Source organism: Paralichthys olivaceus, chromosome 2, assembly GCF_024713975.1.
Source record: "Paralichthys olivaceus isolate ysfri-2021 chromosome 2, ASM2471397v2, whole genome shotgun sequence".
Taxonomy (NCBI): Eukaryota; Metazoa; Chordata; class Actinopteri; order Pleuronectiformes; family Paralichthyidae; genus Paralichthys; species Paralichthys olivaceus.
Genome location: NC_091094.1, coordinates 24,122,711 through 24,266,889, shown reverse-complemented (window position 1 = coordinate 24,266,889; position 144,179 = coordinate 24,122,711). Strand labels below are relative to the sequence as shown.

General features: G+C 40.6%; 1 protein-coding gene across 16 annotated transcripts; it reads right to left on the bottom strand.

Annotated features, from left to right (window-relative positions):
* Window positions 1–31,853: 31,853 nt before the first annotated feature.
* chl1b (cell adhesion molecule L1-like b) lies at window positions 31,854–102,339 on the bottom strand. 16 transcript variants are annotated; one of them, XM_069512858.1, is made up of 33 exons: window positions 102,185–102,339; window positions 65,171–65,364; window positions 63,322–63,339; window positions 61,725–61,833; window positions 61,307–61,497; window positions 60,586–60,708; window positions 59,537–59,707; window positions 59,265–59,291; window positions 59,000–59,111; window positions 58,205–58,386; window positions 56,745–56,876; window positions 55,459–55,599; window positions 54,430–54,541; window positions 54,020–54,186; window positions 53,770–53,935; window positions 53,536–53,660; window positions 53,073–53,174; window positions 52,597–52,794; window positions 52,310–52,380; window positions 51,279–51,501; window positions 49,754–49,789; window positions 49,347–49,462; window positions 48,896–49,100; window positions 48,640–48,762; window positions 43,866–44,045; window positions 42,259–42,288; window positions 40,880–40,951; window positions 38,600–38,707; window positions 38,241–38,402; window positions 37,732–37,863; window positions 36,758–36,830; window positions 36,556–36,630; window positions 34,184–34,321 (listed from the first exon to the last, which is right to left on the bottom strand). In XM_069512858.1, the coding sequence occupies exons 2-32, from the start codon at window positions 65,268–65,270 to the stop codon at window positions 36,570–36,572; spliced, it is 3,768 nt and encodes a 1,255-aa protein (XP_069368959.1). In that variant the 5' UTR covers window positions 65,271–65,364; window positions 102,185–102,339; the 3' UTR covers window positions 34,184–34,321; window positions 36,556–36,569. The 16 variants fall into 16 exon arrangements, with proteins under 16 accessions (XP_069368916.1, XP_069368926.1, XP_069368920.1 ...); XM_069512861.1 differs by having other exon boundaries at window positions 34,193–34,321; window positions 36,567–36,630; XM_069512815.1 differs by lacking the exon at window positions 36,556–36,630 and having other exon boundaries at window positions 31,854–34,321.
* Window positions 102,340–144,179: the final 41,840 nt, after the last annotated feature.

Genomic DNA, 144,179 nt, shown 5'->3' with positions numbered 1-144,179 from the left:
ACAATATGAAACATAGTAATGGCACCAAGCAAAGTGCAGCAGGATGCATTATTAATACTTTGATGATGCAATATGCAAAGGTCATGACCATTGTTCCGACACACACCCATCCATCACACGTGTCCCCATGTAGAATCACATACAATACTGGTGGAACATTTAAATTTGAGATATTAAGCAGATTGTAGAGATGAACGAATTTTACTCTTCAAATTGTGTATTGGTAATTGATTATCTGGAATTCTTTTAATTTTAAATTTTTTCCTGCAGTCTGTGCTCGTCTCTTCGGTGAAAGCCCAGAGGAGATGAAGAGACAGCCTGGCAGATGTCTTTTCTTGCCGTGAACCTGATGCCACTGGGAGTAGTGGGAGTCTCAGACGCTGCAAATGAGATCGCACAGCTGCCATGTTTCCGTCCGTGCTGGCGTCTTTGCGAACAACAGTCGGTTTTTGCAGTACAGGTGTGTCGTCCGCTCTGTTCTGCAGATGCAAGGATATGTGACAGTGCGTCCCTGGTAATCCTCCTGTCTGGCTTTCCCTGCAACAACTCTGTAATGTCATTACCCGCACTAGTCTCATTAATTCCCGTCATGGCCAGGTAGCCCAACGCTGCTGCTGTCACCACCTTGTAAGATCCTCCTGGTACACCACGGCAACCAGAGGCCTCTAAACAAAGCAGGGTGTGTGTGGGGGAAATGATGGCATTGATTAGGGTCGGACTGTCTCAAATGGTGAGAATTCACCTTGGGCTTGGCTTGTTGCTCCCCACAACTGAACACTTTTGTAATCTCTAATGGATAAACTGGAACACAGTTGCAGGATTGCCTGACCATCATTAACATACATATACACATACTTTCATGTTGTATTTGTTCATTGAGTGGCCCATTCAATGAATTATTAGTTAGCACTACACATGCGTGGCTGTTACTGACGTGACAAGGTCCATCATACTAATTAAACTAGATGGAGCTGTAGCTTGACCATGTTATGTGTTGTGTAATGAGGGTGCTAATGATGCTTTAAACGTGTTTATTGAAATGCCTGCTACTTAGCGCTCGGTTCATTCCTTATTACATGGCTTTGTGACTAACTTCAGTATTTATAAATGACAACATCTGTCATTGTGATTGCAAAGATGGAAGTCAATCAGCTGCTTTGCTGCTTTGGAACTCAATCAGCTGCTTTGCAAAGTGAAACACACGGGACTGCAGAATGGATGAGATAGATTTCTTTATAACAAATGTGAAGAAAGTGGTTTTTAGTGTGTCTTTGCACAGACAGCTGTGGCCAGATGTGTCATGTAATTTCATTACATTTGGTACACGTTCACTTGGACTGAACAATGAACTGATGAGATGTTGATCAAAGGTCAAGGTCACTGTGGCAATAAAATTCAGAAAATTACACAAGCAATCAGTGCCTCCATATCAAGTGCAGAATGTGTTGTGTCCATTCCAAAGCAACTCAAATAAGCCGTTTTCAGACATTACCTCCGGGTAAAATCCAGAGAATTGGCTGTGGAGTTTCCAACACAGTGGGAGTTTCTCTGCAGAGACACGTTCATAACAGCAACAATTCCACCATATTAAATAGGTGAGAGGTGGAGCAGCCGGGTTCTAGCAGACAGAGGCAGGAAACGTAGATCACGTGAATTTGCTTTCAGCACCCCAACACCGTCGTCAGCTCTTATCACCACAAACTCTCTCGACATCTCTGTTGATGTCTTCTACGTGTATTTATTGTATTTTATTTTTTGAATTGGTCACATCCCCTCTCAGGTGATCCTCAACATGGGCTCACCTGAGGGCTGTGTGCTCTGCCCCCTCCATCCTGGGTCTCATCAGAAACAATGAAAAGCTGGCCTACAGAGAGGGGGTGGCGTCACTGACGAGCTGGCGCAAGGAAAACAACCTCTCTCTCAATGTCAGCAAAACAAAGGAGATGATTGTGGTTTACAGAAGAGAGAAGGGAGATGGACACCACCACATCCACATTGGCAATGCTGTACCATCAAGAGCTTGCTGACACATCATCACAGCATCAGTCTGGTACAGGAACTGTTCTGCTCACAGCCGCAAATCACTGCAGAGTGGTAGAGGTGGCACAAAACATCATCGGGAAACAGTCTCCCGGCCAGCCAGGACATTTACCAACAGCGGTGTCTGCAGAAGGCACAAAACATTATCAAGGACGACAGCCATCCAGCACCCAGACTGCTGACTCTGGTACCATTTGGCTGAGGGGACAGGGGCACGGCTGCAAGCACCACCAGACTTAAGAACAGTTTCCACAGCTCATGACTAACAACTTTCTCCTTTCCTGCCTGTTTGCACTTCATTTGGAAAAATGTGAAACAACTTGAAATAACTATATATGCACATGTGCAATAACTATTCACACAAACTCCATATAGTTAAAGCTCTTACTTCATTTGCAAGAATGTCGCACTCCACCTTTGAATGTATACAGTTTTAGTCTTGTATTGTATTAAAAATTTTATAGTAAGCTCTTTCTACCTTGCATTTATTTTAATTATTGCCCTGCTGAGCCGACCGCTCTGTGGATCTTGCCTGCTGTGTACACTCATCAACTTCCCCTATGGACTTTATACTCAGAGTTCAGGCAGGTATAGTCCGTAGTAATTGCAGAATGTTCACACATGCACCTCCTCTGCAGAAAGTATGGAAGAACTGTGGCACAGTTTTATCCTATCAATCAGAAAAACGTGGGGGAGTCTATTCATTATCTGAATTATCTGAAATCCTCCAACTGATGCCTTGATATTCAATGACAAAAGTCTGCACTCAGCTCGATTATGTTAAATTAAGAACCACAAACCAAGCTAGAAATCTTGTTTTCATAGACTCAGGCGTCAGCTTTAACAGCCACGTTAACACAATTACGACGTCATCTTATTACCACCTTAAGAACATATCGAGGGTAAAATGACTTATGTCTCAGCAGGATTTGGAAAAGCTTGACTGACGACTAATATGAATGAGAAAAGCTGCAGCCTGATCTCCTGCTATACGTTATGAACCATACAGACCCCTCAGGTCATGTGGAACAGGTCTGCTTTCTGTCCCCAGAGTCCAAACTAAACATGGAGTAACAGCATTCAGTTTCCACGCTCCACACATGTGGAACAAGCTCCCAGAGAACTCTTGAATTTTTGAAATCAAGGCTGAAGACTTTCTTGTTTGCCAAGGCCTTCTGTTGAATCAAATGATAATACACCCATTCCTTACAATGCACTGTTATTTTCTCTTTTATTTCTTATTGAATTATTTTTATTTCCTTTTATTTGTTTTATTCTTTTTTGTTTTGTCGTGTGTTGCTCTTACAATTTGTCATGAGGCCTTTTATATTTTATGCAGATCATTTTGAATTGCCTTGTTATTGAACTGTGCAATACAAACATAATTGTGTCATTATACGCAAAATGTAATGCTTTTTAGCTAATTCTTTCTTGACATCGTATAAATTATATAAATGTGAAAAGAAGGGAGCTTAAACTGTAACTTGACTTGCAGAGGCATACAACCATGAACTGTAATATTTCATAATACATGCAACATGCAATAATACAATTTCAAGATGTCACGAGATCAACAATACCACTTCTCATGTCATCCATGACAAAATAATGTGACCCAAATGTCCAAGTGAGACGCTCTGCAGTTTCTACGGACTTTCTCCACCTGGCCTCCGTGTCTAAAGTCCATAGAAATCTGGTGGAAGTGGATGTGGGAACACTGCAATCGAGTAGGGGGGCTGATGGCGCTTCTAACAGGCGACAGATGCAAAACTGAAATAACGGTGTTGGGGTGCTGTAAACACGATACGTGATCCACGCAGCAGAGTTAATACTTCACTTCCTGTCTCTGTCTGCTGCACCCAGCTGCTCCACATCTCACCTGAATAACATTAGTTATAATTTATAATTTTCTTCTATGTCTCTTCCTTTCATTTTTAATTTACGAAATCTTTTCATTTCCATCCGAGAAGGAAGTAAACACAGCATCTGTTAATAATTACGAGCAAATGCTTCAGCCCTCTGCTCAAAATAAAATATATGTATGGGTAAGGGCACCACTTTTAGAATTATTAAAGAACTGGCAGCATTAGATCCATGTGCTAAGGGAAAGATCTCAGTGATATGTAGGAAATTGGTGTCTACAGAAACCTCATATTATAAAAGAATGGTGTCGACAGGCGATCTTCAGACAGGTATAACAGATTTTATGAGGATGACACTTCAGGAACTTTATCTATTACTAGTCGAATCAAACTGATCCAATATAACTGGCTTACAAAGCTGAATAACTTCAATGTTAATATATTCTATTTTATATTTTTTTTCATATTTTACATTTTCAAAAATGTTTTATAGAGAAAAGAGCACTTTTTCATTGTGACTTTTGAAGAAGGATAATTGCAAAATCTCCAACTTCATCCACAAAGTCCCTGATATCCCTCCACACCCACAGATTTTATTCTTTGTCTTTTACCACAAGTATTGGCCCGAATAACTCATTAGAGTAAGAGTAGAGTAAGTTCTTTTTAAATCAAAGAAAAATGGGCCTTATTGCTGGACACTTTGAACCTTGATTGATTTTAGCGTGTGATTTTCAACAAAATCTTGATCTTTTGCAATTTGCAAGATAAAATGTGAGGGTGATGCCAAACTTTTTATACTGGACACCGTACAAGCACCTAGAAAAACCCAATTTCATGTGAGACTTTTCTCCAGCTTTTAACAACATGCAGCCTCACATCCTGGTTGAGAGCTTCTTATTTGAATCTCCCTGACCAGCTTCTCATGCTGATTTTAAACTTTCTCAGTGAGAGAGTCCAGCAGGTTTTTGTGAATGGACAAATCCCACACAACTGTGTCCAACACAGGTTGACCTCGGGGTTGTGTGTTGTCACCCCTTTTATTTATCATGTACTCTGACAGCTGCAGGACTTTTTTAGGAGAGCAGTTTTCTTGTTAAGTTTTCTGATGACACTGTCCTCTTATCTTTACTTCTGGGTTCAGCGTCTCATCATGGTTTACCTGAGTTTGTTTAATGATGTGATGATAATTACCTTGACGTCAATGTATCAAAAACATGACAGAAGTCATGCACTGAAGAAAAAAAAAATAGTTTCATACACGGAGAAGTATTTATAAGATTGAAATCTTATAAATACACTCACATAACGTAACATAACACTGAGTCTACTGTCAAATGTGGACATCGGAGAATCAATATGATGAGAAGGCTGAACTCTTTCAATGTCAGTGAGTGGATTTCAAATAACTTTTATTATTCATTTATCAAAGGTCTTTTAACTTTTTCTTTAACTGTTTGTTCAATGGATTATCCATTAAAAGACAAGAACAGCTTGTATAGCATTGTCAAGGTCTGCTTAAGATCATTGGAGTCAGGCAAAGAGACGTATGTTCCCTCAGGGAGCATCAGGTGAAAAAGAAGGCAAAGAATATTATCAGCCAACCTGATCATGTTTTGTCTCAAGTCGCTGTTATCATGTACCTCCAAGGAGAACTTACCGATACCATAACCCTTTCATTCCTTCTGCTCTCAGGCTACTGAACTCAGACACTAGTCATTTTAAATTACATCTTTTGTGATTAAGCCTTTAACAAGATAACTCATGTAACAAATGTCTATTTATTATCTATTTATTTCAATTTATTTTACCTCCTTAATCTTTATCTTGATGTCCTCCACGACCTCTGTTTGTTTGTTGACCTGTGCTTTCGGACATGTAGCATATTGTTTGTGTGATTGTGAACGGGGTAAGCTGCAAATGATTTGCCCTTCGTGGGATCAATACATTTGTCTGGATCTGAATCAAAGTGCAGTAAAGATGCACCCAAAGGTGTCAAGACGAACTAACACAACTAAAGAGTAACTCTGAGCGTGAATACTAAAAGAGGAGGGGAGACAAGACACTGGTGAGACACATTAGATCAAGGGTGGGTGATCAGGAGAGCAGGGAACTCAAGAGGATCAGGAAGTGAAGTGACCTGAAACCAGACAAAATGTGAGCAGGAAACAGGAAACAAGACAACATGCAGAATAAAAAGATTACTAAAGTGGATATGTGACAGACACAACTTAAAAAGAATGTTCTTTCTTGAGGATCAAAGCGCATAATAATTCAACATAACACAGCATATTGAACTAGACACGAAGATGGGTGTGTTGTAAATGACTACTGATGATTTAGATACCTGTATATAAACACAGTGAGGGATATTCATGATTGGCAGAGTAAATAATGAATGCTAAACAGATTAAAAACAGAAGAAACAGTTGTCAGCCTTATTGTTACTGTGAAAAATGAAATATAAATTACAAATATAATATAAACATAGTGTGCATTAGTGCCTGATTGCCTGAGTGTTGTTGGAACCAATAGAAACAATCTGCAAAATTAAATGCAGAAAATGAATAAATAGTAATAACCTGGAATGTTTTTAAAAACGGTGAACACATCATTAGTTTGAAAACAAGGGAAGCTCATTTCTGGTTTGTGTCGCATTATATTTTCTGTGTGCCAGCAGCTCACCAACAGCTCCAAACCTGGAGTGTGCTAACAGAAAAGAGGGAAAACAACTGCATCATCAATTTGTACAAAACCTTCGGTTTTTTGACAACAAATCACTACCGTGTCTTGTGCATTCATAAGATCTCATTCTAGCCATCTCACTACCTTGGTGATGCCATGGAAATTCATTCAAAACCTCCAACACACAATTTCCATACTCACCTTCTGGTCATTTTTTATGTATGAATGAGTTATATGAGTATTTGACTTTGTCGTGCCATGTGCAAAGGTTCAGTCGGCATGATGTGATAGTAAGTGGTGTGGTTTCCCAGCCGGTCCCTGCATGTGCACACACTAAAAACAGTTTTTAGAGCAATTCCAATATCATATCCCAGGTGGCATCAGTGTCATCACCACCAAATCTCTGCAAAAATGCAATAGTCTTATGTCATGCATATGGTTTGAATGACAAATTTAAAACAACTGATGAACTAATGAACATTACAGAAAATATTTATTCATAAATGTATTTGGTCATACATTTGCTCATTGAGATTAGCTTTAGGGATCTTGAATCAATCTAGCATTGTATCTGAATTTTAATGATTGATGATTCACTCTAGCAACCTACAGTTTATAAAAGAAAAAGATGAACTGGTAAAAGTCAATGAGTTATTTATAGTGAATTTAGAAAATCACCCACAACACTGGTTTCAGGTAGAGCATACTGCAATTATCTAGTTTGAATTACTTCTGAAATCTCTCTGAAAACTTTACCAAAATGTCAAAGTGACATGACACTTATTTGAGGCACCATGCAAAGTCTTGGTTTCAGGAAACTGACTCATTACAGACACTCATCCGTTGGTGTTACTGTCAGGCTACTATCTTGAGCTTCGAGTCAAGATCTTATTATTGCACAGGAGAACAGATCCAATCAACACCTGACAGATTCATCCTTTATAATGTGATAATATTTGTTAACATGTGTTTAACCTGCATCCCTGGATTACACAACACTTCTATCTTTACCGCATTGCATCCTGAAGTAAAACCCCACTGGCGCCTTTAGAGTAAACCTATCAAACTATTAAATTCTATTTTATTTGTATGATTACAGCAAGGGTTGGGTGATGTCAAATTAATTGACGTATGCAGTGGAATATTGCCATAGACGAAACCATCAGGGAGTGGGGTCAGGTCGTCTTTTCTATTCTCAGACATACACATTGACACCAACTCTGCTGACGTCTCTGACCTGCTACACTTTAAACGTTGAATTGTTTGAAATGACGCCATAATATCAACACTGATCCCTAAATAACGATAGATACTTTTTATTCATTAATTCAGCCTGTACTGACTCCACTCCCTCTCTTCCTCTCTCTCTTCCGCTGACAAACAGACACACACACTCACACACAAACAGTGTGATCAGACACATGTGTAAACTCGGACTGGGTAAAAACAATAGAATTTATAGGCTTAAACAATGAAAGAAGAGCTGGAGGAGATCGTGGGATTCGCTCGGTTTGGCTCGATTTGGTTGGCAGTGCACGGTGTGAATGACACAGAGAGGACCAGTACATTACTGACAAGCCAGTAACAACTGTACAAAAATAAATAATTTACTGACAAAACATGTATGAAAAGACCCACAATGAACGATAAACAATGAACAATGTGGATTCATGAATTAAGTGGACTAATAAATCACTATAACCAAAATACTTATTTGCATAGGAAAGATTCAGTCCCAAGCTGTTTGATCCATATAAAGAGTTGATCACTGTATCTGTGATCATTATATGCGGGTTCCACAATTTTTTTCTATATTATTATTTGTATTATTATTATTACATATTCTAAAGAGAATATATCTATATTAGTGTAGACACTGAAATTATAGTCTGTGGGAGCAGGCTGCACCTCTCTTGGCTACATCTTGATGGCTGTCACGGTCCATCAGCCCAACCCTATCATCACAACATACATTTTTATGTCAACAACAATATTATATGCAGAAACCAGACAGAGCAAGCACTTGGTGACAGTGCAGAGAAGATACTCTGGCCATCTGCCTTGACCTGTGGGGTTGAGAGGAGAGGTGGAATGCAAGGGGCAGAAACAGAACGAGAGAAGAGAGGGGTGAAAGAAAAGCTAGACAAGGAACAGTCAATAGAACCTCAAAGTAAAAGTCCTGCAGTGATGGGGAAGAGGATTTAACATCAAACTTTTTGAAATGACATGCTATTAAACCAAATCAAACTGAGAGAAGCTAACAAACTCTGTTCAGCTGAGAGGAGCTGCAGATTTGGGTGGTATTTGATATCTGGGTTCTTCACAATGAGCGATCCCTTTAACATTATAGTCATTTGATCTTTTCATCTAAGACTATTGATCAGTGCAGCTTTAAAAACACCGGGCTAGTACCCGACACTGCCTAAAACGTATTTGATATAGTTGAGAAAACATATTGACAACAGACAATGCCAGGGTCAATGTGGCATCAATTTCACTGTGTGAGGTTGTACGCGAGGCTCTGTGCAGACACTCCGTACCTAACAATTTGTTGTGGGAGGGCATGAACTGTACTTGCACTCCCCCAAGCAGACTCCAAGCAGATCAGAAATAACTATGTGAGACAAACTCTGTGTCCATGGTGTCCTGAGCTGTCAATGGGTGTCCACCAAGGGAGCACAATTGAGGCCTTACTCTGCTGCTTCTAGGATTATGAGATTAGGTTTGAGATATTTGAGAATCTGCAGGGAGTGAATGGATGTGTGTGAGCCACGCAGCAGCAGACCCCATTGACCACCAGGGACTCTATCACCAAATATTTCTGAGCTGACATCACGAGTGCTGGGTAACGTTTTGCCAACGATATCAAGGTCAGAGATGCTCGTGTTTCAGGAGTACTGAGTGGAAGATCTGACAGATGTGCCGAGGGGCTACGCAGCGCTGGATTAATCTAACTGTGGTTTTCTCGCCGCTGGATGATACATCACAGTGGTGATTTCGAACTGAAGCTTTTTATTCTTGTTGTAAACATCTTACATCTTTCTTGGAAAAAAATGCTGTGCAGGTAGGAAGGTTTCAAATAGAAAGAACATAACAACCTTTTGCAAAACAAAGAAAAAGTGGACTTGTGTATGTACTGTATACACACACACAAGTAGATTTTTTCTTACTGTTCTTAGTGATCAAATGAAGATGCACAAGCTGCCCACTCTCCTATAAAGAAACGGGTTCATCAGAAGATCTGACGATCAGTTGTACTCTTTTCTTTTTTATGAGAGACAAGTTAAAAATACATTTCCTCCACAAAGAGCACACCAAGACTGGGCTCAGTGTGTGTTCAGGGTGACTGTCTTTGATCCGCTTTCCATTGTCCTTTGCCCTCTGCCATTTAAAAGAGGGTCAGAGATGACACATTAAAATGCAGGAAGCCACTGGGGCTTCTCAGCAGACACAGCTGAAATACAAAAATGGCATTATAAGTAAACTCTTCATAGAAACACAGTTTTTTTCAGGATAGAACCCATGTGGGTAAATGGAGCTCATGCTGCGATAACAGGCTACGTTTTCAGACATTCACAAGTTAGGAGACACTGGATAAGAAATATCTGCCTATGGATCACAAGTCCCATTTTGCAGATGACACAGGCAATAGCTTTCTCTGTTCTGTTTTCATCAAGTGGTTAAGGCTCACTTAAATGCGCAGAGCTAGAGTGTGAAAATTGTCAGCGAAAGCAAAATCCCACCTCACAGCAAATAAGGCGTTTCCCATTTCCCCAGTGTCAGTTGCATAAAGACAGTAAACAGCCCTGACAAATCTTTCTCTTTCACATTTCCCCCCCTCAAATTGACTGTCAACAGATCCTGGAAGAATTTCAATTTTGTGTCATTTTGTGGGCGAGCAATTTTAAGTTGAGACTCGGCCTAGAAGGCGAACGCGAAGATATCCACAGAGATTCGGAGAAAATGTTCTAACATTTCCAAGAAACTGAAAACCCACCATTAGAAGTTTTCGGAGAGGAGGGAAAGACCTCAGACATAGCTCAAAGACACGGTTACTGGACTGTTCAGTACTAAACGAAGGCTTTTTCTCAGGAGACCACTGAAGCCTTCCTACAATGCGATGCTGCAGAATTCTCTGCCTTAGCAGCCTTCAAGGTGCAGAAGATAAGAAAAATGAAAAAAGACACTGTGGGGAAGCTGAGCACTTGTTTTGTGAAGGTAGACATGCTCACTCCAAAGCATTGTTCATTAGGACAAAGGAACACCGTCTTTTCCTGTTGATTCCTCGTAAAGCTTTTCAAAGTGAATCTGTTCCTCCTCTTAAATTATTAAAAAACATTTCTGTTGAAGATTTTAAATATTTCACAAACTATTTGACAGAACTGACAACTGGAGAATTAAACAGGAGGGATTACTTTTAATATTAGCCGCGGTGCTACATTCAGATAAGCCTGTTTTTTCTGAGCAATGCTGTTAAGAGAAACAGTATAGCAGTAAAAACTTTAATTTCAATTCAATCACCAGACAAGAGCATTCATACTGTATAATCCTTACATTTATTGACATCATGTGTCTAAGTCTAGTGCAGCCCGAAATTGGCAAACCTAAAAAAAGTCACCATCTCAGTTCATTTTTAATTGATCGATATCAATGATCTCAAACCAAAGTGCCTCTGAATGCAATTGAATAAACCTTCAAATGATCAGATCGTCAAAATGTGAGACGTACACAGCACCAGACAAAATGTCTGGAAGCACTTTATCTGCAGAGGAAATTAATTTAACACTGAGAGCAGATTCAACAGCTACCCACATCAGAGGCAGCCATCTTGATGGTTAACAAAAACACTTCAGGCTCCTCTGTCAGTCATCGTATAAAACCTGCGCCATTTTAGATAAATGGTTGTGATTGGCCCGACCTATCTGAACAAGAGGGAGCCCAGACTAATCTGTAAGAGGGAATTGAATTCCAGGCTACATCTAATGACAAAATACAGGATATGTGCGTGGGAACTATGGTGTGGTAAAGGAGAGGCAAATATTGTGTACATAGGAAATTATAGTAAAGATGGTTCAAAGTGAGAAATGTTAGCTGCAGCTATTTGAGCAGTTTTTCATGGCAGATATTCATAGTTGCACACTGCAACTAATGATTTTACTATACTGACATGTATCAGTAAATCTGATTATTCATTTGATTAGTTACACTTTTTGGGGAAAATTGTACACAAAACCATGATAAATCCCACCGCTCGAAAACAAAAATCTATTCTTGACTGTAATAGAGAACCAAGGAATCCTAACAATATGCACAAGCTGGAACCTGTAGAATTTGGCCTTCCCTTATAAACAATTAATCAATTATTAATCTCTTTAAACAGATTCTGCTTGGAAATATGCAGAAGCTGGAGGTGAGGGACAAGATGTTGTGGCTGGAAGTCTTCTGGTTTCTGTTTCTAGTTTGACCAATCAAGTTTGAGCAGGCATTGGCTTGCAGACAGGGGTATGTAGAGATTAGCCAAAATGTTGTCTGGACCTAAAATGCATCACTGTGTGTGTATTGTGAGGAGAAACAGTTAACAACAGAAGTTAAAGTGGCCCAGATATCCACTGTCTACACCAGAAGCACCAGAATATTGAAAGATTGATTAATTACAAAATAGTTGAATAATGATTTTCTGTCAATTGTATTATATAATTTATTTTACTGGCCATAATTACAGCTCTAATTCAAACTGTTAAGGTAAAGATTTTTTTATTTTCTTTTGCACTGCGGAGGTTGGACAAGTGTGTGAGTGTGTGCGTGCGTGTCTATGTGTGCGTGTAGCTGTCTGACCCAAGGCAGGTTCTCTGAAGATACATGCTGGCAATTTATCTTTCTTCTTCTTATGGGGCACCAGCTCAGCATGAGCGCTCATATCAGTCACTTCAGGAGGACAAACAACTGATTTTATCCTTCAAGTTTCAAGACTTGAAGAAAGAAAGAGAGAGAACCGCAAGTGAGAGTTGGAGGGAGACTGACTTTGCCCAGTCAGAAAATACTGTTCAGCCATGCCTCACATTTTTATGTCACTCCTTTTGAAGCTCTGACTTCCAACATAAGACATGACGTTCCACCAAATTTATGAACTCAATACTTGTTCAAAGTGAGTCAACTCTGTATTACCCCTGGCTCACACAGCATTCCATGACAAGTGTTTGACTCTATTTCCCATTCTCCAGTGGCCTTTGTAATTAAATTTATTTTATCCAGCCTGCAGGCAATGATTATCTGGTGAATACACTGGTGTAATAGGCATTTTATAAATGCATCACTTTGTTTAATGCCTCATCTTGAAGCAATGATGCAGTTATTGTTATAATTGTGTTATTCTTGCAGAGATATGCCACATGTCATTAGATTTGATAGACTGTGGCTTGTATGTGAAAAACTATGATATGAAGAAACTGAAATATAAATTGCAAAATCAAAAAAAATCAAAAAACTCTTGTTATAGTATGTGAATAGCTTCTTCCCCATTGGGCAGGAGCTGGAGCTGGAATCACAGCTCTTCAATTTGAAATTTACTTCACAGAGGGTCTGGTGCTCCCTGCGTCGGGTACTGCACTTAGGGGAACGGACAGCAACTGTGTTACTAGCCGAGTTGACTTAAGCTTCCTGGCGAGCGTTTCATTTGGAGAGAGGCTGTGGTGGAGGGAACGCAGCGCTTCCTCACATTCCGATGTTTGATTTTGTATTACATGGTTTGCTTCAGTCAAACATCTGTTTTTCTGTTGGTCTGTTTTGACGAGACATACAATGGCAGAGGTCCTCTGAAACCTGTTGCTTAGCAACAATGGTTGCGGTCAAGTCACTACGTTTATCCAGGGTCTTTGTCAAACTTTGTCAGGCTGCTTCTGAGCCATTTTGCATTTTTGTACTTTCATTTTATTCACCACTCATTATTTTCTGTTTATAACTCTAATGACATCACCTATACACCTATCAGAATTATTTTGGTCTTTATTAGACTGCATGAACCAGATCAAAATTTCACATATATCTAAATATTCACAAATCTATATGTAAAATATATAATCAAACTTACCTACACACCCATAGAACAAATTTTAACCTGTAACAAAATATCAAGGCATCCTTTGTTATAAGCTTTGACAAATAACGGTTTCAGTAAAATATAAATTTTCCAGTTGTGACACAAAAGGACAAAGGTTGAACTGAGATATGGCTAAATTATGAAATTTAAATCTCATTTGGAGATACGTCTGGTTCATACTTTATGATTGTGATTCTTCTATGCTGAGCCTTAAAGGAGGGGAACTGAACTAAAGAGGCAGTGCGATAGATGTGGGTATACAAACTTATTTGCTTTTCTTTACTCGTGCTTTGTTTTTTCATCTACCTTGAGTTTAAAAGCTACAATGTGTAAGTTCTGCAAATCAAGCCTTTGAAAAGAGATTCAATAGTAAACTCATCCACTCATTGTCTCAGCTGATGTAGGAATGAAAATATACAATATGGCAAAAAAACGAGTGCGCAAGAGGGTTATATTTCAGAAGGGAGGCCAAAAACCAACTGTGTCTTCTAGCGTACAGTATGAAGTATGACGCCATCCTTATTGCACGTTCTCTACAGTTTCATCAAGCCATGAAGGAGATGAATGATGTGTGAGGAGGCCCTGTGGAAAGCTGGGCCGTGTGAAGCTATAGATGCTCCAGCTCTGTTTACTGTTCTTTGTAGTCACCAGGCCCACAGCAATTTGTCACAGCATTGGTGCGTCGGCATAAAGTATAGTACACAGCCCAAGCTGCTCTCTCATTCATCATATCGAAAGCTGGAGCAAGACTTTGGACTTTAATTAGTCAAAACTGAATATAGCCGTCGCGTTTTCCCAGTGTGATTGTCCTTTGTCATTTAAATGCGCGATTTCAAATGACCCACATTTCTGTCCCAGCTCTCTGTATGCACAGAAGAATGCACAGTGACACTAAATTATCATTTAAATGAGACATAGTCGTGGTATTTGTAACAATGTCATTATCTTCAAATATACCAGGCACAAAATTGCAGTGTGATGATTTTTCCTCAAACTATAATTTAAACAAATTAGCATGACACTGATACGAGTGTGGTGTAGTTTTAGTCAAGGCTGGAGTTTGACTGACTTGTTTGAGGAAAAAATGTTGGAACACGAGGAACAAAAATAAGCAGATACAAAAGAATTTCTACAGAGACGTTTTGTCTACCTGTAATTTCCTAACAGGCACATCTACTGTATATTGTTAAAGGTCCATATGACTGCCATTTTATCTTAATGTGAAAAGGCCAGTGGTTACACCACAGTCTTTTTTTAATTACACAGCGTCTTGTAAGTACACATCAGGTAAAACTGCAGGAAACATCAGCAGATGAATCATTGCTATGATGCCTAATTTAAGAGACATACATTTCTTCACAGAAATAGATCATGCTGAAGTGCAGGGACAATGTATTTTTTAAAAAAAAAATGTTTTTAGCCTATATGTACGTTGCTATCCTCCTGCAGCCATCGCAAGTTCTGGCAATACTCACGAGATCTCGAGAGAACTGCAGCAGTAACAAGGAGGAGAGCCACAACGGACATTTAGGCTAAAAACATAATGTAAATGAAGCCATTTCAAATTTAATTTGAATGTCGGGGCTTCAGGAGACTCGACACGACAGGAGCTGTACTTTACTTTTGAAGACGTGATCACCAGTTACTTCAATTGTATTGGATTTGGCTGAAACGCTATTTACCACTGACACTCCAAAAGTGTTTTGTGGACTCAAACACTTCACCCACCTCTCCATAGGCATAGTGGTGAGTAGATAATGAGTGAATTTTCATTTTTGGGTGAACTATCCCTTTAATAAAATTAACTTTGGTGTGATAAAGCAGTAAGGGTACAGTAATGCATAAAAGAACAGGTTATGATAAACAGATGAGAGATTAAAAGAGCATAAAAAGGCCCAGATAGTCAATTTAATAGCAAAAGTATATAAGATTTACACTTGTGAAATGATGTCATTAAGCTTTTCCTGCTGTAATAAAGGTCTGGATTGAAAACAGAAGCAAAAATGTAAATGCCGGAAACATCTCCCAGGAATTTTAAGGATATAATATTATAGCTAAAATCCAATCACATCTAGTACAGATGGAGATCTCCGAAGGGAAAAACTGTCCATGGACAGATAAAATAGGTAGTAATGACAATCTGAGCATATTCATTAGACTTTCCCTAAAACTAAGATGAAAGAAATCCTAAAAGCTCCTTTCTGTCCTTTGATAGTACACTGTTAAATTGCATGGCCATCATAAGGCTCTATTTTAATTAGTGAACGGTCCAAAACACTTGCTGCAAATGCATTTTAGAGCATTTCTGATAGTTTAACCACAGAAAAAAAAGGTTACAGTGCCAGTCGCATGATTCAAAATGTTTGAGATGGATAAACTGTAATAAATGAGTGTGTGTGAGTGCCTCTTCCCACTGATTTAACGCAATAATTTGCCATTGCCCTAAAATCATAATCTGGCAACACTGCGTTTGATCACACCTCATTTTAAGACCAACATGCTGACAGGTGTTTAGATGGCTGCAACTACCTATGTGGTATAAACTATGGGAAAATAACAACTGCGTATGTCTGACACCCACAAAGACACCTGTTGCCCATGCCCATGGAGTAACTTTGCATTAAATGTAAATCCCTTTTTCTACTGGTCCAAAAACCCACTAACCCCCACTAACATTGGGCTTGTCTAAATGGAAATGGATAGGAATTCATTCCAGGGTCAAATGACTCTGCAGCAGACAGGTTTTTATCAGCTTCTGCTCCAATCGGCTATTAACAAAACATAACTTCTAGGTAAACGCACTTATTATTTCTTTATTTTTGCAGTCTAGACATTTCAGGTGGCAAGTGAATTGTGAGAACTTCTATTTCCAGCATATTCTTGATGTCAAACATGACTCAGCTGGGAAAGAAATACACAGACAAACTCCTCAACTGGCAACTACATTTTTGTGAAAAAGAAGCTTAAACCAGGCAGCCTTGATCCTTACAAATGTAAGAAAAGTCTGCATTATGTAATCACCTTTCTATACAGTGTTGCTGTTGTTAGTGACGGAGTCCACCATGCTAACTCATGGGATTCACAGGAAACAATGCAGCATAGAATGTAGTGATAGTTGTTATTGTTACAGTTTCAACTGTCAAGCAAAGTGAATCAGGCCTGTGCCTGAAAATCGAATGAATGTTCTACCAAAGTTAGAAATGTTAAAGATCTTTTCGGATATTTCATTTGAGGTATTGGTACCCCTCTGCCTCTCTCTGCAGCTCCAGACAGAACAGTCAGTGTCATATTCATCTCAGAGAGGAAAAGCACTTATTCTGTACAAAGAAGCCTCTGATGCTTGTTGTCTACATTTATTTTCCAGAACACTTGTAAATCCAATACTCAATTTTCATGGCAAATTAAAAAATAGTTTACGAGGATCAAAGATAAGTGTCTAACTTCAGCAGGAGAATGCCATGTGCTCCCCCAGCAGGTACTCACAGAGCCTGCTGTGTCATTGGGACTGCACAGGCATCACCTTTTTAGATATTAGTAAGCCTTTAATATGATTTGGCATCTCCATTATGATGTTTTGTTTCAAATGACTCCCGTGTAAACCTGCATATATAAAAAACAAACACAAATTCTTGATCTCATAACAAACATATTAGTCATTGCTTACGTCTTTTGCTGTTTTGTCGATTCAAATACCATCTGGGTAAACACAGTTCCTGCAGCCCATCTGCTGGCTACGCTTCAGTTTCTTGTTAATTTTAAAGACAACCACAGCGCACATTGCTTACAGCTTGACAGGTGGGAAAGGTATGAAGTTGGCGGGGTGCCACAACATCACAGCCTCCAGGTCAGATTTTTCTTCAGGGCACTAGCCTTCAGTATGTTACAGCGGATGGGAGCCTTTGGACATTAATGACAATCAACATGATCTGTGTCAAAGGTAACCAACCACATGAGACATTTCACAATGGCACAGTGAGGTGTCAAAGTGTAAACTAAATGAATAAAATCCCAACTAAATCTAAAAGGATGTTATTTACACTTTGTCTCACTGTAAACAGTTAAATCAGCAATGACTCCACCATCTATTATACTTTGAAATTTCCTTTGTATTGTCTCTGCTAAGAACAGGACCATAAAGATTTATTTTCAATTAAAGATGATCACACTGTGCACATACTGTAAATACTTTGAATATATACATTTGTCAACACATTGACAAACAGCAGTTTTGATACAGGTCATTAAAACATATCGCATGTGTCGGATTTTTGAAAAGTTAATGAATATTGCAGTATTTATCAACATGTAGTATTTATGACCTACACTGCTGCCAGCAACCAGAGGGCGATCAAGACCCTTTGGCTACACTTTTAGAGGAGTAGACCATCTATATTGCTCGTAGTTGGGCTGGGGGGGTGGTATTTATTTTTCAACTCATCACCTCTCAGACCAGTGAATCTTGAAGACTTTGTGGTTCGCAGGCAGAGGCTCAGTAATGATGACTGGTCAGCTGCACAGACTTTGACAAATAAAAAGCATTTGTATCGGGTCTTAATGAAATACTCGGTGACAAAAAACTGGTCTTTGCTGGCTCAGCAAACATGAGATGATAAAAGGATGGCTGATGCACATTTGATTGTGAAATCTCTGCTATAAAGGACAGAATAAAGTGCCTCTAAATCAACCGTAAAATTGCTGATCGTAATCCTGTGTACGCCAGTGAATATGTTAAATGACTATCGTCGCCATCGCCTCCTCTTCCTGCCTGACCCGTGTCACATATCATTACCTCATCAATGAGATGGAGCTTCATCTTTCTTGGAGGAAAGTGTTTTATTTGATTTTCATCAACAAAAAAAAGTAATGGAAATCAGGGTGCAATTTAAAAGAAATTAAATGGAGAGGTATGAAACATAATAATTTAAGAAGACACAGCCTAAGAGCTACTTCAGCTATTAAAGCAAGATTCATAGATAAATTATTAATTTCCGAATGTTTAGAACAATATTTTTACTCTTGTGCTTTGCACTGTGCTCATTCAAGACTAGGGATATAATGAGATCATAGACAACAAAACACATTTAGCATGCTTACAAACAACTCATTTCAAATATCCCCAGTATTGTCAGATGTGAAATAAGTATAAGTATCATAAGTATAATAGGTCTCAGACATATCTTCTCTGACATCAGTAACAATTGGGCTAAATTTGTGAGGTAAATCTGTGCTTGAACATTCTCTGGACACAAAAATAAACACAAAGCCTCAGATTGATTTATGGACTCAGATCAAGTTAAGATATGTGAGCTCTGCAGAAGAAAGAAAAAAAAAACAGTGGCAGCAGGATTCCGGTCAGTTAGACACTGAAATCAGATAATCTCCTCCAACATCAGATAAGCGTCACCTGTTCGCTTCTCTCATCTCCTCTCATGTAGAGGAGATCAATGTCAACGAGGTCATCATTCCTGAAAATAATCTCTGCTAAGGCACCTGCCGCTGTATTGTGCCTCCTGGTTGAAATGCTTGAGGTTAAAAGACGAGGCCACGTGTGGTCAATATGTACAGCTGCAGGAAAAGAAAAATTCAATGCAACTGATCTCAAGGGGACACAAAGGGAGTCCAGTAAAGTGAATTCATGCAAACATTAAGTAGCTGAGAATATTTTATTATTTTATTATTTTCTATTTACAGGGTTATTCCAGCCTGACAACAAAGAATAACTAATACTTAATATTGCCTGTAATTGTTGTTAGTCATATAGATAGTATTTCTTTTATTTTCCCAGATTTGACATAACTTTATCTTAAATCTTCTTTTCTTCATAATGTGGTAGATGAGGGACACCTGAGAAAATGATAAAAATCAATGGCATAACTTTTTTCCATAAACTTTGTTCCTATGTTTATCCTGATAATCCACAGACCATGCCGTAACCAGGTTTCTGTTGAGCGTTTCTATCTGAGAAATATCACCAATTAAAATACACCAGTATCAGAAAACCCAAACAACTCCAAATCCTAGTGCCAGCCATTTCTGCTACACAGCACAGATCTCCTCTTTATTTAAAGCGTATTAATATTTAATATATATCGTGTCTTAATTGCCCCAAAATCCACACTGCAAGTCGGTGGGTCCCTGACACATGCCAAGCGTGGAACCAATACAATGACCAGTTCTGGAGATATGAAATGAATTTAGTTCAAATATAGACCATCTGCACTGGACTTGTTTGAAAGTTCATTCACACACAGACAATTGTTCATTGTCGTTATCATCATCATCATCATAGTGACTCAAAGGGGATTCCAGATTCTATGATTTAACGAGCAGTGGCACAGCAACATTACAGTGCAGTTGGAAAAGTCCCTCTCCTCAGAGACTGTATGCATGTCTCTGTCCAGTATCATCCTCTAATGCACCAAGTGTGTGAAATCAACTTCTGTAGAGTATGACAGCATCTGTCTAGCATCTCCATGACTTCCAAAGAGATCATTCTAAACCATATCCTCTTGACTTCTGTCAGAGCACAGTGCTGCTATGAGGGCAGGTTGTCGGGAGCAGCACTATTAATATTGATATAGGTGTTTCAGGTCTTTGACAGCCTCGATACTGACAGTACTAAATTTGTTATGTTTTTGTCTGCTGATTCACAGCAGGATTGAGGTTCTGTGGTTTATAATTCTTCTTTGTACTCAAACTCACCTACAAACAGAGAAGAAGAGGTCATCTTATTCTACATTTTTAAAGGCTTTGATTATGCTGGTGACATAATCTCATAAATGAACAGGTAGCATTTATCAGACTGACCTAAGCAATTTACATAAAGTTTGTCCAATTGAGGGTCAGTGACTCAGAAACTGTTGAGGGACATTGCAGCTTCCTATTATCACACTGTTTGCGACAAGTAAGTTAGTCACTGGCTTGCAGGCATGACGCACCCACAGCAACAAGCTAAAAATGGTGGAGCTGATGGCGCACAGTATGTTCACTGACTCACAGACAAATGATGTCCTGCTGGCAGTGACATCAGATCATACAACTATTTATGTGAAGCAGCAGCACAGAGTGCAGCCGAGTGCATACTCGATTTCAGCTTGTCCAGTTCAAACCCAGTAGAAAAACTGGTTAAAACAGAGGTTTCTGTGGTAGTGGTGCAGCAGTCTAGCACTGGTTGCATAAAATTTAACCAGGAGATCAGCCATCATCACTCCTGTTCGAGAGTGTAGATGGACCAGATCCTCCCACTGAGGCACAGGGTCAATTACCTGTGCAAGATGAGGAAACAACCTCAGTGCACCGCAGGAGCTTCCTACAGCCTCCAGCAGGTGAGTGAAGATATATGATAACGACACTGAATTAATATTAAAACCCAAAAATTGCTCATTGCGTCATATAAAAATGTCCAAGATGTCTTTTAGACATTTTACGCACGTCCCCCCTGAGTTCAGAGTATATTCAGACGTATTTGGTATCTCAATAAAACCTTGGCATCATGTCTAGAATTTCTAATAACGTTATGTGAATTTGAACAATGCCTGTATGCTCAACATGCATTTGTGATGATAGCCATGCCTCTGGCCATGGCAGAATTATACAAGACATTGGAGGAGGAGATCCCGTGCATGACAAATTTTGGGTGAGAAAGAGAAAAATAGGATTTTGATATTTATGTCGGGCGTGAACAATAAAGCCAGAGCAGCATGTTAATGTCAGAAGAAAAGATGCTGATGCCTGCGGACATTTTATTGTCAAACAGAACAAGGACAGCAAGTGAGTTTTAACAACCAAAAATCTCACCTGAAGTGAAATTGTAGTCTGTTGATCAATATCCTCCCTCTGTTCTCTGCAGATTTATTATGGCTAGTTGAGGGTATGCTTCAGCAAAGTATAAAATCTCGTTTAATTTTTATTTGCTTGCTGTTTTCTCCACTCTCTTTTCGTGTTGAAGGTCAGAGGCATCAGAGCCTAAATTACTGTGACTGTGCACCGAGGCTGATCCTCTTAAAGTTGGAGGGTATTTCAAAGTGCCGTGTTAGGAGCTCGACTCAGAGCTTATCCTGCAGTAACTGGTGTGAAAAATGTAGACCAAATCTTTAAAAGACCTGTTCCTGCCTCTGAAGGCCCACAAAGTCTCCCCCCCGGAGAGGTGGCCCATGCAGATGGCTGGCGGTGCAGGTGGAGCTGCAGCAGATAAGCAAGTCCACACCTGACTGGATGGAGCGGAGGAGCCTGCTCGCAGACGCTGCAGCAAAGTAGGTGGGGAGGACCACGGCGAGGCTAAGCCCACCCAAGCCAGAGAGTCATTAGTCTTGGCCTGAGCTGGGACCAGGGCCCAGGGGAAACACTTTGCCTCATACCAAGTCGTGTCAGAAATAGGCTTTGTCTGATTTATTACACTGCTGCAGGTTTTTTTTCAGGATCACATACATTAGTAAAATTAACTACATCCTATATTCAGGAGAAAGAGTGGACCCCATGTGAGAGATGCGATATTGGACTGATTTCTTGTTCAATTAGACAAAGACTGTTTTGCACAAATCACTATTTTAAGGGATTAGTAATTCACCCTGGGTTACCTTAACATTTCATGCTTCATTCTGAGGAAATCAGCAGTCGTCTTTCCTCATCTTCTTGTGCAGCTTTGAACATAAAATCTAACACAGATGGAATATCATTACACCATGCTTTTACCCAGTAGTCCTTCCAGCATTGCTACCATAGACTAAGCACCCGACATGTTCTAAACAAGCTATCTGCATCACACTTCACTGGATGGCCAGTAAATTGAACAGCTAATGCCCTGGAAAGCTTATGCTAACAGCTCTGGTATATTAACATATGTATCACCGCACACTTACATTGAGGAGACTATTTGTCCTTTGTAGAGGACGTTGTATTCAGGGTAATAATTGTCAAACCTGCATACAGTGAACCAGGATTTGCAAGGAGCCATTTGGACGATAAAGAAAATTTGTTCGGTGCCCTCAACAGCACTTCAATAAATAATACAAGCAGCTCTGAAATTGCATTGTTATTGAATACAAGCTTGGGGCAATTCCTGGGTTACCCTTTTACCCCGTTTATCAGTTCACATTACACACATTCAAGCAGTATTTACAGAGGAGGAGCTTTATGGGGTTTAATCGTCATTTGAACTTTTGCCTCTCTGTAATTATCCACTAATCTACCCATTATATTTAATAAGTGCTGCCACAGTGGTTTTATGTTTTCAAGTGATTCTACCGTTGCACGTGGTGATACTTAACACTGTGTGTGTATCGTATTCGTCACCACATTAACTCTGTCACGTGTCTTCCTCTCAGTGAGCACTGCTTTTATTGCATAAAAACAATTAAGTATCCCTTCTTGTATTTTAAGGAGAGAATTAGAACCATCAAGTTAAAAGGATGACAAAAGGGTTAGGGTGTCTGTGTAATTTGAAAGGTGGTACTCATAGTCATAAAGCCAAAAGACAGTGTTTTAGCTTCCTTTAGTATGTAGTTTTGATTTTTGATGAACCCAGTGTTTACCAGTACAGACATTATAGCTGATGAACACAGGGCAATAATACACAGCTGAAGAACCAGATATTTCCCTCTGGAGATGGTTTGGACCAAAATGAAGCAACTAGGAGGATGGATAGAGGTCTTGAGCTCATCAGGTGGCAAAAAACACCATGCTCATGCTAATATTGCCATCTATCTGATAGGATACATAGGCCACTGTTTACCGAAAGATTGACCATGTCACCTCAATTTGTTTTTCTCCCTCTGGGCTTCTGTCTTGTTTGTTCTCCCAAAACATTAATCAATAAAGCTTTAAGGTTGGACTGTAACATTTTCTAAAGAAAAAATAAATCCAGTGAATGCAGATGAAAAGTTGAACTTGTAAGCAGTAGGCTACATTTCTTTTTGTTCGTCAGAGTAGTGCAGATCTGGGCATGAACACGTGACTGCTGAGGTCAAACATGGAGCCACCTGGATCTAAAGAGGCTGGTTATTCACTCTCTGACCTGGCAGTGTTGGGCTGCGTCCAGAGAGAAGCAGAGCTCTCTGAGTTGTCTAATATAGGCCCATCTGCCGGCCTCCCCTGGGTCCCCTGCTACCTTTGCCCCACCATGTGTTTCCCCTCGTAGCCTACATTCCCAAATCGTTTGCAGCCGAGCCCACTTTGGGCATCTGTCTGTGCTAGATACGTCAGTCTGTGCTGGCCCTCTCACAAAATACTGAGAGGAGTCTTGCACTCCAGGCTCCCAACACCTCTCTAGTAAATTATCTCCTCCCCAGAAAGAAAGCAGTGTGTTGCCTGAGAGTTTGGATTAAACAACATCAAGCTCTGAGCCCAGACGGTTGACATTGCTGTGTAATCATCATTACCCTCACAACTGCCTCTCAAGTAAGGTCACAAGGAAGTCAGCACTCAAGTATCATACGTTAAAATCTATGTAAAAGCTTGAGTTATCAAACTGCTCCGCAGCTGAAGAAGTGTGTTAGTGCCTGTTTAACTGCACATAAAAAGCAGCTTGACTATGACCCTTGAAACTAAAGATCTGTTTGCTACAATGGTGATCTCTTAAAGGTTACATACTGTATATACACACACACAAAAATCATTGCCCACTAGATGCCGCACAAGCACCAATATTTTGGACCAAAACAAATACTTGCTCACACCTCCCTTCCAGGTGTTGTCTACAATTTGTGAAGCTTAATGAAAGTGGCCTTTGACACAAACAGAAGTACAACCCCATAAAGTTACCCTGTGTACAGGAGATGAGACAAAGACAGTCCAGGAAGCTACTGCACTGACTGGCAAAATAGATCCATTGCAGGTCAAAGCAAGAATACATGCATGTTTGAAACTTGATTCAGGGCTCTCAGCATGCACGTATGGCGGCTGACAGCTAACAGTTAGCATGGCATGAGGAATCCAGGTCCAGGCAATCAAAGTAGTTTGAAAATGTAATGTTATTTCAATGGGCTTGAAGCTTAAAAGTACACCAACACATATCGGCGTATGTCTTTATCAGGGTGTACTACGAGAGAGACAAAGTAATTATTTGCAGACACTAGGTGTGCAGGGTGAAAACCTGCAGTAGTTTACCTGGCCTCTAGGGGTATTCCACAATAAATATAATATAGAAAATGGATAAGACAAGGTCCTCCCACATTTAAGTTTTTTTCTTGGCCTCTAGGGGCATGACACAATGAACACAATAAAAAAAATGGAGGAAGTCCGCTGCTGGCCATCATGAACATCATTGCTGTTAAGAATGGTGCAGAAAGAGCAGTTAGGTGAACATTATATCAAACAATACTACTAATGCACGCAAGTGATAGAAAATAGTTTTTACAATGAGGACGTGTTTGAAGAGAAAAGAACCTCACAGAATGATCAACTATGTGATCTATAATAAAAAAGACGAGAGGTCCAAGTCCTCATTGAGACCAGGGTAACTGGTGCCTTTAAGGACATGGATCCGGTATGCCTCCAGATGAGCGTATTTCCATTTGTGCAGACAGAGCTGACCTGGTGTGTAATCAGAATGGTTCAGACCCTCCTGGACAGAGGGCGTCCTTGTAGAGCTCAGCATTAAAACACACTGTGTTGCTGATGGGGAGACAAATCAAAGAAAATTGTGGCTCTGATTAAATGATGATGATAACAAGTTTCAGTGGCTGTTTTCATGGTAAAAGGTTAGTGTTTAGCTGCTTGTGGTCTTTACTAACTAGTTCAACCAATTAAAAAAGGTATTGTTCCATACTAAATATGGAATAAATATTTAGTGTATTGAATATTTGAAATAAGAAGAAAACTAATAAACCCAACCATTTGTTCCATGACACACCTCCTGACTCCCTCACAATGGTGGACCACTCTCATTTGAGTAGTCCCACTCTGTAAAGTGATTTCTGAAATGAGCTGTTCTGTTTGGTACTTTCTATTTTTGAGTAAGTACAATTCCTTAATGGCTGCCAGAGTCTGAAAGGTTTCTGGTCAGCAGATCACCCGATCGTTCCAAAATGTAAAGTTGTCAGCTCAACAAATACTCAACGAATATTGTTGAATACAGTTAGTAGTGCTTTCCATAAGTGAGGTTGTATTTTCCTTATCATTAGCACCTGAAATACATAGTTGCTGCCAAAAGATTTCCAGTGAACGTACCTAAATGGACTTTATTTCTTAAAACGTATAAACTATTAAAGTATGAAAGTGACTTAATCCTACAGTTGAGTATGAATGAAAATTAAGTGTATATTGCATGGGGCCTGCATTCCAACATGCATATTACTGTTTTTCATTTATGTGCAGGGGTAACTGATGTCTGTAGAGGTGAGATGATTGGTATTACACTTCACCTGAGAATTACAGCAGCCCGACAGGCTCCATGATTTAGTTCCACAGATGTTCCTCAATGCCACATGTATATTCAGCACCCCCCAAATAAGAAGAGGTATTAAAAAAAGTTTTACCACATTTCTTTTGCCTCTTTTTTATCAAAAAGTTGCTGCTCACAGGGAAAAATGTGTTGATGAATGAAGCTCTCATATAAAGTGAGTTGCTGACAGCTCTGGAGACCTGGGGGACCAATTCATTTGCAGCCGCAAGTGCGATACGTTGAGATCAGTCCCTCAGATGTCCCACATGCCTGAGCACTTTGAAAGAGTCACAGGCCTGCGTCTGGCACCGGAAATTCTGCAGCACTCCAAAAATGAATCGGTGCTTCAGAGCACGGAGCCCTCACTGCCGTTGTAGCTCAAATTTCTCATTACCTGACTGTATGAATCACACACCCACTGCCTTAATTTCCCCTTATAATTTCTGATGTGAACTGCGGTACGCCCATAAGAGACCTCAGTTCTCTGTCTATTGAAGAAACAGATTGCAATATCTCCTGCTTTATCGAGGAATATGAAGTCATCTGGCATGAGGCAACAGCATGCAGACGTTTTATCACTCCGACACTGTGAAATGATAATTGGATCCACTGGTTTCCTTTGCTTTTGTGATGTCGGCCTTAAGGCACTTTTAGCCGACATGGGAAGAAATTCATACGGCAGGGGAAGGAGCCCATTTCTCCTCTTTACTTAATGCAGCTTTTTTTTTCAGTGACGGACCTTTGAGGCAAATCTGTCGTTCATTTGAGTTCTGTATTATTTGCAACTCTGATTTACATGAAATACTGTTGGAGCGCTTTGTCTGAGAAAAGGCTCTCTCGTGTCACTGGAGCTATTAAAAGTCCACCTTGTGCTTTGAGTCATTGACACTCCCCCCCCTCGATTCATCGCTTCATCAAATGGCGAGGCCTGTTGAAACACTCGCTCATATTGCCTGCTGTGACTTCCATTAGAGGTACACGCAAAGGGGATTTTTTTTTTCAAGTCTTTGACTTTGCTATTAGCAAGAACTGGTACTGGAATTAAATATAGGGTACAATGCTGGTTAAATATACTGCATGGGATTAATACAAGGCTTTCACACACATGACACACAATTTGTTCAGATGTATTTGAATCCCATCACAGGAGGTTTAACACTTGACAAACTTCTGCTCATTTGTTGTTTTAAAGAGTGAGGCAGTAAAATGATATTAAGTTGACACTCTTACCTTTGTTGGTTATTTTTCCGTCAACATTGTAGAACACAAGACTGTAACACTTCCACATGCCGCTTCTCAGATTCTCCGGTGTCATGATTGTCTGCTCAGGGTGGGCTTGATGGGTAGTGTCCTGCATTTTCATAGCAAAACAATGAATTATTACTGGCTTACTTTACTGATGGGTCAAGAGGGCATACAATGGGTCAAGCTGAAAATGAGCACCCTCTACTGAGACACAAGAAAAACTGCTATCGGTCATTGGGTCAGATATGAACTCCCTTCTAATTAAAAGTGACAGCCCGAACGTTCATATTTTTATATAAACAATAAAAACACATATAGGGATGGCAATAAGAAAGATTATATTCAATGACACGGTTGGGTGTGTATGTCTGAAATATCCTGCTGGTGCCATATTATTGTTTATATTGGTGAAAACATTATATAAACACTTTGGTGAAATAACCTCAGTTTGCAAATACTTTAATAATATTGATGATTTTGGTCACTATAATTGTGATACAGAACTTTCACAGAGTCTCATCTCTTCATTGATGTCCAACAGCCAGCATTTGATTGTTTCCAATCTTTGTTACATCCCTTGTTTGCTAACACAGACACTTACTTCAGTAATTCACCAGCAACACAAACATAGATAAAAAAGTTGCTCACGTGTTAAGAATCTTTGCTGACAGCAGAGTGCAGCTAGATGTTTAGCAACGTAGCAGTTTGCAATCCAGAAATGTAAGCAATGCTTCAAAAACACGTTGACAACACACAAAAACAGCCTAACAGACACATGTCAGCGTTTGAAAGAGCAAAGACATTTCATACCTGCAGAGGAGATGTGAATAAAGATGTCCGGACAGGTGCTTCTTCTTGGGTAACATCATGACAATAAAAGTCCAGGGCTTCCTCTACTGACCTCTGCAGTCATGACTAATCAACCACAGGCCCCATCTTTTCAAAAAAGACTCAACAAGTAGATCATGGATTATTTCCTCTGGCACGCACATTCATTTGTCCTTCTAATACTTCTTTTAAATCCTGTTAATGTTTCAACCTCTTTCAAGTGTTTAAACTGACCTAACCTCCTGCACAAGGCTTTTTATAGTTGTGACCTATTTATAATGTCTCTCAGTAGAGCACATCCCTCCATCAAGGTCCAACAGTCCCCTTCAATTCATTCAAGCTGCACTAAACTTCACACTCTCATAGATATCAGATTTTTAACTTCCATTAAGATCCATTAATTATTCCCTGGGAAATTGAAGAAAATGTCAAATAAGTGCCCTATTCCGGGATGGTAGAGAGAGTAATAGAAAATTCCTGGATCTGCCAGTTTAGCGGGGTCTGTCTTTGCTCATGTCTCATCCTTCCATCAGGTTTTGTGGAAACCTGTTAAGTAGTTTTTTCACAATCCTACTGACAAACAAATGTTTACATTTTCCATCAGATCATCATCGATCAGCTTCCTAGTTAAATCAATTCATCACATATCGGTATCAGTCCTGTCACTCCACTCTCACTGAACTTGTTGCCTGGCAATGGAAGAATTCTGGTAGAATTAAATCGATCATTTTTTTCTCACAAAAAAAATCAATTTCAATTTGCTTCGGCTCTTTAATCAGACATTGTAAAAACAAGTGTCACGTCTCTCATGTGGACAATTTTCCCAATCAAACTACCTTCATGTATTGGCAGTGCATTCTTAAAAGGATGGCAAAACACCACAACCTGGATTATGAAAAATGATTAAGTAATTATTAAGGAGCAAGAGAGGAGATGGTGGTGAAGTCCCCTCATGAATACGTTTTCCTACAAATCCACTGTCCTTCATTTTGGCCACTCTAACTACCTTAATCAAATATTTTATTGTCCTAATATATTATGCCACTATAGCGATGTGCCCCATGAATTCTTCTCTTATGGAGTTTAAAGAAGTAAATTGTCTTGGTTGAAGAACAGCTGATGTGCAGCTCCTGTATAATAGCCCAGTGTTTCATATGTACTGGAGTGCTGCACACATAAAGATACAGCACATCTGAGACTCATTATTGCACAGAGGCTGTTACTGCTCCTATTTGGAGTTTAATTTCTTTTTAAATTACTGATTATCATCTCCTGCTAATGCTCAAGCAAAGTGTGAACGGCAGAGGCTGGCAGAGGCTGGCAGAGCTCAGAACAGCTTTACCTCATGTTTTTTCATGATGCCCCTTCCATGGTTATGTGGTGTTTGCACATATGTTTTCAAAGTTAGATTATTATTTGTATTTTATATTTCAATGTGTGATTACAGTGTGTATTTTATATTTATAGTTTTAAGTGTTTTATCTGATTCCTGTTTTTTGTAATCCTGCAGAATGACTTTATTAATTTATTGATGAGTATTATGAAAAGTGCAAAGTAAATTATTATTATTGTTATTATTATTATTATTTTCATGAGTGAAGGTTGTGGTGAGCAGAGAATGACAAACAAATTTGAAGTAGATCAATTCTGTGTTATAGCTACTTGCTGTGTTTGCAAAATGCAAAAAATCAATGTATGTTGAACCTTTGTTATTTTGCTATTAATGAAAATGATGCAATAATTATAAATATTGTTTTATTACCTAGATCTAAGACCAACCTGTCAGGTATACTTTAGTCTCAATGTGAAGGGTTATCATATTTAAGATCCTCAAGTGCATTAGAATGAATGGCATCAAAGCGACACTGAAAAGGCCAATGTACACTTTCAAAAATATAGTGGACAGATGTGGAGGAGAAAAAGCACACACAGGTGCGAGAAGAGGAATCCCTCACAGTCTCCTACTTGCAAAAAAACTTTATTACAAGTACAACATTTCTGTCATCAGTAAACACAAGAGTTCATTAGCAGAAATTACCCTGAACATCCTGTTACTGTGCAATTCAATGAACAAAAACACTACATTTCCTCCCTGTGTTTCTATGGTTAGGGGGTTTCAGGTTAAGACACCACCTCGAGGTGGTGACCACACTTTGTTACTATAGAGACGTGAAACCTTTTGGATCTGCACATTACAGACATTGTCTCTAAAAGGTGTGAATAGCATCTCTGTATAGGATCAGTCACGACCTTTGATTGTCTCTACTAATGTCAATTTTACTGTCCAGGCATTTAAGCCTTTATGATTTTTTCTTATCATGTATATTTTTTCTTACACTATAGATGTAATGGATTTTATCGTGAAAATACAAATTTATTTCTAAAATGTATTACCCCTATTTCTAATTATGTGTTTTTACAGATTATAGTGTGATAACTTTCAATTTTTGATAAGCTTCCCAAAATTATTCACTGATGTTTTCAAGTTTTTACTCACCCAGGTGTTGAAGCCTTGAGTGGATGATCTTAGTATTTGACACCATGACTTGTTTTGTATCTCCGTTTGGTTGGTGCTTATATATTGGCTTCATCACGCATGCTTTGATATCCCTTGTATATTGATATATTTCACTATATATTTATCTTTACTTTCACCATGTTGTTGCTTATGGTTTGTACTTTGTATTATGGGAACCCACTGCCCATTCAGAGGCAATTTTAGAGGTTAACCTAAACAGCATTATGTTACACTGAGGAGCTATTGTACACATATTAAACTTACTTTCCTGACAGCGCTTCTACTGCTGGGGCCATGTGGTATTTTCGAATTAGTGAAATGGAACCAGACTGTGGGTATGAGCGTCTGATAGTTTCTTCTCTCTCAATGGACCGAAACGTTGTACATTTAATAACGTTTTTTTTGCAAGTACAAGAAAGTGTGCTGTAATGAATGGCATCAACCATTTCTACAAACGTCAGCAAACATGTCACAATTCATGAGTTGGGAGATTCAGGAAATTTCATTGATATGAAAACTTCTTGTGAACACAGTAAACATGACCACACTTAAAGCAAAATGATTGTAGGACAAATCTTTCCTTTTTTACTGAGAGCCTGTTTCTCTACAGAGCAGTGATTGTTGTGTTGCACAATTATGCTCCGTACTCCCCGCACGCCCATGCAGCCATTCACACTGTCGCTAAAGAGCTGAGGACGTCCAGCGTGGCCATCAAAGGCTCCAGTCCCAGCACCTGAAGGTCACACATGTGAAAGCTGAAGCCTCTAAACAGCCACGGCAGCAGCAGACGTGCAGGCTGAGTGATGAGAGGGTATTTCAGGCAGATGTGATCAGCGCAGTGAGAACCCTCACAGTGACACTCTCCTACATCAACCATCAGACGTGATTACCGCTCTCGCTCCTTGATCCTGGAGCCTGTTGGAGCCCACTCCTTTGATTTCTGGTGACTCTTTCCCACAGCCGGAGTAAATCACACACGATGCTCAAACTCAGACAGAGGCTTGACCCCGGCATTACATTTGTTTTAGTCACACTGGATAATGGGAACGATTTGTCGAACATCTGCCATTTAATACAGAGTGGATGAGGGCAGTTCCACAGGTACTGCTCTCTCTCCACTTGTACTTTACTGCTGACTGAAGAGTTAATCATGCGTTCATCTGTGGGGGCACTCACCCAATCAGTCAGACCATAACCAGCACATAGGAAAGTAAAGCAATTTAATGACATCAAAAACACCAATTAACATTCTTATCATGCAATGGCTGAATTTTTACAAAACACTGCGACTGTTGTGTTCATGGTGCTAATAACATAATGAATGTGTATTAACAGAGTAAGGCTTGTTTTATCAGCGGTGTTGGTGGGTGTCAAACATGCAACCAGATCTCAGTAATCTGATTACACAGGATCTAAAATCCATTGCAGAAATGACAAAACTTTCTTCTTAAAGGGGTAAACAACTCAAATCACACATTAAAGTCAGTACATGCAGAGATACTCAGCCTGAGAGTACAATGTTCTCTGTGGCTCTGGAGTCAACTCTGAAAAATAGCACTGATGCTGTATTTGTGTTGCCACCACGGGTATATTGATTTAGATAGTACAAATTTATTTAGAGTAAATCTATTAGGTTTTCATCGGTCCAGTTTGATCCACTACCAGAACTGAGACCACATATTGAAAATAATCATTTCTGTGATCTAATTGATTGCAACCAGCTCATTCAAACTTGTTCCTAAAAATTTAATGACAGACCAAAGTTTCAGAGTCTATGTGTAAAAGTGACACAATATGAGGTTGTATAAACCTGAAACAATTTTAGATGAGATATACAGACTTGGTGCACAAATACTTTAAACCTGATCTGCAAACTGGGACCTCAATTTTGAAAGAACTAGACATTCTGGTAAAAAAGAGTATTAAAATGCCTTATGGGAAATGTAGGATCCTGCTTTTCAGAGCCTGACATGCTGGGGACAATTTAGCAATTTTTTGTAAGTATGTTTCTCCACAAGTCTTCCAGACTTTTGGAAGAAAGACAAAGAGTCACAGTATCCCCTTTAAATGGATAGTTCACATTGTTATCCTATTGAAATATGCTTTTGCGCTTGCTATCTGTAAATTAATAAAACTCTTAAGTCTGTGTGTTACATAGGAAGAGACATATGTCAACTGCTTGGTTTAGATTAGCTGTGAACAGCTAGTCTGACCTTGTCCAGAAATTCAAAATCCACCTGCCAGAACATTTAAAACTCATTGATACATATTTTATCTCATCTGTTTAACCTATATAAAAAAACTTACAAATGATGGTTTCCAGGGGTTGTATTAAATTCACATTAAACAAATAAGAAGTCATTTCTTATCAGCGAGGTGCTTGTTGGGTGATTTTTGCTACCTTAGGGCAGAGCCACACTAGCTATTTCCCTGTTACCAGTATTTATGCTAAACTGAGCTAGCTGACTTCTGGGTGTAGTATCAATCATCTTAAATAGCTGTCAGCAAGAAAGCAACCAACTTTATTTCCTAAAATGCCAAAGGATTCCTATAAAACTTGTAACTTGTAACCCTATTAACTTGGGGTTAATTTGAGAGTCTTCATTTATGTCATAATTTTAAACAGCAGCTATTGGCAACTTCAGTGTAGTAAAAATCGTTAAGTTCTCATTCATGTATAATCAGGAACACAGGGACCTGTGATGGATTACATTTTAGAAAATCTCTTACAAAGTACAGTCTAGGTTTGGTGATTTTTTACAGTCTGATGGATCTAAATGTTCATAAACATGGCATAATAACTAAATTATATTTTCTTCTAATATCACCGGAGATTTATGGTTCAACAACCAATGTTGATGATATACAATGATATGTAAATTTACTTGTTAAATTGTCAGGTAGAAAACAACTGGAAAAAAAATAAGTTAATAAGCAACCTTTATACACATCTTACATATTGTACTTCATATTTAATGAATCCATTTCAAATATAAAAGGTCAGTAATATTTCCCAAGTTGCAAAATACCAACTAGATACCCCCACTCGTCTGTGGTCTGCCGCAAGATGACATGAGAGGCAAAGCTGCGTGTAATGATTTACAATGGGGAGTGACATTTTTGTAACATTTGTACAAACAGTTCTGTAGTTGAAGTAATGGAAAGAGAAAAAAAATCCAAGCCCTCTAAATGTTCTGTGTAATAATAATTATAAAAAAAGACACTCCGCACATAGAATATACACTATATATACACAGTATTTAGTAATGGTCATTCTGTTGCAACTTGACAAAACAGAGCTTCATAAAATGAGAATGGCAGTGTGCAGTTGGCAATGACGCATTACATTTGACACAAAACTTGTGCTTGGTGTGGATAATGTTCTGCTTCCTCTTTCATTTGTTCGTCCCAGCAGGTTTAATGAAAACGGCGTCCCGGGGAAAAGATGGAATGGCGGTTCCGCTCCTCACGCGGGTGTCTGAGTGGCGGCTTTGATCTCAGCGGACACCCTCTTCTCCTTACGGCCCGCGTACTCGCCGATAAAAGAGCCGTCCTCGTTGAACTGAGCGTCCTCGTCGCCGTAGTCCACCAGACTGTCCCCGCTGTCCCCCGCTTTGATCTCCCTGCTCAGCGAGTGTTGGCTGCCCTTCAGTGGCTTCTCGTCGTTGTCACTGTGAGAGAGGCACAGTGGATTTAGAATCACCTCATTTCACCCATGGCTTCCTTCTATGGCTTATTGGAGGGGGCCGAGCTGCAGGCTTGAGCTATCACTGCCTACACGATGAAGCCAGTGTGATTGGCATTACTGTTTACCTCTAGCTGACCAATGGGAAATCGTCACACACATGCACACGTTCCAACAGTAATAATCGCTAAGCTACACATGCATCACTGCTTTTGACAAAGTGAAGAAATCCTGAAGGGGACATTCAACTGGTTCTGATACGGCGGCTGCACGCTGTGGTCCTGTAATAGATAATGATACAGTGTTTACTTTTTATTGATTAGGTTCATAGAGATTAGCTTTCTCAATTCTTCATTATGACTCCAGTGATGAGCAAGTTTCACCTCACTGAATTCAGACAGGTTGAAACCAACAAACTAGTTGAAGAGATTACTTGTCAACAAATATCTCCACAATCAACCGACAAAGAGGCGAGTTCAGAGCTAACGACAAGGTGAACTGTTTTGTTGTGTTGGCATCTGGCAACGACCCACAGTAGAGTGTATTGCAAAGTGTGTGAGAATTTGAGCCAAGAATTAAATGAGATGACCGGTATCACTTGTGTGTGTAGTAGGCTATATCCATACTAATACGTTTTCAACAATTTCCTTCCAGACAGGTGTATGAGCTCCTTAACACACTTGAAATTGCTCATAACATGACCTTGACCTAGACTGAGCATGTGTGTGCTGGTGTAAACAGGAGGCAGATTGTCTACTCTGAATTTGGTTGTGCAGAAAACAATACTATAAAAGAGGACCTGCAATGTTAATCAGCAAGATTAGGAATCTACTTTCTTGAACTGGTGGCTTTGTTTGCATGGTAAAAGGTCTGTGTTTATATAGCACTTTTCTAGCCTTGATGACCACTCAAAGCGCTTTACACTACAGTTTATTGCCATTCACACACACAGATTTATACAGTGCAAATATGGGCAGCACTTTTTCTATGAGAGGCAAATCGGGGTATCAGTATATTGCCCAAAGACACTTAGGCATGCAGATGGGGAAGACTGGGATCGAACTGCCGACCTTCTGGTTAGAGGACGATTGCTCTACTTTATTACTCCAATTAAGACAATAGTCTGAACGCCATATAAACATGATTACCTTAATGTGAATGAGGTCATACTCAGAATAAGCTAGAGTCAAACTAAGACATGTGGAGTATCCAACCTTTGCCACATTATGTAGACACGTATGCGTCTTAATCGCATTATAATGTCCTGTTGACAGTTTTTGGGACATCTATTCACACAGCATTAACCAACTGGTTGACGACAATCAGACAATGCTCTGTAATGTGTAAATGGGAATATGAATGGACTATTCTGTTAGAAAATAATGTAAACATCATTTAAATAGTGTCTTACACAGAATAAGATCAGCAGTTGAAATATTGCTGTCCATGGAAACATTGTTGATGACAAGTTGGACCTGTTACTGAACGTGATAGCAACAGTCGAGTTGTGACTTTAAATGTAAATGTGGGTCTGTGTAATCATATCCAAATGTTCCAAGCTTCTGCCTGTTGAAACAAGCAACAGAGGAGACTAAAAGAACTTTCAAATTTTGACTCCAACCTAGAAAAAGTTCCTGTGACATCCATTTTCTACAATTTATGACCTTTAAATGTAATTTGGCATTTTAACGGTGCCACCGATTTAAGTAGATCACAAACTTAAGAAGTACTTTACACAGAGGTAGTGACAAATTTATGAATAGCTGGTGCAAGCAGCTCTTAGAGTCAACAGGACTAAATATAAATTTCTGACTGAGCCACATTTGACTCCATCATATCATATCATTTGTTGTGCTGTGCAGATCCCACTGATTGGGGAATTACATTGGGACTTGTGCTGCCGTAGACTGTTATGTATTGGACCACTAAAGGATTAATGAAACGTGCCCAGATATTACTGCCCTGGAGATGAGCCGCTTTCAATTACACTGATTGGTTTTAGCCTCCTGCTGCGTGCTGTGCAGCCTGCGTTTCACTCCATAAGGACACAAAATGGCTGCATCTGAACACAGCTGCGGATCCCTTTATGATGCAAAGTCTATCACATCTAACACCAACACAACACCGTACCTGGGATCACAAAGCTCTATAAAGGGAGGCTAGCAGTCTGACAACACTGATGTGTAAACAGCTCAGGGACACTACTGCTGTTTCACATACATTCCAGTTACTCTTCAAATGTCTTGGACAGATGAAGTATGAGGCTCCACGTGAACCGCGTGCATGCTGGGTTGTCTTCTCAGCAAGAGGAGAAAATGCAGGGGGAGAGAATTATTGAGAGAAGAAGATAGAAACCACCGCTAGCAAAAGAGAAATTCATACACTGTTGTGCGTGAAATAGTGCTCCCGTGGTTATGCTTACCTGAACTCGCAAAATGTGTCGTCATTCATGCCCTGGGACTCCACGTCCGGGTGAAGGTCTTCTTTCTCTTTTACTGCTCACAAAATAGAGAGAAGATATCAGTGATTTCCTCTGGAGGCAGCTGCCAATGAAGATCACTGTGTCCCCTGACTGCTAACGTTGTTTGAACAAGTTAGATTCTCAGTCCCTTATTCCCTGCACTTGTTCACTGGATGAACGATCAATGAAAGCTTTGGAAAAGATTGCCAATTTTAAATTTAAATGTACTTTTTTTTTTTTTTTTTTCAAAATGTGAATCTTATTCTACATAAAAATTGAGCTCTATGTTTCTTAAAATATTCATGATAAAAACAGTAAAAACTGTAGGAATTAAAATGTATATATCTCTTAGAGGTATGAAAAAAACACATGGCTCAGGCAAATGAAAGAAAAGGTTGTAGGAGCAACTGGCGATAATGAGAACTTAATGAGAAAACAAAGGACAGAGCAGCGTCTCGCTCTTTTTTTCTGCTGACAAGTGAAGCAATCGCTGCCCGGACGACAACCCGAAGGCCATTAGCTGTGAATAATAAACCTGATAAGGACTCTCATGTCCCCAATTGGAGGAAAATCACGGAGATACCATAGAGCTTATGTCATCACAGCCACCCCTTGTGCAACATTTGCATTTAGTCTTGCTGTGGCTGGAAAAAGCTGCTTGTCTAAATAATGCAACATTCAAATGCTGGACATAAAATAGAAATGCTCATTTTCCTATCAAAACAGAAGCCTGTTTCATGTTTGAATTTGCATTAAAATAATTTAGAGGCCTGGGAAAAAGAAAACATCTCAGCTTACATATTCCTGTAATGGCATCAAGGATAATTGATCATTTCTTTCATAGCAACCAACAACGAAATGGAAATATAATGATGCTGCGAGCAGCAATTACTATTCAAGCAAGGTAATGTGTGTGTTTGTCAGCGAACACCTACCGGAATACTTCCCTCCTTTATTTCTGTTGACAAAGCAGGCGATCAACACAATGAGCGTGAGGAGAGCGATGGCGCTCATCAGGCCGATAAACCAGCCCTGGGTGGATATTCCTCCGTGGATGCTGGCCAGACCTGAGGAAGAACAATACCCGCTGACTTTGACACACCTTGGCCTTTTCATCGGGACACTTGATTGAATGTTTACACTGACAAAGTCTATCTGATGCAGAGGCAGAAGGTGGTAGGGCATGCTGCCGATGGAAACGCTCCAATGTTAATATTAAACAGCTAATCCTGCTTGTCTAATTAATCAACTATGGAACGCTGTACACATATAAAATTCCTCTAAGCAAGTCTGAGCGGCTTAAATCCTCGTGACACCACAAAGGGCCCCACGTCGTGGTTTGTGGCCTGCTCAAGGATGCGCCTGCACTCTGCTCAGTGATAGGTCGATTACTTCTGCTGATTTACTTTGCTTTAATTTCAGCTGTTTTGGTTTCCCTCCTCACCTGTGGACCTGGTCGTGATTACATCTTCAAATATACTAGAATTGTCAACCCAGCTGTAAGGAATAAGGCGCACAGTGTACTCAGTCCCAGGTTCAAGCCCGTCAATGATGTGGAAACTCTTACAGGTGTTTAAGGCCTCTGAAATCATCCAGTGACCCTCACCTGTGCAGAGGGTGAACCATGAGGGTGGGTTAGTACTCATGAGGACACACAACTAGAGCAATCTAGTGAAGGTATGAATGAAAAGACATTAGGGACAGTTTCAGACACAGCCCAGACATTAGCTGTTTCACACAAACACAATCTACTTCAATCACACTTACAATGTCCAGAACAAAAAAAAGGTAATGTGAGCTTACGGTTGTTCATATATGCAATATAAAACTCTGTGTGCTCTCCTCCAGATATCCAGCTGATATTTGCAGAGCTGTCGCTAACGGCTGAGCTAACATTCAACAGGGCCGTGACTGAAGGAGAGATGAGAGCACATGAAGAAAAGGAGAGAAATGGTGATGAAGGATTAGTAAAGGGGACAGAAGGTCAACGCCTTCATGGAGCGGTTAGGTGTGTTGTCATTGTACGATGAAGAATGTCGCTATTCACCTTCTATGAAAAAGCCAAGCACACACTTGTGTTTCGTGTTTCTGTACGAACGCACTGATTATGTGTGACGGAGTGAGACTTGGGGTGAATCTCTCAACAACACGCATGACAAGAGTAATGTGGGTATGGAAATAGAATCACAGGTGAAGCATGCAAAGCTAAATGAAAATATCCTGAGATCCTGAAGAGTTTACAATCACAATCATGTGATCGTTTATAAAAACTTACTGACTAACTTACTGTACTGTTTAATTACATTACATTACTTACTACCCTTACAAAACATTCTGAACACTCTGATATTATATTTACAATATTTTTTATCTCCCTGCATGATGACATAAATATCTGTTCCACATTGACACCTAACAATGCCAAACATATTGATGATTCAGTTTAGTTTGATATTTTTTATTTATTAGGGTTGCAACATATTGTTTCTATGTATAATAATGCATAGGTTATATTTTTTTGATTAATTATTACCTGCAATTTACGTATTGTATTAATTTATTTTACAATAAATACAGAATATAAAAATGCAACAATCATCATATTTGAGGAGCTAGAACCAGAAAATATTTGCTATATTTGTTTGAATAAATGATTCATCAAAATTTTGAAAAAATCTTTATGCTGTGTGTAGAAAAGTTGAATAATAATTTCAGCTTCAATTGTTTAATAACGAAACAAACGTCTGTTTATTTTTCTTTAAGGTATGTGATTATTAACAGTTTGTGTGCAGCGCTGTTAATCATATTTTTATGTTGTGCTGTGAAAGCAGGTCAGAGCTTCATCTAACTCAGATGTGAAATGCAGAGTTTTGATACTCAACAATAGAAGAAAAAATCTAATAATGTAGAGAATGATATGCATCATTAGTGCGGTTTGACAGCAGCTGTCTGAGCTAGTCAACAAAACACAATCCACTTCATTTCCCCGTGGCAAACATGCAAATCTCCTGCCGTGTCTCCAGCTCAGGTGCATTATTTGCTCAGGTGATAATTCAGCACACAAGGACACCTGCGTCTGCGCTGCCCATCCGCACATGACAACCTCCCACTAATGTTGATGGATTAGTCTGCAACCATGGTAATTGCAATTATTAAACCTGTGTGATGACTTCGACTGACATAGGCCCCCAAACTAAAAATATCTTAAGGCTGGCTCACGTGTTTCGTCACCACACTCCTCAGTTTGCTATTAAATGCTGCAGAAAGCAGCTGCTCACCCAGTGGGGAGCAAGAGCCCTAGAAGACACCCCTTCAAAGTCAGGAGCCTCGTATATAGAGAGAGTCTGGGAAATATTCTGATATAGGAGCTTTCAACAGCTTCCACTTATCCACTTATCTCAGTGTCCAGTGAATATTAGCCTCCCAGTATGAGCTCACACCTCCCCCCGGCATGGCCCAGGAGGACACTTCTCTCCTCGCTGTTTTGTCTCAGCTCAGATGCTGCTGTGGATAGCTTTCGTCTCAGAGCTGTGCTGCTGTTTACACAGTTGAAGATTACATGGAAATGTCAGGTGACTGTTGGGTCAATACACTGCTTGGTTCTGGGGGACTGGGGCCCAACAAATCAATCACTGACAATTAGACATATTTGTCCTATTCAAGCGACTCCACTCTGCAACTGTTGGATCAGGATATAGATCTTGTATCCTAGATTTCCCTGTGGTGCAGCAGAGAAATTAAAACCTGCTTTTTCATTAGCATTCAATTGTCTTGTTCCAAACACGAAAGCAGAGCTGTTACCTTACATTCCAGCTCTTGTGGAAACAACAGATATATCAAAGAAAAATACGTGAGGTGGCTAATTATCCTGCACAGTACAGAGGTAATTTACAGCTTTTTTATCATGTGATATCAATTTCTTTAAAAGGCAAAAGCCAGGGAGTCCAGGGAGATCACTGCACCACTGCTAAAATATTCGTATTGGTTTCTGTTTTTTTTATTGTTTTTTTATTTTTTATTTCACAGCTTCTGTTTCTCTCTGTGGTTTGATGCTTGTGGTGTCAAAATGTGCTGCAGCTCTACCTATGGAAGAACGAGTGGGTTTGGTCACTGGGGACTTTGGAGTGCTTGGAGGTGTGGGGGAAGCTGACTTGCCTGAAAAGAAAGACAAACCTTGTGGTTATCAACTGGGGCTAGAGCCCGGGGCACTACCCTCTACTGTTAGCACACATGCTATTATCTAAAGTTAGTGGCTACGCATGTACAATAAAACTTAATATAGAAAAAAACTATTGTTTATACATGCACAAGATATTGGGATTTTTAATTGGACTTGATCTTGCCTTTCAACAGCCATTTCATTTTCTTTTTTTACATCATTACAAGGAAGAAAGATAGATCTTCTTCCTAAGTTTGGCCCTTGAAGCATTATTTATTTCCTCAACTTAGACGTGTTGCACAGAGTCTGCTGTTGCTAGGATAAAAGTCAATATTCGTTTAGAGCCGCTAATGAGCCACGATTAGTATGAATTTATAATTAGGCTACTCATTACCATTGCTATTAGAGAGGAAGCCACAAACTTTATCTGGAGGAGTTGACATTTTTCTAATGAAAGGAGGCATCAGAGAGCTCTCTGCTGATGGCAAGGGCAAACAGCAGACAAGGTCAATTATCTGTAGCGGAGCACAGCGTTTAGCCCTTTTTTCATAATGTGCAAGAAAAATAAAATGTGCTCAACAGTTTGGGACTCAAATACGCATGATGATTTACACAGGTTTAAAGCATCCGTACCATTTCTACATCTAAACATGCACCCGCTACCTATGGAACTACTGACTGTCAGACATGTCATACTAACATACAAATCTATAAATATATTTCAAAGAGGAAGGTAAAAAAGTATCTTCAGAGTACTTTGAGATCATAGACTGTAAATAAAGATCAAAATGTCTGCACTCTCTACCACTGTCAAAATATTCTAGTTACGAACGCTGCCTTTTTGTGCATTTCAAGACAAAAACTGGAGTAATTTTTTGGGCAATTACATGCGCCTGACCGATTGTGAGTCCATCTCAGCTTCAAACCGTTTTTTACAGTATCAAATAACTAACAAAACTGCAGATAAAACTATGAGGTCTGACTACAAACTATATGGACGGTAGTGTGAACGAGCACACTGCAAACAGCTATACAATGCAGCAATGGAGAAAATCACCAAGTAAGAGATCTCTTATGCTATTTTGAGAAGTGTAGAACTTGGTTTTGTTTCATAATGGAACTGTGGCAGGACAAATTATAATATACTGTCTAGATAATCTGACTACATTTTCCTTTTTAAGATGCTTTAGCTTCACTTTGGGGGGGCCATCGTGACATCCGTCTTTATATACAGTCCATGTTTGAGATTCAATTTGTAGGTATGACATGCTACAGCTTCTACGTAAACACAGATGCTACATACTGAGGCCAACAGTGGAAGTCGAAGTGGAAGCTGCGAAAAAAAAAAAAAAAAAAAAGAATGAAAGAAAAAAAGACAGAGGGGACAAGCACTGCATTGCTAAGCAGACGTTTTACACATTCACACACATTTACAAGACACTGCATGATCAAAGGTGCGGTTGAAAGCAGTGCACTGTTTAGTGGTGGGAGAGTGATGGTAATAGTGCACCGAAGAATTACCATAGAACATTATAATGCTCAAATTCTCCTACACACACACTCTCACTCATTCTTACACAGACACACAAACATGTAACAGCTCGACTAAATTGCAATTCAATACATAAAAAATTACTCATCCTGCCTGCAATCACTTTTCCTGCCTTTTCAACATGCAAATAAACAACCCCTACGAGCCAATTAGGTTTCTTCCTGTGATTCTTCGCCAACGCTAAGTCATCGTCTGCACATTTAGCACCTGCAATGTGTTCCAGCAAGTTAAGCGTTTTGTCTTTGTATGACACAACTTGAACCAAATCAGGGGCAATGGAAGTCTGTATGATCACACAATATTAAATGTAAGATAAATTCATGACTTGTTATATTAATTTGAATTACAGGGATAGTTCATCCAAAGATAAAAATGTACTCATGTCTACTCAACACTCGCCAAGGGGCACGTGACGACATCAGCGATATTCGCCAGGCATCACTAAAGTCCTTTCAGGTCGTGCTTAATGTTATCACATTCTATGTTTGTGCATATATACTTGAAAGCCTGCTTTAAAATCAAATATTACAAATTGTATTAAAGTAAGATATGTTAGGCCTACTGCTATTCTACAATCAAAATGTTAACCATGTTTTGCCTTGCAGTTACAGCCTCTTGCCAGTAGGGGAGTGTTGCAGCCTCCACAGTACCATTAATTACAGACACTTCATCCCACAGTAAATTTGCCACCCAGTTGTTTGAGTGATATTGAGAGTATCTGTTGCTGCGGTTCATTACAGTGAAACTCAGGTGTCTCTGCACACTGTTTCCTGTTTCATTTCACATTGTATACAACATTACCCACCACCTCACAGGGGCTCGGCTCATCTGAAGTATGGTGCGCAGTCCTCACCAAATAATAAGCAATTGAAAAGAAAAGATTACATGCTACAAGCCAGCTCATTATCATTACCCCCCAACTCTTTCAATGATTACACAGTTCAGCATCAAAACCCTAGTTTCCCTCCTGCTAAAAGCTATTTCTTTCTTAGTTGATTGTTTCATAGCCCGTGCTCTCTGTCCAATCAATAAGCACTTGGTCTCTTGTGACAGTGACAAATGAAAACCCCCACGACAACCATATGAAATTGTTTATCCACAAAAATTACTTATATGGAGATATGAAAAGCTTGGGTGCCCAGGCATATATCATCTTCTGCTAGTTCAATGCCATTATGAAACAGTGACACAAGTTTGTCAACTACAGTTGCTCGTCCATGCTGGACCTAAAATCCTTGTCTGGGTTTCTTCTGTTTTCCCCAGAAAGCAACCCACTCACCCACTCATTCTCTCACCCACAGGACATCTCACGCACACACCACCTGGTCTGATGCTTTCTGGACCCTCCCATCACTCACTTGTTTCGAGGGTGGTTGTGCTCTCTTCGCTGACAACAGGCCCACAGCCCACCGTGGTGCAAGAGCGCAGGGAGAACTTGTATTTGCTTAGGGGCTCCAAGTCGCGCAGGATCCACTTGGTGGTGCGGGGGTTGCTGATGTCTACAGTCCGCTGGGGCCCCACCTCCTCTGTGTCGTTGACTAGATTAAAAAAAAAAAAAAAAAAAAGGACAAATACTTTGGATTACACTTGGCATATGTGGTCATAAAAGCAATGCAAAAATCACAATGAGTAAAAAACAAAAGTTGTCAAATGAAACAACCAGAGGGTTACCCACAGAGCTAATTCTATCTGTGGCCATCACAAGTGTGCATGTACACAGAGGTCACTCTCATGTCAGATTCCGGGTGACAGGTACACAGACTAAGTGAAAGGCAAGTTCTTTCATGAGAGAGAGAACTGCATTGATACCACAACTGCAGCTGAAACTATAAGCTCGGGCTGTCTGCGTGGACAGTAATACATTATGGGTAATAGCACGAGTACACGGTTGCTCGACTGAGCATGTAGCAAAGGTTAGAGATCTCATATGTTATTGTGAGAAGTGTAAACGTTTTTGCTTCAATATGAAACTGTGGCAGGTCACCACAGTCCAGATAATTATTGGGAAACACTGGTCTATATAACCAACACACAGCAATGAGAATCTTACTCATTTTCAATTCTTTGACCTACTCATATTGCATTGTTGAAGGGAAAGTTCTTCCTTTTTAAAGTCATCGTCCACAAGAAGCAGCATAAAACTAAATCCACTCTATTCTTTTGCTTAGAAACTACTTTATCAAGCTATCTGCTGATCCTGGTCCCTTTTTCTCATTTTCATTCCTAAAGTCATTTTCCTGGTTCCAGAGACAATTAACTACTTTTGAACCGTCTTACCCAATCTGTCTTTGTCCCTCATACCTTCATATTTGTGTTGGAATCCTTGGATATCCATTATGATTTGAACAAAAATAATTGGATTAATTTGTGGACAATTATCTAAAGCATCAACAAAAAGGTTTTTACTTTTTGTTGTTCTAACACAAAGAAGTTTAGCTTCCAGTCTTCACTGTTTCATAGCCAAAAGCTCCCCATTCACTGGCATGACAAGTGACAATCTCATCACATTTCACCAATGCCAAGAAAAGCAATTGTCACTTGTTTTGATTTGCACATTTTCTTTGTTGACATTAGCAAGAGACAACTTGTTATTTGCTCTTTCTTTGGCTTATTGTCCCTTTAAATCATATTTTCATGTCACAAACAAACAAGTTATGTTCTGCACATTTACATCCATGCTTTCTTTTGTGTGGTTGTCATCTGCACTTTTGACTACGTTGTGATAGCATCTCATTTTTCACTACGTAAAGCAAGCGAGCAGGTAGACGGGTGGCATTTATGTTCTTTGTAACAAAAACAAACACAGCAGGTGTTGAGGTGACCTTTGCTGTGAAAGAGGTGCTACGTCTCTCTGGTAGCACACAATGACAAGAATGTATTGGCCTGCTTCCATTTTTTCCCTCAGATACCACCCACTGTTATCAGACATCACAATGTTTTGTTTTGTTTGTAGGAATAAAAACCTTTTTTTTTTTTGTGAGAAATGAAACGGGTGCAACTGGAGACTGGTGCAGAGAAGAGGCCACAAGCATCATCATTCTCTTTCTCACTTATCTGGACACACTCAGGCACATCATCTCATGGAGTGAACTGGCTGAAGGCTGCCGACTATTCCTCTGAATTCAGACAACATTTATATTTCCAAATATTCCTCAGCGTGCTGGGCCAAATACAGCTGGCCTTGTGTAGTGTGGAACAGACCGAGATGTACAAACACTAAAATCTGAGACATGACCCAACAACGAGTGTGAGTTCAGCCCAAATACAGAATTAATAGCAGCCAAGGTCATTCTGAACTCCCACGTGTGAAGATATTTTATATCAGTGCAGTGCAAATTCCACTTGGTCCACTCATGGTGAGTTATTCTACAGTCACTCAAATATATTGAAAAATGGTTCAGAAAGATCAATCTGAATTTTAACACAATAAAATCCTCACCTCAATTCTTAAGAGTTCAATTTTTAAAGACACTTGTTGGGTAAAGCACTAGTCACACCAGATTTTTACCAAGGTTTTCCACTCACCCACAAACTTTGGAACTCGCCAACAAAAGCTCCAGATCAATGCCTATTCAGTCTTTGATTGTCAACCACAATTGCTGTGTGAACTTGTCAAAGACACAATTCGAGAGGCTTGACGGCACAATGCCTACTCTGCCTAGGGCTACATCCATATTACAACAATCTCTGTCCACAAATGTTTTGGCTCTGTATCAGTATTAATCCCTGTCCATAACAACACGCCTCGAAATACATATCACATTACCCTGGGTTATGTGTGTGCCGGTGTACACAGGAAGCATTTGATTGTTAGTTGCAGAAAGAGCTAAACCACAAATCAGTAGCAGCAATGGGGAAAAGGAAAAATCTGACATTTCTATTAAAATACAGTGTTTAACTGGACAACAGCTGTTATCAAAGACCACAGGGTCAGCATTACTTGTAAGTGATTATAAATGTCACTTTCTACACTGGTAGCTGAGGCTCATGCTGGTGAGTTTCTTTCAGAAGGGATTCATGTGATAGGAGTCCGAAAGAATCAGCAAAGGCTTGTGTTGTGACCAGAAAGACCCAATCAGTAAGAGGCTGAGAGTTTCCATGTCATCATTTCCAAACATCTGTTTCTGCTCATCCAGACTAAAATGAAGGACCAGAGATTTAAACTTAAAGGGGATCAGCAGCATATATTAAATTCTCTGTTCTAGTGGTACTTAAACCTCGGACTAAAGTGGACGCCAGGTGTATCCTCAGCATTGATGTGTTTTGTCGCCTACATTTTCATAGCAGGCTAAATATCGAGATGAATGAGCACCACAGCCAATCAGAGGGCAGGTTGGTATGAAGGCGGTATAAAGACGTACATGTAGTGGTGACATGCCCTCAAACTTTTGTATGTTGCTATTATGTTTTTTTATAAGTTATAAGTTATAAAAGATATGACTTTGTTGACGACAAAGTTGAGAATAATTTCTATGCAACTGATTCCACTGAATCATTTCTGTTTCACCTCATCCAGCTTGATGTGTCATTGTGCAGCAGGATGACACAGAGAAACAGGAGGATCACTCAGACTCACTGTGTCTCTTCTCTTGTGTATTTTTGTGATCAAGCTATATTTGAGACCAGACATAGCAAACGCAATGGACTGTATTTATATAGCACATTTCCAGTCTCATCACAGTACTTGGGGGTTTGTCCAGGTAAAATATTGTGTTATGTGTGACCCCTTGTTACCAGTCAGTCATGTAGTTTGAACTTTGGTTAAGTGATCTTATCAAGTAGGAAACGTTTTTGTTTTTGAGTCCTCCTCTCACTTTTATGACACAGTTAGTTTGCTGGGAGGTGTGGGCTTCAAATTAGTATGTACTGGTCTTTGACCCCAAGCTTCACAGTCAGTTAGCAGCTCTTTAAGACAGCGTGATCATACCCTCCTCTCAGCAGTTAGGGAATCTTTAGGATACATTCAGCCTTCATGTTTTGAATGTCTTTCTAATGCCTGCTAATGTTATGAACATATTTGTGATAACCTGACACAATGATTAAAAGGTTTAACAGACAATGTACTATTTCAAAGCAGAGTAGTTGAAGCCATTAGAACAGCCTGGTATTACCGTTTGCTCAACGTGTTGAACAATGTTACAATAGTGAATCCTGTGAGACGTGAAGCGATAAAAGGCTGCTGCAAAGATGGGCGTCGCCCTCAAACAGCTGCGCTGCAGCTGGAGATTCCACTTGTTTCACTGATGATACACTGACACTCCTCAACATTTCACGCATGACTCCCTTCAAGGGGACTTAAAGAAAAGTCACTCTTCAAGGAGTCCATCAGCTTTATTGCTGTGGCACAATGAAAACGTTCTCTCCTGAAATACTGTATGACACTTGGCCCCCTTGTGCAGCCGCCAAATCGAACTCAATTAGCCGGGAAATGTGAAGCTGGGACGTTGTTAAAAGTTAGTCATTAGCTCTGTTGTGACTTTTGTTTAAAGTCATAACAGCAAAGTGTGTGTGCACACATGTGAAGTGCTCAGTGATGCTATACCCAAGGACTGCGAGCTGCTGTGAAGACATCCCCTGCGGACAGTATAGGGTCAGTAAGCAGGGACCTTAACAGACTGTGACACAGTGGCCTTGGTCAGCACTAGCTTAGCCATGATTGTGACACACAGGCCAGCAGACATCACCCTGACATGTTTCCTATACACACAGTCTGACCTCACCATGACCTGGGCCTTATTAGAGCAACACAATGATTTTTCCTTCCGTGCTCAGGATCATGGGTTAGACAATCACCAGTGAGTCAAAGATAAATCTCCTTTGCTTTGCTGTTACACTCCAGAGGTACAGCACACACTTGGCTGTTTTAAAACTATACCATATTATACAGAGATAGAGGCTGTGCATTTCAAACAGTGAGTATATTCAGCTCTCTAATATGCAGTCAGATTGAAATAAATAGCCTGTGTGTTTTTGTATATTCTGTGTCTTTTCCCGTTTGTAACCTCATAAGAAAGGGGAGATGTGAACACCATTAAATACAAGGGGGAAAATGCAATATCTCTTTGTCGTAACAATGCATCACCAATATATCTGAGCTAGTCAAGTGTTGGGATGAAACATAGAGATACGTACTGAACTGATAGTCTAGGAGGTACCCGGTGAGAATCCCATTAGGCTCAGATGGTGGATCCCAGACCAGAGAGACAGTGTGCTTCTGTACATCTGTGACCCTGAAAACAGGATTTTTCTCAGGGACTGTGGGGGCACAAGAAGGTGATACACACAGTAAGCAGTTGGACTCTCCAACCCAGTTTCCTTGACTATTATTAGATTTTCCCTTCAGAAGTAGTAAATCAATACATTTCATGCTGTTTTTCCACAAACCCACCTCCCTCTGGGGTTTTAAAGTTGACAGGATGGCTGCCGGGGCCGTTGCCCCGTCCGTTGAAGGTCATGACAATGAGGCTGTACTCGGAGAAAGGAGTCAGTCCTGGTATCGTGGCGTGGTTTCGGTCTCCAGGGAACGTCAGAGTGTGTTTCTCTCCGTGACTTTTCTTTGATTCGGCCAGGCTGCGCAGACGCCACCAGTTTATCTACATCGGTAAGAACACACACAGAGAGCCATCCTCAGCAGAGTGATCAAACTCTGTACATCATACATGTGGGAAAGAGCTGACAGGATACTGAATATGCAATTGTTGATCTTTCCTTTCAAGTGAGCAGAAAACATCAAGTGAAGGACAACAGAGTGGGGTGAGAGAAGCAAACGTTCAGAGCAAGGTCAGGGCCATTCCTTTTAAACTGTGTCTAAAAGCAAAGGTTTGTTTTTGAGGTATTACCCTGTAGCCTCCCAGATGTCCATGTAGCTTGTCCTTGTGTACACGCATCCAGCTAACCTTGACCAGTGAGCTGTTCATCACCTCCACAGCTACATCATCAGGTGCAGCGGAGGGAACTGCAACAGCAAACACATATTAGGAGAAACATTCAGCAGTGAGGGAAGAGTAACCAGGATGTTCTTGTAGAAGAGTTTGAGCGACACCAGAAATGAGCGAATGAGCATAAGACATAAATACTAAACAGCTACACACATTTGGAGATCGCCTATTTACAGGAACACATACTGGGGACTATTCAATCAATCATTCGATCAATAAATCAATAAAGGACTCTAAAGGGGTAAGTAAATACTGCAATTTAAAACACCACAGGAGAGCAAGGACACAACAGAGAGAAGTGCCATGACCTGAGGAGACCTCCTTGGGGCAAATCCAGAAGAAAGCTGCACGGGGAAATACAGTCAGCCTCTGTAAAGACCCCAATTCTTCAGAAACTGTAACTGCTACAATGCAAAACCTTGAAACTCTTGTCCTCTCATTTGTTCTCAAAGATTTCAAAATCACAAAGCTTATAAATAAATAATTCCACCAAATCAACCTGAATACCGCAGTTGAAAATGCCAGAGTTAAGCAGAGAGGGAAAGGAAATATTTTAATTAAAACTTAATTATCTTTTCTCCACAAAAATCCCATATTCTAAAACTTCATGGCTACTTTGCACTTTGGCAACTCCAAATAGAGGCAAGAGGTGAGTGAGAAGGTTGTGCAGTTCTCTCTTCTCATATATAGAAAAGCATTTACTTTTATATCAGTAAATTCCAGACTTTTGTGTTTTATTCACCAGGACTATCTGCAATCTCTTCCCACTGAAATAGCAACTAGAACATTCATAGGTTTTAATTTTCTCAGCAGAACTTAATTAAGAAAAAAATCTATAATGAGTCTGTTTACAGCTCTTACAGTTATCTCTTAAAGCATCTTTGTCAAATGGCTTTTAGTTTATATCTAAAGAACAACTTCATTTTTAAGCTTAAATTGGTCTGAGAGAAATGTAAGAACTAGCTGAATAACCTTTGACATCTCATAGCCTTCACACTAATTTAAACCTACAGCAGCTGCAGAGTTATATTGAATCTTAATATGAAACTTTTACTTAACTGTAGAAAATAAATAAGTAGAGAAAAGTCATTTAGTGAGTGAACGGCACAATCAGGTCAACAGAGTTTTTTTGATTTTAGCTAACAAAAAACACAAGTCGGTGCTTACTCTAGACCAGATAAGGCAAACAAAATTATTATTAAACCATAGTTTGTATATAAAGATGGACAATGATAATCCACTTCCTCCCACTATCCAGAAATGAAGCCAAAATATCCCAGAATTGAAAGCTGCCATGGTATTAGGAGCCAGAGTCTGCTCAGTTGCCATCAAGGGATGTAGCCTATGTAGTTGAGGTGCCTTGGATCAACTCAAACAGTATTTGTGTGATAAAAAAAGTAAAATGACAGACACAATATTCGAGAAAGATTTATATGACGATTACTTTCTAATTTGGCCCATGTCCCATTTGCTAACATGGAGGAGGGGGGATTTTAGGACAAGAGGTTTAACTTTAACATGTTTCTTTGCACTAATTAAATGTAAGTCCAATATTTGCTCTCTTTTTAGCTCTTGATTTTTAGCCCTTCAATGCTCCACATGTTCATCATGCAGCTGATAACTTTGTCAACCCTTTTGACTGACAGGTTGTAATCTCAGGTTTATTGTAGCTTTTGCACTGACAAGAGTAGAATTGAGGACATCACAACCAAAACAATGTGTTAAAAGGCACTAAGACATCCATAGATATGAGGGGAACTGCAATTTTGGGTATTTTTGCCATTCCATATAACCTTGTGCAGCTTTAAGTAAAGTTATATATAATCTACTCACAGTCCTCTCCTGAGTAGCCAGTCAGTATCTTGGGCTCAGGTCCCCAGCCCTGATGGTTCTTGGCTTGGATCTTGATCTCATAGGGAACAAAGGTGGGAGTGTTCTTCACGACAAACGAGTGTCTCTTCACAACGTGTTCCTTCCAGTCCTCCTCAATGTCCTGTCTTCTGTAACTCACCTTGTATTCTAGACCAGGGCCATTATGCTCAATGAGTAACAAGGGCTGAATGATGGAAGCAAAAATAAATAAATTAAATAGAACAATGGGGTGAAGGAGTTTCATGCAGACTTTTACAATTGCATAAGATGCTTCTTGTATTTCACTGCTCAATGTCACTGCCTCTGTGGGATTAAAATGACAAGCTAGCCCAGTGAACTGTGCTCAGAACAGTGGCTGCGTGTTATGCTGCCGTCTAATAAAACAATGGAACAATTGACCTGGTCTGGCACCGAGGCTTTTCTTTGATATAGGGCTTTGTATATTTTTGTAGATGAAAAGATTTATCTCCTCACAGAAGTCAGCGCATGAGAAATAGAAAGAGATACAATTTTCCACAAAGGGAAATAATTAACAGTGGGGAAGCTCATGAATCCGGGATTTAGGAGCTACGTTACCATGACAGGGCAACCGGATAATAAGTGAAGGAGAGATTCATCTTTCTACAATAAGGTAAAATTTATTACTGTATGCATCAAAAGAAAAATTTTCCTTTTCATGGCCATCCTTTCTCTTTCTAATCAAAGAGAATGAGCACCTTTCAATGGGGGCTCTTTTCACAGCGATCCCAGGAAATGGCTTTTCTAAAGATCGGAACCACAGAATAAAATATCAAAAGTCGACCATATCCATTCCTTAAATTCCTATTGGTAATTGCCTATTGGACATCAATAAAACCTCATCTCTTTTCTCTTAGTGGGATTCTTTGACATCCAAAAACTGCAGTGGGTGTGAATAATTCACTATGCAAAGGTAGCCCACATTACAGAATCTGCTGTAAGAGGATAATGAAAGACCAAACTCAGTTCCTTACCTCCCAGTTGATATCCATTTCATGTGGCAAATGACCTTCGATTTTGATATTTCCAGGGTTCTTGTCAGGGGCTGTAGAAAGGAAGAAATATAGATTTTGTCGGCATAGTAGAATAAATCTCCAGTGAAATAGGCACACAAGAGAGCAGATTCTCAACAAGAGTGGAATCAATTATGTAGCAGGTCTGAGTGTTTTAAAGTTCACAAAGCAGCAGCAATGGCAACTGGAGTGGCCTGGAGGACCTTATCAAAAAGTATAATAAACAATGAAAGGAGGAGGCCTCGGACCTGCTGGGGAGGTTTTGTATCTCTCCGAGGGCTCGCTGGGAGGCCCCCTCCCAACGGCGTTGACTCCAGACACTCGAAAGCAATAGTCGACGTGACCGTGGAGTTGGGCGACGGCAGAGTTGTGGTTCCCAGGCACTCGGAGCAGCTCCTTCCAGTTTCCCGGCTCCCACTGACTTTCCTCGTACTCGATAATAAACTCTGTTGAGGGGTGGAGAGACAATCAGTGATGTGGTTCTTGCTTATCTAACCACAAGCCGAGCAGAAAGCTCCTCAAACTCTGCTCCGGGGAGGTATATTCCTCAGGGAGCCTTGTCATAATTCACATGTGGATGAATCAATCATGGATTCGCATTGTACTAGATGCTATAAAAAAAATCTATTTACATACAGAATGACCCTTAATGTGTACGTCATTGCAAGATGAACTCATTCACAATGTTCTATAAATACATTATACTGACACATGCTCCTTTTACCAGTGGTTGAGCTGTTGTGATCGTCCCCAGGGAACCATTTCAGTTTCACGCTTCTGCTCTTGTGTTCAGACAGAACCAAGTTGTCAGGTGCATCAGGGACATCTGAAAACCATCATAACAACATGGCAACATGAAAACAGAATCACAGATACATCCATCTGTGTAGCAGAGAAAGGCCAAAGGAACAAATGTTCAATGAAATTCTCTCAAAAGTCCAGGGATGTAGAACAAGCTGCATGACTGCACGGCTGTCCAATGTTTCTTTTCAGATTTAAGGAGGTCAATAGTATTTCAAAGGGTGATTGTCAGACACAGCACTATGCCCCGCACTAATTAAGCTCTGGTCTGCATGCTCACGCTCTGCTTTGGCTTCCTGACATATTGATCCCTGTGTGAATGTGTCATACATTAATGTAACACCAGGGGTCTCCGAAGCAGAACTACTGTTCACATGTTGGCTCACCTAACACCATGAGCAGCGCTGAGGCCGTGGCTCTGTCCACCGGAGTCCTTGCCACACACTTGTACACACCCTGGTCCCTGTGGCTTACATTGATGATCTGGAGAGTACCGTCCTCCACAAAGTATCTGTTGATATAGAGATGGAGACACAATGTTGACAAAGCTGAGAAGTAAAATGACTTTCCAGCTGGGATCAAGTCTGCAATGCTGTTTAAAAAAACATCAGGTATCCCACCTTGAATTCTCAGTGTAGTTGAGGGTTAACTCTATATCGTCTTTTTCCCACAGGAGCTGAAAGTCGTTGCTGAAGGACTTGTCGTACTCTGCCAGGCATGAGAGCTGGGCCGTGGTACCTATTAGGATCTGTTGGTCCTCCGGGGCCACGACTATGCTGGTGGGATCTTCCACATGGGCAAGACCGTGTTAGTTACACTTTGAGGAAAACGTGAACCTCTGCAAACACTGTTACATGGAAATCTATTCACCTTTAACGTAGAGCATGGCGTCAATGGCGGACGTTCCCTCTGTGTTTTTAGCTAAACACGTGTACTGTCCCATGTCGTCTTTCTCCACGCTGTAAATCTCCAGTGATCCGTTGTCGTGAACGCTTAATCTCGGGCCCTCCACGGATTCAGAGGAGTCGTCTCTGCTCCTGCAAAACATAAAGAAAAAAAAAACCCATCAGTCAAAATGGATAAACACATCACTGTGGCAGCAAAGACAAAATAAAAGAATAGAACATCATTGCTGAGTGACAGGCATGTGTTTTTTTAAGAAACAGCAGGTCGTCGATACAGATGAACAGTGCACAGACGAAATGTGAGCATCGAGCAGCTGAGATCTACTGCTCTCTGCTGGTGTGTAATAGACTGGTAAAAAAAACATGTACGCTTACCAGGTGATTGTGGAAGGAGGAGAACTGAAGACCCTGCAGTGCATCATCACTCCATTCCCCTGTACAGCGGAGTAATCCTCCCCTTCTTTGGTCAAAATCATGGGGGGCAGATCTGCAAAAGACCAGGAGCAGAATCGAGTCATCAATCAGGGGTTGTTGGGAAAGCGCTCGGTGCATTAATGTGGCTTCTCAACCGATGATGGAACAAGGACGATGAAATCAAGTTTGCAGTCTTGAAACCAGACGAAGAGAGAATGGAAGGAGGCAGATAATCGTGGGTTAAATGAAGTGACAAAACAGTTGCTTTTACCGCATGATATTTGGTGACTAATTTGTGTTAAAAATTAAATAAATAAATAGCATATTCAGCTGTCATGCTGTCAGAAATGTGCAAACGTGAAAATGAAATCAAAGAAGAAAACAAAGGAATAATGAGAAAGCCGAGCGGGTGCATCATATCAGTCGTAGTCAAAGCCTCCCATTAAAATGCTCTGTCTCCCCTAATTGTTTACAGAGGCAGCAGCTGGGACTCAGCATTCAGAGGCTGTCCAGTTTTATTAACTCCTGTGTCACCGAGAACAAAGTCCCCCACGTTGGTGCGGAGCGATGGAAAGCAACAGTCTGCCTTTTTCGTTTTTTATCTGTTACTTTAAAGCAGCACATGTTTGTGTTATGGCACCGGAATCAGGACGGAATTGAGGGGGGACTTGTTAGCATATACTGTAAATGTCAGGGAATGCCGCTTGTAGCTCCACAGGGAGAGCGGCTAGTCTGAATGAAGGAGTGCAGCTTGCAGACAGCCCCCTCCTCTTCACTCACTGCTTCATGGGCATATGCCAACTTCATCACCGGCTCTCCAATCTTTGAAAGATCAGTCTGCAGTCTCCCCATGACTCACCGTACTTACTCATTAATGCTGTGGAACAAACAAATCTTGCACTGTTTTCATCCACTTGAAAAAAGCACGCCGGTGAAACAGATCTGATGACATCCGTGGTTCACAGTTTAACCAAAAGCTGTCGGACTTACTCATGATCATGATGTTTGCGTTGGACAGCAGGCTGCCGTGCCTGTTGGAGGCCTCACACTGGTAGACTGCACTGTCAGACTCCTTGGCGTTATGCAAAATGATGGTGTCATCAAGCGTCTTCCTGTTGGCTGCTGGAGCGTCTGCAGTCAACCAGAGAAACAAAAATCGATAAAACATCAGTGTTGAAGATCAAATGCATCACACACAGATAATAACATATCTACAGGTAAGTGGACTTTTCTTCTTAATTCATAACCTCACTGCACAAGGACAGATGGGTATCGTACCAACGCTTTTTTGTGTTTTGAGTTTGAGTTTTGGAGTCAGGGTTAGGGTTCTGTATTTAGTTGTGATGGTTAAGGTTAGGCTAGGGAAAGTATTTTGCCAATGAGAGTTGTACATTTCTGTATTGTTGTATTCATACTTTTAATTAAGCGATCTCAGCCCTTCATCCAGCACTTTATCTGACTCCTATTAAAGGTAGAAGTACAAGAATGTGTGTGTATGTGCGCTTGTGCGTTTGTGTGTGGTGGGTGAAATAAAATGTACAAGATAATATTTCATGTTGCAACAATAAATACAAACTCTATTCCCCTTATTTCTCCAGTGCAGAGAACAGAACCAATAACATCAGAGCTTATTGATACTACAGTCTTTAGTCCCATCCCTAAGCACATGTGTGTATCTGATTGTTTATCATCCCTTCAAAATTGTCTTGCAGCCATGTTTGGGGGTCCCAAACCACATGTTGGGAACCCGTGCCCTAATCCATTGAGCCAGGACTGCTTCGCAACCTTTTTAATTAACATGTTTTGCAAGCGTTGCTCTACAAATAAAAGAAAGTAGACTCTACCATTAATGTGTTTACCACATTCTACCCCTCTACTATATGACACAAAAATTGCACGTCACAGTTTCAATCATGAGTGGCATCGTGGCACGACAGATAGTTCTGGTCTGTTTCCTTTTTTCCTAAGATACAATGTTTGCGTCTCACTGGATGGATTTCAATTTAAAGAACCCGGAGTTTTTGACAGCTCAGGATTATTCTAACAGCATTTCACAGTGGATTCCTTCAACATCCATTTAGAGTTTGTGGCTTCAATGACTCTCCTATCCACTCTGGAACACTCCTTCCTCGTGTTAAATCTTAAGCAATGTGATGTCGTAAGAAAGAAAAACAAAACGTCAACATCAATACTTTTTGGGACTTTCAGATTTCCCACATTATGACTGCCACTGTACGACCAGGTTGTACATGTTTAAGTGAGTGTGTGGGACTGACTTTGCAGTGGTACACCGTTCACCCTCCACGTTATGGTCGGCTGAGGAGTCCCGCTGGCGGAGCACTTGATGAGCACCTCTGAGCCGATCATGCTAAGCTGACTCTCGGGCTCAAACACCCACTCCGGAGGCTCTGGGAACACACAGTCAGCACGATGTTATCAAACGGATGAGTGTTAGTTTGAGAAAGACACTGAGCATGGACACATCAAATGTTATTCAATATAAGAGCGCTTTTAGTATAAATGCTGCATTAACATTGAAGGTTTCCCAGGACAGACAAGTAGAGGCACACCAGGCTGCCTCACCACAATCATCGATGACACATTACATTAGTATTGTGAGCACATTTCTGTGATGCACTGGTTTGGTTGTGTAGCAGGGATTTCTAGAAACAATTAAAGGGAGGAGAAGGTATCAAGGCTATTTACAGAATATCTGATGTAAAAGCAACCTGCACTTTGACTCCTGGTTTACTGAGGAGACAGTTTCACACCCTTCTGCATCATCACCATCATCACGCTGGTCTGTTTTTATTTTTCACCAAATGATCATTAAGCCTCACATACATATTGTCCTGGAAACTTAATTGTGCTATTTTTGGAAATAACATTTGTTATTTGTGTGTTTGTATATGTATATTTTCCTTGCACATTATTATACAGCTGCAGTGAATGTGCAATGTAAATCGTAGACCAAACGGTGATGGAACATATCCATGCATATTTATCTTAGCCTGTAAGAATTTTATTACAGCAACAAAATATGCAGGTTTTTTTGCTGCTTAGTTGCAGTATTTCTATTTTATGTTACTTGAGGACTTATATTTCGACTCCACCTCATTAAGAAAATGGAACCTTTTATTCCACTAAATTTCTTTGACTACTATAGTTGCTCAAAGTTAAGATTTTGATACAAGACACGGTGACAACAGTGTAAAATATAATGCAGATTCAAAGAAAACTTTTCTTTTCCTTGTTCTCTACTTGCGGTGACTAGTCAGGCTCTCTGATTATTACTGTTCAACCAAAGAGACATTTTCTTTCACATTTCTTATCTGGTTTTATTTAAATTAGATTTGAATGTTTGTGGCTGAAAGATGTAGAATTTTAAAATATTTTACAAAAAAGAAATATTTGAATCTAATCATGTCATTTATATTAAAAAAACCAGTCAAAGGGGCAATTTCCATTAACTTTAGTACATGAAGCTCATTATACTTCTGTACTTTGACTTGATTAAATTTCCGAATTGCTGTATTCATACTTTTAATGAAGCGATCTCAGCCCTTCATCCAGCACTTTATCTGGCTTCTATTAAAGGATCATCAAATGCATATATCACGCACAGCTCCTACAGTCAATCTGCTCTACTTGCTTGAGAAGTGAAGGTTCAGTCCATTATTTAAATGGAAAATTGGTTTGATGTGACAGCAGCGCTGAAACTGCATGTAGTATTTACCTTCTACTCTCACTGTGAAGTAGTGGATGGTTTCTCCTAACGGGTTCTTCGCCTTGCACATGTACTTTCCGCTGTCTTCCTGTTCAACTGTCGGCACTATCAGCAATTTCCCATGATTCTCCAGTTTTGCTCTGACAGGGAGCTGATGGCCAATCTTCACCCACTCCACCTGAGGAGTTGGACTGACAGAGAGGGAGAAACACAGTGAGTATAAACATGTTAATATATTGAAATAAAATAAGATAATACTTTATTATTCCCAGAACAGAGAATTGACCGTGTTGTACCAGTAAAGAAGACACAATATGAACATCAGTACATGCGATATAAACACGAGGAAATATTAAAATAGAATAGAAATAATGTTCCTGAACATGAAGTAGATAGTGTTCAAACATGTGAAAAGTAGTGAATGCCACCAAGGAGGATTTCTTTTCACCCCTGCCCCTTTATGTGTTGGCTGGTTTGTTTCTTTGTCAGCAGGATTATGCAAAAACATGACATTTGGTGGAGGGGTGAGGCACCACCCAAGGAAGAATCCATTAAACTTTAGTGTGAATCCGGATCAAGGGACGCATTCAGGTTTTTTTTTTTTCATTTTCTTTAACACTGTAGCATTGTACGTTTTTCCAGATCGAGTGAATTTAAATGTGTTTTCATCAGCTGACTGTTGGGCCTTGGCAGAGGTTTGCACTCTACTCCGCTGAGTGCCAGTCTGTTCTTGGTTTGTTTTTGAAGATAAATTCCTCAAAGGTGTAAGTGAGTTAATATGTTGAAAAATGTTGGATTACTTACAATCCCTCAGCAATACACTCCAATTTCAGGTCCTCTCCTTTGACCAGCTGTGTCTCTGATCTGACACCAGAGGGCGTCAGAAGAGAAGGCCGTCTATCCAGGATGGCGTTAGCTGAGGAGGTATAACAGTGAATTAGACAGAATCAATACACATCAGAGTTGTAATGCAGTTTCCCTAAAGGCTACACTTGAATAAATGATAAACTGGCAGAGCTGCATTGTGCACACAGCTCTTTCTAGCTGGTGTTTCACTCACACAACTCACCAGCACCAGGACTCATGTCACTTTTTTCTGAAATGGAGGTGGATGAGACAAAAATACAATGAACATGAGGACAACGTGGGTGCATCATGACAAAAGCATCATTGAAATCAAAACATAGAACCGAGAGGATGCACAAAACAAGACAGCGTGTCACGGGGATGGCTTTTGAAGTGCTGCGCTGAACGTGGATATCAGTGAACGAGTGTGAAATGATCAGATCTCTGAAAACAAATCAAAGTTGAGCTGGAATGAACAGCTGAAGTGACGCCTACTTGTCTTGACGATCACAGACATGGCGGTCTTTTGAACGATGGTTCGTATTCTTGGGAAGGCGGCGAAGCAGCAGTAGTCTCTCCTGCTGTCCTTCTTCTCCGCGTGAGAGAAGTAAAGGTCTCCGTTCAGGCCCATGGAAACTCTCTCATCCTGCTCTATGTGCTGAAGATCTGAGCACACACACACACACACACACACACACACGAAGGGTTTATGTAGAAAATACAGAGCTGTTTTATATATTTAACCTGAGGTTCACAATCTTTACGACTCATGACTGTTTATATAACAGAAGGGTCTACTTAGGGCCCCTTGTTTTAAAATCCCCTTAAGAATAAGTTCTCTAAAGAAAAAGCACAGGTCATATTTTCCAGTATTTCCAAAATAAAACAAATATTCATATTTGTGTGGCATTTTTTAAATTCTTTTGTGGCCCCATATATAATGACCTCAGATTGCACATTGTTGAACCATTTTGAATAATGTTATCAATAATAAAGTATGTCTCTCAGATATTTTACACACAATTTGTTGACATTACTCACTGTACTGTGTATTTTACACACTTCTTCAACTGCTCCTGTTCTATGCCAGGAAAACGAATTGTTTTACTCGTGGTGGAATGGAACAAAGTACATTTACTTTACTTTACTCCACTGCTGTTTATTCCACAATGTGTCAAAGCATCATTGTATGTAGAATATACTTAAAGTATGTTTTATGTATATACTTTATGTATATTTTATATATAAGAAAATACTAAAAACCAAGATGTCATCAGCATTTCATATACCTTTCCACACAATTCAGACTGACAGATTTACCTGTGGAAACTCTGGATTCTACAATCTAAATGTTTAACTCAGATCAAGGTTTGTCTGTGCAGCAGTTCGAGTTTTAGGGGATTAATCAAATCAGAGGGTGAAATGATAACTTTTGATCTAAATATACCTAAATAAACAATATAATTAATACAAATAAAAGGGTGTTTCATTTGATGATATGTATTTTAAAACAAATTCTTCATAATTAAAAAGGTATCACTTACTGATCGTCATCCAGTAGATCTGCAGAGGTGGGATTCCTTTAGGTGGGTCACACTGTAAAGTAAAAGCCTGGCCTTCCTCCACCACCACAGGGTCCAGTGTTTCTTTCGGAAACTTTGGAACATCTACATTAAAGACATTACGCACACAGAGTCAGTAGATGAAGTCAGACAAGAATGAATCAACTAATCTCTTTAGTTCTCCTGCACTCCAGTAGATGGCAGTAATATACTTTATGAATTCTGTGTGGGGCCTGCTTCCTGTGCTCTGTCTGTAACATTTAGAAGATTGAATTCTGTGGGATGTATTTCAGTTCTTGGCCTTAAGAAACAAAAGAGACATCACTAAGACACTTGTTTAGGCTTGTTCCCACTGCAGAGTGGTTGACGCTCAGCCAATCTTAGTCAAAATCCCTGTTCTGGATTTTTTTTTTCTTTTTTGGGGGGGTAGATTATGTACTGTGCTTGGGAACCAAAATAAAAATGTGGTAAAGGGATGGAGAGGCTGGATCATGTGAGGATTTCTCCAGTGCAGAGTTACAGATGAGATGCTGTGAGGGGCGGGGCGCACGTCAACCTCAATGACTTTCTGCCATGTCAAATACAATGAAAAGCTCACAACGGAGCAGTGCAGTCATTACATAGGGCTGCTGGTCCTGAATCACTTTGAAAAGCACTGTAATGGAGCACCCTGCTCACACACACATGGATGTATGTTACTCACTGGGCACATAGAACTCAATCTCCTCCGATATGGCGGTCCCCCGTTTATTTGAAGCGTAACAGCGATAGATTCCCTGGTACTCTGTAAGGTTCCCATTATTGGGTATCACAAAGGTCCCAGAATTCTCTTCTTTCATCAACCGGGGGTCGAGGAAGGGGTCAAATTCCACGCCATTCTTTGTCCATCTGAATCTACATAAAGAAAGCCAGTATTGAAATGTCAAGTCTTAACAGCTTAGACTTTCATCATGCTCACTTTCCAAAGATGGTGCACAGATTCAGAGCAACAAAATATAGCACATCATGTCAACGGCCAACTGTTGTTGTTGTTGTTTGTTGTTGGTGTCTGTTTGGCTGCTAACAAGCTCTCCATCCTCGCCTCCTCCCCGGTCTGGAGCGGTGTGAGGTTCTGTACTCACTCTGGCTCGGGATTCCCTTTGGCTTCGCACGTCACGGGGAAGCTCTCGTCAAAAGGGAAGGCGATGACAGTGTTGGGCGACTGATCTGTGATGGTGGGCAGCTGCTCAACTGGGCAACAAACAAGCAGACAAGCATGGAAATGTGAGAAGCACAACACAGGCCTGAATACAGAACTCTATTCAAAACTATGTCATATGAAACATGATACTACAGCAGTGGTCTCCAACCTTTTGCCACCGTGAGTCCTTACACAGAGCAATGCCCTCTGGTGACCCCCCCTTATCAAAGGTTATAAGGCCTCAGTGTGTGAAGTTCAGCAGAACTTTACTTCTTCCAAGGAGGTTATGTTTTCACCTGTCTGTCTGTTTTTTTGTTTGTTAGATTTCCATTCAACTTGGTGGAGGGATGGAGCCTGGAACCTGGAACCTTTTGTTGTAGATTTGAATGAAGGGATGGATCCAGAATTCATAGATCTCTCTTGAAAAACATACATATTTAGACGGTTGAATTTGGTGCAGATCTGGTCAAAAATCAGAATCTTGCAGATTTTACCATTTTTATATATTTTTTTTTATAGGAGGTAGATTTTTTTCAACCACTATGTGAAAAACAAGGCTTAAAAGCTACAACTGACAGTTATAAGTGGAAAAACATATGTATATCATGTTGCACCTCACATTAAACGCAACAACGCAACAATGGTAAGTTCCACTTCATCAGTAGTAGTAGTTAAAAGTACTCAGGACATCAGCAGCACTTACATCAGCATTTCTCTTCTATATATCTGCTATAACAACCACACAATCATGTGTAGGACTGTTCGGCTGTGGCGGAGGTATGCCCTGTGCCGACTGACATTCAAGCTATTCTTACGTTTGAAGGACTACTAAAGCCTGAGGCAGTAAAAATGTCCTATAACTCACAAGAAAAACACATATAGGATTTTCCATCCATCCATTATCCATACTGCTTTTATCCTTTAAAGGATGCAGGGGGAGCTGGAGCCAATCCCAGCTGGCGTTGGGTGATAGGCGGGGTACATCCTGGACAGGTTGCCAGTGTATCACACTGTATCACCTACAGTCAATTGAGAGTCTCCAATTTTACAAATTGAACCAGTTTTTGCTTTGAGGTAACAGACTTTTCCTTCTAAGCACTTAGATTTATCTTGCAAACTCAGGTTGGAAACCACTGGACTAACATGTTTAAACCAAAAAGACATTTTATGCAGAGTTCTATCCCAAAACAGAACAAACAAATAACTTTGTCAATATAGTCGAGAGTTTGGCATTTATGAATTAGCCAACTTGTTGGATTGTTTCTATTTTGGGCATAAAACTCTTGACTCAGTCTCATATGATCTTATGATGACAACACTGAAACACATGGTGAGAATGGAAAACACACAGCATGTCATGTATGACTGTAGTATGAATAAGTATAAAGGAAATGCAAATGCAATGAGTCATAGAAGCTACAATCACTGTATTGTTACGGAGTCAGGACTGATGCTGTGAGTCAGCGAGCGAGGAGATGAACTGAGAGAGAGCTGAGGTCATCACTAACACCAGCTACAGAGCGGCAGAATGAACTTACTGTTTACATGACCTAAAACTGCACAATCCACGGCAGCAGGGGGAAATAAACAACACAAAAAACAGCCTCGTCACAAGTACTCTCTGTACACAAACCTTTTCAAGCACATACACATTGGTGATGCCAAACAAAAGAATGAATTAAAACAATATTACTGAGCCTTCTGCCTTTTCAGAAAACCTTCTTGAAGTGTTCTTTATCAAGCTTTTAAGACATATCTCTGAATAATTTAGAGGTAGACGGTTGATACATTTTTTGCAGTAAAACTGGGAAACATACCGACGACACAAAAGCAGTCTCATTCAAGCAAGATAATGACTGTCGATTTATTGCCTTCACAGAATACTTGATGACTGTAACAGCTCTCTGTGGTGTGATTTATTTGCCTCTAAATTATTCAAGTTAAACCAAGAACACATTCTCTGTAGAAGTGAATAAAGATTTGTGCGACTCCTCACACTTAACCTTTCCTTGTTTATATATTCCACTGGGTCCTCTACTTCAGAAATCACTTTCTTTGAGTCGTGAATATAAATGTATAAATGTAATTCCTCTGACTTGAAATTATGATTAGTATCAGTTCACTGCAGTGTTCCCTGAATGCAGATAGATCCAGAAACTGTTGGAAATCAGATCTTTTACTATGCATCTTTGTTTATGTCTTTTAAAGATGTTTAGTACATATATTACTGCAGAAACAAGTTGTGGACACTACATTGACATCAACAGACCAATGGCCATCTTCAAATGAGGTGCGGTCAGGTGCGTTGTAGGTTCATTGCTATCTTCAACCAGCAAAATGCGATTGCGCGTTTGAAAAACAAAAAATTTACTTCCAAACTCATTTCACGTGAACTCAAGTCAGAACAGCAGTTAGGAAAGTCAGCAAGAATTTTGGTACATAAGTTACTGATGTCATCGCTTGAAAACAAATGAACAAAATACCTTCAATGTAAACTTGTCAAATGTTACTTTTGTCACTTGCAAACTGTACGTCCATCTCTCACAGGTGTCTAACACGACAACATGTTTTTAATGATTAAGGTGCATTCATTTAAAATGATCAATGTGCCTGTCACACCTAAAACTCTTTTTCTGCTCTTCTTTTTTATGCAAATATACGAAAAAGATATTGCAGTGTTGTTTGAACACTTGTTACATAAATACAACACATTTTGTTTACAGTGTCCATGTGCTGTTAGTTCAATGGTGGAAAAAAAGGGTCCCTGCACCAGCACCTGCAAACACACCTGACTGCTAAAGGGAATGGGAGATGGCGCTATATTTGGTTTATTGCATGTTGGGCCCCAAAACATACAGTACCACCATTTATTTTAACCATGCATCTGGCACAGTGACCTTTTCCCAGCATTAAGTAGACAGAGCTGATTTGGACACACCATAAAGGCCATTGCACCATGCACTTTACACCCTGCGCTTAGATCATTAAAATAGCTAAAGTTAAGTGAAACCAGCTTACACTTTTTACAGTGTAAAAAAAACATGATTTAAAGGGTTGGTTCAATCAAATAGTGACACAAAAACATGATTTCTCAGATCCATAATTAAATGTAAGTGGATGAAATTTTGTCTGCGGTGTTATAATCTTTACAATTTAACAAATTCAACAACAATGTGATCATTTCAAATAAAATGTCTTTGTACATCTGGCTACAACAAAAATAAATAATAATGTTTTAAATCATTTAAAACTGGAAAAACTGTTAACTGTGTAATAAAAATATATTTTTGTCATCTAAAGGAACTGCCTCTTTAACTGCAGTAGTGATTGAAACCAGCCTCCTATGTGTGAATGAATGTTTTGCTATAGTACAAAGTCAGCACTCACCCTCCATAGGGATGTCAATGGCAGTAGTCGTATATAAGGCACAAAACCAGCTGATCAAGCCCAGCACGGCGACCACTCCCAGGCTCCTCTGCGACCTCATGGTTTCACTGTAAATCTCAGATGTCCTCAGGAAACGCGTGTTCTCTCCTCTGCGTCCTCAGTTCATTTCTCTGGTGCGCTGAAAGATGCTGTACCTGTGAGAGTAGCACAGACGGAGAAGGCCCCATGAATCCACCCACGCGCTGGCAGACAGAAAGGCAAACCCCAAACACAACAAATCCCATGTGACTGGGAGCCTGACTGCTCCCTGCTCAGCCAGGCATAACCTGGCACACCGCACATTTTCATTTGCATCGACAGGGGCTCTGTGCGCTACTTCAGGTTTTACTGTGACAAAGAAATATTCACATTGAAGCCTCACATCACACCCCCTCCCCCTGGGACTCAAATTGTTTGGTAGTTTGATGTCAGTGGAAGTGTGTATTTTGAAATGTGCATTTTATATGCGACAGTGGGAATAAATAAATAAGCAAATGAAGGAGCCTGTGGATTTATTAGTACATGGCAGATGTTCAACATCACTGAAGGAAAGAAACAGAGCCAAGATTGAAATCAAAATTACCATCAGAGTTAAGACTATTTGGCCGATTTAATCACAATGCTGTTTTGATCAGCGCCTGCACGATTCTGATAACAATGACTCAAAGAGATTAACAATGCGGCTACATGTTTATCTGTCATTGCAGCAAACACTGCTGCCTGAGGGATGTGAGGCATAAATGGTGAACATAGTTAGGAGTCAGACAGAGTGAGCTGTGCACACACACGCGCACACACACACACACACACACACACACACACACACACACGCACACACACACACACACACACTGACAAGCTGCAGAGTACAGATCATCTTGCAGCTAACAGACCAGAGTGTGGACCATAATGAGCACATGATTGGTCGGGAGTGCGGGACCGGAGCAGGGAGGAGCACGAAAGAGAACGATGTATGGGAATTTCAGTGTCTGTGCAGTGTATACCCTGTGGGGTGTCAGCTCATTAGTCTTCCTTGTGTTGGCTGTGACCCAGCTCAGTAGGTCATGTCATAGTAATTAGCTTAACAGTTTAACATACACCACAAAAAACAAAATAAACAAATAATATCAAAAACATAGAATCATTATTCTGTTGCTCTGCAGGGATTTTCTTCTTTTAAGTCAGTGCTTATTAAACATAAATGTTTGAACATGCAAGGATCTGCATTACAAGGTAAGGAAATCCAGTAATTGCAATCACCGAATTAGTGTTGATAGGGCTCGCAATTAATGTTAAACACACACAGTCAAGCAGTTATAACTAAGATATGAGCTGAACAGTAGCGGTGCTCAACCACCTCTGCGACATCTAGAAAAGAGCCGGTTTGAATTCAGCACCCGTTCTTTCCTCATCTTCCTGCTGCTCTAACCAAACTCAATGGGTGACACCGAGGTCAAACTCCTGTTCGAGAGATGTAATTGAATAATTGACCAGAGAACAAAAGAGTCGATTTCATTAATTCAGAGAACGATGAACATGCGTTGACGTTCCAACCATTCCTCATGGCAATGGTATTAACTCCGTCTGCAACTCAATACTGACCTTTTTGAACCAACTCGTGACCCCTGCCACGCCCACAGACAGCTTCGCCATCAGGGTTCGAGAATCCAAGGGTGCTACGTGTAATATAAACCCGCCCCACTCAATCACAATTTATGCCCACTGATGTCAGAGTTATAAGTCATCCACAGAACTGCCTGAGGCTTTTCTTTTGTTTCAGCCTTTCCCAAACATGGGGATTTACACATGTTGCTAAACAGAGATTAAAATCAAAAGGTAAGGGCTTTCTGCTAATTAGTTTGTGCTTTGTTGGTGAGATTGGCCTGGTTAAGTGGAAAAGGGAGTAGGAGAGCATTACAATTCCCACTAGACAATGTGTTCTCATTGTTAGACCGTGCTGGCCAAAATCCTTTACCAACCTAACAACACCTTAGATGGATTACACTTTGTTCAAACTGTGCCTGATCATTTGCCTTTTGATTTAATTTGTTCTCCCCTCATTAAACATTTATTGGAAACCAACACGGCCATCTGGTTGAGGGAGGTCCGCTCAGGGCTTAACTGCTGCGAGTAACAATGTCTACACTAAAGTCAGAGGGTATGGAGCCTATTGGACCTATATGATACACTCAAGAGGGGCCCCCCTCCGGCTCGGCTGATTTACAGACCGAGGGCTGTTTTTAATCCCCGCCCCTTTCAGCAGCGATCTCACCAGCTCGAGATTGATGAAGCTGGCAGGAGGTTAAAAGCCGCTCACTGTGGGAAGGCCAATATGAACCCTAACCTTACTTAGCCAAGGCTCAGAGGGGACAGAAGCTCAGCCCAGGAGGGGGCAAGAAGTGGGAGTTGAAGCAATGTAGGCCAAGTAAAAATCTGCCTCCATACTTTAAAGCTGTCTGAGTGACAGATGTAGAGCACTCTGTGACAAACCTTCTCCTCATCAACAAGACCAAAAAGACCAAGTTGGTTCATTTGCCAATGTCGACCAATTCTGCACAAAGACACTGTAACCTAATTTTACCCATCATCATTAAAGTGTTTGTCACAATAAAAAGCTACAGAGACACTTTTCAAACTCCCAGCGCTGGTGGGATGGGGTTAAACATGTGCAATATGGCACAAAATGGTGCCAGAATAACTTTTGTAGTCAATACTGATATGAATCACCAATATCAATATGTATCTCAATATGAATGAATTCTCTATCATTCACAACAAACATAGATTCCGTCTTGTATCTTGGGTCTGTTTGGTGTCAAGTCAAGTCTTAATATCTTAACACCCATTGATTAAACATGTGATCAACTCGTCAATCAGGGAAAAAACATTTTGGTCACTGGTTTATTGTTTCAGTCAACTGTCATACAAAAATAGTACACTACAAACTAAATCTATGGAGGGGTATAAAGATGCCACGTTGAACAGTGAATCTGCGATTAGTGTTTTAAAAAAAAAATCATTTTAAGATAAATCAGAAAAATAAATCAGCAGAATAATTGATAATAAAAGGGATCATCAGCTGCAGCCATAATTGGTGCCAACTACAATCAAGACAATTAAGAGAAAAAAAGTGTGTTTGATTTGAGTCAGTAGATGATAATACAGTAGTGAAAACTACGATTATTTTATATTCAATTTCTGCCAATAGATCCCTTTCACCTAAATCTTACACACTGGACCTTTAATTAGCCCTTTTTGGAAGCGTCTTATCCACTGAGAAACTCTGCAAACTGCACTTGATGTAGCCAAAGAACGTCTGCACCACCCACGTCTTGTCATCTTGTTTATCCATGACTGATCCTTACATTAAGGGTTGTTGTGACTGTTGAGGAGTGAGCTGTCACTTTCTGTGCCAACAGGAGCAGTTTCCTCGGGGGGTATGTATGCGTTCCCATATGGACTACTGATATCAAAATTTTCTGCTGACTAGAACAACCCTTTAATACTTGGTGGACTGCAAGTTCTTGAACTATCTGGCCAACAAAGTAATTTGTCTACTGTATATTCATAATTTTCTATTGAGAAAATTATCTTTGGCAACCAGCGTTTTACCATTTACTGTATATTCCTCATCCCCACTTCAGCTTTGTTGTTTTTTATTGAGCTTTTTTTTCAGACATGCACTGATATCCAGACATTTTCCTGAAATGTTGCGGAGGGGCTGTTGGAGTCCATTGCTCTGGACATTTTCCGAAACATTTCCTGCCAGGCCTCTCGTAAAGTGTCTGGAAAATGTCTGAGTGAGCTCATGAGAATAGAGCAGGGAATATCATAACCTTCACAGTGGGCGGCCATGTTGATATTTCCAACACGCAACAGATGCTGAAAAACTGAAAAACAGAACTGGATAAACAAAAGGAATACAAATATTTAAGGATGGAAAAAAGCAGCCTGACACCAATAAGTTGCAGATACAATTTAATTGTAAAAATTATTTATTTTTATAACTTTAAACTCAATTGTGGTGTCAATGAGAAGCTCAAATTTAGAGAGAAAAAAGCTGTTCTTCACACTTCACACTGGATACTGTATCACGAAATAGCAGAATTCACTGACTTACTACAATAGAGATTCTTCACATCAGCCATTTTGTTAATAGTGTTATTAATTAAATTAATCAACCCTCGTACCTAAACCTTTATTAATGTCAACACCTGTGTTCATCTACTATTTCATGTCAAAATGGCTGCTACCCTGGCACACAACAGGCCTGTTCTGTCTGTTTCTGGACTCCTATAGTTCAGCCATCTGCTCTGGCATCACACCTCAACTGTTACCCATCAACAAATTCCCAAATATTTGAAATGTATCACACACTATATACGAGGATCACATGAGTCAGAATTCACAGACAAAAACAAACCACATCAAGTTGCTTCCTTGATTATTCTCCATGCGGCGTAGTTTAGTAACGGGGGTGGGGTCCAGGCTCAACCAGCCAAAGTTCACTACAGTAGGTCTATAGCTCTTGAGCTGGAACCATCTGCTGCTTTCTCACACAAAGACAACAGGGCAGAGAGAGTGTGAGCCTACTGTAGTTTAATGTGCAAGCCTGTAATAGGATTAAGCAGATCCTCGTCTTGTCAGGCCGGATTAAAATATTCTCTTTGCTAAAGACCTGCAATGGGAAGACAGCGGCTCCACGCTCCCCTCTCCCGGCCCTGATAATGCCTTCACACTGATTCCCATTTGATCATTCAAGAACAATTAAAACAACGAAGCAAGCTGATTAACACTAAGCAGTAATTGACTTGCGTTGCTTCTGAAGTGTGTAATGAGTGCACAGTTTATTAGGGTCGTCAGTTTGTTCTTTTTGTCCAATCAGTAGCTCATTTAGCTTGCAAATGTGACACACTGTCTGGCTTTCTATGAAAACACATACTCTCAAGTGGCAAAACCTTATTTTTTGTATTTATGTATTTTCATATTTGTTTTCCCGTCTTACTCTTCAGAATTCAAACTATGTTCCTTCCTGACCTTTGGCAATGTTAAGCACGTTTAGCATTCTACAACAAGCTTGGCCATGCATTTCATCTATTATTAAAATATTAATGGCGAGAAAGAAAAAAAAACAGCAACAAGGCTCCAAATGAGATTAGGAAGTGGTAGCAATATTAGATAATATGCCTGTCTAATTGAGATTGGGCTCAATTTGACTGCACTTCAGAGAGCATGACAGTTCCATTATCGCACCATTAATTTCAGAGGCCTGTGGCATTAGCATGCTCGGGGGACAGGGTCGGGAGCTGGGCGAAAGGAGTGACAGGAGGAGGATGAAAAATGAAGCAGCGAGGAAAGAGGAGAGGCTCAGGTTGTGGAGGAATGGGGCTCAGTTGCAGACAGATATAAAGCAGCTGCACTGATGAACTGTTCGGTTCCTGACCCCCAGTGTTTTATGAACTAATGAAGAACGACCCTCGTGACCCCTGGTGAACCCCTTCTTCAAGGAGAGAGTGGGATCCACTGCGTATTATGCGCAGTGACCCTGCAGCCTTATGTAACGACTCACTGTACTATGGTGGGATCGTCATGTCAGCAGCTGGCATCATGCTGGAACAAGTGCATAAATGAAGTGGGGGGGGGAAAAAATGTGAAGAGGTTTTTCAATTGAGGTTTGTATCTCGTCAATAATGTGCATTTTTCCGAAACGATTTTCATGAACAAAAGAGCACGAAGGCTTTCTCCAGCCTCTAATTAGCTGCTCTTTTGTGTGTCTGAAAGCTGTTTGAATATGAAACTCTGCTGTGAATATTCAAGCTGAAACTTACAGCGCTCTCTCCATATCAGAGCTCACCATTGTGACTTTTAAATTCCGGCCTGTTGCATAATTTATACGCAGAATGAAACTCTTGGTGGCTGAGACGTCTCACACAAGTGCATTAACAGAAAACACAAAAGCAATAGCCTCAACATGAATGCAAAAGCAAAAACACGAATGCAAAATCACGAATGCAAAAACAGGAATGCAAAAACACGAATGCAAAAACAGGAATGCAAAAGCCACCGACGGAAGCAACACCACAACGCACACTGAAACGAGCAGAGTTACTGACTGTGGCTGAGGGTACAGGTGCTTGGAGCATCAGTTGTGTTCTTCTTCCATCACAAATGAAGAACGCAGACATTTTTACTTTTACCATTTGGTTGATCTAAGCACCTGTACCCTAACACCTGAAGTATGGATCTCATTTTAGGAAGCTCATTGTCAACATCAGTCATCCCTCCCTTCAGTGGTGGTTCTGTTTCCACTGTGTGCCTTTTGCATTCATGTTGTGGCGTTTGCATTCGTGTTTTCCATTAATGCGCTTGTGTGAGACGTCTAGGCCACCGTACAAACCGATCACCAGAGCGTGTCACCTGACATGAAAATAATAATAATAAATCCTGCACACTGTTTGTGGCTACAGCTACAGAACAGAAAAGTTCAGAGTCCTCTCTTTGAACCTGTTAATATGTTTAGAGCGCAGGGAGAAGGTTTGGAAAAGTGCACTGCACCTGTCTGCATCACAGCTTACAGCTTTTTTTTCCATTTTCCCTCTGATGTGCTCTCTTTGAAGTCCCACAGGAGTGCCCCCTCGCCCAGGACAATAATCACATTAGTGTGTGATCCTCGCTGAGTAGCTGGCACAGAGATGAATTCGCGAGTTGGACTGCAGGGATTGGAATATTATTTTTTTCGTGAACTAACACAGCCAGCTCCTCTCCGCATCCATTCACTCAGTCTGACTGATGCTGGAAATTACCCCAGACGCAACTGTCTCCCAGCAAGACATGATAGATGGCCCTTATATCCCAAATCCTCACCTCCATCAGTCCCCGGAGCAATTTATTTCTGCCAACTACCTAGAATTTCTGATGTCCCTACAGCACACACACTAGAAACACTGTACCTGTGCTGCCTCGTCCACCTTTTTAACCCCTTCAGGTGTCTCATATCCATACAAGGAAGAAATCTGAATTTCAGCCTGTGAAATGATAGGTTCTGCTCTGACTGTATTGTGACATTTGAATTTCCTGTTCCCTGCTGCAGCAGAGCATCTGGACAGTGTTACCCTGGGTAAGCTGTTTGACACAGCTGTCAGATATGTGGCCCAGTTCCTGTGGCTCTCAATCTCTTAATAGGGTCAAGATGAGGTTATGTTGAGACCCGGCGACTGGAATGAGTTCAAGACAATCAAGATTTAAGATTTTAAAATATGACAAAGCAGAATCTCAGTATTTACAGTGGGCTCTCATTCTTTATAGACATTATTTGATATTCAAGAACACATGTTAGAAAACAGCAACAACATAACAAAAAGAGGGGTGACGTTTTCAATATCATCTTAACTGACTTCACTTTTTTAAATAAAAATATGGCTCACTGTCTTTGCAGCTACATTAAGATTGTGATCCTTTTATAACAACCAACCACTTAAAGCTTGATGCTTCCAAGACTAATAGTATTTCTTAATGAAACATGAAAATCTGTTTGGTTACACTTATAGACACACTACATTAGCTAGTCTTGCAATTATTCCTTTTCCCTCGATAACACAAGATTCAGATGAAGAAAGATATTCCATACTACCAGTATTCAATCGACAGTCAATGGCTTATTAAATAAAACTAATTGGTGTTTGGAGAAACACCTCAGTGGCAGAATGAACTTAAAGCGAATGTAAATACAGTCTGCATTTGCTAAGCGAGAGCTCTGGAAACCTTCCAGACATACCAGGGCTTGACACTTAAATTTTTGTTTCTATAAGACGTTCATGTGCTAACCTGAAAAATGTAGGGGTGTGTAAAAAACTTCAAGTCTTTGCTCAGTCCTTGGACATATATCACAGATTCAGCAGCTTTTGTAAGCAGGTGGTCTGCTCTGCTTTGAGCTCAGCCAGTGCTCCTCAGCAGGACCAGACCCACACTACACTCCTGAAGCCTCCCATGCAGCTTTGCTTTGGCTTCTTAATGTGTTAAAAGGAAAGTGGTGACATTTGGATCATGTGATTTGTTTCAACAGAGAACGCCGGCCAGTGGTCGTGTCATTAAACAATAGAGGCTATTTGAAATGCATGTTTACAGTTTTTAGAGTTTACACAGATCCGGATGCGAGTGACAAGCATGTTTCCGTCCCTGCATACCGTACACACGTGATGTACAGCACACTTTTAGTTAGCTGCGTTTCAGTAAAGTGAAATTTCCTGCTTCACAAGGTTGAAGGAATGAGTGTGTGATTATCCTGTGGAACAAAAGATGAGCTTTGGTTTGAGATCACTGCTAGGCAACATGTGTTCACTTAGAGCCAAAGTCTCATTTGACCATTATTTTCTGGATTCATTGTTTAAATGTTTTATTTCTTTGAAATATAAGAATAGTGAAAAAGCCGACCTTCCACAATGCCATGTTTTTTTTTCTTCATTTTTTGTGCCATCGAAACCCCTAACCCTTTCATGATCGACTATAATACAAGTTACTTGCAAATATTTACTCAAATGATGATTTAAGCAGTAGATTAAGACTATTTCCATATGACTGAGAACTATTGTCAAATTTGTTTGCAAACATGCCAATGTAGTTAAGTTCCACATTTTCTGATCCAGACACTTCAGATGATGCTTTACTCTTGTCACACTTGTCTCCCATTGTGGAGAAATGTTTGACCATCCTCACACATTACTGTATATGCTACTATTATGTTTATACTGTATATTAGACATTACATATGTACAGGAGAATAGTGCCTGTCTAATTCAACAGATACACCAAGCAGTACTAAAGGTCAGGTTAGAGATAAAGAACCAACCAACAGTGCATATTAGTGTCTAGGTTGAGGGACTTTCATATCTAATAAAGTGCAGAACAGAAAGACATCACCTTTAACTCTCACAAACTCTAACTCTTTTGCGTATTTCATCAGTGGCAAGATGTAATGACACAATGTGATTTAGGAATGTAAACTTTAGGCTTAATTATCCACTAGGATGCAAACACAGAGAGTGACAGCAATTCTAGCCATTCATGGACTTGCTGTTAGAATAGGTGATGCAAGTACAGGAAGATATATGGGGATGCTGTGGGAGACATCTTCAGTCTTGGGGCTGACAATGTCTCATGTTACTCTGTTAAAGTTTGTATATTGTTCCATCTTCTGGTCTCTTTGATGCATCAAGTCTACATTAAAATATGCTGCATAAAACCTCAGCTGCTGCTGAGTTCTCTTTTCACCAGCTTCCAGAAAACTTCTATAACAATCATAAAAAAACACTTTTTGATTGATCCACAATTGAATCATTAACTTCCTGAGATGTTTTTTCAGAAATCACATGAAAACAGTGCTTTAAGAGGATGTTAACATTTTAATTCTAAAAAAAACTGTTATTTATATCTATGACAATTATTTAGAGTTGCATGATGGTGACGTAATGCTGATTTGCTTTGAGCTTTGGTCACGGAGAAACCTATGATAAATACACGATAAATTTTAAGTATAAACTGCATTGTGAGGTATTACATATGCCAAATAACTATGAAAGAAAACAACACTTTAACTATTTACAATGCAAATCTTAGCCAGTGATTTTCCTTTGTACTTTTAGAGGAAGAAAATCTACTTGTGTTTCCTCCACGTGGAGAGATCAAAACACGCTTAACCCAAATGTGCTGCAACAGCTTCACAGACGTCTTCAGACACTATAGAATACTTACATGACTTCACATTCTCAGCTCTGGTCCTCATGATATGAATATCCGCTCCTTTCGTAGTAGCAACGTCCAGAATCAAAGACAAACATGACTGAGATAAAAATCTGAGAGAGCTGAACACGTTCTTTGTTGTGTCATACGAGCTGCAGACCGACAGGAGTGGAGCCACTGTAGTCACATATGTTGCCAAAGCCTCTAGCTTGGCAAAGACGCTCATTAAGCCACTGACAATCATTCCCACAAAGCCCTATCTGAAGGCTATTCACCGGCTGTGTACAAAGCAGAGTGGTGGAATGCAAGTTCCATCTCGCGCCCTGTTCTGTGTAATGAAAGACGTTTGCTGCACCTGAAAGCTCAATGAAAACTGATTTATTAGCAATAATCATTTAAGGGAAAACATATGGACAGCGTGCCGTACTTGTGCGAGCACAGATCACCCACTGTGTGCAAATCTGTTAAGTTTGCTGCAATCTTCTTCTGTCAGCCAGTGAAAATCTCCTTAATTGCTAATACCACTGAAGACTGTCGCCCAGCGTTAGTCTTGTATTTTTGAAGTGCGGAGCTTTTGAAGCATGCTTCTCTCCTTTATCTTTCTAATGGAATAGGATACTAGTTTATTTTTCTTCTGAAGTATGCATCTGGATTCACGTGGACCTGATCGTTCCACGCAGGTGAACAGGGACCTGACTCCACAGCTATGCTGACGGACTTAAGTGGATGCCGGGTGACATGTCAGGGGGAGGTGCAATGCACAGAGAATGCTGAAACTGTCGATAAGGGCTTTCCACCAGCCCAACAAAAAAAAAGCTGCAGTTTCTCTCTCTCCCACGGCGGATGGGGGGGAAGGGAGGGAGTGCCCCCCCAGTCTGGATGATGTATGGTGTGGACCCTAGTCTGAGACTTGGGTTTTAACGGGGGAGAAAGGCAGAAAATGAAAGGGGGAGGAGGGTCATGCTTGAATTATGCTGATGCGGGTCGTAACCGTGGTGAAAAAAACCAACCGAGGGGAAAACGGCTGCTTCCACGTAACTGGTAGTCACAAATAACAAGGTTATTGTCACTCAGGTCTCACAAGTGGTGAAATTTGGGAAACGGTTAACATGAGATTGTACCTTTTGCAGGATTGTACAGAGGTATCTGGTAAATAAGCATAATCAATATTAGAATCAGAATTGTTTTATTTAAACAGAATTTAAAGTATCTTGAATTTACTTACAGATGCAGATTCTTTGTTCAAATAAATAGACTCAAGTGGCTGGACTGACTGCATTTTATCTAGCTTGAGGTTTCCATTTAGCAAATTAGATTTAGAAGGAGAACACGATGAAGGAAATGCAGATAGTGGAGGCTGAGATTTGAAACTGTCAGGACAGGAGCAGGGAAGAGAGGGGGGGGTCTGCTCTTTTTCATAATGGGAGCAGTCAGGCAAAGTCAGTAACTGAGAACACTCACGCCTCTGCAGCATCAGCGCCAGGCTCTCGGAGCCCATAAGCACTCTTTGAGCTACAACAGGATGGAGCTGCCATTATGGCCACACAAACAGAGGGAAGCCTTATGAACTTTGCACAAATGCTTAGTGCTCCGGGGCTGGACAGCTCTGGAAGCCAGGGGAGATGGGTAGGTACCGGGGCGGGCTGCCAGTTCCGAAAAGCTTAGTGTTCATGCACTCAGGCCAGACAAACTTGACATTGTCCTGGGCACTGCCCCGGGGGGGAAAGCCTCTTCCCCTTTCTCTCTGCTACTCTGCTCATTCACACTTCTAGTCCAGTTGATTCACTGATTTTGGACATGACTTACAGAGGGATGAGGGCAAACATTTGTTCACACTTTGAACCAAATGTTGAAATGCCACAAAGGATGTTGGGGAGAAAAGTGTAAGCAGATCATTTAACTCCCATAAATTCAACTGGCTTATTTTTCCACAGTCACTATGATTCACATGCACCTGATGAGTCATTTTCTGACTGATTACGTTTTAAGCTGACACTATGAATCAGAATTGAGTACTGAACTCTACTTCTGAGGGTAGCAACAAAATTAGGTTGGTACAACTGCACAACAATCACCTTAAATAATTCGGTATGAGAGGCAGTTAAATCATCTGGATGAGAAAGCAAGTAGGATATATAGAGAGCCTACATAAGTGGCATAGGCCTTTTAATTTGTAATTTTGTAATTCTAGTATTACAGAGAGAACAAAAGACACAAAATAAAGTACTGTCGGGAACCGATAGAGAGTTCCAGGCACTGGAACTGGTACCGAATCAATTCAAATTTGAAATGTTACCAGCCTGACTTGGGTTTGAAAAATCAGTTTAAAATGAGTTAATCCAATCTGTCCTTATAGAAATGCGTAAAGCATCTAACATCTCTTATCTCCCTCAAGCAGCAATAACTAAGTGTTATCTGGCCACTACAAGATGGAGGGCTGCAGCCATATCGTGTCACTGGAATTAAAATAATGCTCTCTTGACCCAATGGCCCCTGTGGGCAAGTCAGACCAAATGAGAGGAAAGCACAAACCCCAACGAGCCTTTTCAATACCAACGCCATCTTGCTCCCCCACTGACACGCTCTGAGAACACAGAAAAATGTAGGTGGTCGCACCATCAGTTCAGGGCCCCACTAAAACCTCAAAATGTAGCTGTGTGGTCACTGCGTGTGCTCACATCATGCCTGAAAACCTTGTTCAGCCTGTCAGGTTAAGATAAACAGCCAAAGCATTAAAGGGATTCTTTTTAAAAATCAGTTACAGTAGAGCCATCAATATTCCTCACCGACCAGAATGTTGAGAAAGCAGAAGACTGGTTTTCACTTTTCTCACCATTTGGCAAATATAATGGTTACACACAGTGTGAGGCTTTTAATTGAACTTTGGGCACACAGCCCATTCACTAAAAAGTCGTCTGCTACTCAGTCTGTCAAAAACGGTCAATAAGCCTCAAACCTGGCAGTTGCAGATAGCAGCAGAGCAGCCTGCCTTTGGCTGATACTCTGGGCTTTATTATCTGCTCTCTGAATCAATATGAACACGAGTGCATTCTGTGTATGACTGCCTTATGAGTTGCCATGGTAACAAGTGCCCCTATCTTCATACTGATCGCTTGGGCACTGATGAAAACTTTTCTTCTGCTGATGCAATGCAGAGCTGTTTACCACAGTGAGCTACGTGATGTGTGAAGTGTTCTAACATTGATTCCAGGTCAAAGTTAAAGAATTCCATCACAAACAAGTTGCAACTCTTTCTGAACTCGACAAGAACCTGTGCATTATTGCCATTATTATTGTGCGACTGTGACTACAAATGAAAAGCAGACAAAATTCCAGGACTCAAATTGCCCATATTTATGTGCATTTCCCCTTTACCCATGGCACTTTAATAGTCCGCTCAATTATTTCCAGATCCGTGTTGACAGCTGATTTATTCAGCGCAGCGCACTACAAAGAAAAGTGATCAAACAAAACATTTCTAAAAACAGATGAGAAACTGATAAATCAAAACACATCCGAGGGGGCCCGCACACATTCTGTGGATTATCTGAACTATGCAAAATGTTTAATATTGTAAAAGTGGTGTCACTTAAGAAGTGTCTGCAAGCAAGTGTTAAGTGGTTCCAGGTCTTTGAAGTGCAGAAAAATCCTGTCTCCTGGTAGTGTGAAGCAGAGCTGAGTGAAGTCCTGTGAGGACAGGAGAGAGAGAGACTTTACCAGACTGTCATCCATCTCTCTCAGCCAGCCTGCCGGCCAGCAGAGCCTCACAGATGGTGCTCTCAGCGATCATGGCAGTGATCAAGGGATCTCTACCCCTGATTAGCACACCTACTGAACACAATGTGCACCACAACGTCTGTTGCTTCTGTGACTGTACAACACCTATTGGGTTGCATCCATTTTACAAACAGTGAATACTCACATACACAAGTCATGTAAAATATTCTTTATTAATATTCTTTTTTTAATTATATACGTAAAATCATGTCCTTATAATATGGACGGAATCAAGTATAAAATGTAGTAAGATCTCAAAAGTGTGGTTAATTGTTCTAATATTCAGGACTTATGATCAAGATTTCAAGAATATGTTTAAACAGAATCATCACTTTTAATTTTAATATAGAACATGAATGGTCAGCTTATTCAAACGAATTCGAAACAGTGTCCAACATAACATTGTTCCCCACTGAACCCAACTTCTTTATATTGTATCATATAGTTTAACTGACCCATCAAAAAATATTCAGATGTTCTTGTAGTAATTGAATTATTACTGTGGTTGCTCTTGATGTTATCACTCCATATTAGGCATATTCCTTGCCTCATGCAAATGACATCTTGATATAATGGAGCCGTCCTTCAAATGATGGCATGGATGGGATGATGGCAATAAATCAAACTCACCGCTCCAGGCCCTGTGTGTGTATATGAAGAATAAAACAACTCCATCATCAGATGCCAGTCACAGCCCATGAAGTCACATCACCGGCAGCCATCAACTGCTGTCCATGTTGTTTGAACAAAACTATGAAACATCATGACTTATATTGTCTCCAACTGAGATCGTGCCTGTTAATAACCCACTGTACCAAGCATTAGTGTTGAGTCAATAGAGTCACTGAGCTGTCTTGTGACCCACAGACAAGTGTTAGTCTTTTCAGGTTTTTACATAATTGTTAATAATGGACACTAAACATAATGCAGCCTCAAAAGTTACTGTAGCTATTTAGCTCCACGTAGCCAGCTGCATGGAGCATAGTTAGTATCTCATATAACATTAGACTGTAAACTTAAATTTACCTTCAAAATACCAAATTGGTGATATATTGGGTTCCCACGTCCACAGTGACCAGTGGAACAAGCAAACACTAAGCTGGCCCTGGGACATCAGTTATGTTGGCCCCTGGAGAAGGTAGGGATTAATTTAACTACATAAAAGAGAAAATATCAGACCAGGACCTGGACAAAAGCAAAGTGGCTCATATAGTGTCTTATCTCCTCTCCTGTGGACTAGTTCAGATGAAGAGTCCACTTAGAACTCAATTTAATCATGTTTCCCCCAAGAATCAATAAGCTATTTCCCCCAGGTCACTTTTGGCAAAGGGAAGGGCCTCTACTCCACTGCTATTTAGAGTGTGTACACAGCTGACAGAGAATACAGAGACAAATATAAGCTTGAATAATGAATTCATTAAGATAAACGCAGTGTTCCTCAGTATAGTGTGTAGGCATGGTAACCAGACTTGGCTCTGCTTTGAGATACACGCCGGACACAGCGCACAAAATGATTGGATGGATCAGCATAAACACACATTGTGTCCAGACATACACACACATACACTCCACATATGCACAACAGCTCACACAAGTGCACACTCTAGCTTGAATCAAATCTCCTTCTCCAGAGAGGGTGGCTCAGTTTTAATTTAATGGAAAAGTCCTGCAGGCAGGAAGCTAAATGAGATGATCATCTCCATCCGTAGCCTCCACCTGTCAGAGAAAAGGTTTATCAGGAAACACTCAAGGCACCACCAATGTGTTCTCCTTATGCCAACAAGTAGGATTAATTATTTCCAGAAAACAACCTTTTTTCCGCCTATAGTCTTATGACAAGGGAAAAGAGGGCAGATAATTTGGTTGCACGCCCACTCATAATAAGCAGTAAGGATCGAATAGCCTTTAAAGGAGCGTCCTGCTGGCCACCTCTTCACACACACATCCCAGGTCAGCCCCTTAGGAGCACTGAGGCAGAGCGGCCTGTCGCGCAACACAGTTAATCCTGCTGTGGAAAATGTCGGCGGGATCCGTCTCACATGGGCGAACAGCAAGAGATGAGGAGGCGGACTAATATTTGAGACGAATTAAACATGTGTGTGTGTGTGTGTGTGTGTGTGTGTGTGTGTGTGTCTGTGTGGGTGTGTGTGTACACAGACATGCTCGTCAATAGGCTGGCTGCACAACCTTTCAATCTTCATCCTCATGGCCATTCACTGAGCACATAAAAAGAGCACATCTACTTGAGTGTGTGTGTGGGCTCACAATATTCTTTCAATAGTACTTTGCCTTAGCAATAATTGCAAATCCCTGGTCCCCCAATATTTTAACTTTAAAAAGTGTCAATTTAAAAAAACATACAATTTAGCTACAAAATGCTTAAAGTTGTTCTTACTTATAAAAATATAGCATGCACTGGTGGAAATCCTGTTTCTCTATCATTCTCAAAGCCTCTCTTGATCGCCAATTAGCCCATGCAAGGTATAGCAGCCCATATACCATCCAAATATCCCTCCTGGCTTCACTTGATGGATTCTGTTTATCAGTGTCTAGTTGTATAATGTCTGCTGCATATGTTCCAGGAGAATAAAGCACAGCACAGGATACTTGGGACTCAGGGTCGTGTAGTGGTGGCTTATAAAACTTAAACTCAATCAATCATAAATAATTTACTATGTCCAGAGGGGCCTGTTGAGGAAGTACAAGAACCTGACATTTGCCTACAACCTCAAGCACAACACCGACAGCTTCATAAATTATACGTTACACAAGGAATTTATGGATGAGCATAAAGCAGCACCTGCTGACTTGGGGCAAAACAGGTATAGTTTCAGTTTCAGTTTTTAAGTTTTAGGTGCAATACTGAACCGCCACTCGTTAACGGCTTCCATCACTGTTTCTCCCTTTATGGGCAACAGTGGTAAAGTACAATCATAGAACTGTGGAACAAACCATAAAACTAGATATGAAACCACAGAACAACATAGAAATATCCACCCAGCATCAAACCACTATGACAGATGTGGAGTGTGTCACCAAATCAAGAGCTTAAAGCTCTCCGCATTTCTGAGAGCCCCTGCCGTTTGAAAGGATGCTCAAACAAATGAAACAAATGCCTGCTTCAAACTGAAATATGAGGCACACCCATAAAGTTATCTTTTCACAACTTGAAAGGACACATGAGGCATTAAACAATCCAGTGAAAGAGGCTTTAGGAGTTGGTGCCTTTGTCAGGCTAACATCAAAAGCTGTGCTTGAAGACAGAATATCTTTGTGTTTTCTGTGTGGGTGGAGGTCTGCTGTTTGCTGTATTAAAAGTCACACAGAGGGGAACTAACTGCAGTAATTTTCTCACATGAGATTTATCGATACACTAATTTGATATTTTAATTACTATCATAGCGTAAAAACATTGATTTAAATTTTCGCTCAGATGCAGATGATGCTGATGTTATCTCGTCATGTTTTTGCTTTGGTTTTTACTATTAAAAATACACACAGATTAATCACCAACTAACTCAATAAAAATACTGAGTATCACGTATTCAGTATTTGAGAGCATAAATGTCAAATTGGTGGCACAAAGAATTGCTTCGGACATCTTTATTTGAAAATGTTGCCCCCCCCCCAATATATCAAAATAAACAACCTTAGTGCCCTGTACTCTGTGTCTCATGCCATGTTCAGATTTTAATGTTTAAACCATAATTACAAGCAGCTGGGCAGGAAAGGCTATACATGTGGGCCACAAGTCTGAGGAATTTTTGACACTCGTGAGAACAATGCCGAAATACACAAACTGTTGACGGAATGGTAGCAAATGTGCCACTTCTGGCAGTCATATCAGAATAAAAGTCAATGTTAACAATTTATTCAAGTCATTACATAGGATATACTGACTGTCAACACTTTGTGTTTAGTTTCAGGTAAAAAACATGCAATTTGTTTCCACTGCTACAGGCTGTGTAAAGGGTTCAACTGTGGGAGGTTGAGAGGTAATAGCAGTAAAAAAGCTCAACATTTGAAATGAGCTAAGAGGGAGATAATTCAGGTCTCAAGAGGTATCAAGTGGTTAGAGCAAAAGGAGACTGAGGTCCTCAGGTTGTTCAAGCACTGATGCAGCATTCGGCAGCTGTGCTGCATTATAGTATCTGCTCTTAGTGGGATACAATCACATTTCCTACAACATAAAAATCAAAGCTACAATGGGGCAGGATGAGGGAAGAAAATAGTGATAAAAACATTAGTGGTGGCATGCTATCTCTAACTACAGCTGGCAAAAACCAAACAGTATTTTAATCATGCATTTTACTTCAAATGCCTGGGACATATAGATTTGATACGTGGTTTGTAATAAATCTCAGTATTAGCTTGGCCAATGGCAATCCAGACACGAAGCTGACCTCCCAGTGGCTGCCCATGGTGACTGGATAATCAGGTTAACTGCTGATTGAACAAACAGTATTGTGAGCTGCAAAGGACAGGCCATCCAAAGGCAAACAACACAAATGGGAAGAGCTTTGTTTGACTAAAAGGTACCAGCAACTTCATGCTCATTATTCCTTTTGATGCACATGTCAACAGATCAAAAGCAATGATGTAAATGTGAAGATGCAGTGTACAATAAGCACTGCACAAGAAAAGAACTGTGAAACAATGACAACAAAGGTGGTTCATGGCATAATGGGAGTTAATTTTGTTCATGGCAGAGTGCCCAAATATTTGGCCATACTGCTCTAAAGGTCTGCATTGACCAGTGGCCTTTAGACTTGGTGGGAAACATGCACGACTAAAATACATTCAGTAAGTACAACTCTTTCTGTTTTTATAAACCAACTACAGGCACTAGATGCTTTTATTCAAGAATTAACAAAATGAAGGGATTGACTATCCAGATGTAAGGTGCACACTCACAGACTTTTCTCTAACCAGTCCACAAGATTCCATAAGACAACACACAATTGTCAGGGGTCTCCAGGGACTAATATCAAACAAGAAATATTTATGAGAACAACTGGCAGGAAGTAGATTTATATATATTTATATCAGACTCTTTACAAAGGACGGTACTAAAGCTTACTCTCAAATCCAAAGATATGCAGGTTAAGTAAATTGGAACCTCTAAATTCCCTTACATTGTGAATGTGAGGTGTGATTATGTCATATGTCATGTGAGCCTATGTCAGCCTTGTGAGAGACAAATGTCTGCCTAATGGCTTCAGGGCCTGAAATGGGTAAGCGGCATGACAAATGAATGAATGGATGAATTAAGTGATTCACTGTGATTGACCTCCAGTGACCCAGACTGGCACAAACCCAGTCCAACTTCATCCTATCAGTCGGCACTAGGGCTGTCAACGAATATTCTAAATTCGAATATATATTCGAATATTTAAAAAAAAACTATATTTGATTGTGAAAATTAATATTCGACTTTGGAAAAAAACACATCAGCGGCTGTTTTGCGAGTGGGCGCGCTGCATGACAGGTCAGGCCACAGGAGTTGCAATTGCACAGCGTGACTCACTGCTGAAAGTCGAGACAAGACCAGGGTTTCCAGGCGGGTGGATAAAAATTTGGGCTGGTTTCGGATCAGTTCGGCGGGGTTTTGTAGCCAAAACACGGGCACTTCAGATCCTTTTCCCTGCGACCCTCTGTTCAGCAGACAGCAGTCTCAATCACTCACATAAACACACACAGCTCTGGCTGACGTGCCCCCTAAACTTGCAACATACACTCCCACTACCTTCAGCTCACGTCAGCCACAGAGACCAGTTATTACCTTTACAGTCTATGGTTATTACAGACCGTTATTAACAGATTGTTTATTTAAATCAGTATGCGCATCGCGCATAGAGAGAGAGGAGGGCAATTTTGACAGCCCTAGTCGGCACGGCCAAATCCTTTTCATTATCGGCTAAACAGGGACAGTAATGTATGCCTTTAACTCAAGGTAACATGGATCCAACAGTGGTATTCCTCAGGGGAAAGGCATTGGAAAAGCACTTGTACAAAGTAATTCACTCCTATTAAAAGTGGCATTGATGGCGTCTTGTCACTCTGTTGTCCTATTGTTGCACAGTCCATTTACAGTAATCTTTACCTTGTACGTTCTATCTAAACATCAATAGAACCTTTGGCATTGTAGTCTTTGGAGATTCCACCTCATCCCCTGAATAGTTCAATAATGTCAGTCCAGTGTTTGTCTTTGTCTGTCTTTGAAACACGTGTGCTCTAGATCAGGGAATACCATATTGAAAATGGAATTAAGAGTTGGGAGCACTGTTAGATGTACTCTGTCATTTAATCATTCAAAGTAGTCAATAGAACACTGGAACTGTTCCACAGGTTGACCGGAATGTTATTCAAGAAATACCTTTTGAGAAGTTTACATAGTTTCAATGCAAAGGGGCCTGGAGGCTAGAGCTTCGCTCTGCTGACTGCTTTGCAGCACCCATACAGATAAGGAGTAATTACTTTCACTAGCAATCACTAAACCAACCTGCCCTTCATTTATTTGCAGAAAGTTTCTCCAATACAGAGCCTTGTGTTGCCATCATTTACATATTGAAGCACATAGTAACTGGAATTCAATTTAAGCCAGTAAAATAACCAACACATCCAATGTCAGCACCAGTGCTATCAGTCCTTCCATGGCTTTGTTTTTCCCTTTAACCAGCACACAAAGTCCATGACTACACTGTTGTAGTCAGCATTTTTTTATAGATATTGTAAATGTCAGTGCTGAGGCTCTGTTATAAACAGAATATTCAGTGACCGAAGTCATTGTGAAAAAACCTCAATGTTTAGTGTGACATAACAAGCTTACATACATATTCCAAAAGGAAAATAGGGTCGCAGATGCCTCATTCCCCCGGAAACCAGCAATCTTGTCATCATATTTCTCATGTTCTGTAATTTGTCTGGCTTTTTCATGCGGTCCACTGCCACAGCCACCATGAGGGGTAGACTATGCCATGTCGTGACATGGGAACCCTTATAAACGTGTTAAGAGCCGGAGGCATTAGCATTTTGGACGCTGCTGAATAGAGGCATTTGTTCCTCTTCCTGTGCCTCCCTGAAAGACTCTATTAAAGGGTTTAGGAATTGCTCTGTTTTGGACATATTGAAGTTGGGACAGCACAGAGAGAACATTTGACAGAAGATTTTCCGAGAAAATGTTTTGTTTTTATTCATCTACTTCAATTGTGAATGTAGACATACATTTTAAATATATACAGTAAAAACTATAATTCTTTTCTTAACTTTTAAACATGTCACTTTTTCTGAAATGTCCTGTTCTTGCCAGAGCCTGTCAAAGTTTGAAACACTGAACTGTATGTTGAATATTGTGTGCCCTACTAAAAGCTTCCTGTTTGACTGAAGGGGCTTTAGATCAAATAAAATAAGTCAATATGAATAGACTGTGCTTCCTTTTTGACCTTTTCTAGCTAGGACACGACAAAATCGACCGCACAACCAAAAGAAATTATATTCGCCTTTCGCATATCCTAAATATTTTATCTTCAATTGGTCCTCTTTGGTATTTATTCACATATCGACCAATGTAACATTTCATAAAGAAAGAAGTGCTTAATAGATTCCACTTTTTTGCTTTTGGGGAAGCTGGTAATAGAACAAGCTGAATTCCTTGCCACTGTCGGCTCCATTAATGAAGGTTATGATTGATCTCTGATTGTGTTTCACACTGTGGTCACAGCAGGAAGTGTGGTCAGTCAGAGGCGGGCTCTTCACTGTCTGACTTCCTAGCTTTTATCTTCAAACCCTTAACAGTTTACGTGCTACATGTGGACTGACTGCATCATCCATAATGCATATTCCTCAGCTGTGCCTAATGATGAACAATGTAGAGTACACTGCATCAAAGCAACAATGCATCACTTCTCAGTGGGTAGCTATGAATCTCTTTCACCAGTTGTCTGCAACACCCGGGCCCGTCACTGCTAATGCAGAATGAGGTTATTGAAAAAAGGGATTGATCAAAAAGCAAGTGAACTAGATACAGTGCATCTCAATAACAGGCAATTGTAAAACCATGTCAATACATTTGCAGTAACAATTACATTTACTTTTGACGTTAGAATTTTTTTAAGATAAGATAATAAACTTTCTTGATCCGATGCGGGGGAAATGTATTTGTTAAAGCAGCAGACAATCAGAATGAGGTATACGAGCAAGCACATATAAGGTTAAAGTATAAAATAGAATAAAATAGGAAAGAATAGAAAGAATAAAAAATAACATAATGTAATGTTTGGTATTGTTCTGTGACAATTTTTACATATATATTTATATATTTATATTTATATATATTTACATTTATAAAAATGTTACTTGATATCAGGAGCCGCTTAAGTTCAATCCAGAGACAATGAGTATATTCCAATAAAACACCCTTTTTACCTGTATTTCAATACACTGGTACCACATTTGAGTAGGTCTAAAACACATCTAATCTGTATCTTGGCAAACATTTTAAAAGACAAGTACACAGGGTTTATACTGTTAAAATAACCTTGGACTGCAGCCTTCTGCCAGAAAAACTGATTATGTGTTTTTGGTTTGAGAACATGTCTGGTGAGATTGCCCTTAACTCGTTGGTCAGGAATCAAAAGGAATATCATTAAACACAAATATCAGAGCTATTCGACATTCAAAGGCTGATATTTTTAGTCTGGCTTAACAAAAACAGATTTATCCGAGAACATGTGAGTTGGCACAGCACCACATTATGGATGTTTTTAGAACATTTTCCTCCTGAAAATCATTATCGCCTTCAGCCCCAGAAGTCCAGTTTTGGTCAGGTTCCAACCAACAGAAGCACTGGGGATCCCAGCCTCTGCTCCATATGGGAGATTGATCTCCTGCAATGAGTATTGATCGGCAGGTAGGGGCACAGCCATTGAGCTAATCATCATCAGTGACGCCCTACTTGCCAGAATCCCACTGGATTTAGAACTCAAAACATATATCAAGTATACGCTGAAATTCAAGCAAAACCAGAAGAAAACCAGGTAGTATTTTTCATTACTCTGTAAGGGTCTTACAAAGAATAAAAAAAATACATATGGCCATAACAAAGAATACAGTCAGCTCCATGCCATCAATTACGCAGCATTTACAATGTGCAAGGACAACAGGGAACCTCCCTCATTTAATTCTATTTATGATATACAGTGAATTTACCGCAAACACTCAGGGGCCCACAGAGTTAAATTACTGTGAAAGCTTATTGATTCGTAAAGTGTACATTAGAAGGAGGTAGTGATTGTGCCTAAAACCAGGGAAAGGCCACGCACATTGACTGCAGGCTCTTCAGTACAGAGTTCATTTGAATGGCTGAAAATCTATACTGCCACTACAAAACACCACAAAAGGGGGAAAGACTATGTCTGCCTTTGCATGTAATTGGAAAAAGATGGTCGTGTAAAGCTTTCCGCCATGACGGGAGAAATAAACAAACTTGATGAATGTGCCTTGTCATGACCCCTTATTGATTTTCAAATATTGCATTTAACACTTTCTTGAGAAATAGAGGTGATAAATCTTCATTCTGTTGAAATATGCACACAGTCTTTTACCACCACACCCTTTTGATGCCAGAGTATTTTCCTTTAGAAGATGCTTATATGGCTATTGGACATCTTAAAACACAATTAGGAGTCCAGGGACAGCACATCCATTGACCGTCTAATTTTACCAGCCCCATCCCCCTCGTTTTAACACTGCCACCACTGTTCCCCGCACCCACCCATGGTCCTCAATATTGAAACGAGTAAACAACAGCATCTTCTCCAGCCTTTAAACGAAGATAAACATGGACTAACTCATCAATTGGCCTCCTTTGACGATTCAAGGGTGGTTGAAAGAGGATGTCACAACTAATGCAACCATGGTGGCTCCCATATGAGGGATTGTATGTCCTACATCTTGCTTTAAAGTGGGAACAGGACCAGTGGATTCATCTATCTTGAATTAATTCATGTGTTCACACCCTGAAGTCTCAGATGAGTCCTCTGAATGTGCCGAGGCAGCAGAACAGGGACAGCCATTAGTGTCCACAGCAGTGCAGCTCTAATGATGATGGTTGAGGAGTTGCTGTTCTCTGCATTTTGTGCACCAAAGCTTCTGACTGGGAGAGGATTTCCCAACATGCTCTTGTGTAGGTAGTAAGCTTGTTGTATTTAGTGGGTCAAGACCGTTACAAAATTCCTCAGAACAACATCCCTTTGATGCTTTAAACTCTCTTTTTTGTTGCTGTTGTTTCTCTCTCTCCGTCACATAAACTGCAGTTGAAGTCTGAAGCAAAGGATCTACAAATGAGGCAAATCAAAGCAGTGGAATCCAGTGGCCAACCTGGCTGCTGTTTACTGACCGTGACAGAGAATGAAAGCTACACCATCAGTTTAATTACCCCACCTCCTGCTTTAACACAACAGCAGGAAACTGGAGACGTGCGAACTTATAAATCAGCCACTGTGTGTGAGTGTGGGTAAAGGGGGTGGGGGTTACCGTTTGATACAATTTTTACCACTTATTGAGCAAAACAAATCCCCCCCTCTGGTTCCTGATGGGGCCAGTCTTTTCAGGCTGAGCACTGTGATGGACTCTCCAACCTCGAGCTAGAGACACATGTACACGCCCAGTAACATTATGCTCCTCCAGCTACATACTAAATGAATCACCGCACAGACAGTCTCTATACAATAGATGAATAGCCATTACTCACACCACATATTAAAAGTGTTTCCATCTCTCCAGGGTAGTAAGCATGCAGTCACAAAATGATGTAGGACGATCCAGAACTGCTCGATTATTTGATCTTTTTTTACTAATTCTTTTCAAACACAGCTGTTCCACCATCTGTGTTAGAAAACCATGTCGAGGATTTCGATTAGTTACAACCCAAGCCAATGTCAGTGTGTACAAATAACAGACTAATATTGTGAAATAACCTCATAGAAAAGATGTTGAGAAATTAGACCTTTACAGACTCAGCATTTTGAGTGACACCACCAATGTAAAATCACATATGAAGTGTGAACAAATTCACTTAAGTGTGATTTACTACTCCCTGCTGCAGCAGATCAAAAAAACGTTGCCGTGATGGCAGGAAAATCCTCCTCCTGTTACTGTGGCGATAACACGACTCCATCAACTTACAAGCAGCACCAGTCTTTCTTTGTTAAGTTAAGACACACTCCCACACACACAGGAGAAGACTCATTGTTTTTCACTCCATTTGAATGAGTCTTTAGAGTCTGGTCGTGTAGCGAATGAGAGGGGGGGATGTTGTTTACTTCATGAGCAAGATAGCTGAACCAAACCCAAAGAGCAGCAGCTTTGGTCTAAACAGGGTTGAAAAATGAGGGGTTGTGTAAATGGGAAGAAAAGAGCGTCCACTGTTGCAAAATCTGCATGAAGTTTCATTGAGAGCCAGCTAATGTCCAAGCTCACTGGAAGGAATGCAGTTGACTCTATTATGAACAGGAAGAGTCTGCTCGAGGACTGCCCTTCATAGAAAGGCACAATACATAGGGTTAATAGCAGTGCTTCTGGCACACGTTTGACCTCAGCTACAATCCCACCACTCTGCAGGTGGTAGAGAAAAAGAAGGACTGGTGTATTAAAGAGGCCTCTGTGTGTTGGTTATGATATTTGACACAGAATTACAAGGGAAGACCCGCCTGTAACCTTCATACTCTCTGCACCTTCTCCACCATGCCGTGAACCACAGGAAGAAGCAAGGCCATCTGTAACGTTGGTTTGGCTGTATATGGGGACTCGGGGACTGCTCAGTGCTCAGGGATATGATCCAAATGTTTCGACGGCAGGTGAGTTACACCTCACAGCAGAGCCTGGGGGACTATACAGCACGAGTTCAACGAGAGGAAGACAAGCACACTGGGGGAATCAGAGCAGCGGACAGAGTTTCATGAGGGCATGTTGGCCACCACCTCGCCCACTTCACACTCTGAAAAGGATAATCACAAATCCATGACACAGGGTGCAAACTGTGGCTCAGCTGGGGCAAGTGGCTGTTAGAGAGGAATTACTGAGGTGTAAAATGGTTTAAAAAAAACAGGAGGTATGAATCTGTTATCTATAGTGAAGGGAAGGCACGCCTGCATTCATTGGCTGTCAAAAAACTGACAGACCTCAAGGCTAATGTCAATTATAGTCGCTTTTCTGAGGTGATCCCTGCGCATATCCTGTGTCAAACTGTCATCCCATGATCCCATCCCGCCATGGCCTCCTAAATAACCATGACCCCTGCTGAGCTGGCAAGTCTCTTGTTCGACTATTTTTATAAGGTGGATAAATCGCCGGGTTGACATCGACGAGACTTCAAAGAGCTGAAAACGTAAAACAGGTGTTGTTACCTCTTTAGTGCGAGAGAACACATGTCACTCTGCATTACAAGTCAATCTGAAATGTAGTGACAAAAAGGTCCCATATAGTATTACAGCTGTCAGAAATGTCAGGTAGAATGCTCGAAAAAAGATGGAACTGACTAAATTCCTAAAAACACCACTGTGTTCAATTTTCTCTCCAGTGTGAAGAAATAGTTTTTCTTTACTACATGAGAAAAGCCATCTCGCATGACTGACTCGAAGTTAATCTGCAGTTTTGAAAGAATTTACGAGACATAAGTGATCCGTCAGTGACTGCTGTGCGGCTACAATATAAAACAGAACCAGACCACAATTTCTTTGAATAACAATCCTGCTCCTGTTATCGTACTTGCAGCAGATGCAAGAGACTTAGAGGCAGAGCCGTCGCCGAAACTCTGTCACTGTCTCAAGAAAATAAATCACAGCGGCATGAAGTCAATTTAAATGCAAATGTCAATGGTAGAGACAACACGCTGCCTACAGAGCGAGATCTGAAAAAGTTGTGGTGATGAAGGTGAATCACAGCACTGAAGACCACCCTGACCTCCAGCCAGACAAAAAAAGCCTGTTATATGTCATGTGGAGACTGATGGGAGCATTTCCAGGCTGAAGCCCAGGATATCAAAGTAGGATTTTTCCAGGATCACCCTCTATTGATCTGTTTTTGTTTCTCAAAGCCGTAGCTTCGAGCCTTTAAGCCTTCTCAAATTGGCAAAGTACTCACGCTGAAAGTCAAGAATTCAGATTGAACTCAGAAATTCTGCCTCCACTCGAACACTTTGAACCCAAACCCGATTAAATGCAGATATACCACAGGATAAAAATGTCTGCTGTTGTGCAGGGACCAGATGTAATTTCATTTTCTCTGCAGGGGGAAAGAAATCAGTCTGTCCTGCTCTAATTTATTAGACACTCTCATCAAAAGGTCTACTGGTAGAGTAACACAAGAGCAACCCTAGATAGGAGAATGAATGTGTTCAGATAAGCCAAAAGAACTAATTACCAGGACTACATCGCACTATTTTTATCTATAAAGTGTTTGTTCCTTTAAATATCACCAGAATTAATCTGGAACAAACATCTGTTCCTTCCACGTTTTTTGCAACTCTACAAATTGGCATTGGGTTGTTAATCATGTGTTACGTCTGTGACAAAAAAGTGTTATCTTTTCTTTTTTCTTTTCTGTGTTTGTGCAATTTGTCAAGCTTTCTGTGCTTGTATTATTCCATCTGTGCCAAGGAAACAAAAAGTTCACACAAACACAATGTGCAAAAACACAGAATGACCCTGCAGCTTAAAACATGGATGCTATTTCCAGAAAATCCTTCACTCTTGTGTTTTTAGTTTTAAGTCAGTGTGTTGTGGAGACTGAGATCTGTTTACTTCTACTTTGTACTTTGCTGCAAAGAGACATTTAGAAAAACTATCCACGCCAATCCATACTGTAATCTGTGCCACACTGATGCATTATAGTGTTAGTATGATTTGTTTCTAAAAGGAAAATGATTCCAATTATAGCGGGTGCTAAAGTGGTTGGCATTTCATGATGAGCACTACACTCAGAATTCGCCTCACTCTAGTAGTTGTGTTCAGGAAAGCCTGCATTACACTGATTAGCTAATGCAATTAAACAGTATTTACCCGTACCACTGTCCTCTTGTGTGTCCCAATGAGTCAATTTGTGACTAAAATGCTTAGTGATTTCACACCCAGCTATTTACTTTAAGCCTCAACATCATAATAGCTCCACCTCACCGGAATGAGACCTTATGACTGGTCTTGTTTTCGGTAAAAACCAATCCCACAATAGTCATTAGAATTCCACTAAAAACCACAGAAACTGTTACCAGGTGAAATCGTTTGCAATTCGACACGAGGCTATAAAAAACGTGCTCTGTAAAATAGTCTTGGTTTCTACCCAAAAATCTGGAGCTGTAAAAATAATGAGGTCAAAGAGGTCTGTAGTTCATAACTGCTGGTCTGCGGGGTCACACTTGTAAAAATGGTGAATGGAGCCCCCCCCCCCCAAGCTAATGAATTCATTTGGAATCGTACCAGCTTGGCAAGATTCCTCCAACCAACATTTGCTCAGGCTGTGGGGGGGGTACATTAAGAAATAGGCATGCTGGGTTCTGGCTCTTTGTAGGAGACCCTAAAGGACAAGTGCAAACGACTTTCACAAACTATTACAACTTTAACAAACTGCTGAAAATGTTACTTATGAGGAGAATAACTCTGTTCTGTTCCTGCAGCAAAATACTGCAGTGGAACCTATCAATAGCAGAACAATGCTGCAGGACCACAATGTGTCTATTCAATGTTAGTCATTCTCTATGACTGAACCTAAATGAAAATATGGGACAAATGGGTCAATACAACAGAAAACAAAAACAGGATTATACTTCTTGCTCATGTATTAACCCCATTAGCAAATTGACCACTCTGTGGACCCGGGGCCTCTTTGTTTCATGAGTCTAATCATGCTTGATCTGCTCTCTAATCTTCCATTTGGAGGATAGTGCTGTGCTTGACTCCAGGCCTCATTGGGCCAGTAAACAGCCTCTTACTATGCAGAGCAGACAGCGAGCTCACGTGTTCAACACCAAATCAACATACATGTAGCTGCACTGGCTCGGGCTCCCAGCCGTCCACTTACAGTACCCAGAGGAGCCCCGACACAGTGTAATGAGGTCCCAGGGGAGGCCTCTGGACATTCTGCACTGGTGCGGCCACACCAGACCCTGTCACACAGACACATGTTCGTCTCTACCTCTAGACAGAGAGAGAGACACATCATCTCGTACAAACGATCAGGCGCCGGTTTTTACAGCAGCACATCACGGTTCTGACAGAGACTTTTTTTCTGAATATGCAAAGAGAAAAGAGTGCTGAGCGACCCCACCTCCTCAACTACCCACCCCCCACCATTTGTATGGGTTCTAAATTGGACCTGCTAATCTGTTCTAAATGACTGTACATTGAATGGGGTTTAGAGTTTTGGACTGGACAAATAATTTGAGGTATGGGAACTAGAGCCCAACGGATATATCTGTTGGCTGACAATATTGGCCAATATGAGCCTTTCACAGACATGTCAGTGTCAGCGTAGACGCCGATATACTCTGATAAGAAAACTTTTATTTTACAGAATAAATAATACAGAAAAAATATATAATCCTACATTTCTATATTTCAAGTTTTATAAATTTGGTTGTATTTGTTTTTTTATTTTAAGTTATTTAAAATAAAGTTTATTTCGAAATATCAAGCCTCAATTGCATTTCTTTGTCATAACTGTTTGATAACAACAACTTGGGAATTATCGCATGCTCTAATTGGAACTTATAATGAGTTAACTGGCAAACGGCTCCTGTCTGAGACGTGTTTTACTTCTGTGTCCGTGTGTCCTCTGCGTGTCCCCTGCGTGTCCCCTGCCTGTCACATGTGTCCTCCCTCTTCCTCTGTACCCATCTCGTCCACGTCCCAAGGGTCCCCTTGCAACGTTATCCATGCAGCCACACACACAAAACCCTTCATGGGACACAAAGCCAATGACACCGCGTTCCTCTGTTCCATTCTCTACATTTGTCACTTTTATTCCTATGCTCTTTGTTCGTTTCACCTCTGTATGCATGACTTATCCCAAATTGAGCCCGCAATTGAAATGGAAATCATCCCTGCAACCCAGTGACTTTAGGGCAATAACTTCTTACTCTTTGAGGCATAGCTGTCATGTTTGTTGTTCCTTGGAGGACCTTATGGCTGTTTTGCCCTTTTCACCGAGGTTTTTAATATAAACATTGAATTTAGTGGTTATGTTCCCTGCGATTCAACTGTGGCGTTGTAAATCTGAAAAGGCGTGCAAGAATCAGGACAATTCGATTGGAGAATGAGTTTAATGCTGACAGCAATGCACAGTGGGATTAGCATCCCTCGCATAAAGCCCCCCCCCTCTTTACTGGTTATGGTTTTCATGCGAGCATAATCTAAAATGATTAATTAAACATAACAATTACAACTCTGAAGCCAAACGAGGATTGATAACAGTACATATCACTGTCTCTGCACTGAATCCAACAGAGGATGGAAAATTCCCATGAAAGATTCACAAAGAGCCTGGAGGTCAGGATATGAACACAACAAGTGTTAGATGGGTGTAATTGTACAACACAGCAATAAAGAGAGTCTCATTTTTTTCCTAAATGATGACATCTAAACGCAAGACATTATGAAAGACATTAGCTGTAGCTGGCTGCAAATAACAATAAGTCTTGGTTACATGTTTCTATTCATGAGAAACGAGAATGACAGTGTAAACTCTACCTCCAGGCAGGGACAAGTGTGTAGCACGCTGCCAGTGTTGGCTGCTGACCTCTCATTCCCTCCTGCCGGGAAAAGGAGCGCTGAACACACGAGATAACATTGACCTCACTGCGGGTTTGTCCTTCAGTATTAAATTTACCGATTAATTGTCCGTGCAGCGCGAGAACCCATTGATCATGTTCACCCAGTGGTGCGGCTGCTGGTGGCTGTTAAATAAGAAATAAAGCTTGATTCTGATGATCAGCACCTATTATCTCTGCATCTTCCTCAATCCCCATCAGAGGCTGTAAGGAGGGAATCATTACCAACCCTCCTCTATCTCTCCTCTGAACTGGCCAGGTACATAAAAAAAAGAAGAAACAAATCTGGTGAATATATCCGTACATTGCCAGAGAGGAAATGAATATTTCATGTAACCAAAGACATTTCCAGAGCACACTGGCTGGAAAGTGCCTTTCCGGCTGTCACAAGTGACAAACATGAAAGAGGGGGAGGGGGGGGCCGCAGGTACGGCACCGCTGCAGCACTCTCAGCTCTGCCTGCAGCACAGCGGAGCATGAGTCGTCACTGTAATTGCTTGTAGTGATGAAGCATGAGCTGAACTTCAATTAGGGCCTGGGTACTTGCTAGGCTCCACACCTTCCCGCTGCACCTGCCAGCCACTCTGAGACACACACTCAAACGTCTCAACACCACCCGGTATCACTGTATTGTTTGTCGTTATCACAGTTTAGGTTTACAAGTCGTGTCCACGCGTCACAATAGACTGTTCCTGAAGATCACGTTTCTTCTTTTATTTCTTATCACCACCAGAAGCACTTTCTGCATAGGATGCTTAAATGGACGATTAGTCATTTCAGTCCTGCTCGCTGCTGTCAGGCTGCTCCCTCTAATCCCTTATAGCCATCGGATACTCCAGATTCCATCCGACAGACTGAATTATAGCCTGAAATTACACTGCTGATGCTGATAAGAGGTGCATCCTCTACAGACAGTGCACAGATAAGATGAAGACGGACATTTTAGAGTGGTTTAGAATGGCAAATTCGTGGACAGAATTTATCTCACATTAAATCAAACGAATGGTTTCAGTTTTGGTTGGCTCCAGACAGTTTATCCGTCTTTTAAAAAGAAATGCTTGTTTAACAGTGGGATCCACGCATAACACGCACAAGTAGGACAGTTTTAAACACAATGCAGAGTTTACAGGGGAAACTTAATTATAGCGTTCACACAATAGAGACAAAGACATGGATTGAAACACTTCACACTGCAGGCTGGATATCTTGTCACATAGGTAGTCTATACCTAAAGCAAGAAGGAAAGAAGGAATGGGAAGGGGCGGTTAATGTGCTGGTAGAGTGGGTGGTCCGGGTCACGTGAGACTGTGAGTCCTTTACAGAACAGGGATGAGGTGACACGCTCGGAGAAGCTGGGGGTGGGAATACCAATGAGTTTGCTGGCTAAATGAGTTATCTTTAAGAGTCGGTTCTTTTAAGTGACTGTGAGCATGTGGGGAAAAAACCAGATGGCCCCATGCAGAAGAACCGCCTGAAGTAATGCTACGGTACAGGAGACGAAGAAGATGGGGTCGGACAGACAGGTGCTTAAGTTTACAGATGGCTGTAAATTACTCTGTCACACCCATGAATCACTGAGGCTTCACTCAATCTTAAAAAATATATCCAGGCTTCAAAATTAACTTCAGCCAAGCACCATGTGCAGGTAGGCTTTCCATTTCATGATCAGTCTCAGGGGACTGTCAAAATGTGCCATAATAGTTGTTTTACCCCTTTTCAGGAAAAACCCCCACTTCTCTGCCTTTAATTGGCTCTGATATTTTTGTCTAAGCCTATCCAGCCAAACTTCCAAACGCAAAATCGGTGTAAGGGCGACTCTTTGTGGGTGACATTATTTTGTAGATCTAACTGTTGGGCATGAATACACTCAGTGAGGTCAGTTCAAATAGCCTGAATCAGCACAAAGCTCAAGGAATGATTGCTTGGGTGTAATACCAGGGAATGTTTGTGATCTGTGAGTTGGATAAACCAGTGAACTGTTTGATCAAATACATCAGTATATTTACGAGAGAGATCAATGTCCACCTTTTCCTCCCTGCAGCAGGTTGCAGGATGCGTGATCATGGATCGATGGTGACGTGACTGAGGACAGCTGTGTGTTCCTAGCTCTGTGTATAAAAGTCAGCCCATCAGAACAGACTCTTGAGCCTGCCGTGGCTTTAAGAACAATGTCCCTATTTGGCCAAATAGTAATACTATAACTTTGTTTGTGTTCAATATACTCTGTAATTCTGCTTTGATCAGTATTAAATGTTTTGTTTACAATTATTCAGTGCAATTGTTTATTTCCTTACCAGGGGATTAAATGCAAATTCCCACCACACTAGCTAGCGGTCAGGCTAGTTAAAAGTGATGTGACAAAATTTACAAGAGGCCAAAAGCCCCAAAGAGAAAAAGTACATTTCTGTGAAGAATGGGGGTTTGGACATAATGGAAGTGTATGAGGCTGCAACATTAAGATGTCAAGGCTATGATGATGAGTTGTTTTGAGCGTTAATTACCAGTATGACAAAATTGGACATTTGAGACCTTGAACACAGCACATGTCTCATTGCCAGTGTGTCTGAGTCTCCTGCTTTGTCCCTCAGCTTCACGCCACTCGCATTTTGAAATCCAGACTTCTTGAGTTGTATTATGGATTTTGTATTTAACTCAAATAATCCATTGATCAATACATCAAAAATAATTGTGATTTAAACTTTGCAGTTTTCCCTTTAATGCCCTAATGCAGATATTTTTTCCTCAGCATTGGGGCCTCTTGTTCACATACAAAAAAGCATTTTAAATGACTAACTCTGATTCTTTTTTAAATGCCTTCCAAAGTGCAGATTTTGAAAAACTCTGGTTTCTATGTAAAACAGGGAATTAGGAAAACGATGAGGTCACAGCTTACTGTGTGTAATGCACCAGAAACAACAAGAACAATGGTGCCTATTTACCAGTGTCTCTACATTTGGTTATCACTGCTCGGGTCTAATTTGCAAGTTTGCATCTAAATTTAGCATCTCTGCACCACATAACCAGGATTCACTGGCATCTGCCTCGCCCAGTATCACCTGCACCACAGTGTTCTTCTCTGGTGTTTGACAGATCATTAATGTAGACTTTATTGCCACTCAGTGGCCTGGCATGCTTGTTCAAGCGTTTTTAGTCAATTGTGTATCTGTTGAAAAGAAATCCTTGCAGTAGTGTAGACAAGGCCTAAGTTTGTATTCAACATTTACCTGTTTATCTCCAGGAATTACTGAGACAAACGGATATGTGACAAAAAAAAGGCAATTTATTATTTTGGCCTTCAAAAATAAGCTTGGCCAATGGATTTATTTCATCTCCCAGCCACCTTGGCCAGTCAGTGAAAAAGTTAATTTTAGACTCTGCATACATCTTTCATTCTGTGCTGTCAAAAGACCAGGTGTACACAGCCTGCTTGTAAAGAAAGGGCTCTCTGTGCCTCACCCCTTCTCCTTTTCATTCTCAACCCCAGCCCCTCTCATGTACACTGGACAATACACTAAGCGCGCACACACACACACACACTGCGAGCACAAACATGTCTGCAGCACTCTAAACACACACCTGTATGAAAAAGGTAAAGACAGAACCACAGCTTGCCTTTATCTTTCACATCTTCAATGCCTGCCTCGGAGACAGTCTGTGATGATTGTGCAAAAAGATGAAACCAGCACAGCACGCTATAAGCACAGGTGCTTTTTATCAGTTGTCTGTGACTGAGTTTCAATCTGTGTGCAGCAGACACAGCCAGAAACCATACTGAGTAAAACCTCATTGATGTGCAGGTGGGGGTTTGATCCAAACAGTTACCCTACCTGGGTGTTTCTCGACATTTGAGCAGACATTTGTTGGAGCTTTAGTATGTCAGCCACTAACAAATGAAGGACGAGGCTGTCCACAGCTACAAAGGATGTTCTGTTTCCTGCATTTTGTAATCTAAACGATAAAAAGGATGAAAACGGTCCATGAAATGCGTCAGGTTGGAGCTGCATATTAAGTGGCGAGGGGGCTGGCTGACATGGACCGGCTGGGAGATGGTCGACACTTTGCTTGTCCAATTACTGGCTCTCGCTCAAATTGTTTGGTGAGAAGCATTCGACCTACTTCTGGACACAATGCACCACTGCCCTGAATACAGAGAGGCTGGGGACCACGTGTGATGACAAGTGCCATTCGAGACTCTCATCATTGGCCTAGAAATTTAATTTAAGCAACTTACCTGTGATAATTTTGTCTATGAACACTTGAGAACTGATGTGCTTACTGGGATGGGCGAGGCACAGCTGTACTCCTCTTGAAAAAACAGCTTGAGGTGATTATATTCACTAATGGAATCAGTCTGACCTTCAGAAGGTCTTTGTGTTTAAGATTAAGCAGCAGCAGGATCAGTATCAGGGGCTCTAACAGAACTACAAACAGGAGTGTGTTTACTTCAACAGCAACATATTTCTTCATTTTTAGAAAATGTGCCACAAACTCTGCTGCAGACAATATAGGGCAAGCAGAGTTTGTTGAGAACAATAAAAGAAAAAAGCATCAAAAGGAATATAAATATCAAATTATGGATAAACTATGTAACATTTCTCTGTTTCCTGGGATTCCCTCAAAGGCTTCATCTGTAATGAGACACCACGAAACAACAAGGCACAGAAAACCAACATTTGGATTTGCAGCACTTCCACACAGCATGTGTGATACATTTGCATACCTTGTAAATATTCATATTGAGGGAGTCACTACGTTAAAACCACGTGAGATATATCTTTTCCATAAATGCAACAAAACACATCAAACATGCAAGCAACAACTGTTCATCCACATCCCCCTCATTTAGAAAGCTAAAGGTAATAACGGCAATACCAGTTCCCTGATTTAAATGTCAGCGCAATGCGATTTTAATCACGCTGGCTGACGTCTCATCAGTCATTTTAATCTCGATGCATGCATGCTTTACACTAGTGCAACAGCATGTAATAAAGAGCAATTACACTGGTGCGGGGATTCTTTAATCCTCCTAAGGTTAATTTGTCTGTGAGACAGAAGTTTTCTCTCCTCTGCTACAATTTATCAGCCTGAAAAAAAAGAAACTCAAAATTGTCTTTATCTTAAAGAAACCTACATTTCATAGACTTTTATAGCTCTTTCTATACTCCCACACGACTCCACTTACCTTTTAACAGCACAAGAATAAATCTGCTGTGAAGGTACGCCGCTCCTCTACATTAAAACCAGCCCACGAAAGATTAATATAAACATTAGTTCAGCCGAAAGCAGGGCTTCAAACACACACGTGTGCAACACATAACTGTCCTTCTGCAAACTATTATACATGCACCTGATGAAAATGAAAAGGGTAAGTCTGCTGAAACTAGCTGAGCATCCTCCCGACTAAACTATACGCCCCCCTTTTCTCTTTCTCCCTTAACCCTTTATTTTTGAAATCTCACAGTCTGCACAGTTACCTGTTCAAACCACGCTGCCAACGTGCTGGAAACTAAATTGTACCTTCTCTTCTATATATGCTGTAAGGAACATGGCTCCTCTACATTAAAACCAACCCACAAAACATTAAACAATAGAGTTTTATACACAGATGTCTGCAGCACAGCGCACACGACTGTCCCTCTGCCCCTCATCTCACAGGCAAAACTACAATGCATGCCACCATGGAAACAGACAGAGATGATGCTGTTCATCACACTGAATGACAAGGTCTGATTCAGTCCAGTGGTTCCAGCACCGAGATCATTAGAGTGTGATCGTCCATCAGTGTGCATCAAAAAGATGAACTTTCCTCTCACCCCTCACATCCTTACATCATGAAGATCATTTAGAACAGACCTAAAGCATCATGATGATATCTTCAGTGAAAAATAAAAAGGGTGAACCTGATCAAACAAGCTGAGCTTCCTCTCCCAATATGATTCAACTGAAACTCTGGTTTCACTACAGTCATGACTAAATCTCTCACCTTTCACCCTCCTCTGTATTTTATATCTCACAGAACGTCCACGACGCAACGTGTTCAAAGGTGGATAAAACCAAATTGTACCTTCTCAGAGCACAAGGATAAATCTGCTGGAAGGGAGACAGCTCCTCAATATTAAAACCAGCCCACAAAACATCAGGGTTTTACACACACAACTGTGCCCTTCATATTATCACATGCAAACTACACATGCACCCACTGAAACACAGACTGGTGATGCTGTTCATCACACTGAAGGTGGGATTACAGTGTGATCTCTCATTAGAACTTCCCTCTCTGGATCACTTAAATTCACATCTGACCTCCCTCACATCTTTAGATCATGCAGACGATGAACAGCCTCAGAGCTCGATGGTGGTGAAAAGAAGAAGTGGAAGGTGAAGCTGAGCTTCCTCTCCCACTCTGACTGAACTGAAAGTCTGCTTTTTATTAAAATCCTCTCATGACAAAGTGGAGATAACAGCCTGCAACACCAGCCCTGACTCCATCTCCCACCTTTCACCTTCCGCTGTGTTTTAAACAGGTGCCTCTAACCATGCAGCGTGTTCAAAGCTACAATACAACAAGTGTAACAGCAGTCAACAGAGAGGAGGAGGAGGAGGAGGAAGAGGAGGAGGAGGAGGAGAGTAACGTGGACACTCACCTTCAGAAGCCGCTCATGTCGAGTGTGCCGGGCAGAAAGTTGAATGTTGCACCGCTGGAGGAAGCAGGAGGGCGGGCTGCGTGTCTCCGCTGCTGCGCCTCTCTGTTGGTCGGAGCCGGAGCACCTCCTCCCTCCTCCCCTGGATGACACCGCCCCCCCCCAAAAAAAAAAAACTAGTAGCGGGTTCCTCCTCCTCCTCCTCCTCCTCCTTTTCCACAAAGACAGACTCAAAGGAAAGAAGGGACCCTATCGCAGTCAATGGGGTTTTACAGAAAGACAGAAGCCATGGCAACGTGGGGAAACAGTGCGCAACTTCCCCACGTTGTGACCGGGTGAGACCCTCCGCAGCCCCCCGGACACTGACAGACACATTATCCCCGAGCCTCAGGGTCTGTGAGCGGCTCGGAACACGAGGAGAGAGGAGCTGTGGAGAGTCCACTGCTGTCACACATGGAGGAGAGGAAACACATGAATGTGATGTGCAAGTGTTTCTCAGTTCTCAGTCAGTAGTCAGCCCGAGATGCTCCAAAATGTCCACTATGTATGCAGTGGCGGATCTAGGATCTAGGATTACAGGGGTAACAAAGGGGCCACAATATACTCAGAGGGGCCGATACTATGTCCAACATGTCTGCACAACTCTCAGTAATGTGCACATTTAAGTCCTTGTTTGTTAGCTCTATAGATTTAAGCAAAGCTAAACATTTGTGAATATATTTTTGAAAAGTTTCCTATGCTCAAGAACATTGTGGACTTCAAAATGATTACAACACATTCTCATATTGTTAATAATGTTTGGGGAAAAAAGATTACTGACAAGGGCACTTCAGGGACCAATCAGATTACAGCTGGGGCCAGTGCCCCCCCTGGCTCCGCCCCTGGATGCTGACTCTAGTTGTGTCCCAGTTCCTTCTGGATCAGTCTATGTAGCCCACGAAGGAGGCGATCTTTGTAGACTGCAAAGGGTGAACAGAGTGGAGATTGGCAGTCTGGTCTACAGAGGATTTCCGTGATGGGAGTCACCAGCTCGTCCCACCCTTATTGCTGTTGCCAAGCAACAGAGCTGAAATTGGACACAAAGACAAAGTTTTACTGCCCCTTGGCTATTTGACTGATCTGTTAGCGGTTAGGTTGAATTAAAGTGTGATACTCTAGCATTAATGTCTCATTGCGTGGCATTACTTCTTGGTGAAATAGTTTGTCACTGAAGCACAATGAATCCTGGGAAAGGCTAGGTTGGGAAGGATTCACGCATTGTAGCACATTTGTTGGCCACATTTGGAGGAGCCTTTGTAATGGGACAGTTTATTGTGCCACTGTGACGCAAGCAGTCTTCAGATACAGCTCCTCAATTGAGACGGAGCTTATATGTGCTTCAGGACTCCTGCAATATCCCAACTGAAACATGTAGTTATGTATTAATTTATTTATTATTTATCAATGTTTTATTCCTACCTTATATTCTTTAGTTAGTCATAGTAATAGTTTAGGTGTATTTCAGACCTATTGGGCCATCATTTTATGAAAAATATAGAAATACAATCAACATACCACAGGCTTTGAAAACACAAACAAACATTTGTTCCAGTGTTACCAACATCATGTCATCTGCAGCTATATGGTCCTTATGATCCCACGTTTCTGAGTCAGTTACTCAATACAAACTTACAATTCCTCTGCAGGACATGAAAGGTGGGGACATTGCTAAAACCCCTAACATGTGACTTGCACTTGTCCGTCTTGGATGCTTTAGCAAAATTGTGAATGCATCATTATATTCATCCTGAACCTTTTTCAGTTTTACGTGACTATAGCTGCACCACAAGTGTGTGTTTGAATTGGAGTACTGTAGTCTTGGCTTGCCATCATTCATCATTAAATAAATTGTTGTTAATGTTGTGACTCAGATCTTACTGTGTTTGCTACATTTAGGACTTGAACTGCCATAAAGAATGAGGGGAATTTAGCCTCTGATCCTCTGGTTTTAACAATCAATTTAATATAACACTACACACTATCTAAAACATACTCTAAGCAGCCAGTCTATCCATAACCTCTTGATGATCCATGTACTGTACAAATGAAGAGATTGGTGACCCCAATCGGAACCCGTTGGATAGTCTACTAGTTTTAGCTTTTTTATTCACTGTTATTTTTCATTCACTGTTTTTTTAATGACATCATTAAACAGAATCTTAACTGTCTCCTTTTGGTTCAGGTCTATAGTGTGGTCTGACCCATGGCACCACAGTGGATGTGGGAGGTTGAAACCGATATTCGAGCTCTAGTGATACACAGGGATGGATCCAGGGGTGGGGCAAGGAGGCTACTGGCCCCAGCTGTAATTGGTCCCTCTGTGTAAATACTGGCCCCAATTGGCTCCCAATTTAGATCCAAAGCAATCCTACATCTGCCTCTATTGTACAACAAGGGATATGTAAATAATATGTATATTCTTTTACTCCACATCAATTGTGTTTTGCTTTTATCACCTCAGCCCTTACATGTCCACAGTTGGACACCAGAAGTCTTTTTAACATTCAAATGCTGAGTGAGGTAAATTTGTGCTCACATTAAATCTGAGTTTAATGTCATTTATGTAACAGCAGGATTTCGTGACACCACAATTGTTTGGAGACTAATTGTAGTCCTGTATGTTACTTAGATGAGTGCAACATTGAAACTTGAAACCAATGCACATACACTTTTTACAGAACCAGAATGTCAGAAAATGTTATTCAAGGGATGCATTAAATGCCATTTTAAGAATTTAAATTTTTTTAAAAAACATCAATCAACACATGTTGGGTTAAAAGCAACAACTGTTAATAATTGTTCACACAGTGTGCTTCAACTGGGATCTGACAGCTGAGACCTTTCTGTGTGGAGCATGTTCTTCCTGAGCCTGAGTGGGTTTTCAAGTACTCCAGCTTCCTCCCACAGTCCAAAGAGAACCTGAATTGTCCATAGGTGCGGATGTGAGTGTAAAGGATTGTTTATTTCCTTATGTTGGCCCTGTGGCACGCTGGTGACCTGTCCAGGGTGTACCCTGTCTCTTGTGAGCTGTGATGGCTCTGGCCCCCCTGTGACCCTCACAGGGATTGATAATGCATAGATGTGACAAACGAAGGCTATGCACTGAGTAAGGCATAAAAAGCAAGCTTGACAAATACGCACCAACAGAAAATAGGAGTAAGATTTAAGGCTGTACAGTGTAATTCATATGTATCATCACCACACTGAAATTACAGCTTCTTTCTGTGGTTTACATACAAGCTTCACTAATGCCGTGTTAACTGCATGGCTGTTGTATTGATTGACATTAACAGGTGCTCATATTGTTGTGTCAACCTGCTGTATATCAACAATGTCCCACCGTTCATCATAATGCCAGCTGTAGACTAATGGTCTCTGTAGGGATCTGTGATTTCAGATCCTCTGACAGCACAAGATCATTAAGAACTCTTTGCATCAGAGGAGCGGCCGGCAAAGGTCAGGCAGAAATCAATTTATCCAATAACCTCAAACCCTCACACAGGAATGAAGTAGGTGTCCAACCTGGAAATGACGAGGTGGGAGGGGCCCCACTTTCGCCATTGCCAGTAATGTTCAGGAGGTCACTTTCTGTTATCTCTGACTCACAGGGCCATTTTGAATTTCACTGCAGTCTGTGATTTATGTCTGCTTGTTTTCATACAGAAAAAGGTGGGTCAGACAGAATGCAGGTGTCAGGACTCAAAGATAAAAAAAAAATATATTTTTTAAAAATACTGTCGACAAAGCATTTCCTTTAGATTTATTGTCCAGCGTCCTACTGTCCCCTGCTGACCTCCATCAACTCCTCTCGTATCTGTGATGGAGTGTCAGAGTCGGACGACACCTGTCACCTGTGCTGTGATGGGTTTCTCTGTGGACCTGTCCATCCTTTTCTTTTCCCGCAAAGCTACTGTGTCAATGTTTCTTTCACAAGACAGACACAAAAATAAAAAATAAACAAAAGAAAGCAAATATCTCAGGATAATAAAGCGGAGCCAAACACATAAGACACAGACCACATTGTCAGGAGAGGATATCTGTGTCATTGTCAACGCGTCTGAGCAGAGAATCTCCTGCTGTGTTGGTCATGTGTAAAAGACTTGTGATGTATACCTGTATAACCAGCCGGGTCACATATTGTCTAACATGCACATAATCAAACACAGAGTCAGACACTCATCAGCACGTTTAAGTGAAGAGCAGCATTTCTCTGATGGCAAACACTTCAGGTGATCTAACCTTCTTGTCCTGTCCTTGGACATTCAGTGAAGTGCTGGTGCTGCTTCCACAAGTGTGTCATGCAAAGATTGTAGAATATAGTGTAAGGTCAGGGGGGCACTGAGGAATTCATAAGGTGTCAGAGGAAAATACCATTTACAACCAACGAGGAAGAAAATAAAGTAAATCACATAAAGACATTTCTTATACAGTTTCAGATTTTTGTAATAATCCATGCACGGCCACATAGATTAAGACATAGACATATATTTTTGACATTTTGAGATAACGAGTCTGATTCTCTGTCCATGTTTTGTGTTGGGTTTTTTTGCTGTTCAGTTAATTGCTCAATTATGTTTCCCTGTGGATTTGATTATTCAGAATGAAAGTGTATCGTTACACTATATTTTTCATGAAGAAACACTCAATCCTTAATCTATTTATTCATACTGATGAATAATTAATAGTTGATTTATAATAATTAAAGTGATCACATTTAAACTGTGCTTGCCATCAGACACAGGTTAAAAGGAGGGTACCATACTGTGTGTGAGTGGTTCCCACATGCAGGCCACCTGAACAGGGAAGGGCCACAACAGGTCTGCAGGTTACAGGCTGGAGAGCCGTGAGTCCGATTGCCTCCCCGGCTTGTCCACAGTGCATTCATCTTCAGCCAGCTGGCATCGCAGAGGAAAGACTAAAGACCTCTCTGTTACACAGAAGGGAAATGAACAGATTGACTTGAATCCAAATAACCTGATTTAGGGTATCATAATCATGCTGAATGGATTACACAATGGCTTGACTGAGCAATAAATGTAACAGGATACCTTTGTGAGGTGCTCCGTGTTACAGTGAGTGCTTCTTATCAAATCCAAATTGGATTTGGTGGGACAGCTGCTTCCTTTTTTCTCTGCAGGAACTGCCTCATCTATACGTGCTAAATGTGATGAAGTAGCTCAGGGCAAAGTTCTCAGCTGACCCTGCAGAGGCCCCGGTTATAAACTGGAATTATGTGTTAATTGATTCACTTGACTACAAGATCACTTGTTGTAGAAGACCTCAGTTTTTCCAGCCGTTATTTGAATTTACATGATTTAGTTTCTCACAAATAAAATACGATGACACATCCCTCTGCCAAAAGCCAATTTAAATTCAACCAAGCGGCACCAAATTGCACACACACAGATCAGTCCCCTAAATATGCATGACTTAATTCTTCAAGATCTATGAATTATTCGGTGTGAGCAGTGAAAGTGTCAAAAAAAGGCAAAAATAAGGAGGTGAGGGGGCGTCTGCCCCCTGATCCAGATCCAAAGCAGAATTGTTTTTTTCCCTGAACCATACCACATCCTTCCACCAAGTCACATAATCATTCTTCCTGTAGTTTATGCGCAATCTTGCTTACAATAAAATCAAGAAAAAGACAGGAGAAAACATAACCCCCTTGTCAGAGCTAACAATAGGAGAATAATGAAATCATGGAATTGTCTTGTTAAACTAAATTTTGGAAATGTCTTGATTGAAACCAGCAGCCAAACACACTGTGGCCTGTCGTCCTCCAAAGAAAATCAAATATTGCTCAGAGGGTTCACCCCAACCCTCTGTCCAGTTCATCCATGAGGTCTGTGCTGCTCTTCATCATATCCTGCCTGGTTCTGGTCTTCTGATGTTCGGTCATTACCCCACCGTAGGAAGACTCTCTTTCCATTCAGACAGTAATATACAGTGAAACTTCCCTGCGGTACAGGTTTGTCCTAAATACATATTAGAAGGTGTAGTAATACAGTCTCATCATTGTACAGTTAGAATGTGTAAGTCATCAACACATATTCATTTTCTTTAACGTTCAAGTCTTTATTCATTTCAGCTGCTGCAGGAAAGCTTCAAGTAAAACCAATTTCTTAATCTCTGCAGAGGGCCTGTTTTCTATTAAATTCACATGATTTCTATTGGCGACCCACTTTTTCTTTGCACCGTGGGCAGTTTGCAGGGTACCTTTGTATTATTTAAGATACAAAGGTGTGCAAAGGCACCAAAGGTAGGGGTATAATGCTAGTTCACAGACTACACACCATCCAGGTCACAAAAGAAAAAAAGAACTATAGCTTCTCAGAACTAGATCCATACATTTACCTCTGTGTGTGCTCACACGTTTAAAGTGGCCGAGAGAAAAGGTGGTGTCACATACTCCATAGCACCTTTGAATCCAATTCCTGAGGATGGTTGGGGTTCTTTTCCTCTCTTGTATTCTCATCTGTTCAAACCACTGTGTCTTCTCCTGAATAATCAAGTTAGCTGAGTTTTGGGAGCGTCTACTTCTCAAGAAATAATACATCAGGATATCTTTTTAAAGGGGCCCAATGGAGTGTTCTTGTAAACAAAGTTTTTGTCTGAAAGGCAGTGTATCCACATGGTCTACTGGACAACGGAATGAACTTGTTTCCTTCCTCATAAAACAATATTTTTTTTCGTAAAAGTTTAAACCCTGGATTGTTTCATCTATGTTCAAACATCTAGCAGTCCTCTACTTCTCTGCCTTCACTGGTGCATTGGTACTTTGTAAAGGGGTCATAACCATCATCTATTGATCAATGGAATAGTGTGGAACCATGAGACAAGGATATGGTTTGCACACCAGTCTGCAGACGTTCATTCTTGTGCTTGTGCAGGAGAATATGCAACGAAGGGAATCACTACATTAAAAAATTAAATCTTATCAGAAAAAAGTCTTAAAGAAACAGAAAAAACACATTACACCAAAATACCATGTAGTCACATTTTTGCAATAAATGTTATAAAAATGCAGTAAAGACAGTTCCTTCCGCCAATATTTTCCTTCCTTATCCATGCTGAAGCATGCAAGCTGCATGATTTCTCAGGTGACATGTTGTTGGCCACAGAAACCACAATTACTGCAGGGAAGTTAGCCCGCAGTATGAAACCACGCCACCCTCCCCCCAGTCTGTCATTGCAGGGCCTCATTACGTGACAGCGAATGTGAAATTTCCAACGGAGACTGAGCGAGGGGACAAGAATGAGATGGTGCCGTCAACTCAGAGTCTGGAAACAGAGGGTACCTCTGTCAAAGGTGTCAAAGTTCACGGGCAGAGCATGAATGAACGCACCCCCCATCGACTCTCTTCCGTCTTGTTTTTCCTTATGTGCTCCCCCCATCTCTCCCTCTCTCTCTCCTTCTCTCTCCTTCTGTATTATGGAATATCACTGTGGGGCAGAAATCCCCTCATTGACGTCTGCAGGGCTGCATAATGAGAATAAATGAGCTGGAAGTAAATATGCAGGCCGTGTGCTGTTTGCCACACTATACCAGTCAGCCCATAGGCTTTCATCAAAAATTAAGATGGATTGTGTTGCCAAAAGCCCATAACAATGCTGCACTGTGTTTTATTTATCTAAAGTGGAATTCAAAGGCCATTTCAAAGGATTTAACTCATACATCTATTCCCATTAGGAACATTTTGTTTATATGATTATAGCCTTGTTGCTGGTATTTATTTTAAGTGCATATGATGGTGATGATCTAATATGTTGAACTGCATTTGCAGTGTCATTTGGCACTTGCACAAATAAACAGTTAACATGTGTTTTTTATCACAACAGAGGGAAGTGTATTGAACCTAGTGTATAGCAGTGGCGGTCCACTGATGCGAATCCTTTACTCGCTCCACCCCCCCCCAGCCTCCTGTAGCACAGCCGGTGGCTTCATTATAAGCAACACGGGCCACACAGGCACTAAAGTAATCACTTTCTCCACGCGGAAAGGAAAATGCACAGTAAATGTTACCAAGACGCTGCATCTGAAATATTCCTGAATAGCATCAACAAGCCTGAGAGTTGTGACATCAGATGAGTTGCACTGTTAGTCTGACCAACTCCTAACATAAACATAAATGCTCTTTTTTTATATAAAAATGAAAGCAGTCTGAAACCCACACACCACACATGTAAACAAACAATATACTGTCAGGGCGGATTAAAGCGCCGCTTGTCAGCTCTGAAGCCACTGGAGAGAAAATCTCCTCCTGAAAGAGAGTGTGCTCTCAAACAGGAGTCCACAAATACACTGTATCTGCTGCACTCAAAAGAAAACTGAGCAGGTAATCACACGAGTGTTCAAAAACACACCGCACATCAACAACACTTTCAAAAGGTTCATATGGTGATGGGGTTTTGTTCAGATTTCCGTGCTTCTTTAGTAAAAAAATTATTTAATTAATTAATTAATGACTATTCTTTCTCTGGATCTTTTGTTTTGGTAATTTTTTTTCTAAACTGAATCAAAACACATCTTTAAGAAACCATGACACTGTTTGCTTAACACAACCTCACATCTTTTCAACAGAAGACATTAAGTCACCTCACAGTAGGAAAATAAAAAGTGCTAAATAACGGGGGTTGAATTCCATTTAGCTGCTTCAGAGTCAGGATCCTGGTGTTTTACAGGCCAGCTCACCACCACACAGTCATGACACTTAAATTCAATAGAGCCATTTTTAATGACCTGTGCGTTTCCTAGGCTGGCTCCACACGAGAGGATAATCGAATAATTTCAGGGTTGTACTCGCCCAAATTTTGAATTCAAAATATACAACATGTTGGATAATAACGATTTGAAATTGGGGACACTCTGATCCAGTGGTGTGGTATGAAAGGATCAGTGAATGGGTGAGTGAGCAGAAACCAGCAGTAATCTATGAGGTGGCAATGAAGTATCACCAACTGAAACGGGCCTACACCATAAATAAGACTTTTGTCTCACCATCAGGTGGACAGTAGGAAAGGAGGACACAATTATGAAATCGGGAGTGCTTCTTTTTCTTTTAATTAGTTTATTCATTACAAAACAATGCACAAACAAAACCGAAAGAATTGCAATCAGCCTTCATGTTTGTTTTTATTCTGAAGTCACATTTGATCATCTATGTTTCTACTCCCAAGTCTCTGGAATTCAGAAATTGGTTGTTTAAACGCCAAGTATGTGGTCCTGCGTCTCGACTGGATCGTTCTCACAGTTAAACTTTTAAAAATTGGTAACATCTGGCGTTTTGCCTGTGGTCTCCAATGTTTAAACATCGGTGAAGATTTGAAAATGTGTATGGCAGGCACAAGACGAGTAAAACAAACTGAATGAGATGAAAATCTATGTCTGCATGTCGTGTGTGCAATCACTGAAATGAGTCTAGCAAGCTTAGCTTAGTTTAGCACAGAAGCTGGAAGCAGGGAGAAACAGCTAGCATGGCTCCGTTCATAGGACAATATTAATTATCAACACCACCATGTTGTATTTTTTCTATTTTGTCTGCAAACAAATCTACTTTGCATAGTTTATTTGTGGGTAATAACTGTAAATACAGACTCGCAGACACACACCTCCCCAAAGTCTTGTCATTGTAAGGCGTGTTTCCACCCAGCTTTTCTTATGTGGAATTTTACATTAAAAAAATTAATTACAAAAAGGTTGGCGTAAATTAAAAACAAATGCAACAAAGTAGAGCAGTAGAAACAGATTCAGTCTAGAAATTATGACATTCATACGTAATCATTTGACTCAAATGTCCTGCAACTTTTTCTTGAAGAGACTAAAAGATCTGCGTAAAATACATGGAAAACATGTAAATGCCATGTTGTCATCATGTTTTCTTCATATTCCTTTGGAACCAACCAGCGGTTTATCTTGATGATATGGAAACAAGCTTTCATTTTATCATTATCTTTTGCCATTTAATGAAAATGTGGTTTTATGCTTTTCTGTTTGTTCCCTGTACTCTTTAGCTTAGGTTGCTGGTTCCCCTGCATCCGTATGCTAAGCTACAGGCTAAATGCATCCTTACCCCTGCTACATTACCAACATGAGAGATACAACATAGAGGGCCTTATTTCTTTCGTTAAATTATTTGGTTCTTAGTCCAGCATATTATAATTATTGTGAGATAATGGATGGAAATAATTGAATTGCGCTGTTGCAAGGTAATATCTCTGTATATATATATATAACCTGTATATATGTACGGTTAAATGTTGTTATTGTATCATTTTTAACATTTGTGATCATTTTTATTGAAATACCAGATTTGACCATGCACCTAAAGCTTCTCCAGTCTGATGAAGGCTCTGAACTACGTTAGTTTTTTTTACATTGTGCCGTATATTGCAGGGATACATCATGGGTGTGGACACAGTAGAATCTTTGGCAGAGCACGTGCTGTATGATCACTGAGCGCAGCTATGATTTATTACATGCAGGTTTTCTGCTCAGACTTCCAGTGGCTCCCCTTCTACCAGTAAACCTGCAGCACAGACATCAGAACAAAGCAAGAGCCTCTCCTACTTCCCTCTATAAGAATGTGTGCACAACATCTGTAGATATACTATAGTTCCCCGTAGCCCCTTCCAGCATCACACAGGAAGCGCTCGAGGCACTGCCGTTGCTTTCGATTCGTAATTAATATCAGCAGCAGGTTGGGAGAGGGCGTTTTCCTGTGGCAGATTGCTCTGTGCGTAGGCGCTGTCCCCAGAGAACACCCTGCTCTGCTGGTAGAGCTCCATCATATGCCCTCATGAAATCGTTTACTCTTTATGAAGGCGACAAGAAGCATCCTCTCACCCAGTAAAGGCTGGGAGATACCGTGGTGTCTGGATGAAAGCAGGGGGGGTGGGGGGGCTCACACTATGAAAGCTGTTTCCATAGCAATCCAAATATTGCAGCTAGGAAATTTGAGCTGAGGTGGGAGATGGGTACCAAACGGCCGTCAGTCATTTCTTTTTCTCTTTTTTTTAACCCACCACCACCCACCCTCTTTGAAGGACAACTTTTTTTTTTTAAGTAAAAAATGTATTACATTAACTGAAGCCTAATACCATTAATACTATAATAAAACACAAACAGACAAGTGTACAAGCAGACAGTAAAGATGTGATTTGACAAGGGAAAGCAGACAAGGGGAGAGATAAGAGCAAGATTTTAGTGAGAGTTTGTAGTGTGTGTGTGTGTGTGTGTGTTTGTGTGTGTGTGTGTGTGTGTGTGTGTGTGTGTGTGTGTGTGTGTGTGATGTTGGGGTTTGTGAGGTTAGTTAACAGGCAGGTCAGTGCTCAAGTCTAATGGGATCATGAGGGGTCCCCAGGTCTTTCTGAGGACTGTTCCATGGATATATATTCTTTGAGAAGATTAAACTATTCAGTGATTCTTAGTGTATTTCTTGATTTTCTGTTTAAAGAGATTGTCCAAATTCACTCATCATCTATACTCACCACTTTTGGAGTTTCAGGGGTAAACGGCATTGCAGCCAAATTCAATACAATTGAAGTAACTGGCGACCACTTCTTCAAATGTAAAAATCAATAAAAAAACATAAAATGCCTCACTCTGCCAATTTAAATGGTGCCTGCTGTGTTGGCTACAGCATGGCGGTGTCTTTTGTTGGCTTGGCAGACCTTGTGGCACGATACTATCAAACATCCAGGTAAGGCGCTTTGCTTTTCCTCCCTCTCCACGTGTGTGCAACGTGTGCTTTGATGACGCCAGTCTTCACCTCTTGCAGTGTGGTTGGCAGTTGCTTGAGGGACAGATCGTCCCGTTTGGATCCCTGATGGGCACGGTTTCGTGTCCGTGTGCTAAGTTAACGTTATCTGCGGATTATACCCTTGCTGTCACTCGGCTCCCCGCTGGTTATTATGCGTCTCCTGCTGCAGAGCGTTTGAGCTCGTTGATGGCTCACGTCCTCCTGCTGGGCTAAGTGGAATGTACAGAATTACATTAGCCTCAATATTGTTGAAATCACAGAAAGTATAGAGGAATGTTTTCTGCCTTTAATAGACTGCAGTCAAGTGTGTCCAGCCAACACTCCCTGGTCAAAAGCAGTTTTATCTCTGGTTCTGATTTGAGTTCTTTCCTTAGTTACTTTACCTAATATTGCTTTGTTCTGTGTCAGTCCTTGTAAGGTTTATTTTGTCTTAAGCATTTTGGATTATTTCCTTTTAATGTAGCTCCAATGTTCTCAGTGCTGTGTCATCCCTTGTGCCACTTAGAGTGACTTCCTCTTCTGCTGTCAGTCATTTTACAAAAGAGGATGTGGGGGAATAAGATTTCCCTCTATTCACTTGATTATGAGTCACACGAGAGCGGTTGTCCGTTGCAGTTTATAGCATTTTGAGACCACTGGGCAGAGACGATCGAATCAGCAGGATCCATACTCTTGATCTGCTATTCATTTTATGATCCTCTGTTGTTGAAAATCAAAGAGTCTTCAGCAGAGAGGAAGCCGTGCACATTACAACTGGGCAATGAACATTAACACCAATTACACACCAAGGAAAGAGCAGAGTGTCCAGCCAGCATTCATCATGTGGAGGAGCCTTATCGTCATAGGAAAGACTTGAAAAATGCAGCTGATCCTGCTTTGCGGTGAAAGACATGAAGCACACAGGCCTGAGTCATTACTCTCCCTCTGTGGAGGAATTTACCATTAGATAATTATATTTGTCTGTGGTTGGATGCAACACAATGACTGTGTGATCATGCAAATAATTGCTTTCCGCTTGTACTCGGGCAGATAGGTCCGACGGGCACGGCCATATCAGATCTCCAGGAACACAAGAGGGAGCTCACATATACACACATCACTGTTTGTATACTAATTCATTACTGTGTGAATGGGTGCTGTGGATAAACAACATCATCAATATGGAGGATGTCATACAGTGGCTTTATTAGAACAAAAAAACATGTCCGCTGCTCTTACCGGCCCTGCAGTCTGTATACCATTAGTGCAGGAGGAGATTTGAAGGTGTGGATGATGCGCTGGTGTTACACTTGTTTTGCGGCTGCACACTGCTCTCAGGGGAGGCGCCTAAGAAGGTAATAGAATCGAGCCCACGGGACAACAGGGGTGTTATTTTGTCTGTTTCAATTAAATGTCGTCAGGAGCCATTCGACGGGCTGATGACACGTTTGGTAGTGGGGCAAACGCTGGCCACAGGGGAGCCGGAGGGATTGGTAATAACCAGCTGAGTGGCTTTAAAAGGAGTGTACCACCTGATCAATAACTTTAGATCGAGAGCTTGATCTAATCAAGATTTAACCCCTCGGGCTAATTAAAAAGAAACAATGGAAATCAATAGAAATAATTCTTCACATTTGCCTCAGCATCTTCACACTTTCTTTTTAATATCTGGAGAATTCATCAGAGTGAAAATTCACACAACCTCTTGTAATCTGCAAAGATAATTAAAAAAAAATCCAATTTCCAAACCTGTTGGCATAAATAGTAAAGTATTCCCTGCTCCTCTGTCACATGCTGCTGGCTGCGTGAGATTCAGACATTTGCATGAGATATTGCACATTCTGCTCACGGTGCTGTCGTGACATTTCAAGGTGTGACATTTTCAGCCAGCGGCAAAATTATTTTAGCAATTAATAGGAATTATATCAGTTTCTTTGTCTTTTCTGAACATTGACACCAGCTATTGCTTCTAACTGAAGCAATCAGAGGAAGCTCCATAATGATAATATTACAGTATTTAATTATCACCTCACGAGTAATGCTCTGCGCAAATAAACCTGTGTTCATTCTTCTGTCTTCTACCTGTTGACAAAAATATCAGCAAATTTATATTTTGTTTTTGCACCAAAATTAGTTGTTATATAGTTGGATAAAACGCAATTGACTCCTTTCCATGACTTTTCCCTTTTTTTCTTTGTGGCGCATCATGTTTGATTTCATAAAAGCAGCATAAACTGAGCGGCTCTTCTTAACCTTGCTGTCTTGCCACTATTGAATTATGCACTACGAAGAAAAATAAAATCTGTGCTGCAAGTTGTTCCCAAGATGTAAAAACAAAAGGTCCTCAAACATTCATGACTGCTTGCGCGCCAACACCTGAAAGTTCAATGTGCATTATAACATCGCACTGGGAAAGGTGCAGCGTCAGAGTCTAGACTGCCAAAACAAACATGTTTCCATCCCTGCAGATTCCACAAAAGATAAAAACCTGTGGCTACCGTAGAATCTTTTGACCTGGGAGTGAATCACAGTTGTATCCCTTCCTGTTGCAGTCAAAAGCCAGATGTAAGTGGATTGTTTCACCAGTAGAAAAGGGCCTAAGGGAAAAAACATTTGGTTATCTTGACCTCTGCCATTCTTAATCTTAATTATTCTTTCTTTTTTCTTTATGTCATTAGTCCACCATACGAGAGAGCAACAATAAATTGCTGAAATCCACCAGTGTTTGAAGTCTCCCACAACCCCAGCTGCTTATCTTTTGACCCTAAATGTGTTGAAAAGACTGAGAAACTATCCAGTGAACATTTATATTGTAACATGTATTTTTCAAAAAGACAAGATAACACTGATGTCAACCTCCAACACGAGCAGAGGACGTTAGGTGATAGTCCAGTTTAGCAACAAACAAAAAAAAACGACTTTGTTTGGATGAGCTGGTGTATCCGCAGCTTGTTCTTCTGCAATTCACAGCATGTTCTTACGATGCTCATTTCCTACGCTCCTCTTAGCAGGACGAGACATCCTGGATCTTGTTACTCGTCTGATGCGGACACATGATCTGACGTACTGGGGGGGTCAGAGAGGGAGAGGGATCCACAGAGGCGTCTCCAGGAGGCCAGCAGCAGCAATTCAGGACGGGTCCTGTCACTTTGACAGAGAACAGAGAGGGCCATGTTGGTGTCAGCAGGGAGCCAGACACCCAGACAAGCCCTGCTCCTCCGCCTCTCCCTCCACTGAAATCTCTCTTTTAATGGCCTTACCTCACCGTCTCCTCCCTTCACAGCCCTGCCCTGTACATCATTAATACTCATGATCCGAACAGATGTAATCTGTGTAACTGTGTGTTGCATTGATTAAAGCTCATTATTTCACTAATAGCATTAACAGTTAATAGTTGGAAATGAGGAAAGAGTTGAAATGAAATCATCAATGTATTATTCAGCAAAGAAAAGAGAGCAGAGTGAGTGGAGGCTTTAAAAAAAACTTTCCTCCTTTTTCCTTGAGTCTGAAAAGAAATGGCTGGTTTAGTTGCCATGGAGACATAGGCTACATGGAATTCAGGAAGTCAATTAGCAATCTGGCTGCATCTCATTAAAATGTTGTCTGGCAGCGGTGAGTAGTTGAGATTGGGATTTGTATTTTTTATCCGAGAGAATGACTCCTGTAGGGATTCATGTATGTCTTAATGAGCAGCGGTCAGTTAACAATCCGTGCATCTGTGACCTGTCACCAGGGTGAAGGTTGACGACTCAGGACTCTAACGCAGCTATTGAAGATCTCAAATGAGGTATAATCAGGATGGACCACATGTGTTTGTCTCTGCTGCCTGTGCTGGAGCCAAAAGGTGCTGGACGGTTGGGGACAAAAGGCCCATCTGATAAATCTGTCTGTGCAACAAAGTCCTCAAAAGAAACACACCCCCACACGCACACACCCCCCCACACGCACACCCACACCCAAAGACTGAGTCTGGAGGGATTTGCATGAGCCTCCAAAAATACTCTGAAGAAGTTGCTCGCTTTTCTGTCTCGCAGCTCTATTGTGTCTCTGAGGATCAAGGGTGGAGCGTAAAGAGTGAGCGGCAGCGCCACTGAACCAACCCCCAGACGCACCAGAGAGCGGCTCCTGATATTGCCTTGTGTGAATTCCAAACAGCATCACAGCAGCAGTAATGAAAAGCAAAATGGATTCACCAAAGGCAGAGCAGAGCATATCACCAGCACCGGATATATCATAGCACGTATCAGGTCCCAATTATCTGGGAGAATACTAATGCATTCTCTTTCCATTATCAGCGTCTTGACCAGGTTCATTGTAGGACCTGATGATTCCACTTGCAGATTCCATTCATTCACTCATTCATTCGTTTACGACGGCTCCCGGCAGCAGCGAGGCTTCCTGTCATCGTGTCTGACAGGCAGATGACATCAGCATGCCCTCCAGCAGCTCTGGGGATGCGGCAACTCTTCCTCATCAAGCAAAATAAAGGAGGACTTTGATGGTATCATCTTGGAGTCACAGCCCCCCCCACACACAGCCACTGTCACACGACAGGAGACTTCCATTTCCCAGTAATGGAGTTTCTGTCTCGCCTCTTTGTGTTCACATGAAGCTGTGATGAAGTCCCCCCTCACCACAAAACCTCTTCACCCCTGCTCTATATAGAACAGCAGCCCCTAACTGTGGCCGTGTCTTCTTATTTCTCACTTCAGTACACATGATGAATATTTATTGGAAAAATTAGCAGTTAGAATACAAGTATTGCAACATGGGTGGCTATTTTTCTGAAACAATTAAAATGACAGTGAAACCATGTAATCTTTGGATAATTAATTGAGAGCATGTTGATGTAACCTATTTCTAGAAACACATTTAATTTTCAGACATGCACTGTATCACGTCAGCCAAAACGTTTTCGGTACAAAAACTAATAGTTTGATGATTAAATTAGTTAATAGTGAAAATAAAGAAATTAATTAGTGAAATGTAAGAAGTTATTAAAATTCCACTCATTATTTTGAAATGTTAAGCTGCTTCCAATTGGAACTTGTGCGTCTGTGGTTGTGAGAGGAATTTATGTGAATGGTATAATTGGCATTCAAGTGGTTAAGTTGGCAACAGTAACATGGACGCTCAGAAGCCAAAAATGAGGCTAATGATTTAGCAAGCTAGCAGGTGGTTAACATAGTGCACTAAAGGAGATGGTGCGGCTGTTGTTAATCAATACTTTCCTCAGCTGTATCATTAAATTTGAAAGAAAACTTGCCGTCCAAAAAAACCCAACAATTAACTTCCATCGTAGAAACCTTTTCTGAAAACATCAGGAAACAATTAACTACCATAGACTGGATTTAAAGATGGATGACGTGACAGCTCCCAAATGTGGAGCCACATTGTCCTGATTGCCCCCCGGTGGCTGGCTGCAGTATTGGCCATAAACCTAACCTCCTCCAAGTTAGTGGATGGGCCACGGTGGAAATTAAATCGTTAAACTACACATCACATACATTTTTTTCAAAGATAGTTTCTGCCATGGTGTGTAGTCCTGTATGTTCAAATCTTCCTTGTTTCTGGAAAAGAGGACAACAGAACGTGAAACATAAGTTCAGTATTTACATTTGAATATTAAACAATGGTGAGAAAGACACTTGCCACTTGCACGTCAAGTGCTTCACATGCAACTTCAGTTGTATATTCAGAGATTCTTATCGACGTCAACACACTCGATGCATTGGTCCTCACAAGGCTGGTCTGATACAAATACACATACATGGGAGAGCTGTGGTCTGTCTGGATGAAAGGCCATAGAATGTTCAGGTTTCATTTTGTTAGTGTTTTATTATCTATAGACTATACTCAGTGCTAGACACTCACAAGAGCAGCATTTATATGACATATGTTATTATATAATTATAATGTTATGTTTCTAAAACATGTTTTATGTATACTGTGCAGTTATACTTCAAATATATAAATATTGCAAACATCTGTCTTACTGTTAAAATAAATCTACAAATAAAAAGGACCACTAATAAAACTGTACAGCACAATGAAACATTTCATAATACATTTTAAATTGAGATAGTTAAAACAACTTCCTCTCGCCGCTTTGTCTTCGCTTCTTTTTTAAATTAAATTATTACTAAGCACTTTGTGACGCCCGTGTCCTGCCTGCCCTTACAAGAGTCAGGCTTTGATAAGTAGATTTGCATTTGCCCTGTGCTAATCATTTGTGTCATGGTGTGACCTTGCATCACTGAGATCAGTGATGTGCTCAGGGATTAATCTGTAGCTCGCGACTTTGTCAAACATAATCTTAAGCCTGAAAACATAATGTGAGTGTGGAGGGGGATTGTGGGAGAAAGATAATGTCAGATGTTTCTTCTGTGGTCAGTGACTGACACAAATTGATTCGTGGACTCAGATCCATTGAAATCAAAGACTTGAGTGTGCGTGCTCTTCTTCATAAGCATAACTCTGCTACCCCCTACTGATACGATCAGGAATTACATTTCTAATCAAATCACCCAGGATTTTCCTTTTAGTTCTTGTTGTTGTCTCAGTCACCCTCTTCTGGATGTATTTGTTACTACATCTATACAAAATGACAACTCCACTCTTGCAAATCAAGCATCATCAAAAGCCAATTCAATTTCATCTGCCCTGGCAGTGTGAAAATGGATGTTTGTACAGTTCATATTAACATTCTGATGTAAAACTGTTTCACTTTGTGTATGTGCGGCCAAATGCCTGACAGTGATGGACTATTATCATTTATTAGCACCTGCCCACAGAGAGTACAGAGGGGACTCTCTTCATCAAAAAAATTTGATGTTTTTAATTCAATATTCCTTTTAAGCCCCTCTCGACTTTGAGCTCCCCTTGCCACTGGGGTATCCCATTATTTCCTGCACAATTTTCACTTGAATGTATAATTAAAGTCCCTTTTTTCCCACTGTGTCAGCAGGAGGCCTTACACAGGGTCAATAGCCTGGTGATTTAACACCAGGGAGATGAATCCAGAGAGCCACTAGTATGCACGCCCTTGAGCAAGGTCCTTGTCCTTAATTGCCCCAGTAAAAATACAGTTGTTCCAATGTGCTCCTGTATATATAAAACACATCATATTTCTCAAAGAGTTATGTGCAGAGATCGTTATTAAAAGAACTCCAGCAGCAGTATTATCCTACTTTATGGTAGCAATAACATAAAGAAGTCTATTTTTCCCAGCGCAGCCATATGCAAAGTAGGGCTGGTCAGTGATTACTTAGTAATTCATCCTGTTATATATAAACTTCTGGCACACAGTTCAGTCCAGAGGGAGGAACAGAGCATAAACAGCATACAGTGCTGTGTGCTGACTGTTTGGATTCTTCTAAGAGCAGAAAAAATAATGTTGCACTTAACATTCTTCCCCTGAGGTGCTGCAGGAAAAAACACCGTCTGAAGCCGAGCTGGGGAAACAGACATGTATGTAAATGTACTCCTCCGCAGCACTGGTGCTTATTCCCATGGAGAAGATCTCTGAACTCTGCTCACACCCACAGCAACTTCACACCAGTGCGGCGTCCTGCCATGTGTCGACGCCAGTCTAATCTTACACCCCACACCATCTGCCCGCCAGCCCCCCGATTTGGAATCCGTCGCACCGTGCACACATTGACCACTTTGGGTGATGCCGAGTGGAGCATGTAGGTTATCAAGCACGACACAGGCGGCTCTTCTTCTTGCAGCAAAAGTACCAAAATATAACTTATCCTGAATTGATAAGTGAAGCTGAACAGCCTGTATAACCCCCCCCCCACTCTGACTGTACATAACAGAAACTGCATTCTGCCGGTTGCAATGTTTGCTCTTTTCAGCAGCTCTTTCCCACATCTGTTGCTCTTTTTCTCCATTTGTATGTTGCCTCTTCAAAATCAAGCAGCACACTGGCTCCAGTATCAGCCCTAGAGACTGTGCTGCTCTTTACACCCCTCTTTGCCAAAGTGGTTTGAACAGAGTAGCAGACAACGCTGTCCTCGATCCCGCACTGTGTCTGTGAACCACCCTCTTGCTTGAGGAGTTATTGATGCTGTACTTTCAGCCTTAATGCTCATACTTACGCTGTTGTTGGTATTCTGTATAAATAGCCATTCTAACCCATCACCACAAGCAGTAGACTATCACAAGAATGCTTGACATTATTTGAGCATGTTTTTATATTATTTTGCACTGAATTCATTTTGGGTAGTGTCTGTGAACCACCCTCTTGCTTGAGGAGTTATTGATGCTGTACTTTCAGCCTTAATGCTCATACTTACGCTGTTGTTGGTATTCTGTATAAATAGCCATTCTAACCCATCACCACAAGCAGTAGACTATCACAAGAATGCTTGACATTATTTGAGCATGTTTTTATATTATTTTGCACTGAATTCATTTTGGGTAGTAAGAATGGAAACATGGGTTTAGCTGGAAAAACAGGTCAGTGGTGGCAAGTACATTTATTCCACTAAATACAAATCAGAGGTACTTGCATGAGTAGAATTTAGAGGAAAATATTGTTCTTTAACACTGCTTGTTTGGCAATAGATCCAAGATACTATAAATTTAGATCTTGCATAAAAAGCAACAGGAGACCTTCTAGAATATGATCATAATTATAATTTATTACATTTTTACAGCATATTTTTATTTATTAAGCTGCCCCTATGCTGTTTTTGAATTGCACCTGGAGATTAGTTGCCCAGTGATGTCTTTTTCCTCGAATCTTCTATCGGTGCAGTTTGAGATGCGGTTCTACTGCCGGATATAAACATATATTATTTTACAGTCCCTGTGGAATCTTCCCTGAGGAAAAAAACACCAGGTGTTTAAAAAATAAAGAATAAACATGAAACTTTTTATGAATCCCGATAAGCACAGTACAAAGAAAAACTTCACTTCAAGTTGTTTGTGAGCCGATGTGAGAGTGAGGACATCTCGTCCTTCGGATCAAATGAAAACAGTTTGTTTGGCTGGAGGGTTATTTGTTAAATCGTGGTCAGGAGTGATGGCCAGCTGAAATAGATGTTGGGCTTGAGCCACATACTTCAGATTATTTTAAAGACTGAAAATGTAGATTAACTGCATCCTCATAAAAATGGTACCAACAATGAATCTCATGAAATCTTTACACTATAGACCTCATAGGTACATAATAATGTTTGTTATAAGGATTTTCATATCTATTTCCTTAGAATGTAAAAAGATATTGTTCCTGTTTTCCTCCTGAGAGGAACATACTGTAATTAAAGGTCCAGTGTGTGAGATTTAGGTGAAAGGGATCTATTGGCAGAAATTTAATGTAGAATAATCCTCATGATGTTTTCACTAGTTTGTTTCATCTAAATTGTATGAATTGTAGTTGTAGTTTTCTTTACTCCATAAAAGGCCCTTTATATTTAAATACTTTATATTTACATGGAGGGGACCCTCTCTACGGAGGCTGCCATGTTTTTTACATTAGTGCAGACTGAAATAACTAAACACCTTTTGAGTTTTTATGACAATTAAAGACTACCACAGGTTCTTTTACATGTTTGGAAGGAGAGGGTGAGGTGAGGGGTGTTCAGCTGCAACATGCAATTTCAGCACTAGATATCACTACATTCTACACACTGTACCTTTAAATGGAAATGCAGCAGCCTGTCTTTGAGTTCTGCATGCAACAAGAAGGCTGCAGGATGTGATCTGCCATGGAAGATGGCTCAGTCAGCCTTGTAAAAACACTGAGGCTTGGTAGAATAACAACATGTGTCCACAATCTGCACGTGGACAAGCACTGCTGCTGCTGTTGCAAATATTGAATTACAGCGCAGGAGCACATTGGCCACCCTATTTTAGCCTTGCTAATAAGCCCAACAGTGTTCCCAATTATTACAACTGTCAAGACCACTTCTCAAGGGCTACAATCTTGTTTTTTTTTTTAATGCAAAATGTGAGCAGCAGAAGGGCTTATTTGATTAATCGGTGCAGCCAGTGTAAAGTGTGTGGCAGACCCTCAGGGAGCAGGGCAGTGGGTAGGGAGCAAGCCGGCTGGCTGAAGAAGCACCTAGGACGGCTGTTGACAGTCCCCAACCTCATTAGAGGGCTAGTCAGAGGTGGCTATTTGCAGTGCAGTCTGCTGGAATGTGTCTCCACTGAATCACTGGAAGGGCTCTGAAGTCTGCTGGTGCGTTGTAGCCATGTCAGGCCGAGAGCAGAGCCAGGTTCTGTTTGTACCACTGCACTGTTTTGACATTAATTATCCTCCCAGAGCCTGCAGGCTGGAGCTCATGGCCGGCGAGAACTTGCTCTATGCTGGTGTCTTTCATTTCCGATGTTTGTTTTTAAACTCTTCCTTGGAACAATTTCTTGCAGCTTCGATGTTGGCATTGTCTATCCAGGGAATTTCCACTTTGTTTTCACTTCCTTCAATTCACTTTCAATTCAAAATGTTTTTTTCTGTAGAAATCCAAAATTAAAATGATTTATTTCACACCTTCATCAACTTATATGAAGCCTAGTTAGGATTTATTCTGCTGTGAAAGCCTACGAAATGATCTTTGTCCTATTCACTTCCTCTCGACTAACTGTAACTACTGACACTTTGTTGCATTTATACGATATATTAGCATTTCATTTCCAAGAAGCTGTAATACATTTGACGTGAGCGACTGTGTGTATATTTGTTTAGTCACGGATGACAGGCCGGGGTCATGGGTCATTTGTTAATGGGTCCAAGTGGGTCCAGACTTCATTAGTGATGCGCTGCAGACTGACACAGGCCTCTAAGAAGAGTGAATGTGAATGAACACAGCAGACACTAGCATCTGCACAGTACACTACTGTACAACACTTCCCTGGCTCCTCTCCACCAGAATTGGGTTGAGTCTCTGCACCACTGGTGACGACCTGCAGCTCAGGTAATGTGAAATAATACTGACAGAGCAATAACATTTCCACCCTCCCTAAACGGCTGCAGTGGGAGCGAGGTATATCCAGAGGAGCAGACGGGATGGTGAAAGCGGCACTTGGGTACTTATTTATCTCAGACTTCAATAAAATGAGTTGAAATAAGCCATGCCCACCTCGTATCCTCACTTTAACTGCAGCAAAGACAAATTAATGCAGCTTTACCCGGGAGAAGACGCATCACCAGTGAGTAACCTGTTGCGGGATAAAAGTACCGTAAAGCGTCGAGAGCCAGACGCTCTTTTTCTCTCTTTTTTTTGAACAAGTGAAAAATTGTGTTGTGATGCTCCCGGATTGCAAGAGTGAATACAACAATGCCTCAGCGCTCCCTGGAGAGAGAAACATTACACTATTTACGGCCCTGCTCCGTCCCAGGAAGCGACTTGAAAAACAACCCGTGTCACTCGCCAACAGGATGTGGGGGCCAAAGTGATTGGGATGCACGGCGCAATTATCAGAGCAAGGCGACAAGCAGAGGCGGCTGGAACAGTTCTCCACAGCCTCTTCAAACAGCCCCACATCTGCACAATGATGTAGAGGTGAGCAAAAAACAATGAACTCCAATTGGTGGAATAACATGAGCAAGTGTGTTTTATATCCAACAACACAGTCAGTGTTGTAGACACACCTTCTACTTTCATTACTTTATGAATGATTTCATTTGAAAGCACACTGAATAATAATAAAATAAACAAGATGTTAAAGAAACTGTAAAAATAGAAAAACAGCTTTAGGAGAGAAGGGCTTCTATAAATCAAGCCCCTCGTACACAAACATAAATATGTGGCAGTGACATAAAAATGGCTGAAGTAACTGAATTTATGTTTGAGGGCTTTGTGCAGCTGTGTTAAAGCTTTTCTTTATTTGTACCAACATTTTAAGCATCTTTAAGCCACAACACATCAATGTAATTTTCATAAGAAGCAGGGTCTTCAAACATAGAGAAAATAATAGCAGTCAGTCAATAACAGTCAGCATCAATCAGCATGCAAAAAAAAATTCATTACAGGTGTACATCAGTGACTGTAGATAAAGATGGACGACATGCCTCCAAATCCTTCTACTGCACTTAAACAAAGCCAAAATATCCCACATTCGGGTGCAGCCATCTTGCTCTCTGGAGTGACCAATCACAAGTCAGTTTCAGTTGTCAATCATTCTCCCTGTTTTTTATAGCATCATATAATTAATTGAAAACAAACCTTTCTGAAAAATGAATTATTTAAGATACATCAGTGTGAAAAAACAAGCTAAAATTACAGAACCCATCTTTGGAAAAATATTTATTTGGCCTGTACTTTGTGTTTTTGGACTGACCCATGTCCCACCCATGTGAGTGTATACTGCATTAAAATGAAGCCAAAGTTTGGAGCCAGGATCTGCACAGTAGTGATTGTGGAATGTAAAAACTATATAACTTTTTTAGTTTGGCCCATGTCTCATCTCATAATTCAGAAGAGGCAGGGTATATGACTATATAGTGCAGCCAGCCACCAGGTGGCAATAGCGATGTTTCGGCTTCACTTTTGGGAGCTGTCATCTCGTCCATCTTTATATACAGTCTATGGTGAGAGTGCGATGAGTGGCCCTCCATTACAGCGAGATAATGCATCATGAATAAATAACCAATCTAGCCCAGTATATACAAACTGACCTTACCTTGGATTGAGTTGTTGAAGCTGCAGCACCCTCAGCATCGCCACATCAGTCACACGTTCTCACACATGTCCTCTGATGCTTCCTTGTTAGCAATCAACACTTGAAACAGTAAAGGTTTCACGGCACACGTTATGTTTCTGCTGTTTTTGAGTTTTTGGAACCAACAGAGGGGAAATTGAAGTCCTTCTCTTTCTGTCAGTGTGTGTCTGTGGTGAAAATAATGATGGATGCTGTCAGGTGCGGTTCAACACGGTCGGACAGGATTTTCCTTATATTTCCTGAGGTTATGGGCTCTTGGTTTTGCAGTCTCTCACATATCCTCCACCTTACTGTGTTTCACGAGTGCAGGAAAAACAAAGAGAATAGACAAAGATGAGGGGGAGGGCTCCAGGAGGCTCCAAGCTGCCCATCGATGTTTGAACCAGGTTTTCCAGCTATGGCTGTCAAAAGGCAAAACCAGGAGTGTGAAAGTCCACCTACATCATCGCACTGCACTGCAGCGAACAAACAGACTGAGGTATGAGGCTTGTACATGCTACACTGAAGCAGAGATATTGCTCTGGAGCAATATCAACTTCCCATAATGCCCTTGGCCTTAGTCTCATGATTTAGTATTGATGCAAACAGCATTATTAGCATCATTAGGATCCATTATTACTAAACCAGAGGCCAAAGCAGATTCCACAATGTACAGCAGCAGAATTCAACGTTCCTCAGATGTTGCTCACTGTAACTGATCATGCTCGTGTGCACATATCAATGTGTCAAGCCCCTTGTCCTTGACTCGCACCGTGGAACTAATTTGTAGCTTGTGAGGAGCGTGCAGCCGGAGCCGCAAACACACCAATTAAACTGACATTCAGCTTTCTGCTCACTTGTATTTCAAAAAACAAGAGGGCCATTGCTCCACCGCCTGATGAGAGGGGGTTCACGTGTGAAATCCCCAGATCCCTGAGAGAGAGCAGAAGCAATAATTACTGGCCAACACATTTGATTTATTGTAGCTCCACATTCCCCTGGCGTGGTTATAAAATACTCCCAAGACCTGCTTGGATGTGATGCAAAGGAGCAGCATCATCCCACATATATATACTCTGGTGGTGCAGCGTGCTGTGTTTCTGGCTTCATATTACGACATGAATATTTAATCTTGCTTTGGGTTCACCAAAACTAGATATGAATGAACTCTGGGTGGGTTCAAAGAATATTTCATAATGTATTCAAGGGATCATCGATGCAAATTTACCTCTGTCTTTTTGTGAGCTGAGTATCAAATAGAAAGTGAGGGGAAGGGGTCGTCTTGGGACAGACAGATTGACGACATTATTGGTGAACTGAGAAGGGAAAAGGATTGAAGACAAACCTGATATCCCTCTGAACTCTGTGATTGAGTCCCCTCCTGGCACATTCTGAAGGCTGAGCCACTCACAAGCTTTAAATATCAGCCAGTCAATACGATGTCGAAATAATGAAATAAAACAGCAGCAGAGAAGTTGTGTTAACACGGAGAAGCAGGACAATGTCATTTTGAAAACATGATACAGCGTGTGGCGAGGCCTGATGCGGTCAAATTTGAGATCATTTTTAAAAATCAGTTTTTACCGGAAATCCTTCAGCAGCCACGAGGTAAGATATGTGATCTTAAAGAGCTCTGAGCTTGAATCAAACCTCACAGAGACATGGTGCTCCCCCAACTATAACACATAAGCATACAGTGTTTCCATTTATAACAGGTACAATGCACATTGTGCACATGGCATGTGTACAGTGGACATTTAACATGGCATATATAGGCGTTACCATTTCCTAATGGGTTATATATGCTGTAATCATGTAAAGGTTAGAACAGCATCAGGCAGCCTCACAGCTGGAGCGCTGCAGCGGCTGGTTTACTTTTGCTTCATGATTTGTAAGAACCTTTATATTCAATGCATATTACACAATAAATTAGGGCTTACAGGTTTTACACCTCTAACGAAACCTCTGGGTGTCCTCTCTTTTTGTCACCCACTAATACGTTTTACACTGGATTATGAATAAGTAGTTCACTTTCAAATGAAGGAATGTCTATGCTCTCTGGGTTACTTCACAATTGTGAGTACTCCCCTGCATATTTTGTGAGAGCACTTAATATGAAGTTTGTTACATAATATACAAGATATATTTGACGTGTAATTACAAATTAATGTCTTTTCTTGCATATGAAAATGTTCTTAAATAACGTTAATGGTCCTTAGCATAACATAAACATGTTTTTAATCATATCAAATATTTAAATAAGAAATGCATCTAAAGATGACAAGTCAGGACAGCTCCATACAAGTAAAGCCAAAACTTCTCACTCCCCCCTGGTGGCTGGCTGCGGTATATGTCATGAGCCAAGCCATGTTATGGGACAAGAACTGAACTAAAAATTGCAAGTACATGTCAAATATTTTTTTCCCAATAACAGTTTCTTTCATTGTAGATAAAACCTACTTAAACAATTTCCATTAAACTATACAAAGGGTGGATCCTTTTTTTCCACATGTTTTTTAACGTTGTGAAATAGAGCCTTATCCTTGGTGGAGGTTTGCATTCTCCAAATGCCCCTATAGTTAGTTTCCTAATAAGAGCTGAAATTGATTAGCATTAAGTTTGGCAGGTGTATTGAAACCAGTGCACGAAGTAGCCCCCGGACTCAGGATATTTTTGCATCATTTTCTTATGGTGGGAAAACATGGAAAAGCAGCATCATACACGTTGATGCTAAAGTATGTCCATCCTACACTACATGATAGACCTGTTTTTAAATTCCCTCTGGCTTCCCATGACTTTGTTTTATAGACTTCAGACATTGACTTTTATAAAGCGGTGTGGGTTTTTTTTTTTTGATGACTCCTGTTTGTAGATCCTCTTTGTACATCTTTCCATGCTGCAGTCATCCAAGGATTTTGCTTTGTCTGTTTGACCAGCAGAACTTTAACCACAAAAATGGCTTCGTCTCACAGGTCTTATCCCGACCACCATAAGAATAATGACATTTTGGATGGGTGTCATTTTAAGCTGGGAGAACTTTCATGTCTTTTTATCACCATCTCTGCTCTGCAGGCATCGTTTGCATCATTTTCAGATCCTCACTCAGTTGCTTAGAGGAGCTCATGGTTATTGAGTGTTAAACCAAGGTTTAAGAAGTTGGAGAATTTATCAGCTCTGGAAGTGTCATCAGCTGAGAAATTCATAATGACAATTCTTAACCTGCCTTATTAATCTCTAGGTAAGTGTCTATAAGTCTCTCAGTGTTTATGTGTTCAGAGTGTTTTGCCATTTAGTGTATTAATGTTTATAGAACGCTTCGACGTGTATTTGTTGCTCAACAAAATATTGAATTTGCTCAAGGTTTTCACAGTGTTTTCATGATGAATTTTGAAGGGGAAGCCATAATGTTAATCAACAGGTCACATCACTTCATGAAAATATGTAATTTTGCGATATTAAATCTGCTCATGGTGACTACAGTGTAACACAATGTTACATTTCTGTTAAAAACACAAAAAGTCAACATTTTGCCAATGTCAGGGTGGAAGTCTGGAGTCAAAGTCCTGCACTGTATAAAATATAGTGCTACATTCGCTCCAAAACTGTTCCCTGTGAACCAGGCAGCAGTAACATTCGTCAGCACAACATAGTTAGGAAAACAATTTAGCAGCATATAAATGTTGTTTCTATGAGACAGGGTTGAACGGAGAAAGAAGGACTTCCTTAAGAAATTAGCTAGATTTCCATACACATCAGATTTGTAAGAATATTGTGAAGAAAAATATGTTCTGTCTAAATGTCCTATTTTATCTTTTGCAGCACATTTCAAAATTTCACAAGTTTGGCATTGTAACATCATTTGTCAAAAGTGTGTCTTTACAATCCATCCGTACCTAATTTAAATAAATTCTTGCAATGTTGCTTTCACAAGACCAAATGTTTGTGAGGTTACAGTGACATTGACCTTTGACCAACACATTCTACTGAGTTCATCCTTGAGTTCAAGGGAATGTTTTTAACAAGTCAGAAAGAATTACCTTGAGGTGTTTGTGAGATATCACAAGGCAAGAAACGTGTTTTGTGATGTCATAGTGCCCTTGAGTCTTGACCCTGAAGTCTAACAGAAACGGCCATTATACAAACATATAAACTGCTATTTGCTATGTTAACATATGCTTACATGAGAACAAATTGTCAAACAGCTGCATGTCATTTGAAGGATAAAAGCTTAGTTTCATGAGAAAATAATGATAAAATACGTCTTTATAACATAGAGTGGATATGAAGAAGATATGTCACAGATTAAAGGGGGGTATGATCACTGTGCCTTTTACTTCTTTATTCACTTCTTGAGCAAAAAAAGGCAAATGGCATATTCTGTGTATGATTTAAATTACAGTGTGTCATTTTAGTCGCAGCCTCGTACGGGTTTGTGGTTAGTTTAAGGGCTCAGGTCATTCCTCCCTAACGAGGAAGTGATGACCACAGTGCATAAAAAAGCACTGGACGTCGGGCTCCAAGCTCTGCGCTGATTTAAATTCCTTCAGCGCTACAATATAATTCAGCTTTCATGGCGACTTAAGGTACTGGAGCGTGCACATTTCTGACGGAGCTCATGTGAGGTTATTATAACGACGTGGATTCTTTCTTTCTTTTTTGGGTTTCAGAGCAGATTGTTCTCTCTCTGTCTCTTCTATTGTGGCTTCATATTACAGATGACAAATTTCCTCTTGCACCTGTCTCCTTTTCTACCACCTCAGGTTTACAGAGAATAATAACAGCTGTCATCAGTTTTTAGCAGAACCATCTCAGCAGAGCGACTACACATCTCCAGATGCCGACGTGTCCTTGATTGAGGGAGACTGGAGAGATCGAATGGTGGGATTCTTCAGTGTGTTTTGATGTGGGTGCCGGACTCTGTTTGTGTTTCTTAGAATCTGAAAGCTGTGAAGTGAGAGACAACATAAGTGAGGCTGTATCATTGTGATACAATCAAGCTTTGATTACTGTACAGTTTTATTACAAACATCAAGTGACCGTCAGCATCACACAATATGCTTGTTGTGCAATTTCTTCCCCCAGCGAACAGCTCAGTCTCTTCAGTGCCTGCCTTTAGAAATCTCCACCCTCATAAAGACCAAACAACATCTTAATAAAGGTGAGATGACCTTTTCCTCAGCGTTGAGTGCATCATCTGAGTGCTACACACCTCGGCACACAGTGTTTTTTGTCTGGTGTCTGTGTTATCATGAGGATGCTTAATTTGCTGCCGATCAGGGTAGTGATGGATGCAGATGCATTGGCCTCAGGAGCCTAGCTCACCCCTGCAGGTGTGGTGCACTCAATGCAGTACATTTAATGGCATATAGCCTCTTTAAAGGCTTAAGTGCAGACTATAAAAATAACATTACAGTGTTTGCTTTATAAGCACCTAGAGCATTAAATGTGCTCGTGCTGGTGTTAAGTAGGCACAGTTTACTTTTATTGAGAAAGAGTTCAGTCTAATAATCAATATGAAGCATGGGATGACCTCTTCAATTAAATGCCCAAATCCCCTGAAAGAATAATTCTCTAAGATTGTTAATAACATGACAATAACAGGAAACATTCTTCAGAGTTGTTTTTAATATTGATCGTCATCTGTTTAACCTTATTGAGGAGGATTAAAAGTGAGAATAAAGTATCATCATAAAGTTGCACAGTGACAATAATCCTGACAAACAGATACATTCTCAATACAATATTTATTATATATAGTATACAATACAATATTATATTTTATCCCATCTATGAACCTTAAAGAAAGTATCAAAAATAAAGAATATATAGAGAAAAACATAATTCATGTATCTACCCACTAATTCCACAAATGTCTATCTGTCTGTATGTGGAACATTAAATATTCTGATGGTTGCTTAGCAGCCCTCTGAAATAGCCAACATATAATCTATGGAAAAATAACAGCAGTTCAGTAAATCATTCAAACTTATATAAGATTCTCATCCAATAACAGTAATAAAGCAAATCCAGTTTCATTTTATGGAAAACACTGACTATATATAGTTTTCATTGAAGATAAACCAGGTAGGATGAACCCAAAGTTCACTGCACCATAGACTGTGTATAAAAAGCTCTGCACACAACGTCCAGCACACAAACAATAAAAAGTGACAGTATGTTGTAGAACTATTTGAGGAGGACTCACTCATGAAAAGGAATAATGTATAAATCAAACAGGCATGTTGATACCGGCCACTGCACTGGTGTGCAATGAAATGTATGCTCAAAATGCATCTGGTGTTATGATCTAAAAACTACATCTTAACAACATACCAGTTTTGATATGATTATATTTACAAAAAAGTGTAAGTTGGGAATGTGAGTGTATCTGAGCTGTGTATCATGTGTTATATTGGTTTGATGAGGACAGGAATATCACTGCCCAAAATTTTTTTGTACAGCTGCTGTTTTAGTCAAGATACAGTCATTTTATTAAATGTTGCCTCAAAAGTTTAGTTCCAAAGCTCATTTCAGTCCTTAGCAACTCTGAAACATAATTTACAACTCCAATCCTTCACTTGGAAAGTTCTACTGGAGAAGTGCTTAACTGTCTCTGAAAACATTTGAGAATCTACAATTCAATGAGAGCTGGGCAAAAGCTCAGATGAGGACCATGTCAAGAGGTGGAAAGCTCCAAAACAAGTTGGATTCTGAATGGACCTTTAGTTTATCTTTGTGAAAGCTGTTTTCAAGGCAAACCGTGAACACTGGAATAATAATAATAATCACAATGTAATAATTCATTTATTCAACACTTTTCTTATTGGTGTAATTATAATAATAGTAACTGTATTTGTATAGCACTTATCTAAACAAAGTTACAAAGTGCTTCACGAGAAAAATAATAAAATCCATGGCTAGAAGAAGAATAAATTATAATAAAAGGTATTCAATTCAGTAACATTTTTTGGGCCACGGAGCAGTTTAACCATCACATTAGAGCTCTGTAAGAGTGGTTGTTGCAATGAAAATAATATTTTCAATTGTACCTTGGTGTCATCAAGTGTTTCAGCCTATTAATCACAATTATAAAGAGCTTAACAACAAGAAGTAGTACAAAAAATAAAACCTGACAAGGGAGTTGACTAAAAGGGTATTGGCCACATAAGAGATAAAGTAAAAATGGCTAAAGCAAAAAAAACAACAACGAATATATAAACAAATGCAAATCAAACATTCCCAGGAGCTTACATAAGGATATTTGAAAAGAAATGAAAGTAAAGAAGTGTGTCTGGGTTCAATGGGCAGAGAGTTTCTAAATGTGGGGCCTCTTATACAATGTTAGTGCATGATCTGTGGTTGCTTATTTGGTTTAGCGAAATGCGTGATTTTTTCATTGCCTAATCGTCCCTTCTGTATTGTTTGAGTTCACAGTTCTGATGCTCAAATATTAGAAAAGTGTAGAGAGTGTTGGTTAGCGGCGGTTTGAGTCCATTTTTTCTCCGTGGTGTCAGGTTTTACATCAGTGAGGACAAGCGATGGGATCAGACTTTTGCTAATTTGTATTCCAGTTAAAATAAAACACTGTCACACATAAAGTATTATATATAAAGTAAATATGATGCATCTGCATAATGTTGAAGAGCGAAGTGAAGTGTTCAGAGACAACAGAGCCTCATCTTAAAAAACAAGTGTTTCATCCAAACTTTTCATACACAGTAAATAAGACAGGAAGTGATGAGTTAGACATGTGCGATGAAGTTCTGGATGTTAATTGCATTTCTGCCGTTTGAGACAGACATGTAGGTAAAAGGTTGGAAGAGATGTAATGGTAATACTCACCAGCAGATGTGTTTGTCAAAACAAACCATTATCTTTTGAATGAAGTCTGGTGCATGTTTTTCAAGGGCTCTGTTAAGACATCCAGCAGCAGCAGCGATCCTGCTCTTTCACGTGGCTCAGTGTATAATTAGAGAGTGAGCACAGATGCAGCTCAGAGGGAAATTAATATCTCACTTTCATTGAAGAAATACTCATCGATTAAATTTATGATAGTGCTCGGATTGTTGTTTACACATTAGCCGCCGTCGTTAGGACGACAAAGTGCATCCCTGCTCTTACGATAGTAATTATTCCTTTATTCTACTTGTCGTGTAAATTGCCTAAACTCAAAGTTATGTTGACAGCTGCGGCACAATCACACAACATGCGGCACAATGTTTAAGATGCAATCAGGAGTGTTTGTGTCTTTAGCACACAAGGTCAGTTTTCATTATCATTTTTTAAACTGATAATTTGTTATTTATAGTTTTAATAACAGAGTAAACAGACTGCAAAACAAAGACAGGTGCCATATTCCACTGTACAGCCACATCCTGCACATAAGAGGGAAAAAGAGAAGCGTGAGCACAACAAAATCACAACAGAACAATACAAGACAACAAAATGAATAGAACACACACTACACATTGGTAGAGTTCTGTTCCTTGTTCATATATCTCAGTACCAGATTTCATACATTGACAGATTCCTCCACACTGTCCTCTTAATATGCACATGTAGTTTCCTTCTCGAATCTCAATTCAGAGTGGGGGATAGACTCAAATTTCCACAGTATCAAAAATACATTTCTTGGCAATTACCATACCACATACAGACGCTGGGCTGATGTTATGGTCCTAGTTCTGCAACAGAGCAGAGCATCAAAGTCATGCTTTTTCCGGGTCTGGAGATAAAGTGATTTTAATTACATCAGAAATTGAAACCTGAAACAGCAGAGCGTTTTGATCATGTCCAAAAATGATGAGCAAAAATGTTCTGCTGCCCCCTGACACCTGTCTCACAAAGGTAGCAGTGCAGGGAAAATGTGCCGTTGAACTTTACCGCAATGGAGTCTGTATATTACTTTAAATTGGATAAGTTGCATTCTGGAATTAATAGAGCAAGACTTCACTCTATTAAGGCGTTTGCCCCAGATGTCTCCATCGGAGTGCAGCTCTGCCTGTCATGTGCGTTTGATTTTGTGTGTGGATATATCCAATCTGCATGCACAAACCCAACAGGATCTGAGACTACATGTCTTGCATCCTCTAAAATGTATTGTCTTTAGGAAGTACTCAACTATTGATACTTAACACAACTGTTAGGACAATTAGGCAAGAGAAGTGTCTGTCAATGTAGAGATGTTTCATGCACGGGACACACAGCTTGTTTCTGTGCTGTTTTGCCATGCTAACTGTCCATATAATTCAAACAAAAGTACACAAGAATAAAAAATCCACTAAGATGAACAAACACTCCTTTGCATTAATCTGCACTTGAATTTTTAATTGGCTGGGTTCTCCGTTGCCACATGAAAAGTTAATACAACTCGGCAAGGAATCACCCCCTTCAGAGTAAATGAGTAGAGTTTCAGTGAAAGCGTCCATGTATGTGTGGGTTCTGTATAATGGTAGCATCTTTAAATGATGATGTCAAAGACATGTTTACCTGATTATGTGTTTTTGGAAATTTGCAGGACATCCTGACTTGGTTCCAACAAATGGATGGCGAAGGCTTCTTTTTCTTCTTCTTTTGATCAATGCTTTCTCAACTTCCTGCAATTGGTCCGAAAGAATAAACAATCCCCATAACGTTTTTTCAGACCATGGCTCAGTTTGATCTGGAGCGAGTGCAAATCTTTTAGTCAGGCTAAATTTTGGTCTGTTGGTCAGACCGTGGTCCGAGGCTCCTTTAACACTGGTTCTTTAACGTGGAAAAGTGATGTTCCTTGAAGGCAACAGCAAGTCTACATGTGATGAAGAGAGGGGAAAAGAAATAAATCAGAAGATTCCCTTTTTTATAGCAAGCTTCTCCATTTTTTAGATTGAACCAAAAGGTTATAAAATGATCACAGTTATGCTTCGGGCAAACTTTTAGGCCACTAACAAGCAGTGTCCAGTGATAAAAAAAAAACCCACACTATTTAAAGAAGACATAAAACAGTGTTGTTGTTGTATTTGGGTGACATATCCACTGCCCAGCCTCGACACTCTTATTTTTTATGGTGCTACAAAAAATGGCATATTGCTTCCTTGGCATCGATTAAAGGCAAAAGACATGAATTATATCCTAAAGAAACATAAATATGTGGAGACTGGGCAACCATCACGACCACGTCCTTTGTTCAGCTTCAAACCTCAGAACATTCACACCATTGTTTTCTGCCATTGTTGCTCAGCAAGTGTTTTATTTCATGTCTTTTCTTCTTCGTTTGCCAGCACCAGTAAGTAACAATGATCAAACATAATAGAACTGCTGTTGTTTTTCCACACTAACAAATGACTTTGCGGCTGTTGGAATGATGTATTGGATGAAGGTCAGGGCCTCAGTGATATGATATATACCTCAATGATATATATTTCTTCTTTTAACTCTTTTTCTGCTGTATAGAGAGAGCTGTGGACCGACATGTGTTATACTGAATCCACTACACCTTTATTACCTGGGTTGCATGATCTTATGAAAAAAATTGTGCCTGTGCCGGTTTCTCTCTGAATCAGACCAACTTTCCAATCAGGTCAGCTGTCTTTTGATTTGACGTTTGATAGAGGTCACAACTCCTGACTATTTGCTTGACTAATGAACAATCTGGCTCTCCAATGAGGGGTTTGGATCCTGGCTGTACTCGCTACTAAAATAAAACTTGAATCTATACTGCTGTGACATAAAACTTGAATGAACAGATGCACCTTGTTACTTGCATCTTCCTGCCATCTGTGGCTCCATATTTTTTTTCCCTTGTAAATTTACACTGCCTCTATTCTTCCTTTTTCTCAACGTAGGTCAGAATGCAGTCTGCTTGTTTGAATGAGCTTTATTGGAATTGTCACTGAGTAAAAACTGACGGTTCCCATTCAGAGTAAGCAGACAGTCTTTGCCATTCAAAGCTACAGTGTAAGTTCACACAATGTACAAGATAAATAATAGAAGAGGCTCAGGGGCGAAGGCAAGGCGGTCCCTAAGAGGGGGGGGCACCAAATTTACACCAACAACGACCCTACCCCTGCCACCATGGGACGCTCACCAGTAACAATATTTACCGATAACATAAATACAAGTTGACACAAATTGTCGTGTGCAAAGCCCGGCTTCTGTCGTGCACAGGAGAGTCTCTTCTCTCAGTTTCTCTCGATGGCAGCTCCTCTCATGTTCAGTCACACTGCCACATTCAAACAGGGGAGTGATAACAGTACTAACTGGAGTCATCTGTGCTAAACACTCCCCCGGTGCCACTGGAGGTGTTCTCCTCAGTCATGGAATACTGTGGAAAGCCCCTACCATCAGGTGACTGCATCACTTCCATGGGCAGAAACACCTTGACCAGGCCCCATGTCACTTGCTTTCTGCAAAAAACTAGAGTTGGGTTAAAGACAAGAACGTTTAAATGAGTGTTTATGATGTTCCTGGGATGTAATTGGGGTTTGCAGGTACATTTTACCACTTCACTTGTATGTATGTGTATAAACTGTATGCATTTTGTTTATAATGTTGATAATACAAGATAATAAATCTATCTATATCTACCTTGTGCCCTGGGTTCCCAAAGTCCCTTGCAAAGCTCTGGTAGCATGTGCTGGTCTTAACACTCCGTGCATCCTTAGGACTGTCAAGGCCAGATTCAGTGACGATGACTCATCTCACCAAACGTGCTGTGTTTATCAAAGCACAGGCTGGAGGCACAGTTTGCATGTTAGTTGTATGACTGTTTCCCACAGTGCATCTCTCACCTCTTTGCATATGTATTTAAAGGGAGTATTGCATAAATTATTGGTCAGCACTTTTAAGTTTTGATGATCATCTTTTTTCTAAGAAAATTCTACACCAATGAAAAGCAGGCGTAGCCACAGTGTCGTTGGCAGTGGGGAAAATGCAACTTTATCTTTATTTCGCAGCAACTGCAGAAACAGAAACAAATGAACATATCGATTTTGATCAATTTTAGAGCAATAATTAATGAACCTATGTGATTATTTTGTTCTAAACAGCAGACAGGGAATTGTGTCTAGTGATGTTAACTCCCTACTGTCTGTAACTACATTGCTCTATTAATAAATTGAATGAATTCTATACGTACAATGAACCTTAATCTTTATTTTAAGATAAAATTGCCATAGTCACATATTGTTTGTCAAATCAGTATTCCAGTGATACAGTGCTCTCAAATATTTGTAATATTATGAATTACCCACAAATATTTTGGAAAAAAGATGTCATAAAACCTTCACTTTCATTTGTATGAACTGCTCATGGATGACATCCATTGTGTCCGAGGTAACTTGTGACTGGGCCCTGGATCTTTATCCTGAATGACTGAATGATTAAGCAAATGCAACATCTTCAGCCCACGCCTTCATTTACATTGTGTTTGTCTTGTGATGAGTAAGAAATAAAGGACCTTTCATCTCTCGTCACAATCTGATGTAATGTAATCTGAATGTAAAACGATGGCCACAGAGAACAGGTGCTTTGAACATCCAAGAGCAGCACACGTGATAAGGCTGCTATACCTCAGGGCTGTTGCATTCAGGATGGCCTCAACACAAAGACGTCAACACGAATCAACAATATGGAGAAACAGAAAGAAACGCACAAACTGCTCTTCATCTGCTTCCTTTTCATCTCCTGTGCCGGTGCAGGTTACCTCAGTAGGCCGGCTGCTGTTTCAAGGCAGACAGCTCATCAAGATGAGTGAAGTGTAGGGGCAGGAACTCATCCACTCGCTGGCGGAGGGGGGTCTAACAGCACGCTTCCTGTCTCAACTCTACAGGAATAGTATCAGACAATGTATAGAGATGTATTACAGGAGTTGGACTGACTGTCTTTTTAGTGTACATCATGTGGTCCTGCATGAACAATGTTTATGAGTTCTATCATACACCACAAACCGTATGTGCATGTTTTTCAAGTGTTTATTAGCTACATTCTAAATAAGAAATAAATAAAAATGTAGTTATGATACGTTTGTGTTGGAGGACAAAAGACCAGTGGAGCTTCTCTTTCCTCCTCTTCCTCTTCATCACATTAATGTCACATCAGTCCATATCACTGATTTGACTTCTTCCCCTAAATCCTTCTGCCTTATCTTTGCAGATCCAGGATCATACAATATACCTACTCACATATAATAACAATATTGGCAATACAGCTATCTTTACAATTTAAATTTCTGCTCCCTGCTTCTGGGCTGTCAGGTTTTTTTCTTTTGTATAAATACTTAAAACTTAACCTTATTACATTTGTAAATACATTTACAAATGTATCCATTTACATTGTCTTTCTCATTAATATTGTAAATAATGGGTTGTTGATCTATTGCACTTCTGTCTGTCCTGAGATAGGAATCCCTCACTTGTAACTCTCTGTTAAAAGCTTTTAGTGTTTCCTCACTGTTGCTGTGAGGGTTAAGGATGTTACACCTCGTTAAGCCTTATGAGACTAACTGTGATTTGTGAATAAAGGCAATACAAATGTGTTGTTTGGTTGATTGAAACATTTCATTAGCTATAAACACAGTTTCTGCTGTAGTGAAACATCACTATTGGCCATGATATTTGCTCTGTAGCTTTTCTTTTTTAGCTGCTTGATTACCTTCAGCTCTGGAGCTGGGGGTCTGTGACGTCTGGGTTGGGCTCTAATCAGGGTACCATAAAAACTCTGATGAGCTGCTGATGATGCAGAGGATTCCTGGCACACGGCTTCTCTGGCTAAGAGAAGCAGGAGGAGCAACAGCTGCAGCCTGGGGTCAAGCTGATGGAGTCTGATATGTCTGGAAAAGTCTGGCTGTCGTCTTTCGGGCTGCACAGTGCTGAGGTCCTGACCTTCATCCAAAGTTTGACCATCCCATCACCAAGGCTGCAGATGCCAATGGCTCTACAGCAATATATGTGTTAGTTAAGACCACCAGTATCTATGGATACTGCAGCTTTTAAGTGCCCTCACAGAGGTCTACAGCTTTGGCCTCTCATAATGGTATTACTGAAGTTGTCAGCGGTCTCTCTGGGTCACTCTGAAAAAGACACCAAAATTAAGGGAAGTGCCCATGCAGCACAAACGCTGCTGGCGTGCTACTGTGATGAATCGGTGGGCTATTTTCAGCGGCGATCCCTGCAGCGCGGCTGGCACCGCGCCACCCAGGGGTCGGCCTGACAACTTCAGATGAGGGCCCTGGGGCGGGAGGGACGAGCTGGGCAGGGCTCTGGGCTTGCACTGGGCCGCAGCCAGCTCTCTGAAGTGGTTCCTCCAGCGTAGCAGATGGTGGACTATGTGAGCTGGAGCTGTGCTCCCACAGCTCAGTCAGCCGCTCCGAAGGATACAAGCAGCTGGGCTTTGAATCATCCCGAATCATCTGGCTTCTGTTGCTGCAGGTCCCACTGGTGAATTCAAAAGTTGCTCTTCCAGATGGAAAGACAGACAATGCACAATATGTCCCGGTACACTCCACGTGACAGAGCGGGCGCCTGCCACAAATGAAGCAGCAGGAGGAGGCCGCAGATCCTGAACAGTGCTGAGCGCGGTAGTCCTTTAACTTTGCTGGCGTCTAATGCACTGTAATCACTTAACAGTATCGTGTCTGCACGTACAGCATGATTTATTTGACAGCTGTTTCTTCAAATATTTCACTGCAGCCACACCGAGATCAAACTGGCCTCCTGAAGTGTGCAGTTAGAGAACAGCAATAATTAATGTCCATAAATTAATCCTCGGCTTCTACAGTTTAATAGTGAGAGAGCAGCGACTGGCTGGATGTTATGATTATGGTTATGAGTCCTCTCCCTGCCTCTGTCTGTACCTGTCACCAGCTCGTCAAGGGCAGCTCGCACTTCACACCGTACCCGATCTGGTGTTTGTCACTGTGGGAGTGTGGATGTGCGTGTGTGTGCCTGTGAGTGTGTGTGTGCACAAGCTTTGGAGATTTAATGAGGCACACCTGGCCCCTCATTCATAATGGAAGGCAGATTTCATATTAATTTGGTGGCGGTCTCAGTGTCCAGGGTGATGTCGAACAGCTGTACTGATCCACTTACGGCTGCATAATGTATGATATCTCACATTTATTTACAAAAAAAGCAGTGGAGGTCTTCATTGTTCAAGCAGAAAACCACACAAAGGCAGCTTAGTCACTAAAGGCTGAATTAAAGTGTTAATGAAGAACAAAACCTTTCAACACAAAAAAAGAAAGAGGGCCTGGAGGAAAATGTTCTTCGAGTTCTCGCTCAGTGTTTTCTTTTTCCTCCCACTGAAGCATCTGGTGGGTGGCTGGGGTGAGTGTCAGTGTAGGTGTAGGTGCAGACTGAAGGTAGCTTTTGTCCCTTGTGTGAGTATGTGCATAGATCACGTTTGATGCTCTGTGCAGGAAGTTACTGCTCGCAGCCAAGAATCTGTCTGGCACATGAGCCCTTGTAAAAGTACGTGTTGATTTCTTCGTTCCTTTCTTTGAACACTTTGGTTTGTGTTTGTGTTATGGGTCCAGGAATCGTACCACAGCAACAAACACATGTAATTCCTTGAAGATACAGGTGAAGTTCAGCAGCGAGAAGACACAGAGCATTTGGTTTTCAGTATGCATTTTGCTTTTCAATCAAGTGTGGATAGTATATAGCTGTAGCAGTGCCAATTACACAGCAGTCATATGTGCAGAGTCAAATATATAAACTGTGTTATGATTAAAAAATTAGAGCAATCAATATCAATAATAATCTTAAAATTGATATAATCCATATGTTTGTGATGTTATTGAAAGTATTTGTCCATTTGTGGCATTTACACAAGTCTGCACTGTTATGTCAGGCACGTAGTGAGATTACTTCAGTTAACTTGTCTTAACACCCACTCACTGAAAGATTGGAGTAACCAACGATTGTACATTTTCCAGACTACATGAAACAAGATGCAGTAGTTCAAAGAGGTTGAAGTGTGACTTTCTCACTGTGCCACATGTTCCAACTCTAATTCATCTGAGAACACTATTAAAACATGATAAAATGTGTTTTTCTAACTAACGAGCCATGACCACGAGGAAATTTGAATCTGCAGCGAACCATCTGGGCATCTGGGTTTGAATGTGTTTGGTCGTATAGTCGCTCCAGCACTCGCTCTGAAAATGAGTGTGTGTGAACTTCCCAACTTTTATGAGCTTTGAGAGGATGCACTTTGAGAAGGTGTCATTGTGGGTTTTTTTGTGTGCATGTGTGAACAAATCTACAGGCTCACAGCTCCTACAGCAATGTTCTGTGTGACCTCAGACTGGTAAAATGTGAAAATGTGTTTTCTTTGAGCACATGCCCAGATGTTTTCTTAAAGACGCAAATTCCATTGTACAGGTAGTCAGACATCTTCCTGCGAAAAATATGTTTGAATTAATCACAGTTCCATGTACGCTGATTCAGAATGACTCATCAAGAACAATTACTCCCAGAGCAGGATAGTCACAGTTATTATTACGTCTTACAGTATGTGCTCGGTGCAGTCACGTGGAGCAGCACCTGTGTTCAGAGGCTGAATCTGGATTTAGTGACAGTTTGATTCAGGATACTGTAGCAAACAGATTATTCCAAACAAAAGACCCACCAACAACTAGAGACTGTGATATATACGGCCATATATACAGGTGACATCACATTACCTTTGAAAATGTTATGAGTAACAAAAAGAGAATTAAAAAGATATTTACATTTTAAAGACCAGAATAAGACTAACACGAAGCCCATGGCTAATATGTAGGAGTCAGCCTTTGATATTAGTGGAACCGCAACTGCAGCCCACTAGTCAAGCTGCTTAAGGAAGGTACTATTCTTTTATGGTTATTACCCACAATGGTATTTTCAGTTATCCTGGATAATTAGACCACTGCTCTGACCAAAAGTTATTTGGAGGTATATCATTTAATTTACTCTAAATTGGACCATAATTTACATCATTGTTGAGGAATTTTTGTCCATCCTCACACATACTTTACATGCCAGTATATAATATGTATATAATCGTGCCTGCCTCGTTCCACAGATCCCTTCTTTCTCTCCACAGTCCCCAAGGTCAGGTTATAGATAAAGGACCAACCAACAGTACATTGTAGTGTCTACATTGAGGGACTTTCATATCTGACTCAGAGCCTCAGACAGAGACACCACCTCCAACTGTTTTGCAAATTTCATCAGTGGCAAGATGTAATGACACAATGTGATTTAGGAATGTAAACTTTAGGCTTAATTATCCACTCTGATGCAAACACCTACATGTAACATAGAGAGTGACAGCAATTCTAGCCATTCATGGATGTACTGTTAGAATAGGTGTCACAAGTACAGGAAGATATATGGGGATGCTGTGGGAGACATCTTCAGTCTTGGGGGCTGACAATGTCTCATGTTACTCTGTTAAAGTTTGTATATTGTTCCATCCTCTGGTCTCCTTGATGCATCAAATCTACATTAAAATATGCTGCATAAAACCTCAGCTGCTGCTGAGTTCTCTTTTCACCAGCTTCCAGAAAGTTCTATAACAATCACGATGTATTGAAGACCCAAAAT

Coding starts and splice junctions, on each gene's coding strand:
- chl1b (XM_069512815.1), bottom strand. CDS start 65,270: ATGAGGTCGCAGAGGAGCCTGGGAGTGGTCGCCGTGCTGGGCTTGATC. Junction 54,187..54,429: donor CCTCCTTCCACAATCACCTG/GTAAGCGTACAT, acceptor TATGTTTTGCAG/GAGCAGAGACGACTCCTCTG. Junction 44,046..48,639: donor CCTCCTAGACTATCAGTTCA/GTACGTATCTCT, acceptor TTTTTAATCTAG/TCAACGACACAGAGGAGGTG.